Source organism: Triturus cristatus, chromosome 4_1 (assembly GCF_964204655.1).
Source record: "Triturus cristatus chromosome 4_1, aTriCri1.1, whole genome shotgun sequence".
NCBI lineage: Eukaryota > Metazoa > Chordata > Amphibia > Caudata > Salamandridae > Triturus > Triturus cristatus.
In genome coordinates, this window is record NC_140585.1 from 59,429,500 (window position 1) to 59,573,678 (window position 144,179).

Genomic DNA, 144,179 nt, shown 5'->3' on the forward strand with positions numbered 1-144,179 from the left:
TTATATCGTGTGGCAGGGGGCTTCCCTGGAATGGCGGCAATCACCACAGCAGCGCCTTTAATCGGCAGCGCGGTCAATGTCCACGGAAATGCAGAGGCTCGAGTTTTCAGAGGTACACGTTATCACACACAAGAGTTTAAAACAACTAAAATTGTTAAAAATCACCCGCTCCCGGCTTCCGCCTCAGGAGCACTGTCTGTCACCAATACGCGCTAGAGAAAAGGTGCGATTTATATCGTGTGGGAGGGGGCGTGGCCGAGCGTCAGTGGGCGTGTCCAGGAGCGAGGGGCTTCCCTGGAATGGCGGCAATCACCGCAGCAGCGCCTTTAATCGGCTGCGCGGTCAATGTCCACGGAAATGCAGAGGCTCGAGTTTTCAGAGGTACACGTTATCACACACAAGAGTTTAAAACAACTAAAATTGTTAAAAATCAGCTTTCCCATTGAAATCCATTGAGTGCCCGATGGCTCAAAAGCACCCTGCACCCAGCCGCCTGTCTGCCCCTGGAAGTGCAGCATCTGTTCTATTCTACTTCTCCACTTGCCCTGTGTAAGTGACCAGGAGCTCAGCTCCCACAGCCACGTGGCCTGCCCGCTAGCAGCCACCAACCAAAGGCCCACTACCCGCCATAGGCTAACATTGGGCCTACTCTCTTTGCACCCGGCTGCCCCTGTGCCGCTGAGGGTGTAACTACTGTACCTACCTGAACCTGGGAGACCCCTGAGTCTAACCCCAGAACTGTAGAACTGCCATTCGAGTACTTACCTGAAAGCCGATAACCTAAAGTTTCTCCATAGGGTAACATTGACTGGTTTCACTTGGAAATTCTTCTGTGTCGAGTTTTGAAACTTTAAAATATGCACTAGAAATCATCCGATCAACGAAAACAAAATTACTCACCTGTTACTAGGAGAGATCCCAGTGCTGGCTCTTGGTGCCCAGCACTGACCCTAAAAAGTAATTACAACTGTGATTTTCGAGTAACCTGATTTTCCGCCACAGGATAACATTGCCTGGTTTTCACCAAAAATTCTTTTAAGTGTCGATTTTTGCAACTTTGAAATATTCCTTAAAAATCGCGTGTTTTACAAAAACGATTTCTTTCAACTGTTTACAGGAGATGCACCAGGGCTGAATCCAGGATCCAGCCCTGAGTAAGAAAAACCTACGTAAAGTAATTGTTATTACAGTTTGCTTAAAATTCCCATTGAGCTCAATGTTATTATTGTGTTAGGATTGTGTAGCATATTGCAACAACTGTATCTATTGCATTGAAAAGTCTATTGCTTATTGAAAGTATACAACTATAGCATCTCACTCTGAGAAAGTATTTTTACACCTACTTGTGGTTCTATAATAAAACAACAATATATTTTTACCTACAAACCAATTGGCCTAGAGTTCCATTCTTGAGTGTGTGAGACCATTTTCTGACTGAGTGTGTACAACAAATGCTTTACACTGTCCTCTGATACTGCCTTACTGCTCAACCAAGCTACCACTTTAGAGAGTAAGGTTATATCTTACTTTACCCTCTGCCAAACCTTTGGGGACTGTTGGACTCTGTATACACTGAACCTTACTTTGGTGCAGTATATACAGAGCCACTTTCTTACATTGGTGGATCAGCGGTGGGATACAAACTTGCATTTGTTGGACTACTTGGTTACCATCTGATCACACGACAGAACTCTTAAATTGCCTTTAGAATTCAGATTTTTACAAATTGGCATTTTTTCCAAATTACTAAAAGTCTTGTCAGGGCCTTGCTTAAGTCCCTTTAGAATTTTTGAAAAATAAAAGTCACTGTAGTCAAGGGTAGAAGGGTTAGAACTGTTTGGTTAGAATGTCTCAAAAGAACCCAGCTATTAGTGAAAACAATAACATGCAGGACCTGGTTGAGGAGCTCGACCTCACACCTTACTTACACTTGTCTACCAAGGAGTTAAGGTCCTTATGCAAACTTAAAAATATACCAATGGGCCTGCATCCAACCAAACAAGGGCTCCAGGAGCTCCTGGCAAAGTATGCTAAGGACCACCCCTCTGAACATGGTGATGACCATTCAGATGAGGAAAGGGAGGAGGATGAGGGGGATAGTGACCCCCCCTCCAGTCATCCCTAGGGAGGAAAGGGACCCCATACCCTTGACTCCAAGCATCAACCCCTGGAAACGTAGAGGCCACACAGGTGGCTTAGGCTTCAGTGAGGACATTGGGAATAGCCCCAATGAGGAGGACAGTTTTTTAGCAAAGCTGGCCAAAAGATTGGATCTAGAGTCCAGACTCCTGGCTCTAGAAAAAGAAAGAAAGAAAGGAGATGGGTTTAGCACCCATCAATGGTGGCAGCATTACTAAAACTAAGGACAGGGAGGAAACGTCTGATCCTAAAATCCCCAAAGGGATTGTCCCTAAATTTGAGGAGGGTGATGACATCACAAAATGGTTCACAGCCTTTGAGAGGGCTTGTGAAATGAGGAAGGTGAAGAAAACTCTCTGGGGGTACTCCTGTGGGAACTGTTCTCTGGTAACTGCAGAGACACGCTTCTGACCCTCTCTGGGCCAGATGCAGGGTCCTATGACCTGATGAGGAAGACTCTGATTGAGGGATTTGGACTCACCACTGAGGAGTATAGAATTAGATTCAGGGGGGCTTACAAAACCCAGACCCAGTCCTGGATTCATTTTGTAGACTACTCAGTAAAGACACTGGATGATTGTTTAACTGGACACAATGTGCATGATTTTACTGGACTTTACAATTTGTTTATGAAGGAACATATACTAAGTAATTGCACAAATGAAAAGTTACATCAGCATTTGGGAGACCTAGGTCTAATTTCTCCCCAAGAATTGGAAAAGCCCCAAAAACCTGTACAGGGGGGTGGGTCCCAAACTACTCCCTATGTACCTCAGCCCTATAGGGGGAAGAACTTTGATCACTCAAAGGCCTGGTGTAACAACTGTAAGAAGTTGGGACACTTAACTGTAGATAAATCTTGCCCCCACAACACGGCCCCTAAGGCAACCAGTACAGCTACACCAGGGGTGGCAAGTCTACAGGTGGGATCAACAGTGTGCCCAGAGCAAATCAGGATGCACACTGAAGCAGTTCTAGTTTCAGAAGGGGAAGCTGAGTTTGCCACTGTAGCTGTGTGGCCACCCAACTTAAATAAATACTTGCAATACCTTTGGGTTAATGGAACTGGGATAGAAGCTCCGAGGGATACAGTTGCCAGTGTCACTATGGTGAGAGACACACTGGTTTCCCCTGAGCAATACTTGATTGGGCGTACTTACCCAGTCACCAATGCTGACAGTGTTACCACTAATCATCCAATGGCTATGGTGACATTAGGCTGGGGGGGGGGGGGGGGTGACTAGCCTGAAACAGGTAGTGGTCTCTCAAAAGTTACCAGCTGCATGTCTGCTTGGCAATGACCTGGAAACCTCAGCCTGGGTTGAGGTTGAATTAAAAACCCATGCAGGAATGCTGGGTATCCCTGAATTGGTGTGTGTGCAAGCAAGAGCACAGAGCAAAAGGAAGGGTGAAAAAGTAGGATTGGAGCCTGAAAGTATGGCTCAACCCACCAAGTGGAAAGGTGGGCTCAGCCTGTGTGTGCGTCACATGGTAACTCACGGAATCCATACCGCTGGGCTGGTGAGCATATGGCAATTCTGACCAGCTTCACCAAAATGGCAAGTCAGGCGTGGCCAACTCTGGGTCCGGGAATCGATCCTCATCCACATTGCTGTGATGCGAGCGGCGAAGAGGACCTGAGCTACCATTAATTTGCCCAACACCCTGACAAGTGTTAGTGAACACTTCCTCAAATGCCACACACTCGCAACGCTGAGGGTAGGACTTGCCGGCAGCACTGCAGGTTTTCCCCGTGACTCAGCCCCTTACTTATTAAAATGTCTCAAGGCTTCACAATTATATTTTAATCATCTAAGTAGCCAAGTCATAGGGTAGTGACTCCTCAGTGATGCCGCATCATATCGGCCCGTGGTGTGTCCAGTCCCAATACATTGTGACAAAGTAGAGAGCTTACAGGAGCAGATCCTGAGCACGCCCCTGAAACCTAACGGGAAGAGCGCACACATGCATTGCCACTCAGTCATGGTGCATTATAGCAGCTGAGGAGGTGCTATAATGTGTGACTTCGGATTTCAGTGCGGTGATGCGGACCGCCACACTGAAATGCGTTAGTCTAATGTCTGATGCATGGTACGTGGCAGGGCTGGCATACTGATGCCACAAATCTGAGGTTGTGGGCATGTGGTGCGCCAGCTCACGTGGCAGTCAGAATCTCAGCTATAATGAATGATTTTTATTTTACTACAGTGAGTTGTCAGTGAGTGTGTTTTCAAATACAGCAGCCTGCCAGGCTGTGACCTAGACTACTGTTAGCTGACTATAATTATGAAGGGTGATGCCGCGTCGTATCGGCCCGTGGTGTGTCCAGTCCCAATACATTGGGACAAAGTAGAGAGCTGCGAGGAGCAGATCCTGAGCACGCCCCTGAAACCTAATGGGAACAGCGCACACATGCATTGCCACTCAGTCATGGTGCATTATAGCAGCTGAGGAGGCGCTATAATGTGTGACTTCGGATTTCAGTGCGGTGATGTGGACCGCCACACTGAAATGCGTTAGTCTAACGCCTGATGCATGGTACGTGGCAGGGCTGGCCATACTGATGCCACTAATCTGAGGTTGTGGGCACGTGGCGCAGAATCTCAGCTATAATGAATGAGTTTTATTTTGCTACTGTGAGTTGTCAGTGAGTGTGTTTTAAAATACAGCAGCCTGCCAGACTGTGACCTAGACTACTGTTAGGTGGCTATAATTATGAAGGGTGAGGCAGCGGAATTCTGTCTCGGGCCTCTCACAACCTACAAGACAGGACCCGGGAGAGAGCCGCCCTGACGGTGATGTTCCTCCTTTCCCTCGTTTGATTGGCAGCAAAAAGCCTAGGGCCCAGTGGGTGTACTAAGGCTGGTGAAAGCTGGAATGACTAATTGCTTTTCTGCGGGTGTAATGTTGTTTTGAGCTCCCCGTATTTTTGTGCCTATAGAACACCGGCCCGTCCTCCCAACAGGTATCCAAGGCTGTGGCAACATGTCCCTAGTTCAATTTCCTACCTGCCCGGGCCCCTGGAATTGTTGCTGTCGCCTGGCAACACTAGTACTTTGAAGCTGGTGACATCCACCAAGTCAGAGAGCTCCTCTCACGTCCAGCGTGTCTCCTGATTCGAGCCAGAAATCACAGCAGTCAGCCTAAATCCTTATGAATTACACCATTTCTGCTGCATGTGTAATACAGAAATAGACAAACAGGTTTAGCTCCATCAGGCGATATCACAGAAACAGCTTTACACCAGGGAATGCATGGCGAAAATTAATGGTGAAACCATAGGTGACACAGCTATTGCTTAAACATGGTTTTGGGAGTGCTTTAGATATTGAACTAGTTACAGCAGTTAACAGTAGTGTTGTGCCTCTGACTTTACAAGGGCACTAGGTTAGTGCCCTTCATTTCTGGTGCTTTGAGGCGCTTAACGTTTTAGTTTCTTGTTGCTTAGATGGGTGTAATTTCTGATATTTATACGCTTTCCTCTTCTTCTTCGTTTAATTATGCTAGCCAGAAAGTGTCACTCATTGTCTTTGAAATGTCACTCATAGCAATCTAGAACCTTGGCAGCTATGATAAGGAATAACCCAAAAACACAGGAAGATTAGAAAAAGTCTGATCTTTTAATTTTCGCTTTGACATATGACTTAAGCCACACTATATTTGGTCTGGTGTATACAATTGCATGGTATTTTTACTTTGCTATGTACCATGATGTGTATTTGAAAAACCAGATAAATAAAGTGTTTAAAAAAAATAAAATGAAACAACTAATAAGCTGACCTGTTTAATTCACCACTAACACATATTCTCATATATTTAATGAAATATAAACTGCCACTTCCAGTTGACAACTTTCTGTAAATACTCTTTAGTCCTCTGCATCAGTGTTTTGAAGATGCTCGTGAAGTAAAGCTGTAAATACTTTTTTACAGCAGCAACCAAGGGTGAGACCCTGTACGAGGACTGTGTGTATCTTAAAAACATCAATTTCTGTGACATCTAAAAACCCAGTCATTTCCTGCCACAAAATGCTTGTTTGTGTATATTCACTCCTGGAGACTGGATGTGATGGTTCTTTAAGTAGCCAGCAGAGGGCGCGCCTCGCCTGCTGATGAAATCCACTGATGCATTGTATGAAAGGGAGAAGGGTTTCCTGTTCCTGATCGGCGGTGGCAGAGACAGTACAAGCAGCAGATGTTGACATCATTTCCGGCCTCTCCCTCCGTGTTCAGCCAGCTGCAGAGGAGGAAGGACGCCCTGTCTCTCTGTGCAGTGATCTTCATCTTCAGACCCTTATAGACCCCCCTCCTACCCCAGACCACAAATCTGCACCTGCCCCACCCCAGCCATAGGAGGAGGAGAGAGCCTGGAAATGTCTGCACAGGTTTCTGCTCAGGTAGGAGATTGTCAGCACCTTGTGCCGTGTTTGTAGAAATAGATTGAATGATCCTGAAAGAACTCTCTAGCAGGAGCCGGCCTCTTCTATCAAGGGACCGCTGAGGGTGCTTTGCGTCCGGCGCTGGGGGTGTTTGTGGTCATCATTTGTTTTAAAGAGAGCATCTGTGCACTGCACTGCATCTTAATGCACTGTGAGAAATCTGTGCACACTGCACTGCATTGTGAGAAATCTGTGCATGCTGCACTAAATCTAACTGCACTGTGAGTAATCTGTGCACTGCATCTTACTGCACTGTGAGGAATCTGTGCACACTGCACTGCATCTTAATGCACTGACAGATCAGTGCACACTGCACTTAACAGCACTGTAAGGAATCTGTGTCACTACAATGCATCTTACTGTACTGAGGAGTTTGTACCACTGCACTGCATCTTACTGCACTGTGAAAAATCTGTTCACATTGCACTGCATCTTAGCGCTCTATGAGAAATCTGTGCACACTCTTTGCTCGGCTCTCGCTGTCAGTTTGTTGACTTGCCCACCTGTACCCCTGTGTCATAGGCATGTCCCCCAGGCAGTTGAACGGCAGGGCTCCCCTGCTGCCCCTTGCCCCTTTGCCCCTGTTTTCATATCTCAGTCTAGGTAAAACCTCAGTCATTTCAATAGGTTCCAGCGGCATAGGTTGGCTTATAGCATTATCTGCTGCAGAGGTTGTGTGTCCGCTGCAGGGATTGTGTTTGTGTGTGCACTAACCTTGGGTCTGCCAGGTAGGAGGCCTTTCAAGCAGTGGAACATACATGTCTGTGTTTTTGATGTACCTCTGCAGGTTGGATGTGTGTGCATGTGAACAGGGTAGAGTTGTCTTTGCAGGCTGTGTGTGTGTATGAGGCGTATCTACAGTGTGTCTTTTTGCAGGGTGTCAGTCTTAGCAGATGTTGGCGGGACTGTCAGTCACTCTTCTTGGCCTCTCCTCTCTGTACAGGAATCTTTAGGATCACTTGCTGTAAGAGGGTCTGCTCTGTGCAGAATAGTCAGGTGCGACTTGGTACACAGCAGACGTCCGAGCAAAGTCATGTGTGAAGTTCTAGTTCTGCCACATAGTTTGGAAATATTAGGCATCTTTGAGTGAGACTTCAGCACGACTTCCAAATGTGTGAGTTATTACAAGCACCCAGGGCTGCTTGTATGACAATGCTACAAGGGGTTGCCGCACTCTCTCATCAACGGTGTGTTGGTGAGGATTGTGCTATGATATGAAGCCTACATGAAGGATTCCAAGAGACCCTTGAAGTCATTCTGCTCTAGTTGTCACTTCAGCAGGAAGGGGAGAACAAGATGAGCGAGCAGAAAAAGCAAGAAGAGGCCAGAGAAGAGAAATAAGAGGGATACAGAGAGAAAACACACGAAGGGTGGAGTAAAGTAATTAATAGATATCTGCCAAAATATGAAAGAAAGAAAATTGTACGGGAGGGAATGAGAGTTCTAAAATATGGCCAGGAAAAGAAATGTAATAAACATTATTTATAAATTGCCAATAGTTGAATTATATTTTCAGAGCTGAAAATGTCATTTAAGTTTGACGTGAATTTGAGTCTTCAAGGGATATAGGTGTAATGTGCTGTTTAGTGGTACCAATACTTGAACCAACTTTATAGCTTTCGAACTGGGATTTAATCCCAATCACCGAACGGTATAAATGAACCAAAGGGAGGGATCAATGTATTTTTGGGTTACCAATCTCATCTCTAATGAGATAGTTAAGAGGTCCCAGGTTCCAACCGTCCTCCTTTATAAATGTGTTTATGCACATACTGCACAGATCTTTGTTACCTTTATATCAAACATACCAATCCTAATTAATTCTGTAGGAGGTGGCCCTTTCTAGGGTGCTTTCCCTCAACTTTTTTTTTGGTTTTGTCCCTACTGGTTTTCCGCTGATCTATGTAATAGCCTAAGGACTTTGATCGCTTTTTACATTGCCATTCAGTGCCAAGGTGATGTGCTTGTCATATACATACTGGTGATTAGTGTACAGATGATTGGCTAAATTGAGTTAGCAGCAAGTACCTTGTCTATAGGTAAGACATATACCTAGGGCACCTCCTGCGTGGGCCAGCAGAACTGGTCGTGCCACCCACGGAGGTAGTTCTTTAAATGTGCCACAGATTTGCCATGACGGGGCCTGTGTGTGCAGGTTACTGTTACTAGGCTTGGCATTTAAGAAGACGCTTGCCAAGGTTCTGCATGTCTCTTGCTATATCTGAGTACTCCCTGGGGACAGGATGCAGTGTCGGGAAGAGGTAGGGCATGTGCGTGTGTACGCTACATATACTGGTAGTGAATGGCACTGAGTAGTGTGTTTGGTACAGTAGGGCCTGTTCCTCGTATTTGATTGCCCTGAGGGATCTGTGGAAAGGCTATTGAGGGGGATTTCCTGCATGCAGAAGAGTGTGAGTATAGTGTTTGATATCAATGAGTTCGTAATGGCGAACCAGCTCCGATGGTGCGAGTAAATTTGACATTATGACGGTGGAAATACCATTTTGGGAAAGTGGGAATGCCTCTACTCATGGTTCTGTATGCCTATCTGCCTCTCTCCATTTCACAGCTGGCTGCTGGGGGGATGGCTACATCTGTGCATTTCTTATTAGACAGCCATAAACTAGGGGCCCAAAGGATACTGTAGACCTCTCACTCTGAGGGGCCTTCCTGTGTTGGTTAAGAGGGGGTGGAATTTGCACCTGCATTCCAAGAGGCAGGGTTGTGGCCACACTAAAGATACTGATCAAGCCTCCCAGGGTAGGATGTCAGACATGACAACATTTAGAGAGGGCCCGTACATTTCAAAGGTAGCCTTTTGAGCTGATCTCATCTTCATAGGCCATTGTGGGTATAACCACCGGGCCGTGCCTTCAGGAGTTAAAGACGCTTTGGGGATTGGAAACTGTAGGAGAGTAGGATCTGCACTTATGTTGCCCCCACTTGTTTCTGATGTTAACACTGGTTTCTGGCTATAGTCTGGCTGGGTCCCTGCTAATCAGGGCCCCAGTCTCTCTGTTCTCTCTAAACAACTTGGAGTGTATATTAGATGCACTAGTGATTGGATACTGTGGTACCTTATGAGCCCCTAGTATATGGTACCTTAGGTACCAAGGGTATAGGTATTTCACAGGCCTACCAGGGTTTGAAGCATGTATTATGCCACCCCTGGGAAGCAGACTAAATCTGACACCACGGGCCTGCTACTGCAGCCTGGGGGAGGTAGTGTTAGCACTCCTCACTGAGATATAGAAACCCTATATGTCTACCTGCACACACATAAAAACCTATCAGTCACCCCTAAGGCAGGCCCTGTCAATCCAGAGGGCAGGGTGCTTGGTTTCCATGTGAGGTGGTGCATCTGCCTGAGCAGGGCCCCTCTGCAGCTCTCAGAGTCTATTCTCTGTGGCTGTTTGTGGATGCGGTTAAACCATATACTCTTAAGTGCATTATAACCTCTCTGGTGTCAAACGCTTTGGAATCATACCCCCACACCAGTAACTGGTGTGGGAGTATGATCCCACCCTTCTAGAGGGGTAGACATGTACCTACTGTGGAAACATGGTAGAATCCTGAAAGAGCCCTGGCATCACAAAATGGATGCCACCAGCACAGACACTGGGCTGCCATCCTTCTGCTGACTGAAACTCGCAGTGGAGGAGGCCCAACAATAGGCATCCTGTCACAGGGAGGTGTAGCCACCTTCCAGACAGGATTTAGTGTATTGGGGCTGGGTGGGTACACTCCTAGAGTGCTTTGAAGTCCTGCACTGGGGGAGCAGTAGGCTCCTCTGTGCATATACCAGCTCAAACCAGTTCAGGGGCTACCTGCCCCTGCTCTGGCATGAAACTGGACAAAGGGAAGTGGGTGTAGCCACCCACTCCCTGACCCTCCCATAGGTGGGGTCATAGAGCTAGTCCCTCCCTTTCCTTTAGTATAAGTTAGGGAAGCAGCCTTGCCATTGCAAACTAGATATCCCTGGATGACGCCCTGAAGAAGAATCCTGGACCTTCGACGTTCCACTACCTCTGGAAGACTAAAGAATCTCCCTTGGAGTCAAGGAGTGACTCCCCTGCTTGGCAGGCACCAAAACTTTGAATCAATGGTCGCAAACGTTCCCGCTCCCGCCGGAGTTCGAAGTCCCTCCAGCCCCGGAAGTGGATTTCCTGACTTCGCCAAGGCCATCGTGAGTCCCCAGCGAAGCTGAGGCAAATGGACCCCACGAGTGACAAGGAACAGCAATACCCGGGTACCGTGCACTATTGTCGAGTGCAATCCCTTCACGACGTTCTACGAACTTGTGCATTGGACCACTTGTGGTCCAAGCCTCCTGCAGGATTTCCACCGAAGATCAGAGGCCTACCTCGTCCTGAGTGACCGTGGGCTCCTGTGAAGTGAATCCTTCCGAGGCGTCTTCGCGATCCCTTGCCGGTTGGCTTGTGGGTCCCCTGAAAACCTTTCTACAAAACCAAAAGGCTCCCCTGGTTGCTCCAGGCCTGCCCTGAATTTCCCTCGCTGCGTGAGTCCCTCAGACATTGCTGGTCTGCACCGCTGACTTTTTACACTTTCCACGAGACTTGCTGTTACCAAGGCTTGTTGGCTCCAATCTGGTCGCCGACATCGCAGTAAGCTGCAGACTCCGTGGGACACGCCGAATCCAGCTCCTGGTCGTTGTCGACGCCTCCTGGACCTCGTGGCTGAAGAGTCAAGACACCCGTGATCACCTGAAATCACCCGACTACTGTGGGCATCCAGCTTCCTCGCCCCGGGTCACTGGCAAGTGACTTTGAACACTGTCTCCTTTGCTTTCAGGTCCCATTGAAAACGACGCCGCGACTCGACACCAAAAGACACCTATGCACCCGGCTTCCCTCGGTGAGGTAGCTCCAGCACTACGGTACTCCTGTGTGTGTTGGCTCTAGAACGACTTACCCTGTAAGTGACATGCTTGTAGACTCTCCCGAAGTATCCTAAAACTTTAAAATTCCAACCACGACTTGCTCCATTGAAGTCTATTGGGATCCGCGACTGTGTTCTCACACTACATGCGTCTCCCATGGGTCCTTTACTTACCGGCCTTGGGTGGATAAGTGAGGCCCCAGCGCTTCTGAAGGCCCTAGGCCTTGTCCCTTCTCAAGTCGATATTCCTAAACCTCTTTTTTACTATATGGTCTGGTACGCCCCTAGGGCCCCAGCCGTATTTGTGCTTAACTTGTTGTGACACGTTGATTTGTGCATATGTTCCTGACTTCTAATCTCATAAAGAGATTAGTAGAGTGTGTCTAGTAATAAATACATATATATTTTATATATATATATCTGTTTGGTGTCCTTTCATTTAGTGATTCAAGAGATTATAAGGTAAAACAAGCTGCTTTACATTCCTCTGAGACTTAGCCTGGAGGCTGCTCTCCACAGCTACCACTAGGATAGCTTTCTTTAAAAGGTTGTCTTTAACCTAGCTACCATAAGAGTCGAATTGTACTGGTGCAAGGTGGCCACTTTAACTAGTGACCAGCATATACCAGGCCAACTTCGCTGGTTCAACGCTGGAACATCAACAAGAAGAACTATTGGGGAGGGGGGCTGCAACTGGATTATCTGCAGACTTGTGGTGGCCTGGGGCTTATTATGCTCTAGGAAGGAGACTATCACTTGGTGGATTTTGCCTGGATGTTGCTGGCCTGCAGCTAATTGGCAACTGTCGTGGCCCGGTTGCCAAGCACTCTCTAAGGGCATGTTGACTGGCCTCCTGTCCACGAGTTCCCAGGGACAGAAAAGAGCTCCCAGTTTCCACAAGATCGTAAGGACCGCGCAGAGTTCGGCGTAAACAGGTGGAAGTGATTGTCGGTTAGGACAAGGACCCTCCTGATGTGTGCAGTGATCAGACAGTGCCGAAGACTGAGCTGGTGACGTTCAGTGGCACACCTGGGGTGGCAGTAGCGTGAGTTCGAGGAGTGTGCGGGAAGTTTGCTGAGTACGATGGGCCTGAGATTACAGCCGGAAATCTCTGCTAGTTCACATTCGTTAGCGTGTGGTGTCCGAGCAGTGTTGAGAGAAGTTTGCTGCGTACGCAATATCCAAGCTGGCAGCAGATTGGGAGGACGACAGTGCCTGACATTGCGGCCTCAGTCTGAGGTCACCGGCTCCCTCTCCCCGGACCCACGCCACAAAGTACTATGTTGTTAAGAATAGCGTGACTGGAGGTCTCGTCGTGCCTTGTGTGCACCCACGACTGGCTCCCTGGAGCAGCTGTAGCTCCCACCTCCGCCAGAGGCAAAATCATTCTCCAAATTGGGAGCCCGCCAGCTTCTGGTGTTGCAGTCGTTTTCCTGCGGGGAGGATAGTGATCCTGCATTTGTGAAGGGCCACTGGGGGCCTGAGGACCTAATCTGGATGGCCGAAAACACGTAACTGTTTATTTCCACTTTAGGTGGTCCCTTAATCTAATCAAAGTGTTGACAGCAGGGGCAACGTGAGAGACACACTGGTTTCCCCTGAGCAATACTTGATTGGGCGTACTTACCCAGTCACCAATGCTGACAGTGTTACCACTAATCATCCAATGGCTATGGTGACATTAGGCTGGGGGGGGGGGGGGGTGACTAGCCTGAAACAGGTAGTGGTCTCTCAAAAGTTACCAGCTGCATGTCTGCTTGGCAATGACCTGGAAACCTCAGCCTGGGTTGAGGTTGAATTAAAAACCCATGCAGGAATGCTGGGTATCCCTGAATTGGTGTGTGTGCAAGCAAGAGCACAGAGCAAAAGGAAGGGTGAAAAAGTAGGATTGGAGCCTGAAAGTATGGCTCAACCCACCAAGTGGAAAGGTGGGCTCAGCCTGTGTGTGCGTCACATGGTAACTCACGGAATCCATACCGCTGGGCTGGTGAGCATATGGCAATTCTGACCAGCTTCACCAAAATGGCAAGTCAGGCGTGGCCAACTCTGGGTCCGGGAATCGATCCTCATCCACATTGCTGTGATGCGAGCGGCGAAGAGGACCTGAGCTACCATTAATTTGCCCAACACCCTGACAAGTGTTAGTGAACACTTCCTCAAATGCCACACACTCGCAACGCTGAGGGTAGGACTTGCCGGCAGCACTGCAGGTTTTCCCCGTGACTCAGCCCCTTACTTATTAAAATGTCTCAAGGCTTCACAATTATATTTTAATCATCTAAGTAGCCAAGTCATAGGGTAGTGACTCCTCAGTGATGCCGCATCATATCGGCCCGTGGTGTGTCCAGTCCCAATACATTGTGACAAAGTAGAGAGCTTACAGGAGCAGATCCTGAGCACGCCCCTGAAACCTAACGGGAAGAGCGCACACATGCATTGCCACTCAGTCATGGTGCATTATAGCAGCTGAGGAGGTGCTATAATGTGTGACTTCGGATTTCAGTGCGGTGATGCGGACCGCCACACTGAAATGCGTTAGTCTAATGTCTGATGCATGGTACGTGGCAGGGCTGGCATACTGATGCCACAAATCTGAGGTTGTGGGCATGTGGTGCGCCAGCTCACGTGGCAGTCAGAATCTCAGCTATAATGAATGATTTTTATTTTACTACAGTGAGTTGTCAGTGAGTGTGTTTTCAAATACAGCAGCCTGCCAGGCTGTGACCTAGACTACTGTTAGCTGACTATAATTATGAAGGGTGATGCCGCGTCGTATCGGCCCGTGGTGTGTCCAGTCCCAATACATTGGGACAAAGTAGAGAGCTGCGAGGAGCAGATCCTGAGCACGCCCCTGAAACCTAATGGGAACAGCGCACACATGCATTGCCACTCAGTCATGGTGCATTATAGCAGCTGAGGAGGCGCTATAATGTGTGACTTCGGATTTCAGTGCGGTGATGTGGACCGCCACACTGAAATGCGTTAGTCTAACGCCTGATGCATGGTACGTGGCAGGGCTGGCCATACTGATGCCACTAATCTGAGGTTGTGGGCACGTGGCGCAGAATCTCAGCTATAATGAATGATTTTTATTTTGCTATTGTGAGTTGTCAGTGAGTGTGTTTTAAAATACAGCAGCCTGCCAGACTGTGACCTAGACTACTGTTAGGTGACTATAATTATGAAGGGTGAGGCAGCGGAATTCTGTCTCGGGCCTCTCACAACCTACAAGACAGGACCCGGGAGAGAGCCGCCCTGACGGTGATGTTCCTCCTTTGCCTCGTTTGATTGGCAGCAAAAAGCCTAGGGCCCAGTGGGTGTACTAAGGCTGGTGAAAGCTGGAATGACTAATTGCTTTTCTGCGGGTGTAATGTTGTTTTGAGCTCCCCGTATTTTTGTGCCTATAGAACACCGGCCCGTCCTCCCAACAGGTATCCAAGGCTGTGGCAACATGTCCCTAGTTCAATTTCCTACCTGCCCGGGCCCCTGGAATTGTTGCTGTCGCCTGGCAACACTAGTACTTTGAAGCTGGTGACATCCACCAAGTCAGAGAGCTCCTCTCACGTCCAGCGTGTCTCCTGATTCGAGCCAGAAATCACAGCAGTCAGCCTAAATCCTTATGAATTACACCATTTCTGCTGCATGTGTAATACAGAAATAGACAAACAGGTTTAGCTCCATCAGGCGATATCACAGAAACAGCTTTACACCAGGGAATGCATGGCGAAAATTAATGGTGAAACCATAGGTGACACAGCTATTGCTTAAACATGGTTTTAGGAGTGCTTTAGATATTGAACTAGTTACAGCAGTTAACAGTAGTGTTGTGCCTCTGACTTTACAAGGGCACTAGGTTAGTGCCCTTCATTTCTGGTGCTTTGAGGCGCTTAATGTTTTAGTTTCTTGTTGCTTAGATGGGTGTAATTTCTGATATTTATACGCTTTCCTCTTCTTCTTCGTTTAATTATGCTAGCCAGAAAGTGTCACTCATTGTCTTTGAAATGTCACTCATAGCAATCTAGAACCTTGGCAGCTATGATAAGGAATAACCCAAAAACACAGGAAGATTAGAAAAAGTCTGATCTTTTAATTTTCGCTTTGACATATGACTTAAGCCACACTATATTTGGTCTGGTGTATACAATTGCATGGTATTTTTACTTTGCTATGTACCATGATGTGTATTTGAAAAACCAGATAAATAAAGTGTTTAAAAAAAATAAAATGAAACAACTAATAAGCTGACCTGTTTAATTCACCACTAACACATATTCTCATATATTTAATGAAATATAAACTGCCACTTCCAGTTGACAACTTTCTGTAAATACTCTTTAGTCCTCTGCATCAGTGTTTTGAAGATGCTCGTGAAGTAAAGCTGTAAATACTTTTTTACAGCAGCAACCAAGGGTGAGACCCTGTACGAGGACTGTGTGTATCTTAAAAACATCAATTTCTGTGACATCTAAAAACCCAGTCATTTCCTGCCACAAAATGCTTGTTTGTGTATATTCACTCCTGGAGACTGGATGTGATGGTTCTTTAAGTAGCCAGCAGAGGGCGCGCCTCGCCTGCTGATGAAATCCACTGATGCATTGTATGAAAGGGAGAAGGGTTTCCTGTTCCTGATCGGCGGTGGCAGAGACAGTACAAGCAGCAGATGTTGACATCATTTCCGGCCTCTCCCTCCGTGTTCAGCCAGCTGCAGAGGAGGAAGGACGCCCTGTCTCTCTGTGCAGTGATCTTCATCTTCAGACCCTTATAGACCCCCCTCCTACCCCAGACCACAAATCTGCACCTGCCCCACCCCAGCCATAGGAGGAGGAGAGAGCCTGGAAATGTCTGCACAGGTTTCTGCTCAGGTAGGAGATTGTCAGCACCTTGTGCCGTGTTTGTAGAAATAGATTGAATGATCCTGAAAGAACTCTCTAGCAGGAGCCGGCCTCTTCTATCAAGGGACCGCTGAGGGTGCTTTGCGTCCGGCGCTGGGGGTGTTTGTGGTCATCATTTGTTTTAAAGAGAGCATCTGTGCACTGCACTGCATCTTAATGCACTGTGAGAAATCTGTGCACACTGCACTGCATTGTGAGAAATCTGTGCATGCTGCACTAAATCTAACTGCACTGTGAGTAATCTGTGCACTGCATCTTACTGCACTGTGAGGAATCTGTGCACACTGCACTGCATCTTAATGCACTGACAGATCAGTGCACACTGCACTTTACAGCACTGTAAGGAATCTGTGTCACTACAATGCATCTTACTGTACTGAGGAGTTTGTACCACTGCACTGCATCTTACTGCACTGTGAAAAATCTGTTCACATTGCACTGCATCTTAGCGCTCTATGAGAAATCTGTGCACACTCTTTGCTCGGCTCTCGCTGTCAGTTTGTTGACTTGCCCACCTGTACCCCTGTGTCATAGGCATGTCCCCCAGGCAGTTGAACGGCAGGGCTCCCCTGCTGCCCCTTGCCCCTTTGCCCCTGTTTTCATATCTCAGTCTAGGTAAAACCTCAGTCATTTCAATAGGTTCCAGCGGCATAGGTTGGCTTATAGCATTATCTGCTGCAGAGGTTGTGTGTCCGCTGCAGGGATTGTGTGTGTGTGTGCACTAACCTTGGGTCTGCCAGGTAGGAGGCCTTTCAAGCAGTGGAACATACATGTCTGTGTTTTTGATGTACCTCTGCAGGTTGGATGTGTGTGCATGTGAACAGGGTAGAGTTGTCTTTGCAGGCTGTGTGTGTGTATGAGGCGTATCTACAGTGTGTCTTTTTGCAGGGTGTCAGTCTTAGCAGATGTTGGCGGGACTGTCAGTCACTCTTCTTGGCCTCTCCTCTCTGTACAGGAATCTTTAGGATCACTTGCTGTAAGAGGGTCTGCTCTGTGCAGAATAGTCAGGTGCGACTTGGTACACAGCAGACGTCCGAGCAAAGTCATGTGTGAAGTTCTAGTTCTGCCACATAGTTTGGAAATATTAGGCATCTTTGAGTGAGACTTCAGCACGACTTCCAAATGTGTGAGTTATTACAAGCACCCAGGGCTGCTTGTATGACAATGCTACAAGGGGTTGCCGCACTCTCTCATCAACGGTGTGTTGGTGAGGATTGTGCTATGATATGAAGCCTACATGAAGGATTCCAAGAGACCCTTGAAGTCATTCTGCTCTAGTTGTCACTTCAGCAGGAATGGGAGAACAAGATGAGCGAGCAGAAAAAGCAAGAAGAGGCCAGAGAAGAGAAATAAGAGGGATACAGAGAGAAAACACACGAAGGGTGGAGTAAAGTAATTAATAGATATCTGCCAAAATATGAAAGAAAGAAAATTGTACGGGAGGGAATGAGAGTTCTAAAATATGGCCAGGAAAAGAAATGTAATAAACATTATTTATAAATTGCCAATAGTTGAATTATATTTTCAGAGCTGAAAATGTCATTTAAGTTTGACGTGAATTTGAGTCTTCAAGGGATATAGGTGTAATGTGCTGTTTAGTGGTACCAATACTTGAACCAACTTTATAGCTTTCGAACTGGGATTTAATCCCAATCACCGAACGGTATAAATGAACCAAAGGGAGGGATCAATGTATTTTTGGGTTACCAATCTCATCTCTAATGAGATAGTTAAGAGGTCCCAGGTTCCAACCGTCCTCCTTTATAAATGTGTTTATGCACATACTGCACAGATCTTTGTTACCTTTATATCAAACATACCAATCCTAATTAATTCTGTAGGAGGTGGCCCTTTCTAGGGTGCTTTCCCTCAACTTTTTTTTTGGTTTTGTCCCTACTGGTTTTCCGCTGATCTATGTAATAGCCTAAGGACTTTGATCGCTTTTTACATTGCCATTCAGTGCCAAGGTGATGTGCTTGTCATATACATACTGGTGATTAGTGTACAGATGATTGGCTAAATTGAGTTAGCAGCAAGTACCTTGTCTATAGGTAAGACATATACCTAGGGCACCTCCTGCGTGGGCCAGCAGAACTGGTCGTGCCACCCACGGAGGTAGTTCTTTAAATGTGCCACAGATTTGCCATGACGGGGCCTGTGTGTGCAGGTTACTGTTACTAGGCTTGGCATTTAAGAAGACGCTTGCCAAGGTTCTGCATGTCTCTTGCTATATCTGAGTACTCCCTGGGGACAGGATGCAGTGTCGGGAAGAGGTAGGGCATGTGCGTGTGTACGCTACATATACTGGTAGTGAATGGCACTGAGTAGTGTGTTTGGTACAGTAGGGCCTGTTCCTCGTATTGGATTGCCCTGAGGGATCTGTGGAAAGGCTATTGAGGGGGATTTCCTGCATGCAGAAGAGTGTGAGTATAGTGTTTGATATCAATGAGTTCGTAATGGCGAACCAGCTCCGATGGTGCGAGTAAATTTGACATTATGACGGTGGAAATACCATTTTGGGAAAGTGGGAATGCCTCTACTCATGGTTCTGTATGCCTATCTGCCTCTCTCCATTTCACAGCTGGCTGCTGGGGGGATGGCTACATCTGTGCATTTCTTATTAGACAGCCATAAACTAGGGGCCCAAAGGATACTGTAGACCTCTCACTCTGAGGGGCCTTCCTGTGTTGGTTAAGAGGGGGTGGAATTTGCACCTGCATTCCAAGAGGCAGGGTTGTGGCCACACTAAAGATACTGATCAAGCCTCCCAGGGTAGGATGTCAGACATGACAACATTTAGAGAGGGCCCGTACATTTCAAAGGTAGCCTTTTGAGCTGATCTCATCTTCATAGGCCATTGTGGGTATAACCACCGGGCCGTGCCTTCAGGAGTTAAAGACGCTTTGGGGATTGGAAACTGTAGGAGAGTAGGATCTGCACTTATGTTGCCCCCACTTGTTTCTGATGTTAACACTGGTTTCTGGCTATAGTCTGGCTGGGTCCCTGCTAATCAGGGCCCCAGTCTCTCTGTTCTCTCTAAACAACTTGGAGTGTATATTAGATGCACTAGTGATTGGATACTGTGGTACCTTATGAGCCCCTAGTATATGGTACCTTAGGTACCAAGGGTATAGGTATGTCACAGGCCTACCAGGGTTTGAAGCATGTATTATGCCACCCCTGGGAAGCAGACTAAATCTGACACCACGGGCCTGCTACTGCAGCCTGGGGGAGGTAGTGTTAGCACTCCTCACTGAGATATAGATACCCTATATGTCTACCTGCACACACATAAAAACCTATCAGTCGCCCCTAAGGCAGGCCCTGTCAATCCAGAGGGCAGGGTGCTTGGTTTCCATGTGAGGTGGTGCATCTGCCTGAGCAGGGCCCCTCTGCAGCTCTCAGAGTCTATTCTCTGTGGCTGTTTGTGGATGCGGTTAAACCATATACTCTTAAGTGCATTATAACCTCTCTGGTGTCAAACGCTTTGGAATCATACCCCCACACCAGTAACTGGTGTGGGAGTATGATCCCACCCTTCTAGAGGGGTAGACATGTACCTACTGTGGAAACATGGTAGAATCCTGAAAGAGCCCTGGCATCACAAAATGGATGCCACCAGCACAGACACTGGGCTGCCATCCTTCTGCTGACTGAAACTCGCAGTGGAGGAGGCCCAACAATAGGCATCCTGTCACAGGGAGGTGTAGCCACCTTCCAGACAGGATTTAGTGTATTGGGGCTGGGTGGGTGCACTCCTAGAGTGCTTTGAAGTCCTGCACTGGGGGAGCAGTAGGCTCCTCTGTGCATATACCAGCTCAAACCAGTTCAGGGGCTACCTGCCCCTGCTCTGGCATGAAACTGGACAAAGGGAAGTGGGTGTAGCCACCCACTCCCTGACCCTCCCATAGGTGGGGTCATAGAGCTAGTCCCTCCCTTTCCTTTAGTATAAGTTAGGGAAGCAGCCTTGCCATTGCAAACTAGATATCCCTGGATGACGCCCTGAAGAAGAATCCTGGACCTTCGACGTTCCACTACCTCTGGAAGACTAAAGAATCTCCCTTGGAGTCAAGGAGTGACTCCCCTGCTTGGCAGGCACCAAAACTTTGAATCAATGGTCGCAAACTTTCCCGCTCCCGCCGGAGTTCGAAGTCCCTCCAGCCCCGGAAGTGGATTTCCTGACTTCGCCAAGGCCATCGTGAGTCCCCAGCGAAGCTGAGGCAAATGGACCCCACGAGTGACAAGGAACAGCAATACCCGGGTACCGTGCACTATTGTCGAGTGCAATCCCTTCACGACGTTCTACGAACTTGTGCATTGGACCACTTGTGGTCCAAGCCTCCTGCAGGATTTCCACCGAAGATCAGAGGCCTACCTCGTCCTGAGTGACCGTGGGCTCCTGTGAAGTGAATCCTTCCGAGGCGTCTTCGCGATCCCTTGCTGGTTGGCTTGTGGGTCCCCTGAAAACCTTTCTACAAAACCAAAAGGCTCCCCTGGTTGCTCCAGGCCTGCCCTGAATTTCCCTCGCTGCGTGAGTCCCTCAGACCTTGCTGGTCTGCACCGCTGACTTTTTACACTTTCCACGAGACTTGCTGTTACCAAGGCTTGTTGGCTCCAATCTGGTCGCCGACATCGCAGTAAGCTGCAGACTCCGTGGGACACGCCGAATCCAGCTCCTGGTCGTTGTCGACGCCTCCTGGACCTCGTGGCTGAAGAGTCAAGACACCCGTGATCACCTGAAATCACCCGACTACTGTGGGCATCCAGCTTCCTCGCCCCGGGTCACTGGCAAGTGACTTTGAACACTGTCTCCTTTGCTTTCAGGTCCCATTGAAAACGACGCCGCGACTCGACACCAAAAGACACCTATGCACCCGGCTTCCCTGGGTGAGGTAGCTCCAGCACTACGGTACTCCTGTGTGTGTTGGCTCTAGAACGACTTACCCTGTAAGTGACATGCTTGTAGACTCTCCCGAAGTATCCTAAAACTTTAAAATTCCAACCACGACTTGCTCCATTGAAGTCTATTGGGATCCGCGACTGTGTTCTCACACTACATGCGTCTCCCATGGGTCCTTTACTTACCGGCCTTGGGTGGATAAGTGAGGCCCCAGCGCTTCTGAAGGCCCTAGGCCTTGTCCCTTCTCAAGTCGATATTCCTAAACCTCTTTTTTACTATATGGTCTGGTACGCCCCTAGGGCCCCAGCCGTATTTGTGCTTAACTTGTTGTGACACGTTGATTTGTGCATATGTTCCTGACTTCTAATCTCATAAAGAGATTAGTAGAGTGTGTCTAGTAATAAATACATATATATTTTATATATATATATCTGTTTGGTGTCCTTTCATTTAGTGATTCAAGAGATTATAAGGTAAAACAAGCTGCTTTACATTCCTCTGAGACTTAGCCTGGAGGCTGCTCTCCACAGCTACCACTAGGATAGCTTTCTTTAAAAGGTTGTCTTTAACCTAGCTACCATAAGAGTCGAATTGTACTGGTGCAAGGTGGCCACTTTAACTAGTGACCAGCATATACCAGGCCAACTTCGCTGGTTCAACGCTGGAACATCAACAAGAAGAACTATTGGGGAGGGGGGCTGCAACTGGATTATCTGCAGACTTGTGGTGGCCTGGGGCTTATTATGCTCTAGGAAGGAGACTATCACTTGGTGGATTTTGCCTGGATGTTGCTGGCCTGCAGCTAATTGGCAACTGTCGTGGCCCGGTTGCCAAGCACTCTCTAAGGGCATGTTGACTGGCCTCCTGTCCACGAGTTCCCAGGGACAGAAAAGAGCTCCCAGTTTCCACAAGATCGTAAGGACCGCGCAGAGTTCGGTGTAAACAGGTGGAAGTGATTGTCGGTTAGGACAAGGACCCTCCTGATGTGTGCAGTGATCAGACAGTGCCGAAGACTGAGCTGGTGACGTTCAGTGGCACACCTGGGGTGGCAGTAGCGTGAGTTCGAGGAGTGTGCGGGAAGTTTGCTGAGTACGATGGGCCTGAGATTACAGCCGGAAATCTCTGCTAGTTCACATTCGTTAGCGTGTGGTGTCCGAGCAGTGTTGAGAGAAGTTTGCTGCGTACGCAATATCCAAGCTGGCAGCAGATTGGGAGGACGACAGTGCCTGACATTGCGGCCTCAGTCTGAGGTCACCGGCTCCCTCTCCCCGGACCCACGCCACAAAGTACTATGTTGTTAAGAATAGCGTGACTGGAGGTCTCGTCGTGCCTTGTGTGCACCCACGACTGGCTCCCTGGAGCAGCTGTAGCTCCCACCTCCGCCAGAGGCAAAATTATTCTCCAAATTGGGAGCCCGCCAGCTTCTGGTGTTGCAGTCGTTTTCCTGCGGGGAGGATAGTGATCCTGCATTTGTGAAGGGCCACTGGGGGCCTGAGGACCTAATCTGGATGGCCGAAAACACGTAACTGTTTATTTCCACTTTAGGTGGTCCCTTAATCTAATCAAAGTGTTGACAGCAGGGGCAACGTGAGAGACACACTGGTTTCCCCTGAGCAATACTTGATTGGGCGTACTTACACAGTCACCAATGCTGACAGTGTTACCACTAATCATCCAATGGCTATGGTGACATTAGGCTGGGGGGGGGGGGGTGACTAGCCTGAAACAGGTAGTGGTCTCTCAAAAGTTACCAGCTGCATGTCTGCTTGGCAATGACCTGGAAACCTCAGCCTGGGTTGAGGTTGAATTAAAAACCCATGCAGGAATGCTGGGTATCCCTGAATTGGTGTGTGTGCAAGCAAGAGCACAGAGCAAAAGGAAGGGTGAAAAAGTAGGATTGGAGCCTGAAAGTATGGCTCAACCCACCAAGTGGAAAGGTGGGCTCAGCCTGTGTGTGCGTCACATGGTAACTCACGGAATCCATACCGCTGGGCTGGTGAGCATATGGCAATTCTGACCAGCTTCACCAAAATGGCAAGTCAGGCGTGGCCAACTCTGGGTCCGGGAATCGATCCTCATCCACATTGCTGTGATGCGAGCGGCGAAGAGGACCTGAGCTACCATTAATTTGCCCAACACCCTGACAAGTGTTAGTGAACACTTCCTCAAATGCCACACACTCGCAACGCTGAGGGTAGGACTTGCCGGCAGCACTGCAGGTTTTCCCCGTGACTCAGCCCCTTACTTATTAAAATGTCTCAAGGCTTCACAATTATATTTTAATCATCTAAGTAGCCAAGTCATAGGGTAGTGACTCCTCAGTGATGCCGCATCATATCGGCCCGTGGTGTGTCCAGTCCCAATACATTGTGACAAGGTAGAGAGCTTACAGGAGCAGATCCTGAGCACGCCCCTGAAACCTAACGGGAAGAGCGCACACATGCATTGCCACTCAGTCATGGTGCATTATAGCAGCTGAGGAGGTGCTATAATGTGTGACTTCGGATTTCAGTGCGGTGATGCGGACCGCCACACTGAAATGCGTTAGTCTAATGTCTGATGCATGGTACGTGGCAGGGCTGGCATACTGATGCCACAAATCTGAGGTTGTGGGCATGTGGTGCGCCAGCTCACGTGGCAGTCAGAATCTCAGCTATAATGAATGATTTTTATTTTACTACAGTGAGTTGTCAGTGAGTGTGTTTTCAAATACAGCAGCCTGCCAGGCTGAGACCTAGACTACTGTTAGCTGACTATAATTATGAAGGGTGATGCCGCGTCGTATCGGCCCGTGGTGTGTCCAGTCCCAATACATTGGGACAAAGTAGAGAGCTGCGAGGAGCAGATCCTGAGCACGCCCCTGAAACCTAACGGGAAGAGCGCACACATGCATTGCCACTCAGTCATGGTGCATTATAGCAGCTGAGGAGGCGCTATAATGTGTGACTTCGGATTTCAGTGCGGTGATGTGGACCGCCACACTGAAATGCGTTAGTCTAACGCCTGATGCATGGTATGTGGCAGGGCTGGCCATACTGATGCCACTAATCTGAGGTTGTGGGCACGTGGCGCAGAATCTCAGCTATAATGAATGATTTTTATTTTGCTACTGTGAGTTGTCAGTGAGTGTGTTTTAAAATACAGCAGCCTGCCAGACTGTGACCTAGACTACTGTTAGGTGACTATAATTATGAAGGGTGAGGCAGCGGAATTCTGTCTCGGGCCTCTCACAACCTACAAGACAGGACCCGGGAGAGAGCCGCCCTGACGGTGATGTTCCTCCTTTGCCTCGTTTGATTGGCAGCAAAAAGCCTAGGGCCCAGTGGGTGTACTAAGGCTGGTGAAAGCTGGAATGACTAATTGCTTTTCTGCGGGTGTAATGTTATTTTGAGCTCCCCGTATTTTTGTGCCTATAGAACACCGGCCCGTCCTCCCAACAGGTATCCAAGGCTGTGGCAACATGTCCCTAGTTCAATTTCCTACCTGCCCGGGCCCCTGGAATTGTTGCTGTCGCCTGGCAACACTAGTACTTTGAAGCTGGTGACATCCACCAAGTCAGAGAGCTCCTCTCACGTCCAGCGTGTCTCCTGATTCGAGCCAGAAATCACAGCAGTCAGCCTAAATCCTTATGAATTACACCATTTCTGCTGCATGTGTAATACAGAAATAGACAAACAGGTTTAGCTCCATCAGGCGATATCACAGAAACAGCTTTACACCAGGGAATGCATGGCGAAAATTAATGGTGAAACCATAGGTGACACAGCTATTGCTTAAACATGGTTTTAGGAGTGCTTTAGATATTGAACTAGTTGCAGCAGTTAACAGTAGTGTTGTGCCTCTGACTTTACAAGGGCACTAGGTTAGTGCCCTTGATTTCTGGTGCTTTGAGGCGCTTAACGTTTTAGTTTCTTGTTGCTTAGATGGGTGTAATTTCTGATATTTATACGCTTTCCTCTTCTTCTTCGTTTAATTATGCTAGCCAGAAAGTGTCACTCATTGTCTTTGAAATGTCACTCATAGCAATCTAGAACCTTGGCAGCTATGATAAGGAATAACCCAAAAACACAGGAAGATTAGAAAAAGTCTGATCTTTTAATTTTCGCTTTGACATATGACTTAAGCCACACTATATTTGGTCTGGTGTATACAATTGCATGGTATTTTTACTTTGCTATGTACCATGATGTGTATTTGAAAAACCAGATAAATAAAGTGTTTAAAAAAAATAAAATGGAACAACTAATAAGCTGACCTGTTTAATTCACCACTAACACATATTCTCATATATTTAATGAAATATAAACTGCCACTTCCAGTTGACAACTTTCTGTAAATACTCTTTAGTCCTCTGCATCAGTGTTTTGAAGATGCTCGTGAAGTAAAGCTGTAAATACTTTTTTACAGCAGCAACCAAGGGTGAGACCCTGTACGAGGACTGTGTGTATCTTAAAAACATCAATTTCTGTGACATCTAAAAACCCAGTCATTTCCTGCCACAAAATGCTTGTTTGTGTATATTCACTCCTGGAGACTGGATGTGATGGTTCTTTAAGTAGCCAGCAGAGGGCGCGCCTCGCCTGCTGATGAAATCCACTGATGCATTGTATGAAAGGGAGAAGGGTTTCCTGTTCCTGATCGGCGGTGGCAGAGACAGTACAAGCAGCAGATGTTGACATCATTTCCGGCCTCTCCCTCCGTGTTCAGCCAGCTGCAGAGGAGGAAGGACGCCCTGTCTCTCTGTGCAGTGATCTTCATCTTCAGACCCTTATAGACCCCCCTCCTACCCCAGACCACAAATCTGCCCCTGCCCCACCCCAGCCATAGGAGGAGGAGAGAGCCTGGAAATGTCTGCACAGGTTTCTGCTCAGGTAGGAGATTGTCAGCACCTTGTGCCGTGTTTGTAGAAATAGATTGAATGATCCTGAAAGAACTCTCTAGCAGGAGCCGGCCTCTTCTATCAAGGGACCGCTGAGGGTGCTTTGCGTCCGGCGCTGGGGGTGTTTGTGGTCATCATTTGTTTTAAAGAGAGCATCTGTGCACTGCACTGCATCTTAATGCACTGTGAGAAATCTGTGCACACTGCACTGCATTGTGAGAAATCTGTGCATGCTGCACTAAATCTAACTGCACTGTGAGTAATCTGTGCACTGCATCTTACTGCACTGTGAGGAATCTGTGCACACTGCACTGCATCTTAATGCACTGACAGATCAGTGCACACTGCACTTTACAGCACTGTAAGGAATCTGTGTCACTACAATGCATCTTACTGTACTGAGGAGTTTGTACCACTGCACTGCATCTTACTGCACTGTGAAAAATCTGTTCACATTGCACTGCATCTTAGCGCTCTATGAGAAATCTGTGCACACTCTTTGCTCGGCTCTCGCTGTCAGTTTGTTGACTTGCCCACCTGTACCCCTGTGTCATAGGCATGTCCCCCAGGCAGTTGAACGGCAGGGCTCCCCTGCTGCCCCTTGCCCCTTTGCCCCTGTTTTCATATCTCAGTCTAGGTAAAACCTCAGTCATTTCAATAGGTTCCAGCGGCATAGGTTGGCTTATAGCATTATCTGCTGCAGAGGTTGTGTGTCCGCTGCAGGGATTGTGTGTGTGTGTGCACTAACCTTGGGTCTGCCAGGTAGGAGGCCTTTCAAGCAGTGGAACATACATGTCTGTGTTTTTGATGTACCTCTGCAGGTTGGATGTGTGTGCATGTGAACAGGGTAGAGTTGTCTTTGCAGGCTGTGTGTGTGTATGAGGCGTATCTACAGTGTGTCTTTTTGCAGGGTGTCAGTCTTAGCAGATGTTGGCGGGACTGTCAGTCACTCTTCTTGGCCTCTCCTCTCTGTACAGGAATCTTTAGGATCACTTGCTGTAAGAGGGTCTGCTCTGTGCAGAATAGTCAGGTGCGACTTGGTACACAGCAGACGTCCGAGCAAAGTCATGTGTGAAGTTCTAGTTCTGCCACATAGTTTGGAAATATTAGGCATCTTTGAGTGAGACTTCAGCACGACTTCCAAATGTGTGAGTTATTACAAGCACCCAGGGCTGCTTGTATGACAATGCTACAAGGGGTTGCCGCACTCTCTCATCAACGGTGTGTTGGTGAGGATTGTGCTATGATATGCAGCCTACATGAAGGATTCCAAGAGACCCTTGAAGTCATTCTGCTCTAGTTGTCACTTCAGCAGGAAGGGGAGAACAAGATGAGCGAGCAGAAAAAGCAAGAAGAGGCCAGAGAAGAGAAATAAGAGGGATACAGAGAGAAAACACACGAAGGGTGGAGTAAAGTAATTAATAGATATCTGCCAAAATATGAAAGAAAGAAAATTGTACGGGAGGGAATGAGAGTTCTAAAATATGGCCAGGAAAAGAAATGTAATAAACATTATTTATAAATTGCCAATAGTTGAATTATATTTTCAGAGCTGAAAATGTCATTTAAGTTTGACGTGAATTTGAGTCTTCAAGGGATATAGGTGTAATGTGCTGTTTAGTGGTACCAATACTTGAACCAACTTTATAGCTTTCGAACTGGGATTTAATCCCAATCACCGAACGGTATAAATGAACCAAAGGGAGGGATCAATGTATTTTTGGGTTACCAATCTCATCTCTAATGAGATAGTTAAGAGGTCCCAGGTTCCAACCGTCCTCCTTTATAAATGTGTTTATGCACATACTGCACAGATCTTTGTTACCTTTATATCAAACATACCAATCCTAATTAATTCTGTAGGAGGTGGCCCTTTCTAGGGTGCTTTCCCTCAACTTTTTTTTTGGTTTTGTCCCTACTGGTTTTCCGCTGATCTATGTAATAGCCTAAGGACTTTGATCGCTTTTTACATTGCCATTCAGTGCCAAGGTGATGTGCTTGTCATATACATACTGGTGATTAGTGTACAGATGATTGGCTAAATTGAGTTAGCAGCAAGTACCTTGTCTATAGGTAAGACATATACCTAGGGCACCTCCTGCGTGGGCCAGCAGAACTGGTCGTGCCACCCACGGAGGTAGTTCTTTAAATGTGCCACAGATTTGCCATGACGGGGCCTGTGTGTGCAGGTTACTGTTACTAGGCTTGGCATTTAAGAAGACGCTTGCCAAGGTTCTGCATGTCTCTTGCTATATCTGAGTACTCCCTGGGGACAGGATGCAGTGTCGGGAAGAGGTAGGGCATGTGCGTGTGTACGCTACATATACTGGTAGTGAATGGCACTGAGTAGTGTGTTTGGTACAGTAGGGCCTGTTCCTCGTATTGGATTGCCCTGAGGGATCTTTGGAAAGGCTATTGAGGGGGATTTCCTGCATGCAGAAGAGTGTGAGTATAGTGTTTGATATCAATGAGTTCGTAATGGCGAACCAGCTCCGATGGTGCGAGTAAATTTGACATTATGACGGTGGAAATACCATTTTGGGAAAGTGGGAATGCCTCTACTCATGGTTCTGTATGCCTATCTGCCTCTCTCCATTTCACAGCTGGCTGCTGGGGGGATGGCTACATCTGTGCATTTCTTATTAGACAGCCATAAACTAGGGGCCCAAAGGATACTGTAGACCTCTCACTCTGAGGGGCCTTCCTGTGTTGGTTAAGAGGGGGTGGAATTTGCACCTGCATTCCAAGAGGCAGGGTTGTGGCCACACTAAAGATACTGATCAAGCCTCCCAGGGTAGGATGTCAGACATGACAACATTTAGAGAGGGCCCGTACATTTCAAAGGTAGCCTTTTGAGCTGATCTCATCTTCATAGGCCATTGTGGGTATAACCACCGGGCCGTGCCTTCAGGAGTTAAAGACGCTTTGGGGATTGGAAACTGTAGGAGAGTAGGATCTGCACTTATGTTGCCCCCACTTGTTTCTGATGTTAACACTGGTTTCTGGCTATAGTCTGGCTGGGTCCCTGCTAATCAGGGCCCCAGTCTCTCTGTTCTCTCTAAACAACTTGGAGTGTATATTAGATGCACTAGTGATTGGATACTGTGGTACCTTATGAGCCCCTAGTATATGGTACCTTAGGTACCAAGGGTATAGGTATTTCACAGGCCTACCAGGGTTTGAAGCATGTATTATGCCACCCCTGGGAAGCAGACTAAATCTGACACCACGGGCCTGCTACTGCAGCCTGGGGGAGGTAGTGTTAGCACTCCTCACTGAGATATAGATACCCTATATGTCTACCTGCACACACATAAAAACCTATCAGTCGCCCCTAAGGCAGGCCCTGTCAATCCAGAGGGCAGGGTGCTTGGTTTCCATGTGAGGTGGTGCATCTGCCTGAGCAGGGCCCCTCTGCAGCTCTCAGAGTCTATTCTCTGTGGCTGTTTGTGGATGCGGTTAAACCATATACTCTTAAGTGCATTATAACCTCTCTGGTGTCAAACGCTTTGGAATCATACCCCCACACCAGTAACTGGTGTGGGAGTATGATCCCACCCTTCTAGAGGGGTAGACATGTACCTACTGTGGAAACATGGTAGAATCCTGAAAGAGCCCTGGCATCACAAAATGGATGCCACCAGCACAGACACTGGGCTGCCATCCTTCTGCTGACTGAAACTCGCAGTGGAGGAGGCCCAACAATAGGCATCCTGTCACAGGGAGGTGTAGCCACCTTCCAGACAGGATTTAGTGTATTGGGGCTGGGTGGGTGCACTCCTAGAGTGCTTTGAAGTCCTGCACTGGGGGAGCAGTAGGCTCCTCTGTGCATATACCAGCTCAAACCAGTTCAGGGGCTACCTGCCCCTGCTCTGGCATGAAACTGGACAAAGGGAAGTGGGTGTAGCCACCCACTCCCTGACCCTCCCATAGGTGGGGTCATAGAGCTAGTCCCTCCCTTTCCTTTAGTATAAGTTAGGGAAGCAGCCTTGCCATTGCAAACTAGATATCCCTGGATGACGCCCTGAAGAAGAATCCTGGACCTTCGACGTTCCACTACCTCTGGAAGACTAAAGAATCTCCCTTGGAGTCAAGGAGTGACTCCCCTGCTTGGCAGGCACCAAAACTTTGAATCAATGGTCGCAAACTTTCCCGCTCCCGCCGGAGTTCGAAGTCCCTCCAGCCCCGGAAGTGGATTTCCTGACTTCGCCAAGGCCATCGTGAGTCCCCAGCGAAGCTGAGGCAAATGGACCCCACGAGTGACAAGGAACAGCAATACCCGGGTACCGTGCACTATTGTCGAGTGCACTCCCTTCACGACGTTCTACGAACTTGTGCATTGGACCACTTGTGGTCCAAGCCTCCTGCAGGATTTCCACCGAAGATCAGAGGCCTACCTCGTCCTGAGTGACCGTGGGCTCCTGTGAAGTGAATCCTTCCGAGGCGTCTTCGCGATCCCTTGCCGGTTGGCTTGTGGGTCCCCTGAAAACCTTTCTACAAAACCAAAAGGCTCCCCTGGTTGCTCCAGGCCTGCCCTGAATTTCCCTCGCTGCGTGAGTCCCTCAGACCTTGCTGGTCTGCACCGCTGACTTTTTACACTTTCCACGAGACTTGCTGTTACCAAGGCTTGTTGGCTCCAATCTGGTCGCCGACATCGCAGTAAGCTGCAGACTCCGTGGGACACGCCGAATCCAGCTCCTGGTCGTTGTCGACGCCTCCTGGACCTCGTGGCTGAAGAGTCAAGACACCCGTGATCACCTGAAATCACCCGACTACTGTGGGCATCCAGCTTCCTCGCCCCGGGTCACTGGCAAGTGACTTTGAACACTGTCTCCTTTGCTTTCAGGTCCCATTGAAAACGACGCCGCGACTCGACACCAAAAGACACCTATGCACCCGGCTTCCCTGGGTGAGGTAGCTCCAGCACTACGGTACTCCTGTGTGTGTTGGCTCTAGAACGACTTACCCTGTAAGTGACATGCTTGTAGACTCTCCCGAAGTATCCTAAAACTTTAAAATTCCAACCACGACTTGCTCCATTGAAGTCTATTGGGATCCGCGACTGTGTTCTCACACTACATGCGTCTCCCATGGGTCCTTTACTTACCGGCCTTGGGTGGATAAGTGAGGCCCCAGCGCTTCTGAAGGCCCTAGGCCTTGTCCCTTCTCAAGTCGATATTCCTAAACCTCTTTTTTACTATATGGTCTGGTACGCCCCTAGGGCCCCAGCCGTGCTTAACTTGTTGTGACACGTTGATTTGTGCATATGTTCCTGACTTCTAATCTCATAAAGAGATTAGTAGAGTGTGTCTAGTAATAAATACATATATATTTTATATATATATATCTGTTTGGTGTCCTTTCATTTAGTGATTCAAGAGATTATAAGGTAAAACAAGCTGCTTTACATTCCTCTGAGACTTAGCCTGGAGGCTGCTCTCCACAGCTACCACTAGGATAGCTTTCTTTAAAAGGTTGTCTTTAACCTAGCTACCATAAGAGTCGAATTGTACTGGTGCAAGGTGGCCACTTTAACTAGTGACCAGCATATACCAGGCCAACTTCGCTGGTTCAACGCTGGAACATCAACAAGAAGAACTATTGGGGAGGGGGGCTGCAACTGGATTATCTGCAGACTTGTGGTGGCCTGGGGCTTATTATGCTCTAGGAAGGAGACTATCACTTGGTGGATTTTGCCTGGATGTTGCTGGCCTGCAGCTAATTGGCAACTGTCGTGGCCCGGTTGCCAAGCACTCTCTAAGGGCATGTTGACTGGCCTCCTGTCCACGAGTTCCCAGGGACAGAAAAGAGCTCCCAGTTTCCACAAGATCGTAAGGACCGCGCAGAGTTCGGCGTAAACAGGTGGAAGTGATTGTCGGTTAGGACAAGGACCCTCCTGATGTGTGCAGTGATCAGACAGTGCCGAAGACTGAGCTGGTGACGTTCAGTGGCACACCTGGGGTGGCAGTAGCGTGAGTTCGAGGAGTGTGCGGGAAGTTTGCTGAGTACGATGGGCCTGAGATTACAGCCGGAAATCTCTGCTAGTTCACATTCGTTAGCGTGTGGTGTCCGAGCAGTGTTGAGAGAAGTTTGCTGCGTACGCAATATCCAAGCTGGCAGCAGATTGGGAGGACGACAGTGCCTGACATTGCGGCCTCAGTCTGAGGTCACCGGCTCCCTCTCCCCGGACCCACGCCACAAAGTACTATGTTGTTAAGAATAGCGTGACTGGAGGTCTCGTCGTGCCTTGTGTGCACCCACGACTGGCTCCCTGGAGCAGCTGTAGCTCCCACCTCCGCCAGAGGCAAAATCATTCTCCAAATTGGGAGCCCGCCAGCTTCTGGTGTTGCAGTCGTTTTCCTGCGGGGAGGATAGTGATCCTGCATTTGTGAAGGGCCACTGGGGGCCTGAGGACCTAATCTGGATGGCCGAAAACACGTAACTGTTTATTTCCACTTTAGGTGGTCCCTTAATCTAATCAAAGTGTTGACAGCAGGGGCAACGTGAGAGACACACTGGTTTCCCCTGAGCAATACTTGATTGGGCGTACTTACCCAGTCACCAATGCTGACAGTGTTACCACTAATCATCCAATGGCTATGGTGACATTAGGCTGGGGGGGGGGGGGGGGGGGTGACTAGCCTGAAACAGGTAGTGGTCTCTCAAAAGTTACCAGCTGCATGTCTGCTTGGCAATGACCTGGAAACCTCAGCCTGGGTTGAGGTTGAATTAAAAACCCATGCAGGAATGCTGGGTATCCCTGAATTGGTGTGTGTGCAAGCAAGAGCACAGAGCAAAAGGAAGGGTGAAAAAGTAGGATTGGAGCCTGAAAGTATGGCTCAACCCACCAAGTGGAAAGGTGGGCTCAGCCTGTGTGTGCGTCACATGGTAACTCACGGAATCCATACCGCTGGGCTGGTGAGCATATGGCAATTCTGACCAGCTTCACCAAAATGGCAAGTCAGGCGTGGCCAACTCTGGGTCCGGGAATCGATCCTCATCCACATTGCTGTGATGCGAGCGGCGAAGAGGACCTGAGCTACCATTAATTTTCCCAACACCCTGACAAGTGTTAGTGAACACTTCCTCAAATGCCACACACTCGCAACGCTGAGGGTAGGACTTGCCGGCAGCACTGCAGGTTTTCCCCGTGACTCAGCCCCTTACTTATTAAAATGTCTCAAGGCTTCACAATTATATTTTAATCATCTAAGTAGCCAAGTCATAGGGTAGTGACTCCTCAGTGATGCCGCATCATATCGGCCCGTGGTGTGTCCAGTCCCAATACATTGTGACAAAGTAGAGAGCTTACAGGAGCAGATCCTGAGCACGCCCCTGAAACCTAACGGGAAGAGCGCACACATGCATTGCCACTCAGTCATGGTGCATTATAGCAGCTGAGGAGGTGCTATAATGTGTGATTTCGGATTTCAGTGCGGTGATGCGGACCGCCACACTGAAATGCGTTAGTCTAATGTCTGATGCATGGTACGTGGCAGGGCTGGCATACTGATGCCACAAATCTGAGGTTGTGGGCATGTGGTGCGCCAGCTCACGTGGCAGTCAGAATCTCAGCTATAATGAATGATTTTTATTTTACTACAGTGAGTTGTCAGTGAGTGTGTTTTCAAATACAGCAGCCTGCCAGGCTGTGACCTAGACTACTGTTAGCTGACTATAATTATGAAGGGTGATGCCGCGTCGTATCGGCCCGTGGTGTGTCCAGTCCCAATACATTGGGACAAAGTAGAGAGCTGCGAGGAGCAGATCCTGAGCACGCCCCTGAAACCTAATGGGAACAGCGCACACATGCATTGCCACTCAGTCATGGTGCATTATAGCAGCTGAGGAGGCGCTATAATGTGTGACTTCGGATTTCAGTGCGGTGATGTGGACCGCCACACTGAAATGCGTTAGTCTAACGCCTGATGCATGGTACGTGGCAGGGCTGGCCATACTGATGCCACTAATCTGAGGTTGTGGGCACGTGGCGCAGAATCTCAGCTATAATGAATGATTTTTATTTTGCTACTGTGAGTTGTCAGTGAGTGTGTTTTAAAATACAGCAGCCTGCCAGACTGTGACCTAGACTACTGTTAGGTGACTATAATTATGAAGGGTGAGGCAGCGGAATTCTGTCTCGGGCCTCTCACAACCTACAAGACAGGACCCGGGAGAGAGCCGCCCTGACGGTGATGTTCCTCCTTTGCCTCGTTTGATTGGCAGCAAAAAGCCTAGGGCCCAGTGGGTGTACTAAGGCTGGTGAAAGCTGGAATGACTAATTGCTTTTCTGCACTGGGGGAGCAGTAGGCTCCTCTGTGCATATACCAGCTCAAACCAGTTCAGGGGCTACCTGCCCCTGCTCTGGCATGAAACTGGACAAAGGGAAGTGGGTGTAGCCACCCACTCCCTGACCCTCCCATAGGTGGGGTCATAGAGCTAGTCCCTCCCTTTCCTTTAGTATAAGTTAGGGAAGCAGCCTTGCCATTGCAAACTAGATATCCCTGGATGACGCCCTGAAGAAGAATCCTGGACCTTCGACGTTCCACTACCTCTGGAAGACTAAAGAATCTCCCTTGGAGTCAAGGAGTGACTCCCCTGCTTGGCAGGCACCAAAACTTTGAATCAATGGTCGCAAACTTTCCCGCTCCCGCCGGAGTTCGAAGTCCCTCCAGCCCCGGAAGTGGATTTCCTGACTTCGCCAAGGCCATCGTGAGTCCCCAGCGAAGCTGAGGCAAATGGACCCCACGAGTGACAAGGAACAGCAATACCCGGGTACCGTGCACTATTGTCGAGTGCACTCCCTTCACGACGTTCTACGAACTTGTGCATTGGACCACTTGTGGTCCAAGCCTCCTGCAGGATTTCCACCGAAGATCAGAGGCCTACCTCGTCCTGAGTGACCGTGGGCTCCTGTGAAGTGAATCCTTCCGAGGCGTCTTCGCGATCCCTTGCCGGTTGGCTTGTGGGTCCCCTGAAAACCTTTCTACAAAACCAAAAGGCTCCCCTGGTTGCTCCAGGCCTGCCCTGAATTTCCCTCGCTGCGTGAGTCCCTCAGACCTTGCTGGTCTGCACCGCTGACTTTTTACACTTTCCACGAGACTTGCTGTTACCAAGGCTTGTTGGCTCCAATCTGGTCGCCGACATCGCAGTAAGCTGCAGACTCCGTGGGACACGCCGAATCCAGCTCCTGGTCGTTGTCGACGCCTCCTGGACCTCGTGGCTGAAGAGTCAAGACACCCGTGATCACCTGAAATCACCCGACTACTGTGGGCATCCAGCTTCCTCGCCCCGGGTCACTGGCAAGTGACTTTGAACACTGTCTCCTTTGCTTTCAGGTCCCATTGAAAACGACGCCGCGACTCGACACCAAAAGACACCTATGCACCCGGCTTCCCTGGGTGAGGTAGCTCCAGCACTACGGTACTCCTGTGTGTGTTGGCTCTAGAACGACTTACCCTGTAAGTGACATGCTTGTAGACTCTCCCGAAGTATCCTAAAACTTTAAAATTCCAACCACGACTTGCTCCATTGAAGTCTATTGGGATCCGCGACTGTGTTCTCACACTACATGCGTCTCCCATGGGTCCTTTACTTACCGGCCTTGGGTGGATAAGTGAGGCCCCAGCGCTTCTGAAGGCCCTAGGCCTTGTCCCTTCTCAAGTCGATATTCCTAAACCTCTTTTTTACTATATGGTCTGGTACGCCCCTAGGGCCCCAGCCGTATTTGTGCTTAACTTGTTGTGACACGTTGATTTGTGCATATGTTCCTGACTTCTAATCTCATAAAGAGATTAGTAGAGTGTGTCTAGTAATAAATACATATATATTTTATATATATATATCTGTTTGGTGTCCTTTCATTTAGTGATTCAAGAGATTATAAGGTAAAACAAGCTGCTTTACATTCCTCTGAGACTTAGCCTGGAGGCTGCTCTCCACAGCTACCACTAGGATAGCTTTCTTTAAAAGGTTGTCTTTAACCTAGCTACCATAAGAGTCGAATTGTACTGGTGCAAGGTGGCCACTTTAACTAGTGACCAGCATATACCAGGCCAACTTCGCTGGTTCAACGCTGGAACATCAACAAGAAGAACTATTGGGGAGGGGGGCTGCAACTGGATTATCTGCAGACTTGTGGTGGCCTGGGGCTTATTATGCTCTAGGAAGGAGACTATCACTTGGTGGATTTTGCCTGGATGTTGCTGGCCTGCAGCTAATTGGCAACTGTCGTGGCCCGGTTGCCAAGCACTCTCTAAGGGCATGTTGACTGGCCTCCTGTCCACGAGTTCCCAGGGACAGAAAAGAGCTCCCAGTTTCCACAAGATCGTAAGGACCGCGCAGAGTTCGGCGTAAACAGGTGGAAGTGATTGTCGGTTAGGACAAGGACCCTCCTGATGTGTGCAGTGATCAGACAGTGCCGAAGACTGAGCTGGTGACGTTCAGTGGCACACCTGGGGTGGCAGTAGCGTGAGTTCGAGGAGTGTGCGGGAAGTTTGCTGAGTACGATGGGCCTGAGATTACAGCCGGAAATCTCTGCTAGTTCACATTCGTTAGCGTGTGGTGTCCGAGCAGTGTTGAGAGAAGTTTGCTGCGTACGCAATATCCAAGCTGGCAGCAGATTGGGAGGACGACAGTGCCTGACATTGCGGCCTCAGTCTGAGGTCACCGGCTCCCTCTCCCCGGACCCACGCCACAAAGTACTATGTTGTTAAGAATAGCGTGACTGGAGGTCTCGTCGTGCCTTGTGTGCACCCACGACTGGCTCCCTGGAGCAGCTGTAGCTCCCACCTCCGCCAGAGGCAAAATCATTCTCCAAATTGGGAGCCCGCCAGCTTCTGGTGTTGCAGTCGTTTTCCTGCGGGGAGGATAGTGATCCTGCATTTGTGAAGGGCCACTGGGGGCCTGAGGACCTAATCTGGATGGCCGAAAACACGTAACTGTTTATTTCCACTTTAGGTGGTCCCTTAATCTAATCAAAGTGTTGACAGCAGGGGCAACGTGAGAGACACACTGGTTTCCCCTGAGCAATACTTGATTGGGCGTACTTACCCAGTCACCAATGCTGACAGTGTTACCACTAATCATCCAATGGCTATGGTGACATTAGGCTGGGGGGGGGGGGGGGGTGACTAGCCTGAAACAGGTAGTGGTCTCTCAAAAGTTACCAGCTGCATGTCTGCTTGGCAATGACCTGGAAACCTCAGCCTGGGTTGAGGTTGAATTAAAAACCCATGCAGGAATGCTGGATATCCCTGAATTGGTGTGTGTGCAAGCAAGAGCACAGAGCAAAAGGAAGGGTGAAAAAGTAGGATTGGAGCCTGAAAGTATGGCTCAACCCACCAAGTGGAAAGGTGGGCTCAGCCTGTGTGTGCGTCACATGGTAACTCACGGAATCCATACCGCTGGGCTGGTGAGCATATGGCAATTCTGACCAGCTTCACCAAAATGGCAAGTCAGGCGTGGCCAACTCTGGGTCCGGGAATCGATCCTCATCCACATTGCTGTGATGCGAGCGGCGAAGAGGACCTGAGCTACCATTAATTTGCCCAACACCCTGACAAGTGTTAGTGAACACTTCCTCAAATGCCACACACTCGCAACGCTGAGGGTAGGACTTGCCGGCAGCACTGCAGGTTTTCCCCGTGACTCAGCCCCTTACTTATTAAAATGTCTCAAGGCTTCACAATTATATTTTAATCATCTAAGTAGCCAAGTCATAGGGTAGTGACTCCTCAGTGATGCCGCATCATATCGGCCCGTGGTGTGTCCAGTCCCAATACATTGTGACAAAGTAGAGAGCTTACAGGAGCAGATCCTGAGCACGCCCCTGAAACCTAACGGGAAGAGTGCACACATGCATTGCCACTCAGTCATGGTGCATTATAGCAGCTGAGGAGGTGCTATAATGTGTGACTTCGGATTTCAGTGCGGTGATGCGGACCGCCACACTGAAATGCGTTAGTCTAATGTCTGATGCATGGTACGTGGCAGGGCTGGCATACTGATGCCACAAATCTGAGGTTGTGGGCATGTGGTGCGCCAGCTCACGTGGCAGTCAGAATCTCAGCTATAATGAATGATTTTTATTTTACTACAGTGAGTTGTCAGTGAGTGTGTTTTCAAATACAGCAGCCTGCCAGGCTGTGACCTAGACTACTGTTAGCTGACTATAATTATGAAGGGTGATGCCGCGTCGTATCGGCCCGTGGTGTGTCCAGTCCCAATACATTGGGACAAAGTAGAGAGCTGCGAGGAGCAGATCCTGAGCACGCCCCTGAAACCTAATGGGAACAGCGCACACATGCATTGCCACTCAGTCATGGTGCATTATAGCAGCTGAGGAGGCGCTATAATGTGTGACTTCGGATTTCAGTGCGGTGATGTGGACCGCCACACTGAAATGCGTTAGTCTAACGCCTGATGCATGGTACGTGGCAGGGCTGGCCATACTGATGCCACTAATCTGAGGTTGTGGGCACGTGGCGCAGAATCTCAGCTATAATGAATGATTTTTATTTTGCTACTGTGAGTTGTCAGTGAGTGTGTTTTAAAATACAGCAGCCTGCCAGACTGTGACCTAGACTACTGTTAGGTGACTATAATTATGAAGGGTGAGGCAGCGGAATTCTGTCTCGGGCCTCTCACAACCTACAAGACAGGACCCGGGAGAGAGCCGCCCTGACGGTGATGTTCCTCCTTTGCCTCGTTTGATTGGCAGCAAAAAGCCTAGGGCCCAGTGGGTGTACTAAGGCTGGTGAAAGCTGGAATGACTAATTGCTTTTCTGCGGGTGTAATGTTGTTTTGAGCTCCCCGTATTTTTGTGCCTATAGAACACCGGCCCGTCCTCCCAACAGGTATCCAAGGCTGTGGCAACATGTCCCTAGTTCAATTTCCTACCTGCCCGGGCCCCTGGAATTGTTGCTGTCGCCTGGCAACACTAGTACTTTGAAGCTGGTGACATCCACCAAGTCAGAGAGCTCCTCTCACGTCCAGCGTGTCTCCTGATTCGAGCCAGAAATCACAGCAGTCAGCCTAAATCCTTATGAATTACACCATTTCTGCTGCATGTGTAATACAGAAATAGACAAACAGGTTTAGCTCCATCAGGCGATATCACAGAAACGGCTTTACACCAGGGAATGCATGGCGAAAATTAATGGTGAAACCATAGGTGACACAGCTATTGCTTAAACATGGTTTTAGGAGTGCTTTAGATATTGAACTAGTTACAGCAGTTAACAGTAGTGTTGTGCCTCTGACTTTACAAGGGCACTAGGTTAGTGCCCTTCATTTCTGGTGCTTTGAGGCGCTTAACGTTTTAGTTTCTTGTTGCTTAGATGGGTGTAATTTCTGATATTTATACGCTTTCCTCTTCTTCTTCGTTTAATTATGCTAGCCAGAAAGTGTCACTCATTGTCTTTGAAATGTCACTCATAGCAATCTAGAACCTTGGCAGCTATGATAAGGAATAACCCAAAAACACAGGAAGATTAGAAAAAGTCTGATCTTTTAATTTTCGCTTTGACATATGACTTAAGCCACACTATATTTGGTCTGGTGTATACAATTGCATGGTATTTTTACTTTGCTATGTACCATGATGTGTATTTGAAAAACCAGATAAATAAAGTGTTTAAAAAAAATAAAATGAAACAACTAATAAGCTGACCTGTTTAATTCACCACTAACACATATTCTCATATATTTAATGAAATATAAACTGCCACTTCCAGTTGACAACTTTCTGTAAATACTCTTTAGTCCTCTGCATCAGTGTTTTGAAGATGCTCGTGAAGTAAAGCTATAAATACTTTTTTACAGCAGCAACCAAGGGTGAGACCCTGTACGAGGACTGTGTGTATCTTAAAAACATCAATTTCTGTGACATCTAAAAACCCAGTCATTTCCTGCCACAAAATGCTTGTTTGTGTATATTCACTCCTGGAGACTGGATGTGATGGTTCTTTAAGTAGCCAGCAGAGGGCGCGCCTCGCCTGCTGATGAAATCCACTGATGCATTGTATGAAAGGGAGAAGGGTTTCCTGTTCCTGATCGGCGGTGGCAGAGACAGTACAAGCAGCAGATGTTGACATCATTTCCGGCCTCTCCCTCCGTGTTCAGCCAGCTGCAGAGGAGGAAGGACGCCCTGTCTCTCTGTGCAGTGATCTTCATCTTCAGACCCTTATAGACCCCCCTCCTACCCCAGACCACAAATCTGCACCTGCCCCACCCCAGCCATAGGAGGAGGAGAGAGCCTGGAAATGTCTGCACAGGTTTCTGCTCAGGTAGGAGATTGTCAGCACCTTGTGCCGTGTTTGTAGAAATAGATTGAATGATCCTGAAAGAACTCTCTAGCAGGAGCCGGCCTCTTCTATCAAGGGACCGCTGAGGGTGCTTTGCGTCCGGCGCTGGGGGTGTTTGTGGTCATCATTTGTTTTAAAGAGAGCATCTGTGCACTGCACTGCATCTTAATGCACTGTGAGAAATCTGTGCACACTGCACTGCATTGTGAGAAATCTGTGCATGCTGCACTAAATCTAACTGCACTGTGAGTAATCTGTGCACTGCATCTTACTGCACTGTGAGGAATCTGTGCACACTGCACTGCATCTTAATGCACTGACAGATCAGTGCACACTGCACTTTACAGCACTGTAAGGAATCTGTGTCACTACAATGCATCTTACTGTACTGAGGAGTTTGTACCACTGCACTGCATCTTACTGCACTGTGAAAAATCTGTTCACATTGCACTGCATCTTAGCGCTCTATGAGAAATCTGTGCACACTCTTTGCTCGGCTCTCGCTGTCAGTTTGTTGACTTGCCCACCTGTACCCCTGTGTCATAGGCATGTCCCCCAGGCAGTTGAACGGCAGGGCTCCCCTGCTGCCCCTTGCCCCTTTGCCCCTGTTTTCATATCTCAGTCTAGGTAAAACCTCAGTCATTTCAATAGGTTCCAGCGGCATAGGTTGGCTTATAGCATTATCTGCTGCAGAGGTTGTGTGTCCGCTGCAGGGATTGTGTGTGTGTGTGCACTAACCTTGGGTCTGCCAGGTAGGAGGCCTTTCAAGCAGTGGAACATACATGTCTGTGTTTTTGATGTACCTCTGCAGGTTGGATGTGTGTGCATGTGAACAGGGTAGAGTTGTCTTTGCAGGCTGTGTGTGTGTATGAGGCGTATCTACAGTGTGTCTTTTTGCAGGGTGTCAGTCTTAGCAGATGTTGGCGGGACTGTCAGTCACTCTTCTTGGCCTCTCCTCTCTGTACAGGAATCTTTAGGATCACTTGCTGTAAGAGGGTCTGCTCTGTGCAGAATAGTCAGGTGCGACTTGGTACACAGCAGACGTCCGAGCAAAGTCATGTGTGAAGTTCTAGTTCTGCCACATAGTTTGGAAATATTAGGCATCTTTGAGTGAGACTTCAGCACGACTTCCAAATGTGTGAGTTATTACAAGCACCCAGGGCTGCTTGTATGACAATGCTACAAGGGGTTGCCGCACTCTCTCATCAACGGTGTGTTGGTGAGGATTGTGCTATGATATGCAGCCTACATGAAGGATTCCAAGAGACCCTTGAAGTCATTCTGCTCTAGTTGTCACTTCAGCAGGAAGGGGAGAACAAGATGAGCGAGCAGAAAAAGCAAGAAGAGGCCAGAGAAGAGAAATAAGAGGGATACAGAGAGAAAACACACGAAGGGTGGAGTAAAGTAATTAATAGATATCTGCCAAAATATGAAAGAAAGAAAATTGTACGGGAGGGAATGAGAGTTCTAAAATATGGCCAGGAAAAGAAATGTAATAAACATTATTTATAAATTGCCAATAGTTGAATTATATTTTCAGAGCTGAAAATGTCATTTAAGTTTGACGTGAATTTGAGTCTTCAAGGGATATAGGTGTAATGTGCTGTTTAGTGGTACCAATACTTGAACCAACTTTATAGCTTTCGAACTGGGATTTAATCCCAATCACCGAACGGTATAAATGAACCAAAGGGAGGGATCAATGTATTTTTGGGTTACCAATCTCATCTCTAATGAGATAGTTAAGAGGTCCCAGGTTCCAACCGTCCTCCTTTATAAATGTGTTTATGCACATACTGCACAGATCTTTGTTACCTTTATATCAAACATACCAATCCTAATTAATTCTGTAGGAGGTGGCCCTTTCTAGGGTGCTTTCCCTCAACTTTTTTTTTGGTTTTGTCCCTACTGGTTTTCCGCTGATCTATGTAATAGCCTAAGGACTTTGATCGCTTTTTACATTGCCATTCAGTGCCAAGGTGATGTGCTTGTCATATACATACTGGTGATTAGTGTACAGATGATTGGCTAAATTGAGTTAGCAGCAAGTACCTTGTCTATAGGTAAGACATATACCTAGGGCACCTCCTGCGTGGGCCAGCAGAACTGGTCGTGCCACCCACGGAGGTAGTTCTTTAAATGTGCCACAGATTTGCCATGACGGGGCCTGTGTGTGCAGGTTACTGTTACTAGGCTTGGCATTTAAGAAGACGCTTGCCAAGGTTCTGCATGTCTCTTGCTATATCTGAGTACTCCCTGGGGACAGGATGCAGTGTCGGGAAGAGGTAGGGCATGTGCGTGTGTACGCTACATATACTGGTAGTGAATGGCACTGAGTAGTGTGTTTGGTACAGTAGGGCCTGTTCCTCGTATTGGATTGCCCTGAGGGATCTTTGGAAAGGCTATTGAGGGGGATTTCCTGCATGCAGAAGAGTGTGAGTATAGTGTTTGATATCAATGAGTTCGTAATGGCGAACCAGCTCCGATGGTGCGAGTAAATTTGACATTATGACGGTGGAAATACCATTTTGGGAAAGTGGGAATGCCTCTACTCATGGTTCTGTATGCCTATCTGCCTCTCTCCATTTCACAGCTGGCTGCTGGGGGGATGGCTACATCTGTGCATTTCTTATTAGACAGCCATAAACTAGGGGCCCAAAGGATACTGTAGACCTCTCACTCTGAGGGGCCTTCCTGTGTTGGTTAAGAGGGGGTGGAATTTGCACCTGCATTCCAAGAGGCAGGGTTGTGGCCACACTAAAGATACTGATCAAGCCTCCCAGGGTAGGATGTCAGACATGACAACATTTAGAGAGGGCCCGTACATTTCAAAGGTAGCCTTTTGAGCTGATCTCATCTTCATAGGCCATTGTGGGTATAACCACCGGGCCGTGCCTTCAGGAGTTAAAGACGCTTTGGGGATTGGAAACTGTAGGAGAGTAGGATCTGCACTTATGTTGCCCCCACTTGTTTCTGATGTTAACACTGGTTTCTGGCTATAGTCTGGCTGGGTCCCTGCTAATCAGGGCCCCAGTCTCTCTGTTCTCTCTAAACAACTTGGAGTGTATATTAGATGCACTAGTGATTGGATACTGTGGTACCTTATGAGCCCCTAGTATATGGTACCTTAGGTACCAAGGGTATAGGTATTTCACAGGCCTACCAGGGTTTGAAGCATGTATTATGCCACCCCTGGGAAGCAGACTAAATCTGACACCACGGGCCTGCTACTGCAGCCTGGGGGAGGTAGTGTTAGCACTCCTCACTGAGATATAGATACCCTATATGTCTACCTGCACACACATAAAAACCTATCAGTCACCCCTAAGGCAGGCCCTGTCAATCCAGAGGGCAGGGTGCTTGGTTTCCATGTGAGGTGGTGCATCTGCCTGAGCAGGGCCCCTCTGCAGCTCTCAGAGTCTATTCTCTGTGGCTGTTTGTGGATGCGGTTAAACCATATACTCTTAAGTGCATTATAACCTCTCTGGTGTCAAACGCTTTGGAATCATACCCCCACACCAGTAACTGGTGTGGGAGTATGATCCCACCCTTCTAGAGGGGTAGACATGTACCTACTGTGGAAACATGGTAGAATCCTGAAAGAGCCCTGGCATCACAAAATGGATGCCACCAGCACAGACACTGGGCTGCCATCCTTCTGCTGACTGAAACTCGCAGTGGAGGAGGCCCAACAATAGGCATCCTGTCACAGGGAGGTGTAGCCACCTTCCAGACAGGATTTAGTGTATTGGGGCTGGGTGGGTGCACTCCTAGAGTGCTTTGAAGTCCTGCACTGGGGGAGCAGTAGGCTCCTCTGTGCATATACCAGCTCAAACCAGTTCAGGGGCTACCTGCCCCTGCTCTGGCATGAAACTGGACAAAGGGAAGTGGGTGTAGCCACCCACTCCCTGACCCTCCCATAGGTGGGGTCATAGAGCTAGTCCCTCCCTTTCCTTTAGTATAAGTTAGGGAAGCAGCCTTGCCATTGCAAACTAGATATCCCTGGATGACGCCCTGAAGAAGAATCCTGGACCTTCGACGTTCCACTACCTCTGGAAGACTAAAGAATCTCCCTTGGAGTCAAGGAGTGACTCCCCTGCTTGGCAGGCACCAAAACTTTGAATCAATGGTCGCAAACTTTCCCGCTCCCGCCGGAGTTCGAAGTCCCTCCAGCCCCGGAAGTGGATTTCCTGACTTCGCCAAGGCCATCGTGAGTCCCCAGCGAAGCTGAGGCAAATGGACCCCACGAGTGACAAGGAACAGCAATACCCGGGTACCGTGCACTATTGTCGAGTGCAATCCCTTCACGACGTTCTACGAACTTGTGCATTGGACCACTTGTGGTCCAAGCCTCCTGCAGGATTTCCACCGAAGATCAGAGGCCTACCTCGTCCTGAGTGACCGTGGGCTCCTGTGAAGTGAATCCTTCCGAGGCGTCTTCGCGATCCCTTGCCGGTTGGCTTGTGGGTCCCCTGAAAACCTTTCTACAAAACCAAAAGGCTCCCCTGGTTGCTCCAGGCCTGCCCTGAATTTCCCTCGCTGCGTGAGTCCCTCAGACCTTGCTGGTCTGCACCGCTGACTTTTTACACTTTCCACGAGACTTGCTGTTACCAAGGCTTGTTGGCTCCAATCTGGTCGCCGACATCGCAGTAAGCTGCAGACTCCGTGGGACACGCCGAATCCAGCTCCTGGTCGTTGTCGACGCCTCCTGGACCTCGTGGCTGAAGAGTCAAGACACCCGTGATCACCTGAAATCACCCGACTACTGTGGGCATCCAGCTTCCTCGCCCCGGGTCACTGGCAAGTGACTTTGAACACTGTCTCCTTTGCTTTCAGGTCCCATTGAAAACGACGCCGCGACTCGACACCAAAAGACACCTATGCACCCGGCTTCCCTGGGTGAGGTAGCTCCAGCACTACGGTACTCCTGTGTGTGCTGGCTCTAGAACCACTTACCCTGTAAGTGACATGCTTGTAGACTCTCCCGAAGTATCCTAAAACTTTAAAATTCCAACCATGACTTGCTCCATTGAAGTCTATTGGGATCCGCGACTGTGTTCTCACACTACATGCGTCTCCCATGGGTCCTTTACTTACCGGCCTTGGGTGGATAAGTGAGGCCCCAGCGCTTCTGAAGGCCCTAGGCCTTGTCCCTTCTCAAGTCGATATTCCTAAACCTCTTTTTTACTATATGGTCTGGTACGCCCCTAGGGCCCCAGCCGTATTTGTGCTTAACTTGTTGTGACACGTTGATTTGTGCATATGTTCCTGACTTCTAATCTCATAAAGAGATTAGTAGAGTGTGTCTAGTAATAAATACATATATATTTTATATATATATATCTGTTTGGTGTCCTTTCATTTAGTGATTCAAGAGATTATAAGGTAAAACAAGCTGCTTTACATTCCTCTGAGACTTAGCCTGGAGGCTGCTCTCCACAGCTACCACTAGGATAGCTTTCTTTAAAAGGTTGTCTTTAACCTAGCTACCATAAGAGTCGAATTGTACTGGTGCAAGGTGGCCACTTTAACTAGTGACCAGCATATACCAGGCCAACTTCGCTGGTTCAACGCTGGAACATCAACAAGAAGAACTATTGGGGAGGGGGGCTGCAACTGGATTATCTGCAGACTTGTGGTGGCCTGGGGCTTATTATGCTCTAGGAAGGAGACTATCACTTGGTGGATTTTGCCTGGATGTTGCTGGCCTGCAGCTAATTGGCAACTGTCGTGGCCCGGTTGCCAAGCACTCTCTAAGGGCATGTTGACTGGCCTCCTGTCCACGAGTTCCCAGGGACAGAAAAGAGCTCCCAGTTTCCACAAGATCGTAAGGACCGCGCAGAGTTCGGCGTAAACAGGTGGAAGTGATTGTCGGTTAGGACAAGGACCCTCCTGATGTGTGCAGTGATCAGACAGTGCCGAAGACTGAGCTGGTGACGTTCAGTGGCACACCTGGGGTGGCAGTAGCGTGAGTTCGAGGAGTGTGCGGGAAGTTTGCTGAGTACGATGGGCCTGAGATTACAGCCGGAAATCTCTGCTAGTTCACATTCGTTAGCGTGTGGTGTCCGAGCAGTGTTGAGAGAAGTTTGCTGCGTACGCAATATCCAAGCTGGCAGCAGATTGGGAGGACGACAGTGCCTGACATTGCGGCCTCAGTCTGAGGTCACCGGCTCCCTCTCCCCGGACCCACGCCACAAAGTACTATGTTGTTAAGAATAGCGTGACTGGAGGTCTCGTCGTGCCTTGTGTGCACCCACGACTGGCTCCCTGGAGCAGCTGTAGCTCCCACCTCCGCCAGAGCCAAAATCATTCTCCAAATTGGGAGCCCGCCAGCTTCTGGTGTTGCAGTCGTTTTCCTGCGGGGAGGATAGTGATCCTGCATTTGTGAAGGGCCACTGGGGGCCTGAGGACCTAATCTGGATGGCCGAAAACACGTAACTGTTTATTTCCACTTTAGGTGGTCCCTTAATCTAATCAAAGTGTTGACAGCAGGGGCAACGTGAGAGACACACTGGTTTCCCCTGAGCAATACTTGATTGGGCGTACTTACCCAGTCACCAATGCTGACAGTGTTACCACTAATCATCCAATGGCTATGGTGACATTAGGCTGGGGGGGGGGGGGGTGACTAGCCTGAAACAGGTAGTGGTCTCTCAAAAGTTACCAGCTGCATGTCTGCTTGGCAATGACCTGGAAACCTCAGCCTGGGTTGAGGTTGAATTAAAAACCCATGCAGGAATGCTGGGTATCCCTGAATTGGTGTGTGTGCAAGCAAGAGCACAGAGCAAAAGGAAGGGTGAAAAAGTAGGATTGGAGCCTGAAAGTATGGCTCAACCCACCAAGTGGAAAGGTGGGCTCAGCCTGTGTGTGCGTCACATGGTAACTCACGGAATCCATACCGCTGGGCTGGTGAGCATATGGCAATTCTGACCAGCTTCACCAAAATGGCAAGTCAGGCGTGGCCAACTCTGGGTCCGGGAATCGATCCTCATCCACATTGCTGTGATGCGAGCGGCGAAGAGGACCTGAGCTACCATTAATTTTCCCAACACCCTGACAAGTGTTAGTGAACACTTCCTCAAATGCCACACACTCGCAACGCTGAGGGTAGGACTTGCCGGCAGCACTGCAGGTTTTCCCCGTGACTCAGCCCCTTACTTATTAAAATGTCTCAAGGCTTCACAATTATATTTTAATCATCTAAGTAGCCAAGTCATAGGGTAGTGACTCCTCAGTGATGCCGCATCATATCGGCCCGTGGTGTGTCCAGTCCCAATACATTGTGACAAAGTAGAGAGCTTACAGGAGCAGATCCTGAGCACGCCCCTGAAACCTAACGGGAAGAGCGCACACATGCATTGCCACTCAGTCATGGTGCATTATAGCAGCTGAGGAGGTGCTATAATGTGTGACTTCGGATTTCAGTGCGGTGATGCGGACCGCCACACTGAAATGCGTTAGTCTAATGTCTGATGCATGGTACGTGGCAGGGCTGGCATACTGATGCCACAAATCTGAGGTTGTGGGCATGTGGTGCGCCAGCTCACGTGGCAGTCAGAATCTCAGCTATAATGAATGATTTTTATTTTACTACAGTGAGTTGTCAGTGAGTGTGTTTTCAAATACAGCAGCCTGCCAGGCTGTGACCTAGACTACTGTTAGCTGACTATAATTATGAAGGGTGATGCCGCGTCGTATCGGCCCGTGGTGTGTCCAGTCCCAATACATTGGGACAAAGTAGAGAGCTGCGAGGAGCAGATCCTGAGCACGCCCCTGAAACCTAATGGGAACAGCGCACACATGCATTGCCACTCAGTCATGGTGCATTATAGCAGCTGAGGAGGCGCTATAATGTGTGACTTCGGATTTCAGTGCGGTGATGTGGACCGCCACACTGAAATGCGTTAGTCTAACGCCTGATGCATGGTACGTGGCAGGGCTGGCCATACTGATGCCACTAATCTGAGGTTGTGGGCACGTGGCGCAGAATCTCAGCTATAATGAATGATTTTTATTTTGCTACTGTGAGTTGTCAGTGAGTGTGTTTTAAAATACAGCAGCCTGCCAGACTGTGACCTAGACTACTGTTAGGTGACTATAATTATGAAGGGTGAGGCAGCGGAATTCTGTCTCGGGCCTCTCACAACCTACAAGACAGGACCCGGGAGAGAGCCGCCCTGACGGTGATGTTCCTCCTTTGCCTCGTTTGATTGGCAGCAAAAAGCCTAGGGCCCAGTGGGTGTACTAAGGCTGGTGAAAGCTGGAATGACTAATTGCTTTTCTGCTGGTGTAATGTTGTTTTGAGCTCCCCGTATTTTTGTGCCTATAGAACACCGGCCCGTCCTCCCAACAGGTATCCAAGGCTGTGGCAACATGTCCCTAGTTCAATTTCCTACCTGCCCGGGCCCCTGGAATTGTTGCTGTCGCCTGGCAACACTAGTACTTTGAAGCTGGTGACATCCACCAAGTCAGAGAGCTCCTCTCACGTCCAGCGTGTCTCCTGATTCGAGCCAGAAATCACAGCAGTCAGCCTAAATCCTTATGAATTACACCATTTCTGCTGCATGTGTAATACAGAAATAGACAAACAGGTTTAGCTCCATCAGGCGATATCACAGAAACAGCTTTACACCAGGGAATGCATGGCGAAAATTAATGGTGAAACCATAGGTGACACAGCTATTGCTTAAACATGGTTTTAGGAGTGCTTTAGATATTGAACTAGTTACAGCAGTTAACAGTAGTGTTGTGCCTCTGACTTTACAAGGGCACTAGGTTAGTGCCCTTCATTTCTGGTGCTTTGAGGCGCTTAACGTTTTAGTTTCTTGTTGCTTAGATGGGTGTAATTTCTGATATTTATACGCTTTCCTCTTCTTCTTCGTTTAATTATGCTAGCCAGAAAGTGTCACTCATTGTCTTTGAAATGTCACTCATAGCAATCTAGAACCTTGGCAGCTATGATAAGGAATAACCCAAAAACACAGGAAGATTAGAAAAAGTCTGATCTTTTAATTTTCGCTTTGACATATGACTTAAGCCACACTATATTTGGTCTGGTGTATACAATTGCATGGTATTTTTACTTTGCTATGTACCATGATGTGTATTTGAAAAACCAGATAAATAAAGTGTTTAAAAAAAATAAAATGAAACAACTAATAAGCTGACCTGTTTAATTCACCACTAACACATATTCTCATATATTTAATGAAATATAAACTGCCACTTCCAGTTGACAACTTTCTGTAAATACTCTTTAGTCCTCTGCATCAGTGTTTTGAAGATGCTCGTGAAGTAAAGCTGTAAATACTTTTTTACAGCAGCAACCAAGGGTGAGACCCTGTACGAGGACTGTGTGTATCTTAAAAACATCAATTTCTGTGACATCTAAAAACCCAGTCATTTCCTGCCACAAAATGCTTGTTTGTGTATATTCACTCCTGGAGACTGGATGTGATGGTTCTTTAAGTAGCCAGCAGAGGGCGCGCCTCGCCTGCTGATGAAATCCACTGATGCATTGTATGAAAGGGAGAAGGGTTTCCTGTTCCTGATCGGCGGTGGCAGAGACAGTACAAGCAGCAGATGTTGACATCATTTCCGGCCTCTCCCTCCGTGTTCAGCCAGCTGCAGAGGAGGAAGGACGCCCTGTCTCTCTGTGCAGTGATCTTCATCTTCAGACCCTTATAGACCCCCCTCCTACCCCAGACCACAAATCTGCACCTGCCCCACCCCAGCCATAGGAGGAGGAGAGAGCCTGGAAATGTCTGCACAGGTTTCTGCTCAGGTAGGAGATTGTCAGCACCTTGTGCCGTGTTTGTAGAAATAGATTGAATGATCCTGAAAGAACTCTCTAGCAGGAGCCGGCCTCTTCTATCAAGGGACCGCTGAGGGTGCTTTGCGTCCGGCGCTGGGGGTGTTTGTGGTCATCATTTGTTTTAAAGAGAGCATCTGTGCACTGCACTGCATCTTAATGCACTGTGAGAAATCTGTGCACACTGCACTGCATTGTGAGAAATCTGTGCATGCTGCACTAAATCTAACTGCACTGTGAGTAATCTGTGCACTGCATCTTACTGCACTGTGAGGAATCTGTGCACACTGCACTGCATCTTAATGCACTGACAGATCAGTGCACACTGCACTTTACAGCACTGTAAGGAATCTGTGTCACTACAATGCATCTTACTGTACTGAGGAGTTTGTACCACTGCACTGCATCTTACTGCACTGTGAAAAATCTGTTCACATTGCACTGCATCTTAGCGCTCTATGAGAAATCTGTGCACACTCTTTGCTCGGCTCTCGCTGTCAGTTTGTTGACTTGCCCACCTGTACCCCTGTGTCATAGGCATGTCCCCCAGGCAGTTGAACGGCAGGGCTCCCCTGCTGCCCCTTGCCCCTTTGCCCCTGTTTTCATATCTCAGTCTAGGTAAAACCTCAGTCATTTCAATAGGTTCCAGCGGCATAGGTTGGCTTATAGCATTATCTGCTGCAGAGGTTGTGTGTCCGCTGCAGGGATTGTGTGTGTGTGTGCACTAACCTTGGGTCTGCCAGGTAGGAGGCCTTTCAAGCAGTGGAACATACATGTCTGTGTTTTTGATGTACCTCTGCAGGTTGGATGTGTGTGCATGTGAACAGGGTAGAGTTGTCTTTGCAGGCTGTGTGTGTGTATGAGGCGTATCTACAGTGTGTCTTTTTGCAGGGTGTCAGTCTTAGCAGATGTTGGCGGGACTGTCAGTCACTCTTCTTGGCCTCTCCTCTCTGTACAGGAATCTTTAGGATCACTTGCTGTAAGAGGGTCTGCTCTGTGCAGAATAGTCAGGTGCGACTTGGTACACAGCAGACGTCCGAGCAAAGTCATGTGTGAAGTTCTAGTTCTGCCACATAGTTTGGAAATATTAGGCATCTTTGAGTGAGACTTCAGCACGACTTCCAAATGTGTGAGTTATTACAAGCACCCAGGGCTGCTTGTATGACAATGCTACAAGGGGTTGCCGCACTCTCTCATCAACGGTGTGTTGGTGAGGATTGTGCTATGATATGAAGCCTACATGAAGGATTCCAAGAGACCCTTGAAGTCATTCTGCTCTAGTTGTCACTTCAGCAGGAAGGGGAGAACAAGATGAGCGAGCAGAAAAAGCAAGAAGAGGCCAGAGAAGAGAAATAAGAGGGACACAGAGAGAAAACACACGAAGGGTGGAGTAAAGTAATTAATAGATATCTGCCAAAATATGAAAGAAAGAAAATTGTACGGGAGGGAATGAGAGTTCTAAAATATGGCCAGGAAAAGAAATGTAATAAACATTATTTATAAATTGCCAATAGTTGAATTATATTTTCAGAGCTGAAAATGTCATTTAAGTTTGACGTGAATTTGAGTCTTCAAGGGATATAGGTGTAATGTGCTGTTTAGTGGTACCAATACTTGAACCAACTTTATAGCTTTCGAACTGGGATTTAATCCCAATCACCGAACGGTATAAATGAACCAAAGGGAGGGATCAATGTATTTTTGGGTTACCAATCTCATCTCTAATGAGATAGTTAAGAGGTCCCAGGTTCCAACCGTCCTCCTTTATAAATGTGTTTATGCACATACTGCACAGATCTTTGTTACCTTTATATCAAACATACCAATCCTAATTAATTCTGTAGGAGGTGGCCCTTTCTAGGGTGCTTTCCCTCAACTTTTTTTTTGGTTTTGTCCCTACTGGTTTTCCGCTGATCTATGTAATAGCCTAAGGACTTTGATCGCTTTTTACATTGCCATTCAGTGCCAAGGTGATGTGCTTGTCATATACATACTGGTGATTAGTGTACAGATGATTGGCTAAATTGAGTTAGCAGCAAGTACCTTGTCTATAGGTAAGACATATACCTAGGGCACCTCCTGCGTGGGCCAGCAGAACTGGTCGTGCCACCCACGGAGGTAGTTCTTTAAATGTGCCACAGATTTGCCATGACGGGGCCTGTGTGTGCAGGTTACTGTTACTAGGCTTGGCATTTAAGAAGACGCTTGCCAAGGTTCTGCATGTCTCTTGCTATATCTGAGTACTCCCTGGGGACAGGATGCAGTGTCGGGAAGAGGTAGGGCATGTGCGTGTGTACGCTACATATACTGGTAGTGAATGGCACTGAGTAGTGTGTTTGGTACAGTAGGGCCTGTTCCTCGTATTGGATTGCCCTGAGGGATCTGTGGAAAGGCTATTGAGGGGGATTTCCTGCATGCAGAAGAGTGTGAGTATAGTGTTTGATATCAATGAGTTCGTAATGGCGAACCAGCTCCGATGGTGCGAGTAAATTTGACATTATGACGGTGGAAATACCATTTTGGGAAAGTGGGAATGCCTCTACTCATGGTTCTGTATGCCTATCTGCCTCTCTCCATTTCACAGCTGGCTGCTGGGGGGATGGCTACATCTGTGCATTTCTTATTAGACAGCCATAAACTAGGGGCCCAAAGGATACTGTAGACCTCTCACTCTGAGGGGCCTTCCTGTGTTGGTTAAGAGGGGGTGGAATTTGCACCTGCATTCCAAGAGGCAGGGTTGTGGCCACACTAAAGATACTGATCAAGCCTCCCAGGGTAGGATGTCAGACATGACAACATTTAGAGAGGGCCCGTACATTTCAAAGGTAGCCTTTTGAGCTGATCTCATCTTCATAGGCCATTGTGGGTATAACCACCGGGCCGTGCCTTCAGGAGTTAAAGACGCTTTGGGGATTGGAAACTGTAGGAGAGTAGGATCTGCACTTATGTTGCCCCCACTTGTTTCTGATGTTAACACTGGTTTCTGGCTATAGTCTGGCTGGGTCCCTGCTAATCAGGGCCCCAGTCTCTCTGTTCTCTCTAAACAACTTGGAGTGTATATTAGATGCACTAGTGATTGGATACTGTGGTACCTTATGAGCCCCTAGTATATGGTACCTTAGGTACCAAGGGTATAGGTATTTCACAGGCCTACCAGGGTTTGAAGCATGTATTATGCCACCCCTGGGAAGCAGACTAAATCTGACACCACGGGCCTGCTACTGCAGCCTGGGGGAGGTAGTGTTAGCACTCCTCACTGAGATATAGATACCCTATATGTCTACCTGCACACACATAAAAACCTATCAGTCGCCCCTAAGGCAGGCCCTGTCAATCCAGAGGGCAGGGTGCTTGGTTTCCATGTGAGGTGGTGCATCTGCCTGAGCAGGGCCCCTCTGCAGCTCTCAGAGTCTATTCTCTGTGGCTGTTTGTGGATGCGGTTAAACCATATACTCTTAAGTGCATTATAACCTCTCTGGTGTCAAACGCTTTGGAATCATACCCCCACACCAGTAACTGGTGTGGGAGTATGATCCCACCCTTCTAGAGGGGTAGACATGTACCTACTGTGGAAACATGGTAGAATCCTGAAAGAGCCCTGGCATCACAAAATGGATGCCACCAGCACAGACACTGGGCTGCCATCCTTCTGCTGACTGAAACTCGCAGTGGAGGAGGCCCAACAATAGGCATCCTGTCACAGGGAGGTGTAGCCACCTTCCAGACAGGATTTAGTGTATTGGGGCTGGGTGGGTGCACTCCTAGAGTGCTTTGAAGTCCTGCACTGGGGGAGCAGTAGGCTCCTCTGTGCATATACCAGCTCAAACCAGTTCAGGGGCTACCTGCCCCTGCTCTGGCATGAAACTGGACAAAGGGAAGTGGGTGTAGCCACCCACTCCCTGACCCTCCCATAGGTGGGGTCATAGAGCTAGTCCCTCCCTTTCCTTTAGTATAAGTTAGGGAAGCAGCCTTGCCATTGCAAACTAGATATCCCTGGATGACGCCCTGAAGAAGAATCCTGGACCTTCGACGTTCCACTACCTCTGGAAGACTAAAGAATCTCCCTTGGAGTCAAGGAGTGACTCCCCTGCTTGGCAGGCACCAAAACTTTGAATCAATGGTCGCAAACTTTCCCGCTCCCGCCGGAGTTCGAAGTCCCTCCAGCCCCGGAAGTGGATTTCCTGACTTCGCCAAGGCCATCGTGAGTCCCCAGCGAAGCTGAGGCAAATGGACCCCACGAGTGACAAGGAACAGCAATACCCGGGTACCGTGCACTATTGTCGAGTGCAATCCCTTCACGACGTTCTACGAACTTGTGCATTGGACCACTTGTGGTCCAAGCCTCCTGCAGGATTTCCACCGAAGATCAGAGGCCTACCTCGTCCTGAGTGACCGTGGGCTCCTGTGAAGTGAATCCTTCCGAGGCGTCTTCGCGATCCCTTGCCGGTTGGCTTGTGGGTCCCCTGAAAACCTTTCTACAAAACCAAAAGGCTCCCCTGGTTGCTCCAGGCCTGCCCTGAATTTCCCTCGCTGCGTGAGTCCCTCAGACCTTGCTGGTCTGCACCGCTGACTTTTTACACTTTCCACGAGACTTGCTGTTACCAAGGCTTGTTGGCTCCAATCTGGTCGCCGACATCGCAGTAAGCTGCAGACTCCGTGGGACACGCCGAATCCAGCTCCTGGTCGTTGTCGACGCCTCCTGGACCTCGTGGCTGAAGAGTCAAGACACCCGTGATCACCTGAAATCACCCGACTACTGTGGGCATCCAGCTTCCTCGCCCCGGGTCACTGGCAAGTGACTTTGAACACTGTCTCCTTTGCTTTCAGGTCCCATTGAAAACGACGCCGCGACTCGACACCAAAAGACACCTATGCACCCGGCTTCCCTGGGTGAGGTAGCTCCAGCACTACGGTACTCCTGTGTGTGTTGGCTCTAGAACGACTTACCCTGTAAGTGACATGCTTGTAGACTCTCCCGAAGTATCCTAAAACTTTAAAATTCCAACCACGACTTGCTCCATTGAAGTCTATTGGGATCCGCGACTGTGTTCTCACACTACATGCGTCTCCCATGGGTCCTTTACTTACCGGCCTTGGGTGGATAAGTGAGGCCCCAGCGCTTCTGAAGGCCCTAGGCCTTGTCCCTTCTCAAGTCGATATTCCTAAACCTCTTTTTTACTATATGGTCTGGTACGCCCCTAGGGCCCCAGCCGTATTTGTGCTTAACTTGTTGTGACACGTTGATTTGTGCATATGTTCCTGACTTCTAATCTCATAAAGAGATTAGTAGAGTGTGTCTAGTAATAAATACATATATATTTTATATATATATATCTGTTTGGTGTCCTTTCATTTAGTGATTCAAGAGATTATAAGGTAAAACAAGCTGCTTTACATTCCTCTGAGACTTAGCCTGGAGGCTGCTCTCCACAGCTACCACTAGGATAGCTTTCTTTAAAAGGTTGTCTTTAACCTAGCTACCATAAGAGTCGAATTGTACTGGTGCAAGGTGGCCACTTTAACTAGTGACCAGCATATACCAGGCCAACTTCGCTGGTTCAACGCTGGAACATCAACAAGAAGAACTATTGGGGAGGGGGGCTGCAACTGGATTATCTGCAGACTTGTGGTGGCCTGGGGCTTATTATGCTCTAGGAAGGAGACTATCACTTGGTGGATTTTGCCTGGATGTTGCTGGCCTGCAGCTAATTGGCAACTGTCGTGGCCCGGTTGCCAAGCACTCTCTAAGGGCATGTTGACTGGCCTCCTGTCCACGAGTTCCCAGGGACAGAAAAGAGCTCCCAGTTTCCACAAGATCGTAAGGACCGCGCAGAGTTCGGCGTAAACAGGTGGAAGTGATTGTCGGTTAGGACAAGGACCCTCCTGATGTGTGCAGTGATCAGACAGTGCCGAAGACTGAGCTGGTGACGTTCAGTGGCACACCTGGGGTGGCAGTAGCGTGAGTTCGAGGAGTGTGCGGGAAGTTTGCTGAGTACGATGGGCCTGAGATTACAGCCGGAAATCTCTGCTAGTTCACATTCGTTAGCGTGTGGTGTCCGAGCAGTGTTGAGAGAAGTTTGCTGCGTACGCAATATCCAAGCTGGCAGCAGATTGGGAGGACGACAGTGCCTGACATTGCGGCCTCAGTCTGAGGTCACCGGCTCCCTCTCCCCGGACCCACGCCACAAAGTACTATGTTGTTAAGAATAGCGTGACTGGAGGTCTCGTCGTGCCTTGTGTGCACCCACGACTGGCTCCCTGGAGCAGCTGTAGCTCCCACCTCCGCCAGAGGCAAAATCATTCTCCAAATTGGGAGCCCGCCAGCTTCTGGTGTTGCAGTCGTTTTCCTGCGGGGAGGATAGTGATCCTGCATTTGTGAAGGGCCACTGGGGGCCTGAGGACCTAATCTGGATGGCCGAAAACACGTAACTGTTTATTTCCACTTTAGGTGGTCCCTTAATCTAATCAAAGTGTTGACAGCAGGGGCAACGTGAGAGACACACTGGTTTCCCCTGAGCAATACTTGATTGGGCGTACTTACCCAGTCACCAATGCTGACAGTGTTACCACTAATCATCCAATGGCTATGGTGACATTAGGCTGGGGGGGGGGGGGGTGACTAGCCTGAAACAGGTAGTGGTCTCTCAAAAGTTACCAGCTGCATGTCTGCTTGGCAATGACCTGGAAACCTCAGCCTGGGTTGAGGTTGAATTAAAAACCCATGCAGGAATGCTGGGTATCCCTGAATTGGTGTGTGTGCAAGCAAGAGCACAGAGCAAAAGGAAGGGTGAAAAAGTAGGATTGGAGCCTGAAAGTATGGCTCAACCCACCAAGTGGAAAGGTGGGCTCAGCCTGTGTGTGCGTCACATGGTAACTCACGGAATCCATACCGCTGGGCTGGTGAGCATATGGCAATTCTGACCAGCTTCACCAAAATGGCAAGTCAGGCGTGGCCAACTCTGGGTCCGGGAATCGATCCTCATCCACATTGCTGTGATGCGAGCGGCGAAGAGGACCTGAGCTACCATTAATTTGCCCAACACCCTGACAAGTGTTAGTGAACACTTCCTCAAATGCCACACACTCGCAACGCTGAGGGTAGGACTTGCCGGCAGCACTGCAGGTTTTCCCCGTGACTCAGCCCCTTACTTATTAAAATGTCTCAAGGCTTCACAATTATATTTTAATCATCTAAGTAGCCAAGTCATAGGGTAGTGACTCCTCAGTGATGCCGCATCATATCGGCCCGTGGTGTGTCCAGTCCCAATACATTGTGACAAGGTAGAGAGCTTACAGGAGCAGATCCTGAGCACGCCCCTGAAACCTAACGGGAAGAGCGCACACATGCATTGCCACTCAGTCATGGTGCATTATAGCAGCTGAGGAGGTGCTATAATGTGTGACTTCGGATTTCAGTGCGGTGATGCGGACCGCCACACTGAAATGCGTTAGTCTAATGTCTGATGCATGGTACGTGGCAGGGCTGGCATACTGATGCCACAAATCTGAGGTTGTGGGCATGTGGTGCGCCAGCTCACGTGGCAGTCAGAATCTCAGCTATAATGAATGATTTTTATTTTACTACAGTGAGTTGTCAGTGAGTGTGTTTTCAAATACAGCAGCCTGCCAGGCTGTGACCTAGACTACTGTTAGCTGACTATAATTATGAAGGGTGATGCCGCGTCGTATCGGCCCGTGGTGTGTCCAGTCCCAATACATTGGGACAAAGTAGAGAGCTGCGAGGAGCAGATCCTGAGCACGCCCCTGAAACCTAACGGGAAGAGCGCACACATGCATTGCCACTCAGTCATGGTGCATTATAGCAGCTGAGGAGGCGCTATAATGTGTGACTTCGGATTTCAGTGCGGTGATGTGGACCGCCACACTGAAATGCGTTAGTCTAACGCCTGATGCATGGTACCTGGCAGGGCTGGCCATACTGATGCCACTAATCTGAGGTTGTGGGCACGTGGCGCAGAATCTCAGCTATAATGAATGATTTTTATTTTGCTACTGTGAGTGGTCAGTGAGTGTGTTTTAAAATACAGCAGCCTGCCAGACTGTGACCTAGACTACTGTTAGGTGACTATAATTATGAAGGGTGAGGCAGCGGAATTCTGTCTCGGGCCTCTCACAACCTACAAGACAGGACCCGGGAGAGAGCCGCCCTGACGGTGATGTTCCTCCTTTGCCTCGTTTGATTGGCAGCAAAAAGCCTAGGGCCCAGTGGGTGTACTAAGGCTGGTGAAAGCTGGAATGACTAATTGCTTTTCTGCGGGTGTAATGTTGTTTTGAGCTCCCCGTATTTTTGTGCCTATAGAACACCGGCCCGTCCTCCCAACAGGTATCCAAGGCTGTGGCAACATGTCCCTAGTTCAATTTCCTACCTGCCCGGGCCCCTGGAATTGTTGCTGTCGCCTGGCAACACTAGTACTTTGAAGCTGGTGACATCCACCAAGTCAGAGAGCTCCTCTCACGTCCAGCGTGTCTCCTGATTCGAGCCAGAAATCACAGCAGTCAGCCTAAATCCTTATGAATTACACCATTTCTGCTGCATGTGTAATACAGAAATAGACAAACGGGTTTAGCTCCATCAGGCGATATCACAGAAACAGCTTTACACCAGGGAATGCATGGCGAAAATTAATGGTGAAACCATAGGTGACACAGCTATTGCTTAAACATGGTTTTAGGAGTGCTTTAGATATTGAACTAGTTACAGCAGTTAACAGTAGTGTTGTGCCTCTGACTTTACAAGGGCACTAGGTTAGTGCCCTTCATTTCTGGTGCTTTGAGGCGCTTAACGTTTTAGTTTCTTGTTGCTTAGATGGGTGTAATTTCTGATATTTATACGCTTTCCTCTTCTTCTTCGTTTAATTATGCTAGCCAGAAAGTGTCACTCATTGTCTTTGAAATGTCACTCATAGCAATCTAGAACCTTGGCAGCTATGATAAGGAATAACCCAAAAACACAGGAAGATTAGAAAAAGTCTGATCTTTTAATTTTCGCTTTGACATATGACTTAAGCCACACTATATTTGGTCTGGTGTATACAATTGCATGGTATTTTTACTTTGCTATGTACCATGATGTGTATTTGAAAAACCAGATAAATAAAGTGTTTAAAAAAAATAAAATGAAACAACTAATAAGCTGACCTGTTTAATTCACCACTAACACATATTCTCATATATTTAATGAAATATAAACTGCCACTTCCAGTTGACAACTTTCTGTAAATACTCTTTAGTCCTCTGCATCAGTGTTTTGAAGATGCTCGTGAAGTAAAGCTATAAATACTTTTTTACAGCAGCAACCAAGGGTGAGACCCTGTACGAGGACTGTGTGTATCTTAAAAACATCAATTTCTGTGACATCTAAAAACCCAGTCATTTCCTGCCACAAAATGCTTGTTTGTGTATATTCACTCCTGGAGACTGGATGTGATGGTTCTTTAAGTAGCCAGCAGAGGGCGCGCCTCGCCTGCTGATGAAATCCACTGATGCATTGTATGAAAGGGAGAAGGGTTTCCTGTTCCTGATCGGCGGTGGCAGAGACAGTACAAGCAGCAGATGTTGACATCATTTCCGGCCTCTCCCTCCGTGTTCAGCCAGCTGCAGAGGAGGAAGGACGCCCTGTCTCTCTGTGCAGTGATCTTCATCTTCAGACCCTTATAGGTCCTCCTACCCCAGACCACAAATCTGCACCTGCCCCACCCCAGCCATAGGAGGAGGAGAGAGCCTGGAAATGTCTGCACAGGTTTCTGCTCAGGTAGGAGATTGTCAGCACCTTGTGCCGTGTTTGTAGAAATAGATTGAATGATCCTGAAAGAACTCTCTAGCAGGAGCCGGCCTCTTCTATCAAGGGACCGCTGAGGGTGCTTTGCGTCCGGCGCTGGGGGTGTTTGTGGTCATCATTTGTTTTAAAGAGAGCATCTGTGCACTGCACTGCATCTTAATGCACTGTGAGAAATCTGTGCACACTGCACTGCATTGTGAGAAATCTGTGCATGCTGCACTAAATCTAACTGCACTGTGAGTAATCTGTGCACTGCATCTTACTGCACTGTGAGGAATCTGTGCACACTGCACTGCATCGTAATGCACTGACAGATCAGTGCACACTGCACTTTACAGCACTGTAAGGAATCTGTGTCACTACAATGCATCTTACTGTACTGAGGAGTTTGTACCACTGCACTGCATCTTACTGCACTGTGAAAAATCTGTTCACATTGCACTGCATCTTAGCGCTCTATGAGAAATCTGTGCACACTCTTTGCTCGGCTCTCGCTGTCAGTTTGTTGACTTGCCCACCTGTACCCCTGTGTCATAGGCATGTCCCCCAGGCAGTTGAACGGCAGGGCTCCCCTGCTGCCCCTTGCCCCTTTGCCCCTGTTTTCATATCTCAGTCTAGGTAAAACCTCAGTCATTTCAATAGGTTCCAGCGGCATAGGTTGGCTTATAGCATTATCTGCTGCAGAGGTTGTGTGTCCGCTGCAGGGATTGTGTGTGTGTGTGCACTAACCTTGGGTCTGCCAGGTAGGAGGCCTTTCAAGCAGTGGAACATACATGTCTGTGTTTTTGATGTACCTCTGCAGGTTGGATGTGTGTGCATGTGAACAGGGTAGAGTTGTCTTTGCAGGCTGTGTGTGTGTATGAGGCGTATCTACAGTGTGTCTTTTTGCAGGGTGTCAGTCTTAGCAGATGTTGGCGGGACTGTCAGTCACTCTTCTTGGCCTCTCCTCTCTGTACAGGAATCTTTAGGATCACTTGCTGTAAGAGGGTCTGCTCTGTGCAGAATAGTCAGGTGCGACTTGGTACACAGCAGACGTCCGAGCAAAGTCATGTGTGAAGTTCTAGTTCTGCCACATAGTTTGGAAATATTAGGCATCTTTGAGTGAGACTTCAGCACGACTTCCAAATGTGTGAGTTATTACAAGCACCCAGGGCTGCTTGTATGACAATGCTACAAGGGGTTGCCGCACTCTCTCATCAACGGTGTGTTGGTGAGGATTGTGCTATGATATGAAGCCTACATGAAGGATTCCAAGAGACTCTTGAAGTCATTCTGCTCCAGTTGTCACTTCTGCAGGAAGGGGAGAACAAGATGAGCGAGCAGAAAAAGCAAGAAGAGGCCAGAGAAGAGAAATAAGAGGGATACAGAGAGAAAACACACGAAGGGTGGAGTAAAGTAATTAATAGATATCTGCCAAAATATGAAAGAAAGAAAATTGTACGGGAGGGAATGAGAGTTCTAAAATATGGCCAGGAAAAGAAATGTAATAAACATTATTTATAAATTGCCAATAGTTGAATTATATTTTCAGAGCTGAAAATGTCATTTAAGTTTGACGTGAATTTGAGTCTTCAAGGGATATAGGTGTAATGTGCTGTTTAGTGGTACCAATACTTGAACCAACTTTATAGCTTTCGAACTGGGATTTAATCCCAATCACCGAACGGTATAAATGAACCAAAGGGAGGGATCAATGTATTTTTGGGTTACCAATCTCATCTCTAATGAGATAGTTAAGAGGTCCCAGGTTCCAACCGTCCTCCTTTATAAATGTGTTTATGCACATACTGCACAGATCTTTGTTACCTTTATATCAAACATACCAATCCTAATTAATTCTGTAGGAGGTGGCCCTTTCTAGGGTGCTTTCCCTCAACTTTTTTTTTGGTTTTGTCCCTACTGGTTTTCCGCTGATCTATGTAATAGCCTAAGGACTTTGATCGCTTTTTACATTGCCATTCAGTGCCAAGGTGATGTGCTTGTCATATACATACTGGTGATTAGTGTACAGATGATTGGCTAAATTGAGTTAGCAGCAAGTACCTTGTCTATAGGTAAGACATATACCTAGGGCACCTCCTGCGTGGGCCAGCAGAACTGGTCGTGCCACCCACGGAGGTAGTTCTTTAAATGTGCCACAGATTTGCCATGACGGGGCCTGTGTGTGCAGGTTACTGTTACTAGGCTTGGCATTTAAGAAGACGCTTGCCAAGGTTCTGCATGTCTCTTGCTATATCTGAGTACTCCCTGGGGACAGGATGCAGTGTCGGGAAGAGGTAGGGCATGTGCGTGTGTACGCTACATATACTGGTAGTGAATGGCACTGAGTAGTGTGTTTGGTACAGTAGGGCCTGTTCCTCGTATTGGATTGCCCTGAGGGATCTGTGGAAAGGCTATTGAGGGGGATTTCCTGCATGCAGAAGAGTGTGAGTATAGTGTTTGATATCAATGAGTTCGTAATGGCGAACCAGCTCCGATGGTGCGAGTAAATTTGACATTATGACGGTGGAAATACCATTTTGGGAAAGTGGGAATGCCTCTACTCATGGTTCTGTATGCCTATCTGCCTCTCTCCATTTCACAGCTGGCTGCTGGGGGGATGGCTACATCTGTGCATTTCTTATTAGACAGCCATAAACTAGGGGCCCAAAGGATACTGTAGACCTCTCACTCTGAGGGGCCTTCCTGTGTTGGTTAAGAGGGGGTGGAATTTGCACCTGCATTCCAAGAGGCAGGGTTGTGGCCACACTAAAGATACTGATCAAGCCTCCCAGGGTAGGATGTCAGACTTGACAACATTTAGAGAGGGCCCGTACATTTCAAAGGTAGCCTTTTGAGCTGATCTCATCTTCATAGGCCATTGTGGGTATAACCACCGGGCCGTGCCTTCAGGAGTTAAAGACGCTTTGGGGATTGGAAACTGTAGGAGAGTAGGATCTGCACTTATGTTGCCCCCACTTGTTTCTGATGTTAACACTGGTTTCTGGCTATAGTCTGGCTGGGTCCCTGCTAATCAGGGCCCCAGTCTCTCTGTTCTCTCTAAACAACTTGGAGTGTATATTAGATGCACTAGTGATTGGATACTGTGGTACCTTATGAGCCCCTAGTATATGGTACCTTAGGTACCAAGGGTATAGGTATTTCACAGGCCTACCAGGGTTTGAAGCATGTATTATGCCACCCCTGGGAAGCAGACTAAATCTGACACCACGGGCCTGCTACTGCAGCCTGGGGGAGGTAGTGTTAGCACTCCTCACTGAGATATAGATACCCTATATGTCTACCTGCACACACATAAAAACCTATCAGTCACCCCTAAGGCAGGCCCTGTCAATCCAGAGGGCAGGGTGCTTGGTTTCCATGTGAGGTGGTGCATCTGCCTGAGCAGGGCCCCTCTGCAGCTCTCAGAGTCTATTCTCTGTGGCTGTTTGTGGATGCGGTTAAACCATATACTCTTAAGTGCATTATAACCTCTCTGGTGTCAAACGCTTTGGAATCATACCCCCACACCAGTAACTGGTGTGGGAGTATGATCCCACCCTTCTAGAGGGGTAGACATGTACCTACTGTGGAAACATGGTAGAATCCTGAAAGAGCCCTGGCATCACAAAATGGATGCCACCAGCACAGACACTGGGCTGCCATCCTTCTGCTGACTGAAACTCGCAGTGGAGGAGGCCCAACAATAGGCATCCTGTCACAGGGAGGTGTAGCCACCTTCCAGACAGGATTTAGTGTATTGGGGCTGGGTGGGTGCACTCCTAGAGTGCTTTGAAGTCCTGCACTGGGGGAGCAGTAGGCTCCTCTGTGCATATACCAGCTCAAACCAGTTCAGGGGCTACCTGCCCCTGCTCTGGCATGAAACTGGACAAAGGGAAGTGGGTGTAGCCACCCACTCCCTGACCCTCCCATAGGTGGGGTCATAGAGCTAGTCCCTCCCTTTCCTTTAGTATAAGTTAGGGAAGCAGCCTTGCCATTGCAAACTAGATATCCCTGGATGACGCCCTGAAGAAGAATCCTGGACCTTCGACGTTCCACTACCTCTGGAAGACTAAAGAATCTCCCTTGGAGTCAAGGAGTGACTCCCCTGCTTGGCAGGCACCAAAACTTTGAATCAATGGTCGCAAACTTTCCCGCTCCCGCCGGAGTTCGAAGTCCCTCCAGCCCCGGAAGTGGATTTCCTGACTTCGCCAAGGCCATCGTGAGTCCCCAGCGAAGCTGAGGCAAATGGACCCCACGAGTGACAAGGAACAGCAATACCCGGGTACCGTGCACTATTGTCGAGTGCAATCCCTTCACGACGTTCTACGAACTTGTGCATTGGACCACTTGTGGTCCAAGCCTCCTGCAGGATTTCCACCGAAGATCAGAGGCCTACCTCGTCCTGAGTGACCGTGGGCTCCTGTGAAGTGAATCCTTCCGAGGCGTCTTCGCGATCCCTTGCTGGTTGGCTTGTGGGTCCCCTGAAAACCTTTCTACAAAACCAAAAGGCTCCCCTGGTTGCTCCAGGCCTGCCCTGAATTTCCCTCGCTGCGTGAGTCCCTCAGACCTTGCTGGTCTGCACCGCTGACTTTTTACACTTTCCACGAGACTTGCTGTTACCAAGGCTTGTTGGCTCCAATCTGGTCGCCGACATCGCAGTAAGCTGCAGACTCCGTGGGACACGCCGAATCCAGCTCCTGGTCGTTGTCGACGCCTCCTGGACCTCGTGGCTGAAGTGTCAAGACACCCGTGATCACCTGAAATCACCCGACTACTGTGGGCATCCAGCTTCCTCGCCCCGGGTCACTGGCAAGTGACTTTGAACACTGTCTCCTTTGCTTTCAGGTCCCATTGAAAACGACGCCGCGACTCGACACCAAAAGACACCTATGCACCCGGCTTCCCTGGGTGAGGTAGCTCCAGCACTACGGTACTCCTGTGTGTGTTGGCTCTAGAACGACTTACCCTGTAAGTGACATGCTTGTAGACTCTCCCGAAGTATCCTAAAACTTTAAAATTCCAACCACGACTTGCTCCATTGAAGTCTATTGGGATCCGCGACTGTGTTCTCACACTACATGCGTCTCCCATGGGTCCTTTACTTACCGGCCTTGGGTGGATAAGTGAGGCCCCAGCGCTTCTGAAGGCCCTAGGCCTTGTCCCTTCTCAAGTCGATATTCCTAAACCTCTTTTTTACTATATGGTCTGGTACGCCCCTAGGGCCCCAGCCGTATTTGTGCTTAACTTGTTGTGACACGTTGATTTGTGCATATGTTCCTGACTTCTAATCTCATAAAGAGATTAGTAGAGTGTGTCTAGTAATAAATACATATATATTTTATATATATATATCTGTTTGGTGTCCTTTCATTTAGTGATTCAAGAGATTATAAGGTAAAACAAGCTGCTTTACATTCCTCTGAGACTTAGCCTGGAGGCTGCTCTCCACAGCTACCACTAGGATAGCTTTCTTTAAAAGGTTGTCTTTAACCTAGCTACCATAAGAGTCGAATTGTACTGGTGCAAGGTGGCCACTTTAACTAGTGACCAGCATATACCAGGCCAACTTCGCTGGTTCAACGCTGGAACATCAACAAGAAGAACTATTGGGGAGGGGGGCTGCAACTGGATTATCTGCAGACTTGTGGTGGCCTGGGGCTTATTATGCTCTAGGAAGGAGACTATCACTTGGTGGATTTTGCCTGGATGTTGCTGGCCTGCAGCTAATTGGCAACTGTCGTGGCCCGGTTGCCAAGCACTCTCTAAGGGCATGTTGACTGGCCTTCTGTCCACGAGTTCCCAGGGACAGAAAAGAGCTCCCAGTTTCCACAAGATCGTAAGGACCGCGCAGAGTTCGGCGTAAACAGGTGGAAGTGATTGTCGGTTAGGACAAGGACCCTCCTGATGTGTGCAGTGATCAGACAGTGCCGAAGACTGAGCTGGTGACGTTCAGTGGCACACCTGGGGTGGCAGTAGCGTGAGTTCGAGGAATGTGCGGGAAGTTTGCTGAGTACGATGGGCCTGAGATTACAGCCGGAAATCTCTGCTAGTTCACATTCGTTAGCGTGTGGTGTCCGAGCAGTGTTGAGAGAAGTTTGCTGCGTACGCAATATCCAAGCTGGCAGCAGATTGGGAGGACGACAGTGCCTGACATTGCGGCCTCAGTCTGAGGTCACCGGCTCCCTCTCCCCGGACCCACGCCACAAAGTACTATGTTGTTAAGAATAGCGTGACTGGAGGTCTCGTCGTGCCTTGTGTGCACCCACGACTGGCTCCCTGGAGCAGCTGTAGCTCCCACCTCCGCCAGAGGCAAAATCATTCTCCAAATTGGGAGCCCGCCAGCTTCTGGTGTTGCAGTCGTTTTCCTGCGGGGAGGATAGTGATCCTGCATTTGTGAAGGGCCACTGGGGGCCTGAGGACCTAATCTGGATGGCCGAAAACACGTAACTGTTTATTTCCACTTTAGGTGGTCCCTTAATCTAATCAAAGTGTTGACAGCAGGGGCAACGTGTATCGTTGGCTGGTGTAGTTTGAGTGGCTGATGGGCTAAGTCACAAGGTGTAGAGAGAACCTGTTATTTCTTGACCATTACAAGTATAAGGAATACGCGATAATGGGAATGTTGTGGTTTATGCTAATATGTAAGCGGAAAAGTGAAATACCTCTTTACAGCCTAGATATATGATTCTGTCGCTTATAATGTGGAAGGGATTGATTGTATTGGGAACACCTCTGGGACGTGTACACATAGGTGTATGTTGCTTACAAGGGTGAGGGGATAATGGTGCAAGCGAATACCCAGGACAATTACATATATGTTAATGCCGTTCTGCTGCTAATGGAAGAGTTTGAAAATTTCATATAACTGTAAAGTATATATCCAATGTGTATGTCGTTTTGATTTCAATGTGTGTGTAATACAAAGACCAGTGTTGTATACATACCGTGTGGAGTCTTTTTGTAGCGTCCACAGGGTGTTGCGGGGTTGAGGGTTGTGCCAATACCTTACACTTTGACCCTGAGGATAAGCCTGACTGCTCTGTGCCAAGCTATCCAAGGGTGAGCATAGGTTATCAGACAAGTGTATCGTACTCATCCTATCTAGGACAGTGGATTCTGCCTTGCTTCGATGCATCCCAGCCAGAAACTACTGGGTCTAACAAATTCCTAATAATAAATAAATTGAGAAAATATTTAAGCTGCACCAATTTTGCACCCAAGAACAACTTTTTTTTTGATAATCAAGTTTATTGGTTTTAAAGAACAAATCACAAAAATACATTGGTAGCGAAATCAAGCACATTATTTGGATAAAATACATTGAAAGAGAGATGACAGAGACTTGTAAAGCACTCTCTAGGATGACTAAAAACACTTGCATATGGTTTTTCCTGTACACGACACACACACGCCCCTTAGGGCTGTAGATTGAACCATTTGCCCCATATCGTGCCAAAAAGCTCGGGACAGCCCCGGGCCTCAAAGAGGGGCTCCTCTGGAGTTCCACACCAATCCACCCCATTTCCATTTCCGTAAAGTAGGGGACTTGGCCTGAGACCAGATTGCCGCTATATTGCGCTTCGCTACTGCCACCGCTGTTCCCAGGAAGCGCTTATCGGCCCAAGAACCATCGAGGCCATCGAACACACCCAGGTCCAAACGTAGTGGGTCATGGGGGACCGTCCACCCCAGGGTCTGTGTGAGTTCCAGTCCCAGCCCCACCCAAAATGGTGCAAGGACAGGGCATTGCCAAATCATGTGGTAGAAGTCCGCAGGGGCGTGATTGCATCGTGTGCAGGTCGGGGAGGGCCGCATACGGACGCTGTATAGGCACGCAGGAGTGAGGTAAGCCGTATGGAGGTAATAGAGTTGAACTAGACGCAACTTGAAGGAGGTCGTCAGGGTCTTGGGGGCCATGAGAGCATCTCTCCAGTCCACGTCTTCTAGGGGCCCAACCAACCCTCCCAGCGGGCACGTAGCAAGTCTAGGGACGCGGGGCCATTGTTCACTAGGGAGCGGTAAATCCGTGACACCCCTCCTCTACCCAGGTTCCCGATCATCACTTGGATCTCAAGGGGGCTGAATTCAGGGAAGGAGGTGGGAGACGGAATATGTACTCGAAGGACGTGCCTTAGCTGTAGGTATTTATAAAATTGGGAGGAATGGAGGAATTAGCTCTGCTGTAAATCTGCAAATGATGTGATGTGGTCCCCAACCCAGACGTCCCCTAGTAGCGAGATCCCAATGTGGTCCCACCGACGGAAGTCCCAGAGAGATGAGGCCTCTTACAGCCAAACACCACACCACAAGGACGTCTGCCTGGTGAGTTTCCTGTCCCATTTTGTGTGGCGCAAGGCTGTGCGCCAGGCCATGAGCACCGTTCGGGTGACGGGGGGGGGAGGACCTGCGGTATGGGGGCCACATATAGGTAGGCCTGGAGTTGTGGGAAGTCCAATGATCGGAGCTCCACCCAGTACGCCGGGTCGGACCATCCGCCTGCGAACCAGTCATGAATCACGATGAGTCTCATGGCAAGATAATAGAGGTGGAGGTTGGCTGCCCCCGTCGCAGGGAGGTATGCGGCTGTGTGCCGGGGACATTAGCGGTCTTACGCCCCCCCATAAAAACCGGGTGAGGGTACTGTCAATTTCACGAAACCTGCTCTTCGGGAGGTAAAAAGTAATGTTTTATAAGATATATAAAAAACGGGGGAGATCCAAAATTTTAAAAAGGGCACTTCTGCCAAGGGGGTTGAGAGGGAGGGATTGCCATTTCCTGAGGTCCGCCTTGGCCTTGGTAATATTCAGGGCCCATTCGAGTTCTGGAAGGAGAGCGACCCACACCCCCAGGTACTTGAATGACTGCCTGCGCAGGGGAATGGTTGTTTGCCAATCGAAGCAAGCCCGGGACGGGTGGAGGGGAATCAGAGTGGATTTCGCCGGTTTGAGCCGGAGGCCGGAGACCCGTTCAAAGGCAGAGAGGGCGTCTAAGCACCGTGGGCCGGAGCTCTCTGGGTCCGCAACAAAGAGGAGAACGCCGTCAGCGTAGAGAGCGATCTTATCGACCTAATATGGGTCCCAAGCCCATCCTCGGATGTGGGGGTCTTGACGTACGAGAGAGGCCAGGGGCTCCATCGCTAACGCGAATAAGAGCGACGAGAGCAGACAGCCTTGGCGAGTGCCCCTCTGGATGGGGAACGTCTCCGAGGGCACACCGTTAATTAGGACCCTCGCCTTAGGACTGGAGTGTAAGACACGGATGAGACGCCGAAACCCATCACCTCCAACACGTCTCCAAGTAGCTCCTGTCCACCGTATCAAATGCTTTTTCAACGTCAATGAAGAGCAGGGCCAGATACGGGGTGAGATGATGGCGGTGTGCAAGGGCGAGGTGGAGGCAGCGATTGCAATGTTGCGTGCCCCGGGCAGGCATAAAACCGCATTGGACTGGATGGACCAAATCGTGTAAATGGAGGCGGAGTCGTTGAGCCACGAGAGTGGCAAAAATGATAACCTCGGTGTTAATGAGGGAAATGGGGCGGTAATCAGCACATGCAAGGGAAGGTGGCTGTGTCTTTGGGAGGACCACAATAGTGGCTATGTCTGTCTCTGGGGGAAAGGACCCCAGGTCCGCCACATGCTTAAACAATTCCACCAAGTGTGGGACCAACATGTCGCGATAGGTCGCATAGTATTCTTGGGGATAGCCGTCCAGCCCTGGCGTCTTACCGGAGTGCAGAAGCGAAATGGGCCCATGTATCTCCTCCGGGGTGAAGGGAAGGTCCAGAGTCTCTGAGACCGTCTGGGAGAGGCAGGGCAGCTGGGTCCCAGTTTCGGACAGCAAATCAGCCAGCGAGGTTTCGGGAGGTCGGGCCGCGTAAAGGGCAGCTTAATAGCCCGCCAAGGCTTGGGCAATAGCCCGAGAGGTAACGTTGTGAACACCGGTCCCATCGCGGATCTCTGGAATAATGCGGTTGACTTTAGGGTATGAAACTAAATTATGAAGTAATTTTCCATTTTTATCACCCCAACCGTTCATGCGCGCCACGGAGGAGCGCCATAGCAATTTAGTGGACTCCAGTGAGATCTGACAGATCTCTTCATGGAGCAGTGTAAGCTGCCGAGCGGAGTCATCGCTTTCAGTATACGCCTGGGCCGTCTCCAGCTGTGCAGTTTGGGCCTCCAGATGCACAAGGCGGGCGGCCTGTACTGTGCACTTGGCGTGGACCAAACCTCTAGCCGTCCCCTGTATAGTGGCCTGGCCGGCCTCCCATAATGTTCCCGGCGAGGAGACCAAACCCGTATTAATCGAAAAATAGTGCTGCAGTTCCTGCCCGAGGGATTTAATGAATTCCGCATCCTGCAGAAACCAGGCATTCATCCGCCAAGCCGTTCGAATGCCAACAGGGGAGTTCCCGAGACGAAGGGAAACAGGCGAGTGGTCTGAGATGCCTCGGGGCAGGATGGTAGCCCCGGACATCAACTGACAGTCAGGGGCAGGCAACAAGAGCAGGTCGATACGAGAGTGAGTATGGTGGGCCGCCGAAGTGTGGGTATATTGTTCCCGATGGGGATTCCACACCCTCCATGCATCGCAGAGACCCAGGGTAGAGGACCAGTCAGATAGGCGCTTAGCAGAGGCAAGACGGGACGCCGAGAGAGTACCTGTCGTGTCTCGGGAGGGTTGCATAACGGCATTGAAGTCGCCTCTGATGACCGTCAGACCCTGTGGAAAGGTGGAGACTAAGAGTGTGAGACGGCGAAAGGCAGAGGTGGGATGTATACACACAGGATATTAAAAGGATGCCCTTCGATCTTGCCTGTCAGGGCCACGTAGTGGCCTTGTGTGTCCGTCTCAGCCTGCGCCAAGGTAAAGAGAAGTCCCTTACTAAGCAGTATGGCAACCCCACCCCGTGTAAAACCAGAGCGCCAGACCCTGTCAAACCCATACCGGGCGAGGAAGGTGCAGTGAGTGCCCAGAAGGTGTGTTTCCTGTAGAAAAAGGATATCAGGCGTGTGTCGCCGGGCGCTGCGAAGAACAGAAGTACGTTTTATGCGGTGTAGTAGGCCGTTGACGTTCCACGATAGAATGTGGAGGGGTCTATTTAAGGTGGACGTCATCTGGGTGGACAGTGTGTGGAAAGAACAGCGCAAGCGGACCCGGGTCCCAGGGGGGCAACACCCCGTGGGCGGGACCTTTTGGGTGAAATTTGTGCGGTCTGTTAAGTCTCATGTTGTCAATGGTGTGCGTGCATTGATAGCTACCAAGAAAAACAAAGAACGGTGGCCCGTAGGCAGCCAAAAACAATAAACTAGGAGACAATGGTCTTTCCACCCTCCCATGCCCCCAACACCCCCCACCCTACACTTCCGAAGATGAAGCATCTGTCACCCTGAAAAGTAAACACCTTAAAACAACAACACACAAATGAGTCTGAGTGCTAAGCTAAAACGGTAAGCGGAACATGGACGTAGCAGAGATGGACCCCTCCATGGAATCGGATAAAAAAAATGTGTTAACAGCTGCAATTACATTTGGAACAGATAAGCAACAGAGAAGTACAAATAAGTCCAGGGGCTGAGATTAGGAACAGTTCGCAGAACGTGGTCGCAATGAAGATGAAACGCTCCTGCTGTATGGACGTTGTAGCGATCTCAGCTGCAGGAGCAATTTGGGAAACAGATTAAGGATCACCTGCCTTGGGCCCTGAGTTCAAACTCCCTCGTCGTCTCCAGCGGTTCACTCCCCACTCACCAGGGGACCATCGGCGGAGGCCGAGCCAGGAATCGCCACCTCCCTCCGGACAGCCCCGGATGGCCAAGACAGGGTTCCGGCGTCACCGCAGTGCAGGGCTGCTAGGAGGGTGCAGGCCCGGCGACCACAGAAGTCAGTGCAGCAGCAAACGGTGTCAGGGTGCCTTCAGGGGTGTAGGGCCTCAGGTGATCCACCGCGACCCCCGGTAGTTCGATGGAAGAGGTGCGTGGGCGCAATCCCCCGCAGGTCCAGTTCACACAGATGGGCGGTGGAGAAAGCGGCCTAGGCACACAGAAGAGGCCGGGCTGCCTGGGGGGCGGGGGGAAGGAGTCTAGGCCCGTCTCGTCTCTCCTCTCCGCTGCCCGACAATGAGAGCCGTTCTCGGCAGATCAGGCCGAGCAGGGACCTGACATGCTATCACCCAAGCTGCTGGGGCAGGACCGCCAACCGGCCCAGGGACTCCCCCCACCTCCAGCGCTCACAGGGCCGGAACAGGCCGAGACTGCAGGGGGGGAAGCAGGCCCCAGACAGTCCCTCAATGCCAAATGCACCCCCAGATACCACGGACTCACTGCCAGGGTGATCCAGGCCCACTCTGGAGGTCCGCAGGTAGGAGCAGGCAGCCGGGCGAGAACTCCATCCGCGATCCTCAGCAGGAAGGGCAGGCCTCGTCTCGTGGCCCCAAGCCCCAGCACCCCCTCTCCCCACACAGACCTCAGGCAGCACCGGAGAGAGGAGAGCAAGGCCGCCACCTCAGAGCCACCAGGGAGGCCCCGAGGGACGGATTGGTGGAGCGCAGGCCGCTCGGCTCAGGATTGGGTCGCCGAGGGGGCCGCCATCTTACAGCTCACTGCCGCGGGTAAGGGGCCAAAACAAGGCAGTGGGGGCTCCAATCTGGCCCAAAGCTAGACCGGAGCACAGCAGAGGGGACAGGGGATCTCTTCCTATGGCCAGCAGGGTTCGATGGCAGCTGATACCAGGCAGATGCAGAGCGGATGACGGAGGAGGTCCGGAGCATTCTTAGAGTGCGACCACCATCTTGACGCCTCAGGCCACCCCCCCCAAGACCACCTTAATCTGTCCCAACTCTACACATGTTTTTGAGGAGCCATGTCTTCAGCTTCTTGCTTAACTCTAGGAGTGAGGAGGAGGCTCTGATGTGTTGAGGGAAGTCGTTCCACACTTTAGGAGTGATATATGAGAAGAGTTGTCACCGGATCTGTTTCTGTATAGGCGTGGGTGCGCAGTCAAAATATCGAGTTTTTTTATCGACTTACACTTATATCAAGTTTTAAATATCGGAGGGACAGAATATCGACTGCAAGGTAAGTAATATCGCATTTGTTAATATCGAAGTAAGTAATATCGTTTGCAATAATATCGATGTCAATAATATCGAGGTTTATATTAGTGTTATGTATTTTAGTATGTGTTTTATATTTATGTGTTTAAGATTTTTTGTTATGTTTTTTATTTATTTTTAAATATATGTATTAAATGTTTAGAAGTTATTCATTTTTTTTAAAGTACATTTTGCGTTTTAGTATTGTAGCGGGTTGTGTGTTTATAGGGGAATAGGGTGGCAAGTAATTTAATTATAATAAAGTAAATATTATTTTTTATTTATTGGTAGTGATAATTTTTGTTTAATTAATTATATATTTGGTAATTAATTATTATTCTTGCTCGTGAGTCGCGCTTCCAGCTCCTTGCGACACGCAGTTCCTCAGAAAGCCTCGCAAAACAGCAGGCACTTCCAAAGAACTCTTGGGGAGCTAGTGGGTGAAGTCTGTTGTCCCTGAGACTTCAGCAGGAGGCAAGCTCTTTTCTCAAGCCCTTGGAGATCCTTAACAAGTTGAATAAAGTATACACAAAGTTCCTTTTCCCTCTCTTTGGCAGTCAGGCAACCACTGCAGGCCAATCCCTCAAGCTTAGGGATAGTCTCTCCTCAGTCTCTCTGGTTCCTCTCCTCAGCAAAGGTTTCTTCTTGTTTCCCAAAGTGGTCTAAAGTTCTGGGGCCTGGGTCCCCCCTTTTATACACAGTTTCTCTTTGTTCTCTGAAGGCAGAGAGGCCTTTGCGTAGTCCAAATCAGTTCTGGTCCGTCCTGGAGCACTTTGTTGACATGACTCCTTCTTTCCTTTCACAGAGCAGGGCAGAGACATCAGACGCACCACAGGAGGTGGAGCCAGCATTGTGAAGAGAAGGCACAGCCCTATTCAGGTCCCAGGCGCAACTCCTCCCACCCATCTGCAGGCAGATCTCACTATTCAGCCCTGTGCTGACTCATGCTGTCTCCTGGAATGCTCCCAGCCCCTGTCACTCAAACTCCAGACAAGGAATACACAACCTAGCAGAGGCAGGCGTGGATAGTTAGGCAAGAAAATACCTACTTTCTAAAAGTGGTATTTTCAAACACAGAATGTTAAAACCAACTTCACTAAAAGATGTATTTTATAATTCTGAGTTCAGGCATACTAAACTCGAATTTCTACCATGTTCCCCGAGTCAGTTAGGATTATAAGATGTTATAATCAAACTGCCCATTCTGGCCAATAGGGAACAGGTAGCCTTGCAAAATTGAAAATCGAAAATGGCTGTAAATCACTATCAGGACATGCCACACACACCAGGGCATGTCCTACCTTATACTTACAATGCACCGTGCCCTTGGGCCTACCTTAGGGGTGTCTGATATGAAGAAAAGGGAAGGTTTAGGGACTTACAAGTGGGTGCACTTGCCCAGTCAACATGGCAGTACCAGACTGCACACAGGCTCTGCAATGGCAGGCCTGAGACACACTTTACAGGCTGCTTCTGTGGGTGGCAGTGCAAGCAGCATTTGATTTACAAGCCCTGGGCACACTCAGTGCAGTGTACTAGGGTGTGACAGGTAAACCAAACCAGCCAATCATGGAGTCACTAATCCATACATCAATTTACCATAGGGAGAACTTGCACTGTGGCACTGAATATCAGTGGCACAGTGCCCAAAGCATCTAACACCAGCAAAAACACATAAGGCAACAGCACAAAAAGGAAGGGAGACCCACACCAATGGTGCCAGGTCTAACAGTGAATATAACGGTAATTTCCCCGCCATGCGGCCCAAGGCCTACCAGGCCGCCATAGTAGTGTCAACAGTGTTGATCTCAGAGCGGGGTGTCTGTCGATGAGAGTGAGCCAGCATGGGGTATAAAGGAACAGGGTGTGCGTCTCGATCTTCCACTGCCACTTGTGGGATGAAATCATGTGAGCCGAACCAGTAGTGGGCATATTGTGTGTGAGGCAAAACCAACGGAAATGATGGACGAAGTGTTGAACATTGCAAGCACTCACCCCCAGTCAACTGATCTGGATTTAATCCATCACCGTTCTTTAGCCCACTCTGCCACCCCAGTTCAGACATGGCCATATGCAAATCAGTCTGACCCTGTGCCTCATGGGAACAGTCCAGCCCGAACTGCCAAGCCATGTCTTCTCTGGACCGGAAACAAGCTTCCTAGGACCGGTTTCTGGCATTTCAGCCAGGCTTGCTTGAATCCAGTGGCAAAGTGAGCAAGGGACTCACGTCTGAGCATACCCTGCCAATTTATGGCGAACAAAGCAAAACCAAAGGAAATGATGGACGGAGTGTTGAACATTGCAAGCACTCACCCCCAGTCAACTGATCTGGGTTTAATCCATCACCGTTCTTTAGCCCACTCTGCCACCCTAGTTCAGACATGGCCATATGCAAATCAGTCTGACCCTGTGCCTCATGGGAACAGTCCAGCCCGAACTGCCAAGCCATGTCTTCCCTGGACCGGAAACAAGCTTCCTAAGACCGGTTTCTGGCATTTCAGCCGTCTTCAGCCAGGCTTGCTTGAATCCAGTGGCAAAGTGAGCAAGGGACTCACGTCTGAGCATACCCTGCCAACTTATGGCGAACAAAGCAAAACCAAAGGAAATGATGGACGGAGTGTTGAACATTGCAAGCACTCACCCCCAGTCAACTGATCTGGGTTTAATCCATCACCGTTCTTTAGCCCACTCTGCCACCCCAGTTCAGACATGGCCATATGCAAATCAGTCTGACCCTGTGCCTCATGGGAACAAGCCGGAACTGCCAAGCCATAGTGAGCACACAAATAGGACAAATAAAGGTCAGGCACACTGAAGCTCCAATTTTTATAATCTAAAGTAAGTGTCTCCCAGTTGACACAAGCCTGTTTGCCACCCCAAATCAACCGGAAGAGCAAAGTGCGCACAGTTTAAAAAAATTGTTTTGTGAGTGGAATCAGTATGTTGCTGAACAGGTATAAAAATTGAAGCAGTACGACCATCTTGATAATACGATCAGCCAGCGATAATGGGAGCTTCACACATCTGTCCACCTATTGTTCTAACTTTGTATATGCAGTGCCAAATTCTCGCGGATAACGGTGTCGGGGTCTCTATGAACCCACCCCCCCAAATATTTAACAGGGTCCGTGGACCACACAAGCGGAAACTCAAGCTCATGAGGCAGGGTGCTTTCTGTTAGCGGCACTACCATCGATTTAGCCCAATTAATGTGTAGGCCGGAGAACAACCCAAAGCGCATATATTCCCTTAAAACTGGTGCCATGATATCACGTGGCTCACACATAAAAAGCAACATGTCCTCCGCGTACAGCAAGATACTGATGGGATGGTGGACAAATTGGAGGGATGAGGCTTGATGCCCCTGTCTAATAATACAGGCAAGGGGTTCTAGCGTGATCGCAAAAAGAAGGGGCAAAAGGGGGCACCCCTGGCGCGTCCCCCTGGTTATGCAGATAGGGTTTGACGTACTACCCTCTACCTGGATCCCCACCACAGGGTCAGTGTACAGCAGACCTATCCAATTGATAAAAATATGAGGAAAGCCCATTCGCCGTAGAATATAAAAAAGGTAGCCCCATTCTATGGAATCAAAGGCCTTGGCGGCGTCTAACATGACAGTCGCTGCTTGGAACCCAGGATCGAGAATATGGAACATAGCAAAGAGCATGCGCAAATTATGAGAGGTAGACCTGGAGGGAATGAACCCAGACTGGTCCGGAAGGACCAGGCCTTGCATGAGTGGCTGCAGCCTGGTGGCAAGAATTTTGGCCAATATTTTGGCGTCAGTGTTGATAAGCGACAGTGGTCAGTAAGAGTCGCTAACGTGATAATCAGAGCCAGTTGGCCAGTGTCATATGCCTCGGAGTACATTGCCAAGAGATGAGGGAGTTAATTCTTCTGCGTATTCCTTATGAAATTCACAGGGAAACCCATCAGGGCCAGGGGCGTTCTTATTTGGAAGGGTTTTGATCACCATACGACGATCTTCTTCTGTAATTGGTTGGCTAAGAAACTCCCTTTGCCCAACTGAAAGCCACGCAAGGGCTATGTCTGATAGGTATGCATCTAGGTCTCCAGTGTATGTCGCCCCCTGTGTGATATATAAATCCGCGTAAGTGGTTTTAAACTGTGCCAGAATCTCCTGAGTGATGTAGTGATCCTGGCCAGCTGCATCGATGATCTTAGTAATAGTGTGCCGATCAATACGAGCATTAATTTTGTTAGCTAGATGACATCCCAGCCATCCACTCTCGACATAAGCGCGGGCTACATGGCATTTAGATATATACTTGGCCTCTTTCTCCACCAGCTCATTATATTCCAATATGGACTCTTTAATTGTCGCCAGTGTCTGAGTGCAGGGTGCATTCTCATAGTCACGCTCAAGACGCTGCAAGGTGGTTTCCAGCTTAGCAAGCTGTCCGCGCAAGTCTTGCAAGATGCCAGCTGGCGTGCCAATACAAGTGCCCCAAATAGTGGCCTTTAAAGCTTACCAAAGGGTCGTAGAAATGTCAACCGACCCCTTGTTGTGATCAAAGTATTGCACTATAGCCTCACAAACGGTTTCAACATAAAAGGAGTCCAGCAGAGCCTCAGGCCGAAAGCGTCAGGTGAATGATCTGTGAACAGTGCACGGAATTTGTAGGCGAAGGCAAACTGGGATGTGATTGGATAGTGTGCGAGGCAATCCCTCTAGCTGAGACACCCAACCCCCGCTACCTCACTTAGAAGCCAGTAATCTAGCCGGGACCAGTTACCATGTGCGGTGGAAATGTGTGCCCTCCCGCCTCTCCATATTTCGCTGATGCCATATATATATATATACCGACCCCACCTTCCCTCTCTCCTTAAGTGAACACATGGCCACTCTAGTTGTAAATCTTGCTAAGGTTCTCCTCGTTGGCGATTTGAACTACTGGTTCAATGATATCTCAGGCGGGTCCCATGCGGTAGAACTACCTGAGCTTCTCTCCAACTTGAACTTGGCCTAGCATTTATTCCCCCCTACTCATGAAAAGGGACACACCTTGGATCAAATATGGTCCCACAATCTTTCACTATTGCTGCCTATAATCACCCCTTTTATCTGGTCAGACCACCACTTGATAGAGTTTGCAGATACTATCTGTGGTCATAACAAGCCCATTATATTGGCGGGAGGCATGACAAGGAAGTGGAAATCCCTAGACAAGCTGGCTTTCATTAACTCCTTGGCTTGCTCTTTACCTACCTTCAGCCCTGACGTCAATTCCATGGAAGAGAACATTTCTGAGTGGTTATTGTCGGCAAGTAATGTACACGTCCCCCTTGCTAAGTTTTCCCGCACGCGCCACTCAGATGCTCACAAATGGTTTACAATCAATCTCAAAAAACAAAAACTCGAGTTGCGCCAAAAAGAGAGAAAATGGAGACTAAGATATTCCATTGAAGATAAGGAGCAATTCTTGAAAGCTCGTAGAAAGTATAATAAAGCTATTGTGGACACTAAAGCAGCTTACTTTTCTACTCGAATACTAAATGCCCACAACAAATCTAAAGAAATCTTCAAGATAGTGAATGATTTGTGCAATGATGAGAGAACTTCGCCTACTCAGGCACTGTGCAATTCCCTGAATAACTTTTTTCTGGACAAAATCACCACCATTAAAGCCAGTATCCCTTACACCATCAGCTTGGAACCATAGGAAGATATTTCCAGCAATCAATTCACATTAGACCTACTTCCACCTATCTGTCCCAAAACTGTCATGCCTGTGCTCGAGAAGGAATCGACACCGCGAGTCTACTTCCGGATTCCACAGAATAAAAACCCTCATTTCGGGCAGCAGGACGCTTCGCGTTCTAGTGGTTGGAGTAATACGTCACTTCCGGGTATTCTCTTCCGCATACGGAGTCTGTCCGTTTTCAGAGTAGCATCGCACCGGATCTTCTGCTACCTCCGTCCTTGCATTCTTGTCGGAGCGTCAGGACCCGGAGTGCTTCAGCGTTTGTGGGACTGTGGGACCGATTCTTCGCAGGACACGGAAACACCCATTGCAGGCGGTAAAGCGCTCATGCGCAGTAGGCTTTATGGCAGCGTTTCCTAACGGGCTGCCTTCTTGACTTTTGTTTAGCTACCAGTCGCCTTCCTTGGGATTACAGCCTCGCAGAGTGGGAGTGAGGGGCTTGTTTTTACACGCTGCGACATCTGCACCTTCTTATATGTTTGTTTGCCACGATACCTCTAAGCTCGGCTGGGCTATCCTTTATGTTTTATGCTGTGTTATTCAGCATTTAACACATTATAGTTTGTGTTCTTGGAACATTTAGCATTGACAATAGTCAGTAACCATTATATGTGACCACCACTGAAAATTGTGCTGAGAATAAGCACCTGAAAGGATATTCATGGTTGTGCAGTTAACAACCAGAGATTATTTGCTGTTTGACAGTCCGTGTCACCGCTCTATCTATAGGGTAAGAAGTGTGGAGATACTATCTATATTTAGGACTAGCGGTTCTAGACCATATGCACTAAACCTTATTGTTTCTTTTTAGGAGCCTTACACAGATCGTTTACACTTGTTCCTATGTGTTTGCACGTCCAAGGAAGAGGGGAGTCTTACAGGTAGATCCTAGGTTCTTGGTAACAACATTACTGGGTTGCTTGTTTAACTGTTGGTCTGCTAACGTGCTCTTTTGTCTGCAGGACTTCATTTGGATCTCAGTGGTGACTCTCCGGGTTCTGAGCGTGTGCTGGGCCTGCCTCCTTTTCTTTCTTCCCTTGTCTCCCCTCTTCCCCCCTATCCACGGGTTCTGCTTTGACATTGTTGGGCAGGCCGGTGGTGGAGGGGCGTGGGGAATAGTCATCTGCTTCCTGCTTCCTGTCCCCGCAGAGACCTCAGGTGAGCCTGACAAAAACACTATTAGAGCTCACGACTCATGTTAAATCTGGGTCGCCCAGTTATAGTTGTCCACCTTATGTCTTAAAAGACATCCTTTCCGTCTTGCCTCACAGTGTACTCCCTTTCCTTAATGAGTCTCTTGCTCAGGGCAAGGTTCCCAGCGCTTTTAAGAATGCAACGGTTGTTCCCCTTATTAAAAAACTAGGGGCCGACCCCACGAATCTCTCAAATTACCGCCTCATTTCTCTCCTTCCCTATCTGGCCAAAATACTGGAAGCCCATGTGGCTAGGTGCCTGTCGAGCTTCATTGAATCATCAGACTACTTAGACCCAAATCAAGCCGGTTTCCGACCGGCGCACTCATCTGAGGCAGTGATCCTTGCAGTCCTGGACACTCTCAGAGCAAATGAGGACAGAGGCGTCCACCAGGCTCTGGTGCTCCTGGATTTGTCGGCTGCGTTCGACACGGTCGAGCATAACATCTTGTTGAACCGTGTCGAGCTGGCAGGCCTGCGAGGACCCGCACTCTGCTGGATTAAATCTTTTCTTGCAGATCGCACTCAAGCTTTAAGGCTCGGAAGTTTCACCGCCCCCAAGCTCACCTCCACATGTGGGGTCCCACAGGGCTCATCTCTCTCCCCGTTGCTGTTCAATCTGTATCTAAGGCCTCTTATCCATTCGTTAAAAAACAGAAAGATCACCATTTTTAACTACGCTGACGATCTTCAGTTTATTTTTCCACTGGACTCCCCTGACTCCGCTGCTGAGTTTCAGACTACCATGCTTCACATCCAACATTGGATGGATCTGAACCACCTGAAACTCAACCCAGGCAAGATGGAATTAGTGTTGCCTGGGAAGAGCGAGAGATCCTGGGGCCCGCACTACTGGCTGGCAGAATTAGGGCCACTCCCGCACTCCCTCCCCCTCGGTGAAAAGTCTAGGGGATGCCATCAACGCAGATCTCTCGCTCAGAGGACAGGTGGGAGCGGTGATCTCCTCTAGCTTCTTTCAATTGCACAAAATTAAGACAATCGCCAACCTGCTGACTCATTCCGCTCTCATACAGGTGGTGATAGCCCTGGTCCTCTCGCGACTTCTCAAATTTTATCTACCTAGGCCTCCCAGCCTGTCTACTACAACGCCTACAAATCGTCCAGAATCAGGCAGCAAGACTTATCCACAAACAGCCTAAATGGCTCTCAGCCAGACCCGGGCTGCTGAAACTTCACTGGCTACCGATGGCTCAACGGGTAGCCTTTAAGACTGGATGCTTAGCCTTTAAGGCCCTGCACGGCAAAAGCCCCAGATTAATCAATAGTATGATCATAAAGCACGCACCCCTGCGAAGTCTTCGTTCGGCCCACCTTCACCTGTTAACCATCCCCTCCTTCAAACGGAAACGGCAAGGAGGCTGCCGCTTTTCCTATCTAGCTCCTAAATTCTGGAACCCTCTCCTCCTGGCACTCCGGAGCTGTGACAGCCTCCTGAGCTTCAGGAAAGCTTTGAAAACCTGGTTATTTGAGCAAGTCTATGCATAGTCACTCTGCCACGACATTCCTCATGTTAAGCGCCATGAAACCTTCGGGTGTCCGTGCGCTTTAAAAGTTGTTATTAACATAACATAACATCAATCAGTCCCAGCTCGGCAATTCCCTCATTAATAACCTGGGCTGCCCCGGGGGACTGATCACCCTTGCCGCTCGACTTGTCTCTACGGGGGGTCTAAGTGTGTATTAGGGTCACCTCCCCACAAAATTACAGCATCGGGCCAATCCCGTTGCGTGGAAATTATGCGCTCAAAGAAGGCGGGATCATCTATATTTGGGCCATAAGTGTTTACAATCGTGATTAAACTGCCTGCCAACTTCCCGTGTACCATGGCATATCGTCCTACATCATCGACGCAGGTTTTGATCTTCGTGAAGGGGAGGTTTTTCTTAATGAGCGTGCACACTCCATACGAGTATTAGGTGTAGGAAGAGGCCAAACGGTACCCAGCCCACTGCTCCCCAACGTGAATTTCAGACCGGCGGGTTAAGTGTGTTTCTTGCAAAAGGGCAATCGTAACATCATGCCGATCCAGATCCGCTAAGACCTGGCAAATCTTTTTTGGTGAGTTAAGTCCACTTACGTTCCATGTTAAACAGGTGATTAAAGTGTGAGCTGGATGCAGAACTTTAGCCTGTTATACATTGAGCATAATTCCTCTGTAGTGAGTGATGGTACATATGCAATCCTCACAGCATCAATAACAAGATCAGCCACATAAACGAACCCTGCAAATCCCACCCACCCACCAACACCCCCCACCCACTTCAGCATCCTCAACATGCCAAAGCCATCCAAACCCTCCAAAACAATCCCTGAGTGCAACACCAAGGAAATAACCAGCTGTGGGGAATACCCATGAGGGAGCGCTGGAGCACAGTACCCCTCCCGGTGAAAAGGGAGGTGGCCGAGCAAGTGTGAGAACAGTTCCTGGCCACTGTATTGCAATATCATAAAACAATACAACACATTAATAATCATTGCGAGTTCAAACAATGAGGGAAATAACATCGATACAGATCAAGTGCTTGCTTAATGTCTGCGGATCTGATGCCAGAGCCCACCATAACAGAAAGGCTGATATAGTTCACCCCAGAAGTGAAACGAAATAGAGGTACACACCATCCACAACTCACGTGACCTGGCTTTGTCATTGTTCATCTGCCATCTCATCGGAGCCCCCACCGTCGCCACCAGCTGCAGTGTTGGGGGACCGGCTATGGCGAATAATAGTCTTTGGAAAGTCTATCGCTGATATCTGGCTGGTAAAGATCATTGGCTTTCCATTGACTTCTATGCGCAACCGTGCAGGATCGAGCATAACATAGGGTATCTGCGCCAAGATGAGAAGTTTCTTAACAGGTTGGTAAACTCTCCGGGCCTCCTGGATAGCTGCGGTAAAGTCGGGATAAAATGCAAGAGTGTTCCCCTCGTGAGTGATGGTACCTTTCTTTCGAGCCATGCGGAGGACAGGGTCCCGATCTCTATATTTCAAAAGACGGGCGATAAAGGGACATGATAGGGCACCCGGGGGAGGGTGAGCAGCCAGAGAGTGATGGGCCTGTACCACAATCAAGACCTGAGACAGCTGTTCCGCAAAAAAATCTTACGAAGGAGGTTCTCCACATAGGTCTCAAGACGGCCCGTGTTAGTGACCTCTGGCAGGCAAGTGATTCGCACGTTGTTACGTCTTGATCTGGCTTCCAAATCCTCATTGCGGGCCTGTACAAAAGCCAGCACCCTTTCCATAGACGTCGCTCTGGTGGTCATCTGTTGCAAGCCATCTTCAGCGCCAGAAATACGCGTATCCGCTTCCCCCAGGTACAGCGCATGTTTATCCAGGTTCGTGGACATGTGATCCATGCGCAAGTTCAGGTTATGAATGTTCCCGTCGATGGACTGCAAGCTGGCCTGGACTGCAAGAAGAGTTTTATCAATATTGGTTAAATGGTTGCTGGGAACATCAGCCTCCGAGTCAGAGGCAGCGTGTTGAGATGCCTTGCCCGATTTGCGCTGCTCAAATGTGATGCGTGGTTAGCTGCGCTCAGACTTCCCCATGGCAATAGCGCTGAACCAAAGAATGGTGAGGACGATACCATCTAGAGGCCGCCTGCCGCACAGTGTCCAACAATCTTGGGCAGTGACAAATTCAGTAGCGAATCACAACACGAATGCCAGTGGAGCACCCCTCGTTATATCGTCGTGGCACAGCACATGGAGATGGCGAGCAACAAGAGACAGTGAGGATATGGCAGAGGTGCGTTCAGGGCCAGTAGTGGGGAGGGTGCCCGCAGTGCCTCGCAATCCACAGTGCAAGCTCACAGCATCAGAGGTCCGTCACCAATGCCACTCAGAGAGTGTAGGCCCGAGGAAGATCAGTGTCCTCGCTCCAAAGCACAATATGTACCAGGTTCAAAAACTAGAGGGGTGACAAGGAGCCCCACTGGTCACCGTAGGAGTATGCGCGTACCGTGCCCCAGCACGACAGCACCACCACAGAGAGGAGGAGAGAGAATGGGCCGGAACTCCGACAGGGCCACACTCCACCGCACCTCTATTTGGGGCAAAACAAGCAGAGATGGCGGTGTTAACGGTCAGGGTCAGCAGATGAGCAGGTGAGTGGCGAGGGGTGTCCAATGGGGGGGGACCAATCCGCGGTAGCACACACTCCCCCAAGTCCCAACAATGTCTCGCTGAGTGCGATGCCTCTCCCAGCCACACAGCAAGAACGATCAAATGGCCCTCTGGTCGCAGCAGAAGAAGGCCCACCGATGAGCAGCCACCAGGTAGGGTGCACCACGCAGTTCCCTCGCCCTGGATCGAGGACGCCGCTGGTCCTCAGTGCACACGGCACGCGGCGATCCCACCGCAGGACGATCTCTCACCAGGCGACAAAGCAGATGTCAGCGGAGGCCCCTCGAGCGCAGCCGGATGAAGCCCAGTGGGGTACGGCTGCAAGGTAGGTCACAGCTGAGCAGCAGGCGCACTGAGGCACTCACCCGGTTTGCCGGTTCGGTCTCAGTGATGGTCTGCGGTAGCTCCACTGTGGGCAAGGCTGACAGCCCAGAGCGGCCTCCATAAGCCCGTAACCGGTGCGCCGCGCAGGCAAGTATCAGAAGCCGGCCTGCCCCCCAGGTGCTAACATTTCTTGCACCGGGTTGGCTGCCACTCCCAGTCAAAGCCGCACAACTCACCGGTCACCAGCTGGGCAGCGCAATCTCACAACAACAGCACCTGCAGGCCGCTTCCGGCCCCACCCGAAGTTCACCGCAGCCTTGTGCTCAGAGCACGTCCCGGGCCGCCATGTTGTCAGCGCGGGTCCGGGAAATGACCAGACTCTCGCTCGGCCAGCTGTCCACGCAGAGTCCAGATTAGCACGAGCAAAGTAGACCGTAGCACTCCGCTGCTCGGTTCCTGTAGGTAGGGCGTCAACCAGGGCAGGAAGACAATGATTTTAAGCAACTTGATGGCTTGACCAGAGGATCTGCTCTACAGAGCGGCCATCTTGCCTTGCACCCTCTAGCCCCCCCCCCCCCCACGGTCACATATTGGTTGTTGGGTGCAGCACACAAGAGCAAGATTACAGCCACTGGTATCTAGGTTTTGCATAGGCCTGAGATCCACCTTGGTACCCAGGCAAACAAACCTGTGATCCTTCTTTAATCATGACAAGCTGTAGGTTGTGCAGTGTTTGGATGACAATTGAAATAGTGCCATTGCCCTGGTCTTTCATGGGGATGAAGGTAGAGCATGCTGTATCTATCTTTGCGCATACTCACCCTTCCACTATGGTCATTAAGTCCAACACATACTGGTGCTGCATCACCATGAGCCAGGTGGCGTGCATTTCTTCATTGCGTTGAGGCCATCTTCCGGTGGTGTTAATCATTTTCAGCAGTTTCCACCTGGTGATATGCAGCCACCGAGTGTAGGCCTTGGTTTGCATAGTGAAGAAGCGGGTTGAACCTCCTACACCTATTTGCGCATCGGTGAAGAGACAGATTTCTTCAGGAATGTCTTGAATCTGTCCCAACCAAAGTATTCTACTGACCTTTTTTTGCATACTTGGTGTACAAGCGTGGTGCCTTTGCTGATGGAGTGGTGATGCAGTGCAGAAAGATCTTCTCCAGTTATGACCAATTTTGGCATATAGACGGTGACCAGTGAGCAGACCCCTCTCCAGTCTAGGACCAGCTGGGTGTAGGTGTGGTTGCCGCATTACCATTAGTAGTCCATCAAGGTGGAGGTGCCCCACTGCATATTAATATTATCGGTTATACTCTTGCATTTTCCTGTTCACCCCGACAGGTATTGTCCCCTTCCCCCTAAAGCACAAGGAATACACTGGTAGCTTCCTGACTATACTGGGTTTCTTCTTACCTTCTATCCATGTGTAACTCCTGCCTCTGATTTCCAGGAGTCCTGGCATGGGGTCAAGAAAGTGTCTTTCAACCTGACTCCACAGGACCTGTTGTCACTTTTGTTCCCCAAATTGATGGCTCTGCAGGTAAACAGAACATTGGGGTTCCACTTGTTGTTCATAAATACAGCTCCAGTTACACTAAGGGCTAGCCTTGGTCCACAGGTGGGTACTTGTGCGGACACGCTATTGCACCGGGCTGAGGGCTTGTGAACTCCAAGAAACCCTTATTGGGGCTGGGTTTAGGCCCTGTTTTCTAAGACCATGTCTGCCCCTTTATCTTGAGTTTCTCAAAATTGGATTGGATCTCATCCTGCTGTGTCAGGATGTAAAGGGGTTCAGGTATGATATTGTACTTGGCTAGGTTCACTGTGACTTCCTGTGGTGCTATAGTGTTGGGCCTGGAGTTTGGCTTTTATTCAGCATGAAGCTTTGTTGGGCGGTACCTCCTGGGACAGGTATAGTCTGAACCCACTGCATGGGGTGTGAATGAGCAAACATAGCAGTAGTTGGGTAGATGCTTTGCTCCCCACTGAGATCATGTGTTGATACCAGGTGTTATGTAATAGTGCGCTATCTAATCGTTGTATGTGGTGAAGTTCTATGTTAAACGGTTTAGATCCCGGGACACATGCTGGACCACTTTACCTGGTGTCCTTTGCTGAAATTTGACCTGTTCCTGTATGGTGACACGTAGCTGAAGAAACATAAAAGCACATAGGGCAAAAGACAATACACAGGTGAATATTTTTAGTTGGGATATGAAAGAGTCAATGTAATGTCCGGGGGTAGCCCTAGGGGCACTCCTATCTGCAAACTGTTCGCAAAGTCCGGAGGAAGCCCTATGGGCGCTTCTGTCCCCAAAGCGTAAATAGTTCATATTAGAAAAAGTTTGTGATGGTGACTCCTTTGATGGTTGTGGTAGTGATGAGACCAAGCGAATATCTGACAAGTGGTACCATGACTCTTTCCCTTCGACCTTGACAGCTTTGGGAGTTGAAAAGACTACTTTGAAGGGCCGTTGAAACATGCTTCCTTTCCACTGGCAATGAAAGTTGTGGATCAGGACTCGGTCCCCGGGCTGCGGTATGGTGTAGAGTAGGCCCACGGAGGTGCGCACCGCCTTCTTTTGGGTAACCTGTTTAGAGAGGAGTCTGTAAGTTTTGGTCAGTTCAGAGAGATATAGATACATTTCATTACCTAAGGACTCAGAGCTGGACTCTGCGCTTAGTTTGGTTCTGCTCTAAGGTATTGGCTTCGGAATTGACCTACCAGTGACTAGTTGAAAGGGGGACGGTTAGATGGTGGTCTCTGCTTGGGCTGACACTAAAATGACCCTGGACACACTGTACACCAAGGGTCTCATTTAGATTTTGGTGGACAGGTTACTCCATCACAAGCATGACGAGTATCCCGCCCGCCACATTAGAAGTGCATTTAATCCAGTGACAATTGAAGTAAGATGGACGGGGATATCTGTCACATTTTTGATGCAATAACCATTCTCCCAAACTCCAAATTAATCTTCAAGTCTGCAACCAATGTTGTAGCAGAGAGAACCAGCATTACAGGAAGGGGGCCTAGAAGCAGCTGTAGTCCCAGAGGCACTGGAAAGGGAATCTGAGTTTGAGAGAGTGGACTGATAGCAAATGAACCTTGGATCTGTTGTGGATGCGCCCCAGAAGGGTGTTCCTTGGGATTCAAAGTACAAGCGTGCCCTTGGCATAAATCCTATGATGCTGCAGCATGAATGCAATACATGAGAGCGATTAAATGTTACAAGAAACTGATTAAAAGAGCCCATGTCGAATTATTTGCAGACAAATCAAAAACAACTGTAAGCCTTCTAAAGAAATCTTGTCTATTGTAAACAACCTGATTAAACCCACCTCCAGTCCTGGATTAGCGGAAGCTTCTAACAGCCACTGCAACAAGCTTGGTCAACGATCTATCTTTACTTTGACAGGGTTGAGAAAACAGCCAAACCTGTCTCTCTTGACACAGGGACCTACCACTCGCAATGGACTACCTTGGACCAATTGGCTCTACTTGACGCAGATTCTATTTCCACCTTAATGCGTCAAGTGAAGTCTGGATCTCCGAATGACCCATTTAAAGCTGATTATATTTTTTAATTTCAGTAGAGCATCACAACCATATTTCTAGAATTAGCCAAACTCTAGCTGAGCATTGAAAAAGTATCAATATCATGAAAACACGCCAAGGTTATCCCTTTTCTAAAAAAAAGTCTTCGCTAGATGCCACTCAGCCAGAAAACTATCGACCCATTTCTCTTCTGTCGTTTCTGTCCAAGGTTGTGGAGCAACATGTAAATAATCTCCTAACCAAAATTTTAGAACATAATCAAATATTAGATTGCTCCCAAAATGTATTTAGATCACACAGCACCGAAATTGCCCTTTTAACAGTTGTTGAATACCTTTGCAGTACTGCAGATGCTGGCAAATCCCAGGCTCTGTACCTCCTGGATTTAAGTGCGGCCTTCAACACTGTCTCACATGCAATAATATTAACTTCTGTCACTGACCTGGGGGTACAGGACTAAGGTCTGGCCTGGTTTACCTCCTTTTTAAAGGAGCGGTCCTTTAAATGTATGCCCCCCCCTGCCTCATCCCAGAGAGGACTGGCTCCTGGCATCCCTCTGGGTTCGGAGCTCGGTCCTGCCCTTGTTAATTTTTATGTCAAACCTCTGGCGGAGGTAGTAAAATCTTTTGGAATATGTCACTAGTGTTGTATGCTGATGACACTCAGCTATTTTTTTCCCTTTCAGCAGTCGACTGGCTTTTGTGCCAAATCTAAAAACTTTGGTGGCAAGATGGATGCATAACAACTGTTTAAAACTTAACTCCAAAAAACAGGGCTCGAAGAGTACCCAGCCTAGATGCAATTTTACATGCCCTCCAGAACACTATGCTTCGCCAATCTAAACCTGGCCCACATCCCTCATCATAGAAGAGCCAGAACGGGAGGTTGCTCCTTCCGTATCTTAGCTCTGACCCGATGGAATTCTATTCCTCCTTACCTTAGAAAGATTCAATATCACCTACTGATCCGGAAACAGTGGAAGACCCGGCTCTTCTCCATCTGGGCTGATGATTTCGCCTCTCTGCTGCTGTGTTTCTTAGGATCCTTTTATGTCCCTAGCTGATATTGTCTGACACCTAGACCCTCACCTTCCCCTCAAGGCAGGAGGTCTCCAGGTGTTGTGCATTCTAAGGCTCTGCTCCCCTCTTGTAAAGGGTCAAAGTGGTAACACCCATGCAGTAAGTGCCTTTATCAGCAGCGGAAATAAGAGACAGTGCACACTAATACCCAGCCCAGTAAAGACCTGAAACAGACCCAAATAAAGGAGCATGTACCTACATGTTCGCCTGCTCTGTATGTACCTCATAAATATCTACCTGTGCACTTCCTCAGTTTTTATGCCCCGGGCAAGCTTCTCTAATTATGCTTGTGATCCTTGTACTGCCAACCATGGCGTTTGACTTTCAGACAATTACCTTATGTCTGCTGTGTGCATCGAGTCACTCCCTTGCTTTAGCTGTCAATGAACCCTGCTGAGCGAGTACCCAGACATAAGGGAGTATGATGATGAACAGGGAGTAAGGTAAAGCTGAATGTAAGAAAGGTGCAACGGTGTAAATGCTGCACTCACCCTCAAGCAACGAACATCTTGTCCCACTCTGCCGATGCTCCATCCACCGACAGAGAAGCATGCTGACACCAAACGTAAAACATTGGCAGAAACCATTGTAAGGTAGAAAAAGACAAAAAGCAGACACGTATTGGCAGCAGAGATATCGCAGGTATATTACTGTCAGTGATAGAATCTCTATTATAAATGCTGAAATCTTCCAACAAATGTGTGAACCATCCCTAGGAATGTGGCAAAGATAACTTAACAAACAGTAAAGTAAAGACAGGAGTTGGGACTTCAGCTGCTCCAGTGTGAACTGGCAAGTATTGTCAAGAAGAGTGTGAATGGAGCTACATTTGTTATATACTTCCTGAAGCGTTACGTTTATTATATACTTTCTGAAGCGTTACCGTTATTATATACTTCCTGAAGCGTTACCTTTATTATATATTTCCTGAAACGTTACCTTTATTATATACTTCTTGAAGAGTTTTCTTTGTCATATAGTTCTTGAAAGGGTTACTGTTGTTATACACTTCCTGAAACTGAAGTGACAGCAGCACATCCTGATCCATCCCTTTTTCCACAATCCCTTCTTCTTTAAATAAAATGTTGGCCATGTGCATCTTCCTAAAGCTGTACCTTTAGCAAGAGGGCACTCCGTGAGTGCTCTTTCTGTACTAAGTTACTCTGTGAACCCTGGAAAATCACCTCCTTTTCTGAATTAGGTAAGAGTGACATGTTCAATGGAAGATTTAGTTAAATATCTGTGTATGGTGAAATATCTCTTGGTAACTTGAAAAAATGTTGAAGAAGAGATGTCTTTTACAACTAATTAAATATTGTGTATTCACATTATCTTACATTTCCATTTAGTGATTTTAAATCTCTTTGCATCCCATAGGAAACCAGCCTTGAATGCTCAAATAATCGTGAATAATGAAAGTAATCGTCCAAATCTAAAAAAAAGCAGTTAGAAAAAATGAGATCCAATATTCAGGAAAAGATCTGCACAGTCAGAGACTGAGGACCCTGAACATAAACTGATAGATCCTGGAAGAAGCAGTCAAGAGCAATTCAGTTGATGTAAGAGTCTGAGCTGTGCACCTTCATGCAACAGAACTAAAAATGAACTCTAGAAAATTAAGGCAACAACACTGACAAATCACCTCCTGTATAAACGGGCCTCCACCACCAGCTTTGATCATGTGTTCGGTATGAGGTGGATACAGCATTGCTCTGCGTCCTGTAATGATGGCAGACCACCATTCAGCACACTAGGTGTAGAGTAAACTGTTTCTGGCCAAACCACAGGAGCAAGAGAAAAGCACAAGGGAGTGGAGCCAGACAACTGAAGGGTAAAGGAAAGAGAGGATCTCTCATCTACAACAGACTGTCCCAATTTGCATCAACCAGAAGGAAGACTAATCTTTTCTCGTAAACATGCAAAACCATTATGTAATCTAAAGACATAACCAACTACAAAGAAGCTTCACTTGCTGCAATTATAATATATGTAGTTGGTGAGTCTTGTATTTCTTTGTGAAAGCTGAAATCAAGCATCCAACATACCACACACATACAGGGAATGTGAGAATAACACAAGTGCTTTATCAACCATGTTAGCTCCTCAGGAAACGCAGTCATGGGATGCAGACAAATATAAACCCGACCCAGAGACACTAACCAAGAAAGAAGAATCATACACAAGCAGCAAGAACTTTAGTTTGTCATAACTACTAAAGAGCCATTAGCAAACACACAGGAGAAGCAATGAGCAATTGCAATGAATGTGTGAAGAACTTTAGTCAGTTAGCACTCCTAAAAGATCATCAGCGAAAACACACATGGGAAAAACCATACCATTGCACTGAATGGGTGAAGAGCTTCAGTTGGTTATCGCAACTCCAAAGACATCAGCAAACACGCACTAGGGAAAAAGCATACCATTACAATGAATGTGGAAGTAGTTTTAGTGATTCCTCAAATCTCCGGATTCATCAGCGAACACACACAGGGGGAAAACCATTCCAGTGCAGTGAATGTGTGAAGAGCTTCAGTCGGTTATCACTACTCCAAAAACATCTGCGAACACATACTGGGGAAAAACCATACCATTGCAGTGAATGTGTGAAGAAATTCAGTCAGTTATACGCCCTCCAGATGCACCAGCGAACACACACAGGGGAAAAACCATACCATTGCACTGAATGTGTGAAGAAATTCAGTCAGTTATACACCCTCCAGAGCCACCAGCGAACACACACGGGGGAAAAACCATACCATTGCACTGAATGTGTGAAGAAATTCAGTGATTTATCAACCCTCCGGACGCACCAGCGAACACACACTGGGGAAAAGCCATACAAGTGCAGTGAATGTGTGAAGAAATTCAGTCAGTTATGCACCCTCCAGAGCCACCAGCGAACACACACAGGGGAAAAACCATACCATTGCACTGAATGTGTGAAGAAATTCAGTCAGTTATACACCTTCCAGAGCCACCAGCGAACACACACAGGGGAAAAACCATACCATTGCACTGAATGTTTGAAGAAATTCAGTGGTTTATCAGCCCTCCGGAGGCACCAGCGAACACACACTGGGGAAAAACCATACAAGTGCAGTGAATGTGGAAGTAGTTTTACTGGTTCCTCATATCTAAGGAGACATCAGCGAACACACACAGGGGAAAAACCGTTCAAGTGCAGTGAATGTGTGAAGAGCTTCAGTCAGTCATCACATCTCCAAAGACATCAGCGAACACATACAGGGGAAAAACCGTTCAAGTGCATTGAATGTGTGAAGAGCTTCAGTCAGTCATCACATCTCCAAACACATCAGCGAACACACACCGTTTAAAAGCCATTTAAGTGCAGTGAATGTGTGAAGAGCTTTAGTCGATTAGAAAACCTACAAAGACATCAGCAAACACATATTGGGGAAAACCCATATAATTGCATTGAATGTGGAAGTAGTTTTAGTGACCCTTCAACATTAAAAAATCATCAGCGAACACAATTCGGGGAAAAGCTATTCAAGTGCACTTAATGTGTGAATAGCTTCTCAGACGATTATCAGTTCTTCAAAAACATCAGCATACACACAAACCCCGTTGAAAACCCTACAACTGCAGTGAATGTGGAAGTAGTTTTAGTCGTTACTCAACATTAAGGAATCATCAGCATACACACACGGGTGAAAAACCCTACCACTGCAGTGAATGTGGAAGTAGTTTTAGAGACCCTTCAACATTAAGAAATCATCAGCGAACACACTTAGGGGAAAAGCCATTCAAGAGCACCGGATGCGCAAAGAGCTTTAGTCGATTATCAAATCTACGAAGACATCAGCAAACGCATACAGGGGAGAAACCATACCATTGCAGTGGATTTGGAAGTAGTTGTGGAAAGGATTTTCAGAAAACTACAGGGATTAGTGATGAAACCTATAAACACCACACACTTGAATAAGTTTAACAAGCACAGACTGGAGAATATTTCTAGCTGATTTTGGTGTTTGGTCCTTTTGTGCAACACCCGGTTCAATGACAGCTGCTAGACAACAACGTCCAAAGACACAAGAAGTAAAAGTAGGAAATTGTGACCTGTAACTGTGTGAGATAATGCTTGTAGTGCACAACATTTACATCCGAAGCCCTGACTCCGGGCAAATGATGCTCATTCCAATCATCACATGCATCTGTAAATGCACCCACCCTTGTGGCACTTCCCAAGAGGTGTCCAATATCAAGCTGGAGCCTTGAGAAATTTGCTGGCTCACCAGTGACTGTAAATGATTCACGGCCAGAATAATTGTGTATGAATATATTTGAGACCTTTCTTATTTACAGAAAATCACCCAACCAACTCCTAACTGGCTGGAAAAGAAATCTGGATTCAGAAGTAAAGGAACACAAAAGATACTGAGTTTTGACACAAATGACATTCAGATTTGCATTTACAAGCTTTAAGCCCAACCCTTTTAAACATCTATATCCAACCTTTGGCAGTAGTGTCCAGGAGCAGAGGATTAGCTGTGGTATCTTACGCGGATGACACACAGCTGGTGGTGGCATTATCTGACGACTCTAGTCAGGGTGCACTTAAGTTTCAGGAAGATTTAACAGCTATTACAGATTGGATGACGGCCAATCGTCTTCAGCACAATGGCAAAAAATCAGAGACCTTGGTGGTGGGCAAAGACATCCATCTGTGGAGTGACCTCTGGTAGCCGTCCTCTTTGGGCCCTCCGCCGGCTCCTAAACCGGCAGTAAAAAATCTATGAATCTGGATAGACTCCGCTCCTTCTTTTCAAACCCAGACTAAGGTAGTAGTCAGAGTTTGTTTCGGGCTCCTACGTGGGCTTAAACCTTTGCTGGGTTTCTTCGACCATACCATCCGTCAGGTAATCATTCAGGCCACAGTACTCTCTAGACTGAACTATGCGAGCTCCCTATATATTGGGGCCAACAGGGCAGAGCTACTGAGGTTACAAAAGGCACAAAATGCGGCAGCCCAGGCCCTCCTTGGTCTGCCGAGAATCTGTTCCATCGCTAGTTCCATCCGAAAACTACATTGGCTGCCGGTGGAGAAATGCATCCAAGACTCTCTGTATTGCCCACAGAATCATGATTCTCCAATCTCCTGCTATTCTAGCTAGCCTCATGGCGACCTATAGACCTACCCGTCAGCTGCACTCCAAGGACCAGCATCTAGCGGTTGTTCCTCGGTTTAAGAGAGTACGGACCGGAGGACGCTCCTTCTGCGTTTGTGCTCCTAAGCTTTGGAACTCCCGCCCTGCACATATTAGAAACATTCAAAATCATTCTCTCTTTCGTAAAGCCATCAAAACTCACCTCTTCCCTGCATTATTGCCTCCTGGGTGTTCTTGGCTTGCTTATGGCAGTGACATTTTAGCGCTGGGACGCCCGTTGCTGGGGCCGCTGCGTGCTTTCTAAAACCCCTTAACATAAGATAACAAGCAAAAAGAAACCCTCGTTTTATAAACTGCCGGTGAATGAATAGACATAAAAAGTATGTGCTGCCTCGTGAGCAAACAGTGAAACTTTGTGATGCAGTTGGGACGTCCTCAGACCACAAATAAGATAGATCGTAGCATTCTGAATCATCTGTAAGGTGCTTTTGTGTTGCTAGAGCTGCCAAATACACAGTGTTCTCATAGCCCAGCCTTGCCTAGAGGAAGGTGTTCACCGATATAATATGCATATCAGAAGAAAGGATGCATCTTCCGTAGCCAAAGATAGTAGAAAATAATGCTTTCCACCGAGTTCATTTTAACAAAGTGCTGAGTCCAGGACGTTCTTCCTGCTGCTCCTCATCATCATCATCATCATCATCACCATCACCACCACCATCACCACCACCACCACCACCACCACCACACAACCAGTGAGGAACAGCAACAAGACTGCTCTTCAGCACACCCATCCTTATACATAAAACACTACAGGGGTTTGCTCCAGGGTCAAACTCACTGTACTTTCACGTTATCAGCAACAAGTTCTAAACTGGACAATTTATATTTAGGAACAAGTGGTTTGTACCACCATTAGTGGCATAATAAATATGAAACCCAATACTTTAAAAATCTGTATTAATGATACATAACCAAACACCACCCATGTATGGACATCCAAGAGCCTTTAAAAACCACACTACAGAGGTGTGTACCAGGATCAAACTCAATTTACTTCAAAGTTAACATGAACTAAATTATGATACAGCAAGACCAATCATGAGGCTATGAAATGTACACAATGATGACTAGATTTTACATATTAATAAGAAATGTATGTTTTTTGATCTGTAATAAAGCAACACATTTATTTGCATTCATGGTATTTGACTACTGATTGCATAGGAGATCTTAAATGTGATTTATTCCCTAAACTATAAAGATAATTTGTGATGTCAGCATGGAGCCTAGTTTATTTGGCAAAAGTGTGGTCAAATCTCGATAGCATGACTGCTTTCAGCAGGAGTCTGCCGCAGGTGGCATTAGAGGGGAGTTATCTCGCCAGTGTGCCTTCTCTCAGAGTGAGAGGTGCTAAAAATATGTCTGTATCCTGGCACTTCTCTTGTTAATAATCCATAAAAATACCACAGAATGTTGAGTACTTGAAAGCAGTCTGCCATACAAGGGATTTAAACAGGAATTTGTCAAATACAAAATTGACTTTTTTTTTTATTTTTGAGGTTCTTATATAGCGCTGCTTTATATAATAATGTCTGATGGGTTTTCTTCGAGAGCCCTTTCTCCTTCGGAAGAAGTTTTCCATTGACATACGCAATTTGGATTTTCGATGAAAGGCTGACAATCCGTCCAACTCTAAACAGGGCCGGTGGGAGGACCGTTGGTTTGGCTGGTATAAGGCTTAGTTGCATTTTTGATAGAGTGCCCTGTCCACCACATCCTGAATCCAGCCCGTCTTTCTTTAGTGATTTTTCTATTTTGAGTTACATTTGAAGACTGTCCCCCCTCATTTGTAGTTTGACAGGTAACCCGGGGTCTGCCTGGGGAGCAGGCATAACAAATTCCACTACCCCGCTGGACTACCGTCCACCATATTTAGTGATATCCTCCAACCTGGCTATCCCTGTGTCTTCAGAGGAGCAACAGGAGCTTCTCTAAAAACACCTAAAGTTTGCTGAGCGGCTGCCATGTTTCCCATGTGTGCCCAACAGACTTTTTTGTTTTACTCCTTGTTGTAAAACGAGGCATTAGTTGTGAGGCCTGCACAAATAATGGGTGTACATTTGTCCTTCACTGAGAACCAAACACCCCAATGTAGCACTTGACACTCAGAGGGTAGCGTTGCAGAGCAGTCTAAGGCTTACTCTAGGGAGGTGGTGTGGGCTAGTAACCGCCATTTACAGGTATGCAGAAATAACACTCAATAATTGATTGTCCAGTCTGTACTTTTCTTTATAAAAAGGAAGAGTACATTTATTACACACACACTACTCAATACTATGCATCAATTTACAAATATACATAAGTTGTTGGAAATACTTCTTGACATTGCGTAAACACTCCCACCCCTACCGCGGGGGGGTCTAGTACCACCACTACCATGTGTGAACATCATCAGCCCGCAAATGCATCTGGTTGACCATAACCTTGACTGGTGGCCCACCCATTATTTCAACAAGCACTTATAATGGGAACATCTGTCATGGTGACACATAACCCTGACTGAGAGCATCTAATACTAACCATACAGTATACATATTTCAATCACAGTGGCTGATAGTCTGGTTGTTCAACTAACGCATTAGCAAGAATACATGCCTAAGCATCAATTGGAATGGTACTTGTGCAATTGCATCTTTACACCTCTAGGGGATGTCTCCACAAAGACAATCCATGTTCATCCTTTCACACCTATGTGCAGTCATAAGCATCAGCTCTCAGCTGCAGAACAAAAGTTCCAGCATTAGGTAAGCTTGATTAAACATGAGTAACCCTTGAGGTGTTCTTTCCTTCAATCCCCAGAGACTGAGGGTGGGGACGTTCTACTTTTGTGCTGCAGAGTCTGCGTTGCTCCTGCAGCTCCCCCTGCACCTTTGCCAACAAATAGTGGTGACCCCATCTTCCTGGGGCCACCACACGCTGACGGGCAGGTTTTCACTTCAGGCCTTCCCAGGCCCTGCAAGGCTATATTGGGCGCTTTCCACCCCATTGCTTGCATATCTGAGCAGCGGCTCTCCCGCTGCTCCGGAGAGTGCCGCACTGACTCCGATGGCCTCACGCCGCGTTTCCACTTTCTTGGGGGCCCAGTCCCACACTGGCACCCCGCATCCAGGTAAGTTGGAGAGCAGCTCAGGTGGCCACCCCGCTGCTCTCGCTATGTTCCCAACTGGCCAGCACCCTTGCGTGCTGCCACAGGAGCCGGCCTGTCATTTTGGTCTGCTCGCTCCTGCAGGCAGACACGGACTCCGCAGCCAGCCGGGCGGGGCCTCAGGGGAGTGCGATGGCACTCCCCACTTATTCCCAGGGAACTGAAACTACCCCATGTGGTCTCTGTCTCCATAGGAGAATAATGGAGTGTTCCTACAGTGAAACAGTAAATCTCACTGACTATCCCTTACATGTGTCTCCCCACATTATAAGGCCTATTCCATGTCACCTCCCAACTCTGCATAGTCCCTTTCACACCATTCTCTCTGTACCAGCTCCTGGGCTGCGCACAATAGGTATCTCCCCCACGCAGCCCTTACACGGGTGCACACACGTGTGCACCCGTGTCCAGATGTAACCAGTCCGGTGCCCCTTACCACCGCGTAGCAGCCTTATCTCACAAGGCAGACCCCATTGAAATCCACATGCAGTCCATTTCATCATGAGTTCGCTGTGGGTGAGTCCCAGCTTACGAGGCGCTCCCCCAGTAAAAGGTAAAAAATCAGGTTTTCAAATAGAGGAAAAGTCCGGGTGTCTCAGATAGTCAGAACCACCTTCTCACACTCCTAAAGTGAGAGTTTGCTTTTTGTAAAAACAATAAATAATGTACTTGATACACTGAGAGCTTTCTACAAGGGAGTCTGGGTCCTAGTTTTTTCTGTTTGAGACAGCCAGTCTTTATATAATGTTCCTGAAGAGAAGCAAGTAATATCAAATGTTATGATATGGTAACATAGTCTTTATTGTGTTAAATGCCTGGCCTAAGAATCCCGTTCTCTCTGATAGGTCTATCACCAAATTGACCATGCTTTTGCTTTTCAAACAGCAATCCTATTGATGCTTCGGCTAGGCAGTGTTCTCCTGGAATTCTGTTCTCAATTTCCAGCTGCGCAAAACATTAACAGCAGTGGATTATCCTGCCTTTCCTGAGCGATCAAATCTCTGTGTAGCAGATGTCTTAAAGAGTAAGAAGCTTGAACATCAGGTCTCAGAATGCTTGATTCTCAAATCTTTATTTACTTTAGGAAACGTCATTGTCCTGTATCCTCTGCCATTCTTTCCAGATGGTTTACCTGGTCCATGAAACAATCTAAAATTGATAGAAACTGTTTCATGGGGTCATTCCTCTAGGGGCGCCATAGCTTCCTAAACGGTTGCAATAACAGAACATTCTGAAAGCTGCTAATTGCTTTCAGCTTCCACTTTCAAAACTTTCAAAAAATTAATTGTTCATGCTTCTTCTGTTATTAAGCAGCTTTAAAATAGCACAATGGTAGTCTCCAGTCTTGCAAGAAAATCTAGATTTTACCAGCGTCAATGATGAAAAGTCCTAATTTCACTAAATACACTTAGTTGACTATCTTTAATTTTGTGGATAGTGGTTTGACTCTCTTTTATATGTATTGTCCCTCACTAATTAGTTCTCTGATGCAGTGGTTCTTAACCTGTAGTCCAAGGACCTCTGGGGGTCTGCGAGGCCTACTCAGGGGGTCTGCAAACGTTTTTACAAAATTAAATAATATTAAAATTAATAAATACAATTAATAAAGTATGTTTGAATGAAGAAGCAAAACTGAAAATTGTGAACCTTTTTCAATATTTGATTGTGAATTAAACAAATGATTTCAATATTTGAGAACTTGTTTCATGCATTCCTGTGTCTATATTTTTGAGTATTGCTTTGATGTCAAAAAAATAGCTTAGGCCGAGGGTCCCTGGCTTCCAATAATGACTGGATTGCAATAATGATTCAGTCCGGGCTTCAGAATTGAAAAGGTGAAGAACCGCTGCTCTAATGTATTGTGTCTTTAACATTTCACTCATAAAACAGGCTATTTACGGAAATGAAAGAAACAGACTGGGAGAGCCAGTGACCTGCATGTACTTCAACCAACCCAGCAAGCATAACCCTACCGTCTTGTTTCAAACAGTATTACATCTACTGTTAGAGCCTTAAAAGAGGTTCTAAAGTATTTTGGGGGAGTACATTTTGTTTTATTTACATGCTCCACAATGTAAGGTCCAATTTATAGAGAAAATGTAATAGATAGCGTTCTGGAAGCAAATATATTTCATTAGAACAATCTTCAATCACAAAAATACAAATACATATATTACCTAAACATTGTTTACATGATTATATGGTTATCACAGACAATATTATTTTCCCAAATAAATAACTAGATGCACAACTGTTGTAAACTCCCAAAACGTTATCATGTCTGTGTTTGGCCAATATGCAGCATGTCATGTCATTATCTTTCGGAGAACTCGTGAAGGTTTCAGTTTATCCAAACAATAACTTTGCTACCACACAAGGCGACGTACATCTGCTACCATCTCCATGATATCTGCCTTTCAAGGTCTGACAGTAAGTGTGAAAAATAAACATGTGGTCTTGTTAGACCTATTTTCATCATGCTGGTTCAAAGCAGTTATGTCTCAGATTAATGGGAAGTCCCCCAATGTAGAGTAAAAGTCAGTGGTTAAGACTAAAGGTACCTCATGAATTGACCACTGAATTAGAGAGGTCTTCGCCCCAGTTTATCGCAAGAGCTCTTGCCAGACGGCTGCAGCATCCGTTCCTATGCCGAGAGCCAATCAGAGAGGAGCAGAACTAAGCCCAGCTGATGTGTGTTTTTCTTCCAACGAAACACTCTTTCTTGGCTTAAGTCTGATAGTCACAGCTTCTCCAATGTGAACAGGTATGCAGTGTGCCGAGTCCCAAGAAACTTTAGATGCAAGTTAGGTACTCCAAACTCTCATAGTGTAGCACATAGAAGTAGTCTTCCAGTTGCTAAGCCCCTTGGAACATCCCACTCTTGTTACAAATGTTCATATTCTTCTTGCTGCTAGTAACATACATGAGTGCTGTTCTAATTATATTCTGTGTGGTTATTATTCAAGTACTAAGCAACAGGATTAGACGGTTGAAATAAACACTTTTAAACATATATAGTGTATTTTCTTAGTACAGTACTTGTGAGTGCAATGTTTACGAATAAAATTGGGTTTGAATTACCACTGCATCCCTGACCCCTTCACAGAACTGTTAGTAACCCAGAAGGCACGGACACCACACGGCACGTATGCCCAGTGGGGTTGTGTGGGGGGTACAATAACTTGGAATTCTGTTTAAGCGATGAAGCACTGAACTTAGTCCAGGCACCCGTGGGTGGGAAAGCCAAAGCCTATTGAGCTTGGCCAGAGCCCTAGTTTATGCAACACGAAAATATTGTTTACATGATTATTGGGTTATCAGAAACAATATTTTCTATCCAAAAAAGACAAAGAGACAAACAGTTATCATATGTTTCACCATGCTTCACATGAGACCGTATCTTCAAGACCATGATGCATACACAAACCAAACATTTTATAATTAAAACGTCAATTATCACTCAAAAAAGAGAACATGAAAACCATTCAAGATAAAACAATTGTAAATGAGAATGACATCCCAGATATATAGTATGAATTCACAATACATTTCCACACGATTATATTGATCACTTAATTGATATTCTTTTAAACCTGTGCACATTTAATTTAATTATTTTCTTAGTACAAAATCACACTAAAGGTTATGTCACAGGATTTGTGTCTGTTAAATATATAGCCATTCATATTTAATATTTCTCCATAAAGCAATTGATTTAAATAATAATATAGTGTGCTCAATCCCTAAATATCCACTACCTCTTTAGAGTAGCGATACAATTATAATAAACGGAACAGTTTCATTTTGTTAATTTATCTCATTGAAAAAAGAGGTCTTTGAATCTTAAAAATGAATTCCTACTCCTAACTTCTAGAGAAATAATGAAAACTCTGCTAAAAGATAAATCCTATACCTGTTTCTTATAGGTTAATTTAATTGACAATACTTGTGCTGAATCAATATAAGAGTCTCAAACTTATATTGTGTATCATTAATTATTGCATTATGTCTCCGCCTACGTCTAGTGTAGATAAGTATACCTTTATTTAATGTACGCATTTATTGTCAGGATAACGTCCTCAGTCTTCCGACGAACATGGAATTATTATCAAGTCTTTATTTCTGAACAACAAGGACAGCATTAAGACTAATAGTCACGTTAGTGGAGGAGTAATGCTGTCTTTAATAAGATTGAGGCTTTCAGTGTCTGAAAAGACACTTGATACGTTATTATGTATACCAAGTCTGTATCCTACATTGTAGGAAGAGAGAGAACCAGCATGACAGGAAGGAGGCCTGGAGGCAGCTGTAGTACTTAAGTTGCTGAAAAAGGCATCTGAGTTTGAGAGAGTGGACTGATAGCAAATGTAAATGAACTCTTGGACCAGTGGTGGGAACGCCCCCGAAGCAAAGTATTTCTTAGTAGGCATGTATTTCCTGTGCATGACACCTTAGCCTGGCAATCGCCCTTAGGGACAGGCAGTCTCTAGGAACTGTGCTTTCTGTGGCTCTGCTCTCTATGGTAAAAGGCCAAAGCAGTAACAACCCAGTCAGTACGTGTCCATGCAAGAGTACGGAATCAGAGGAGACAGGAAGGCACAGGATCGAAGCTATGACTGACCACCCGTAAAGCCCCATTCGGCCTGGTCTGGAGAGCACCCCATTGTGGCAAGCATTAATCATCAACAAAAAGCCATGCGCACTGTCAACAGACTGCCTGCTAAAGGGACTATTAGTCCCAGGAGAACTGTTGTCTGCTGGTGGAGGGGGATATGTGTTAGAATTGGGGGTCTCTGGTTGGCACAGTTAAGTACTTGTGACAAGCAGGGACCCTCTCCTCTCGTCAGGGCAAGGGACTTACTCTTTAAAATAACCCCTGCTCACCCTCTAGGTTGCATGGCGCGAGCAGACAAGGCTAATCTCAGAGCGTTATGGGTTAAGCATTTGTAAATACACACAGCAACTCAGTGACAACACCACACATGGACACCACACCAGGGTTTGTATAAAAATAAGTATTCTTTATATAAAAGGCTTAGCACAAGACCCAAATAACCTTTTTAAAAGGAGGCCACAATACTATCTTAGGAAAAAGCGTTCCTTGTTACAAAAATGCATATCTTTATGTCCCGTGCGCTTCGCGCTGTCTGTGCGGTTCTTTTTGGGGAAGATCGTATAAAAAAAAAGAGTTAGCTAAACGTTGCGGACTCGCGGGTCCGATGCGCACACAGTCAGGGGCGACTCTCACATTACCTTTGAAGTTCGTAGGGGTCGACGCGGATGATGCCGCAGGTGAAGGTGTCCCAGGAGCGTGCGTTAGCTCTCCTCCGGTGCTGGCCCGGCTCGGGTAGATACCTCGGTTTGGGGCATCTGGGCGGGGCTGCAGGGCAGAGTGGACGGTCCGGGTTGTAGAAGCTTCACTGTGAGGCGCGGGATGCGTGTCGTGCCTTGGAGCGGGGATGACAATCTGAACCCAGCGGCACAGAACGGGGTGGCCGGTACGCCTCGAGCGTCCGAGCCGTACCCTTTGGTGCGCGGCTGCGGGTTCCGGTTCTGGAGTGCGGCGCCAGGGCGGATTCTCCTTGCGGGGCGCTCCGGTCCTTAACTGCCAGCGGCAGGGGCGGCGAGACGAGCAGTGTGGCTCACGGGGATGGGGGGCAGCGGGGTGTAGGTGGCCCGGTGAAAAGAAGTCTCAGGAATCGTAAGTTGAATATCTTCTTTATTAATCCAACAGGACACGGGGACAGCCAATACATCAGCCCTCTCTCCTCGTCTCTTCCCAACTGTCACCTCCCTCACTTCTCGAACACACACACCCTGGAACTCCACATGGAAGTTCCACGCAGCACGCTACAGCTAGAACCTAACACATCTTTCCCCTATACAACTGAAAACAAATTACATACATTAATATTACCACAATCAAAGGTTAACAACTTAAAACCTAAGATATTAAATTGTTCACTAATACATTTCATAATCACGAAACTTGCTAGGCAATCTTGTTGACCTAGACGAACGCTCACGAATGTGGGGATCGAGGCATGTACTGGTTTGGCTAGGGTAAGAAGTAGGCCAAACAACACAAGATGAATTGTGGTGGTTGAAAACAGAAATCTTGCCCCTATTCCACCACCTTCCATCTTCCAATTGTACAGCACTTTTATTGACCCTCACTACAAGTTGAGGATGAGAAAACTTTGATGATCCTTTAGGTACAATTCTGGAACACTTTACACGCACCCAATCTCCCACTTTCACATTGAGCGGTTTTGTACTGGATTGAATGTACTTTTTTTGAGCTTCAACCCTTTTCTTGTCAACCTCTTGTAATTTTGTTACTGGCACGCTAAAAGCCCCCATCCATCCTCTCAACATTTTAGAAGAAGGAATCCGACCTCTGAGTAAAACAAAAGGAGAAACTTTTGTGTCAGAATTGGGAGTGGTGCGTACAGCCCATAACAAATTTTTAAGTTCCTTTTTACAATCTAGATTGCTAGCCTTCGAGAGCTGCATGTTGTCCTTAATCACCCTATTGAACCTTTCCACAAGGCCGTTACTCCTAGGGTGATAAAGAGAAGTTTTGGTATGTTTTATGTCTGTGAATTTTAAAAACTCACCAAATTCCGAAGAAGTGAATTGACAACCATTATCAGAAACAATTTCATCAGGAACCCCGTCCCTTGCAAAAAGAAATTCTAAGAATTCTATGATGCAAGACGTTGAGGGAACCTTCACAAACTTTAATTCTGGCCAACGGCTGTAATAATCCATAACAACGATACCATACTCCAACACACCATGATCCGACAACTTTAAGGGACCAATGAGATCAATAGCCAACTTGGACCATGGTTTTGAAGGAACTTCTACAGCTTGAACAGGACTGGGAACAGTAACCTGAGTTTTGTCGCTGACAACACATTGCATACAATCCCTAACAAAATGTTCAACATGTTTGTCAAGACCCGGCCACCAGAATTGCTCTCTAACCCTTCTCTTCATAGCACGAATCCCTATATGTCCTTCATGGCCCAGGGTAAGAACCTTAGTCCTCATAGCTGTAGGAACTACAAGAGAAGACGAACGAAATAAAAATCCATTAATTACTGACAACTCATCAAAGATATGTTTGAATTTACCCATAGAATCATCAAGAGGTGATTCACTATTCCATCCTGTATGAATTGTGTCCATCACCCTCTTGATGTCCACATCACTAGAGTAAGCCTCTCTCCATTCATTTTCTGAAATGGCACTACAAGGATTAAAAATGGCAAAACAAAATATGTCTCCTTCCTCCACCTCATCTACTTCTTTTATGTCCTCAATGCTTGGCAACCTAGACAGGCAATCCACCACTATGTTCTTTTTCCCCGGAACGTACTCCACCTCAAAGTTATGTTCTAACAGTCTATATTGCCATTTCGCAATACGGGGTGTTGCCCTCTCCGCTCCTTTTGTAGTGAAAAGTTGTACCAAAGGTTTGTGATCAACCCTCACAGTAAATTTAGAGCCCCATAGGTAGTGCTTAAAATGAAAAATTCCCCACCAACAAGCTAAAGCTTCTCGCTCTATTACTGAGTATGTTCCTTCTGCACCTTTTAGGCCTCTTGAAGCAAAAGCTACAGCATCCTCCCTTCCATCCCTGCGCTGCATTAAAACCGCGCCAAGACCTTTCTGACTAGCATCTGTCATTATTATGGTCCTGTCATTGATATCAAAAGGTTTCAGAGGAATAGCATGAGCAACCTCATATTTAATCTTTTGAAATTCCTTATTGCATTCCTCATACCATTTGAAAATGACACTCTTCTTAAGGAGATTCCTCATGTGAAAAGTTTTAGATGAGCAGGTGGGAATGAACCTAGCATAAAATTCAACGAGTCCCATAAAGGATCTCAATTGATCTTTGTCCATTGGGGTACTGAAATTTTCTATGGCTCTAACTAAGCTATCTTTTGGTTCAATCCCTTTTTCAGACAATTTATACCCCAAATAATCCACTGAGGAAACGTCCATTTTGCATTTGTTTACACTTAAGGTAACACCTTTTTCTTTTAGAACATTGAGTACTTTAGACAACGTCTCATCATGTTGACCTTGATCCGAACCATAAACCAAGACGTCATCCTGGAACGCCATCACCCTAGGTATGTTCTTAAACATGCATTCGACAATTCTTTGGAAAACTGCAGAGGCAGATGCAAGACCAAATGGCATGCGTTTAAATTGAAACAAACCTTCTGGGGTGATAAAAGCAGTGTAATGCCGCGAATCAGGATGCAACTCAACTTGGTGATAGGCCGAGGTCATGTCTAACAAACTGAACTTTTTCCCATTCTTGAGGGTGCTAGTCATTTCGGTAATGTTTGGTAAAGGATGCTGATCAATCCAGATATTCCGATTTAATTCTCGAAGGTCAACACACATGCGAAGAGAACCATTGGCCTTACGCGCTAAAACTATGGGGGAAACCCAATCAGAAGATTCTATGGGCTCTATGACTTCACTAGCACAGAGTTTATCTAGTTCTTTCTTAAGTGCCTCACGCGGGGCCAATGGTACTCTCCGAACTTTATGCACCACCGGTTTGCTTCCCTCAACTAGTCTAATTTTGTGTTTAAAGCCTTTAATTAACCCTAGCTTATCATTAAAAATCTCAGGGTGAGTATTTACCCAAGTTTCATTCGTAAGTGCATGTACTAAAACCAAATCTTTCTTTAATATCACTTGTTCAGGGTCACTAGGATCTAAGATAATTCCTAAATTACCTTGGTCCTTCCAACTCAAAAGACATGTGTCATCTTTAGCAACATAAACAATTGTGTTGGCACTATTACCCTTAAAACATAAATTAGCATCAAATTCACCTATAACATTTATATTCTTTTCACCATACGCTATAGGTTTTACTAAAGAATGTCTTAACACATGGCCTTTAGCTACAAAAAGTTCTTCCCATATTTTGTCTGATATTAAAGTAAATGGAGACCCAGAATCCGCCAGTACTTTGATATTAATACCATTTACAGTTAGTATACATATGGGTCGTTTAGTCTCTGACTCAATTATAGCAATCACATCCGCATTTTGAGCGTCAGACAACATACAAATATGTTCTTCTTCACTAGAGGAGGATGTGTCCGAGGATTGCTCAATGTTCATAACCTTTCTTGTGGATGACGTGTTTGGTTTGCTCCAGGGCGCCTTGCTATGGATCTGCAAGCACTTGCAAAATGTCCCTTCTTTTGACATTTACTGCAAGTTTTATTGAGGGCAGGACAAAACTTGGCATTGCCCAGGTGGGAATTACTCCCGCAACGGTAACACTCCCAACGCTTATTAGCTCTGGGGTTTTTGTCAGTGTTAAGTTGTCCATCTTTTTTCTCTTTGCTCTTATCTTTTGAGAAGGAATTTGGCTTGGATTTCAGAGAAGAGACGGCTTGAGCTTGATTATCTGGACTGGAGATAGACATTTGTTCCAAATGAGAAGAAGTACTTTCAATTCTTGTAGCTATTTCGAGCGCTTTCTGTAGGGACAAATTAGGCTTGTTTAAAAGAGCTTCTTGAACCTTTTTGCTATTAGTTTTTTCTACCAACTGATCCCTTATCATTTCTTCTTCAACATTTTTATAATCGCACGATTCAGCCAAAATTCGCAATGCGCCAACATAGGTAGTAGCAGATTCACCGGAGAGCTGTGCTCTTTTCCTAAATTTGTGTCTTTCTAGTGTTATATTCTTGCATGCTTTGAATCTATTATCTAGAGACTTGATAGCTGTAGAATACAGATCCTCCGCACCATCACCTTCATCTCCGCTCAAAAAACTACAACTTTTGGGGTATGTTTAAGGATGGTGCGACCTTCGGATCCAAGACAATGTCTTAAAATTGAAAATTTCCTTTTTTGTGTGAAGGAATCGCCATCAAGTGCGTCGAGATATGCCTCAAAACTTTCTTTCCATTTCTCCCAGTCCAGCTCTGGAGAGGAAGAGCTCGGAGAAAATGCTGAAGGAGCAGATATGGATTGTTGCATGTTGTCAACAGTAGTCCACAGCAAAATAAAATAATTGTTCGTGTTGAATGTCAAAATAAATAAATAAATAAAAATATTTTGTCATAAGATGGGTAAACTGTTGATGTGATTATGGCACAACACGAATCAAAATAAAAAAAAATATATATATAATTTTTTTTTTGGCAATTTTAATTGGAATCTGCTAAGTTGAGGTTGAAGTTTGAAGACAGTCTGTATAATTATGTTAGCGTGCGCATCGCTGAGTCAGAAATGCGCTATTGCTTGTCTCGGCAAATTGTGTTCATGCGCGCGTTGCTAAGCAACGAGTACACGCGCTACGAATACCGAGTGAAATCAGCTGAAGACGTGAAGCGCGTATACGTCATACGCTGAATGCGAGGAGGAGCGCGTGAGTGCAGGGCGCGAGACGACGCTCGCTATTGTTAAATAAAGTCACACACCTCAAAACTGTAGAAATCCACACGAAATGGTAGCCCCACTGCTGTCCAGATACTTCAGGATGACATCGGCACACGGAAGCTGCCTGGCGCAAAACGATCTGCAGGCCTCCGTCATCTGCAGACTGAAGGTTGCACGCGTGGATGTCCTGCTGGCCGATCGTCGCCAGTGAAAAGAAGTCTCAGGAATCGTAAGTTGAATATCTTCTTTATTAATCCAACAGGACACGGGGACAGCCAATACATCAGCCCTCTCTCCTCGTCTCTTCCCAACTGTCACCTCCCTCACTTCTCGAACACACACACCCTGGAACTCCACATGGAAGTTCCACGCAGCACGCTACAGCTAGAACCTAACACTCGGCAGTGGACACTGCGGGTTACGGCTCGTACAGAGCGGAGCCACACGGTGTGGGGCAGCCACGGACACGGCTGCAGAGCAAACAGGGTTTCGAGTCGCACTTCGATCGCGGCTCCAGCAGCAGGGCAAGTTTTGAGGCAATGTCCAGCGGCTCTTGAGGCAGGAGGAGTCCAATATTCCTGGGACTCCGTTCAGGGGGCAAGCTCACCCACAAGCCCTTGGAGATTAGGTTGAAGCACAAGTTCTGCTAAGTCTCTTTCAGTCTTTTCCTCTCCTTTCTCAGCAAGGCACCCACTGCAGGCCAGTCCCCCAGGTCAGGGACAGTACTCCTCCTTCAGCTTTCCCAGGTCCTTCTAGTCGGGCAGAGGTTCTTCGTCGTTCAAGCAGGATCTGATTTCTTAGGAGCAGGGCTCCTATCTTTCTACTGCATTTCTTTTGTTCTTTGAGGCCAGGGGGCCTTTGCCTTGTTCAGTCCAGTTCTTGAGCACTTTGTTGTGGTGACTTTGGCTTGTCTTTTCAGTGTGCAGGGCAGAGACATCAGACGCTCCACAGGAGGTGGAGCCAGCATTGTGGTGGCAGAGCACAGCCCTATTCAGAGTCAAGGGGCACTCCTCCCACCCATCCTGGTGTAATCTTTCTATTCACCACCTGGCTGCCCAGACTGTCTCCTGGAATTCCCCAGCCCTGTCACTCACACAAACCAGACAGCAGATACACATCAGAGCAGAGGCGGGCTGAAATGGTTAGGCAAGCAAATACCAACTTTCTAAAAGTGGTATTTGCAAACACAGAACATTAAAATAAACTTTGCTAAAAGATGTATTTTATTATTCTGAGTTCAGGCATATAAAACTCGAGTTTCTACCATGTTCCCTGAGTCTGCTAGGGTTATAGAGTGTAATAATTCCGGCAGCCCATTCTGGCCTATGAGAACAGGTAGCCTCATAATAGTGAAAAACGAAAATGGCTGTAATTCACTATTAGGACATGCCACACACATCAGGGCTTGTCCTACCTTACACTTACAATGCACCCTGCCCTTGAGCCTACCATAGGGGTGACTAATATGAAGTTAAGGGAAGGTTTAGGGACTGGTAAGGGGGTGTCCTTGCCCAGTCAGCATGACGGTACCCGACTGCACGCAGGTTCTGCAATGGCAGACCTTAGACACATTTTACAAGGCTGCTTCTGTGGGTGGCACAACCAGTGCTGCAGGCCCACTAGCAGCATTTGGATTTACAAGCCCTGGGCACACTCAGTGCACTTTACTGGGGCCTGACAGTAAACCAAATAAATGTAAATTGATACTTGTATAGCGCACTACTCACCCGCAAGGGTCGCAAGGCGCTTGTACGAATACCGCTGTGGAACCCATCCTGGCTTTCCCTGTGAGGCGTCCACTCCTGGGCACCCCCAAGGTGGAGGCCAGGCATCCTTAGCGTTGTGGGGGCCGTTGTGGAGATTAAGCAAGCTATTGCCCAGAGTTGCAGAGTGGGACTCCATGATTGGAATGGCACCGAGGCAAGAATTATCAGGTCCGTGGAATTTTTGAGCCCAAGACCCGCCGAGGCGGGGAATTGAACCCTGGTCCCGGGCTAGACCTCTGCATCAGGGTCTGCCGCTCTAATCATTGAGCCACACTTCTCATGGAATCACTAATTCGTACAATAATTTACAATAGGGAAAGCATATGCACTTTAGCACTGATCAGCAGTGGTAAAGTGCCCAGAGTCATAAAACAGCCAACAACAGGTCAGAAAAAATATAGGAGGAAGGCAAAAAGTTCAGGGATGACCCTGCAAAAAGGGCCAAGTCCAACAATATGCCACATCTTCTACATGCTATATAGAGCCGGACTCTCAAATGCAGCACTGGACGCCACACCACTGCAGCTGCCTGGTAAAGGGACTACAAATCCCAGAAGACCTGTTGTCTGCTGGGGGAGACGAAGGGACCGCATCTTCTACACGCTATATAGCGCTTGACTATGTCCTGCAGCGCGGGACGCCAAACCACTGCAGCTGCATGGTAAAGGGACTAGAAATCCCAGGAGACCTGTTGTCTGCAGGGGCAGGAGGAGGGACTGCATATTCAACCTGCTTTGTAGCTCGTACTGTCTCCTGCAGCACAGGACGCCAAGCTCACGTCTTCATTCAGCCTGAAACTGTTAGTTTAGCTAAGAGGCTGCTATGCAGCCAGCTGCACAAAGTAACTTCACAGCTGGAAGCTCCTAAAGTAATTGTGAAGGTGACACAGCTCAGAGCTCTGCAGTCACGGACTGTCTGTACAACAAGTTGAGTTCTGTTCAGTTTCATGAAGCTGGCTCAGGCCTGCTCACCGCAGGCGCCTCTCACAAGTGCCCTCACTTATATTTCAGGTTCTTTGCAGCTGTAAGGTCAGTTAAAATAATGAAAGGAAAAGATAGTGAAAGAACAGATTGCAATACTTTGTGAGCTTTTGAAAATATATTGAGTCTCTCAAACAAACGTTAAGTTATCGTATAGCAGCCAAAGAAACCATATTTCAGTTTATGAAAACCAATTTTAATACGCAACACTGTTGTCTCGAAAGTGTGTAAACATCAACCGATTTCACGGAAAACAAAATCAAATAGTACAGTAAGGAAAAAAGCGCTCTGACGTGGCAAGCACTGGCTGCGTCATAGCTGTTTATTTTCTTACTGCAGGTTGGTAGTGTGGGTGTTGGGGTAAGATGTAGCATTATAAGTCTAGTTAGCTATGTAAGTATATATATTTAAAAGTAAAAATCTGTTGCAATTGAAGTCTGTAAAAATATTTAATATGGAAATTGGTTTTAAATGGTTGAAATAAATGTATGCGATCAGGATGTGCATCTGTCAGTGACATACAGTCACAGGGAGAGTTTGAAGTGTACGTGCGATTGAAATTAAGAAATAAAGTATGTTGAGAAAAGTATTTGAAGTATGCGGTCTGGATGTGCATCTCCTAAGAGAATATTTACAAGGCAAGTTTAAAATATATACGTGAATATCATTAAAACAAAACTATTGAATGAAGTGTTAAAAAGAGAAAAAAAGCCTCTGGTTAAGAAATACATTCACACAGAGTATCCCTGTGAGGCTAGAGGTGTTTGTAAGCAGACATCAAGGGAGCAGGGAAAAGTAGATACCACAACCCAAACAGTGGAAGGACACACAAGTACCATGGCATGCTTCAGAGAAGGTCGAAATTAACAGAAGACGACATGGCAGAATGCGCTGACCAATGAACAGAAACATAAATATCGACAGACCTGATTCTGGTGGAATACTCGTGATTTTTGAAGTAAAAAAGGCCTTTATTTTATGTGTCAGAAACACCCTAATAAAAGCCCACCAGTAAGCCCACCTGTATGTTGGTCACTGGATGTAAGGCTGTGACCGAATTATACCAGGTGATTCAAATGTAGAACATAGGAGGAAACATAGAGCAAACAATTCACTGAGGAGAAATGGGACGAGCTACGGGGCTTCTCACAACTGGTCTCAAGAAATGCCACGTCCAAATGCTCATTTTTTATCTATCAGAATTGTCTTTGGCCGTGCCGGTGATGTCGGGTGACTCTGGTCAGAGGTGACGGAGATATTGTCACTCATAGTCATTGAAAAGTCACTCATAATTACACTGAAAATATGAAAATGTCACACATAGCAATCTGAAACCTTGGTAGGAATCATTGACAGAATATCGACAACCAGAATATCGCCGACAAAAATATCGTACCCCAAATATCGATGTCCAGAATATCAACGTCATATCTACATAATGGTAAGTACAAAAATATCGGAAAAAAATATTGTTGTTAAAAATATCGTTGTTAAAAATATTGGATTTTTGTTACGTTTAAAAAATAATGTAAAATAAACATTGTTGGAATTATTAGAAACTGTTTAAAATTAAAACTAATACACATAGGTGCCGATTCCAATCGTGTAAAACCCGGGTACGATTCGTCGTACGGTGTCAGAACCACTGGTCCTTCGACACGAGTAGTTAATGCGATTAACACATATCCGAAAATAAGCGGGAGCAGGAGAAGTGGATAAAGCACAAAAGATCGCGCTTGGAGTGCCTTGCTGCAAAGAAGACATTCCAAGATGGCCGCCGTGGTACAATCGCGGTAGCGGTCTAGTCTTTGTCGTCACACCTGTGTGGAGCCTTGGTGGAACGCGCTCTCCCTCACGAGTGCGCACTTCACTGAAGCGTCGCCCGAGGTCGGAGCTGAACTTACGCGTCTCAGGAAAATCTTAGAATTTCAAGAATAGTGTTAATTTCAGTTTACAGTTAGGGTTTGGAGAGCCAAGACCCTGTTATCTAGTTCTTTCCCGAGGTGTTCCCCAAGTCAGGAGATTCCAAGACTCGAGTGAGGAACTTTTCCTGACGTAACCACTTCGCCTCAGCAACTCTTGACAGGAGTTAACTCTAGCGGCTCGAAGGAAGAAGAACACGGAGCCGACTTTGAAAGCTAAGTTATATGTTGTTCATTGTGGAAGGAGTATTACGAAAAAGGCATTGCTTGTAAAAAGAAAAAGAAAGAAATATAAAAGACATTGTAACTGTATAAGAAGAGTAAAACTTATCTAAATATAAAGAGAGATACCTGCTAAAGTATCAAGCTAAAAGCAAGGATGAATACAAGATAAAATAACAGAATAAATGCAATAACAAGAAAACTACTACGCAGAACATAAATCCTAGTGAAGGAAAAGACGACTAAATCTACCACAATAATACAGAGAAGAATAGTAAATGCTACATTAAAAAGATACTGGTAGGTGAGCAGAAAAATAGAATAAATAATAATTAGAATTAGATTAAAGGACAGTCATTAACCATTAAATGTTTATGTATCTTAGGTAGAACTGTACAGAACCAATGAGAGAAAAGACATTCCAGACAGTCAACTACCACCACACGAAGAGGGGCTAGTTCAGGATGATTAAGGGGTACGTTCTTTCCAAAGTTACAACTAAAGATTAGTAGAGTTGGTAGACAAGAGCAGAGTAGACTAGGGTGCTAAGTATTGTGCTCTATTAGTTCCCTTAGGCATCGTTCAAGAGAAGGTCCACAGAACGAACTGACAAGAAGAAGGGTGCTGCGGAGGAGCTCCGAAGAATCCTGAACCAGTCTCTTTGTTCTTTTATTATTTTATCCACTCCCCCTTCCCCCTTTGGGGTTGTTTAGAGACGTGATCTAATTCGGTCTCTGGAGGATCCTGGAGGGGGCATTGGGAACTAGCATCTCTGTTCCTGTGCAAGTACATGGTAAGAATTCCTCTGTTGTAGACCTTGACAGAGTGAAGTGCCCACGTTTTAAAACTTGCACCCGGACAGAATGGCTGGAGGAATAAACTTGCAAACTTTGGGATCCGTTTTAGATCCGTTTTAGAAGCTATACAAAAGGAGTTAGTCGCAGTTAGAGAGGACAATCAGAGTTTACGACAAGAAGTCATAAATTCAAGGAAGGAGACAGCAGAACTGGCCCAGAGAGTTAAACAACCATTAGGCTCTGGGAGAGAGAGTATAAACCCATCCATTGGAGACCCTAATAAAGTAACCACACAAGTCATACCCTCTTTATCCCCTGTCATTCCTTTGGCACCCCCAGAAAGATTTAGTGGAGACCCCCAGAAGGCCCAGGTTTTCATTACTCAATGTTCTCTACACTTTATGTGTCGCCCTTCAATTTTCCCTGATGCGCAATCTAGAGTGGCTTTTGTTTTGTCATATTTAAGTGGTGATGCAGGGTCGTGGTCCATGCCCTTGGTTTCACGAGACGACCCACTTTTGCAAGATTATGACCAATTCAAATAAGAATTCCTTCGAATCTTTGATCGACGAAGAATTTCTCAGGCTGTAGATAATGAACTGCTAGAATTACGTCAAGGGAATAGAGACCTCGTGGCTTATTTGGCTCAGTTTAATAAATTAGTAATGGAAACAGACTGGCCAGAAAGCAAAAGAGCAGCAATATTTTATCGAGGCTTAAGAGATGAATTAAAGGACGTTCTGGCGCAAATTCCAAATAGACCCACAGAGATCTCAGCCCTAATAGACCTGGTTTTAGAACTGGACTTCCGTCATGGAGAAAGGAAAGGCGAAAAAAGAAGAGATTTCAGACCGATAGCCCCACGATTCGACAGAGTAAAAATAGAAGCTGGAAAGGTTGCAGAAGGAGCATTGGGCTCTGAACCTATGCAAATTGAAACTATAAGGGGTCCACTTTCGAAAGAAGAAAAGGATAAAAGAAGAATCGGCAATTTATGCATGTACTGCGGCTCAAGTGGACATTTTGTGAGAAATTGTCCAAAGAAACCAAAAAATTCCTTTAAACCGAAGGAAAACTTTCAGCACCACCTGTAGAAGGAGTTGGACAGGTGGATGCTAGTCAGGAATCAACTCCGAAAGGACACCAAGTGGCGAATACCTTGCAATCATCGTCACCACACTTAATCTTGTCCATGACGATAAAGTTTCGACAAGTTATATTGACGGGAGTGGCAGTAATGGTGGATTCGGGAGCTACCGGAAACTTTTGTGATCTAAAATTTGCAACTAAGATTGGGCTGAAGGCCATCCCAAAGACCAAGAGTGAGCCAGTCCGAGCGGTGGATGGAACGACTCTTTCCTCCGGACCCATTGTGAGTCACACGGAATCAATGCAAATGATTTCTGAAGATGGGCACCACGAAGATATCCAGTTTAATTTAATTGATGCCCCACAGTTTCAACTCATATTAGGGTTACCATGGCTCACTGAGCACAATCCAGCCATCGATTGGAGTACCAGAACTATTGAAATTAATTCGAAATACTGTGAAAGAAACTGCTTCAAGATGAAAGATGGAACAACTGAAGAGAATCCGGCAATCTCCTTATGCATGGCAGAAGCTTCGGTCTGCGTCATAAATTCACAAGAAATACCACAAGAATACCAGGATTTTGAAGATGTGTTCAACGAGCAAGAAGCTGAGCAACTACCACCTCATCGTGTTTATGATTGTAAAATAGACTTCGAACCAGGTTCCAATATGCCTTGTAGTCGGGTCTATGCGCTGACGGAAAAAGAGCACCAGCACCTGAAAGAGTACATAGACAAATATCTGGCGAATGGTTTCATCCGACCTTCTCAATCGCCGGTATCTTCACCTTTGTTTTTTGTGCCAAAAAAGGAGGGAGATTTGAGAACGTGTATTGATTATCGAGCAATTAACAAAATTACCAAGAAAAACCGATATCCTCTTCCGCTCATCTCCGTCCTATTAGATCAGGTCAAAGGGGCACAGATCTATACAAAGTTAGATTTGAGGGGAGCCTACCATCTAATCAGAGTGAGAGAAGGCGATGAATGGAAGACGGCATTCAGAACAAGGTTTGGATTATTTGAATACCAAGTTATGCCGTACGGACTGTGCAACGCTCCAGCTGCCTTTCAGCACTTTATCAACGATGCTCTTAGCGAATTTATCGATCAATGTGTAATCGTGTACATTGATGACATTTTGATTTATTCAGTCGATCAGAGCCAGCATCGGGACCAAGTTAGAAAGGTGTTACAAAAACTCAGAGAGAATCGACTGTTTGTGAAATTGGAGAAGTGCGCCTTCAACGTGTCACAAGTGGAATTTTTGGGTTTTGTGATTTCACCATCTGGAATCAACATGGATAAGCGAAAAATCCAAGCAGTAATTGATTGGAAATCTCCAACAAGTGTCAAGGAGGTTCAGGGATTTATTGGGTTCGCAAATTTTTATCGAAGATTCATCAGTGAATTCTCACGAAAAATACTCCCACTTACACGCCTGCTCAAGAAAGGAGTACATTTTGAGTGGTCGAATGAAGCTGAGGAAGCCTTTGAATCCTTGAAGAAAGACTTCACTTCGGCGCCCATCCTGTTGCACGCTGACCCAACTGAGCCATTTTATGTAGAGACTGACGCCTCCGATCTGGCAGTGGGAGGAGTTCTATCCCAAAGGCACAAGCAAACGGGTCAGCTGCATCCTGTTGCTTATAGATCTCGAAAATTGACACCTGCTGAAACTAATTACACCATAACCGAAAAAGAGCTGTTAGCTATTAAAGACGCCTTCAAGGAGTGGAGACATTATCTCATGGGAGCTAACCATGTGGTAACAGTCTTCACTGACCACCGTAATTTGAAGTTTTTGAAGTCAGCCAGAACCCTCACGCCTCGACAACTTCGATGGTCCTTGTATTTTGCTGACTACGACTTTGTGATTACCTACAGACCAGGAGCCCAAAATGGGAAAGCAGATGCCTTATCTCGAATTGGAACTGAAGAAGAAAAAGGGGTGCCCAAAAATCAAACAATAATTCCAGATTCCAAAATAATTTGTGCCACCACTCTAATTAATTTGAAGGAACTGATCGCTCAGGTCTTAAAACCAGAAGACATGCAGAAATGGGCCCAACAAGAGGAAGGAAGAGAAGTCCTAAACCATTTACCTTACCATAAGGGAGCCCTATACTTGCCTATGCGTGAATTGCAAACTCAAGCACTGTATGAATGCCACGATGATCTCTTGGCAGGCCACAAAGGAGAGCTCAAGACTGCAGACTTGGTGAAGAGAAAATACTGGTGGCCTCAAATGAATAAAGACATTGAACAATATGTCAAGACATGTGAGATTTGCGCTCAGGGAAAATCGGAACGGCAGGCTCCAAAGGGTTTATTGCAACCTATGCCAACCCCCCCTTTTCCATGGCACACAATCACCCTAGACTTAATAAATGACTTGCCTTCCTGCCAGGGGGTTAATACAGTTTTAGTGGTGGTAGATGCATTTTCAAAAATGACTCATTTCCTAGCATTAGAAGGGGTTCCTACAGCAAAACAGTTAGCTACTCATTTTAGCACACAAATAGTGAAACTACATGGGATTCCGAGGGTCATCATTTCGGATCGGTGTTCACAATTCCTGTCTCATTTCTGGAGAGCTTTTGTAGAAGGACTGGGAATTGAGACTAGGTTCTCAACCAGCTATCACCCAGAAACAGACGGTCAGACAGAGAGGGTGAACCAAGAGTTAGAGCAATACTTAAGACTTTTCCTGTTAAAACAAGACAAGGATTGGCCAGATTACCTATGGGCAGCAGAGTTTGCTCATAATAATGCAAAAAATGTATCCACTGGTTATTCTCCGTTTTACCTAAATTATGGGAGGCATCCTAATTCCACAGTCCAAGAAGTTGAAATCTCAGTCCCAGAAGTTAAAGACTTAGTCTCTCATCTTAGTCAAGTTCACCAAACAGCATCAAAGAATTTGGAACAAGCCAAAGAAAAATATAAAATCTATGCAGACAAGAAAAGAAGGGAGGGCCCTCCCTTAGTAGAAGGAGATGAAGTTTGGTTGAATACAAAGAACCTCAGATTAAAAGGAAATCGAAAATTCCAACCTAGGTTTATTGGTCCCTATCCAATTGTGAAAAAGGTGAACCCCGTAACCTACAAGTTGAAATTGCCACCCAAGCTTAAAATTCATCCAGTCTTCCACGTCTCTTTATTAAAACTAGCGTCTCCAAATTTGAGGAAAGAACTGCCCCCGAAACCTATTCAACTGGAGTCGGGAATGGAGTTTGAAGTAAAAGAAATCCTGGACTCAAAAAAGGTTAAAGGAAGACTGTACTATCTAGTTGATTGGAGAGGTTATGGGCCAGAGGAGCGGTCCTGGGAACTTGCATCTGATGTTCACGCTCCTAGACTTGTGAGAACCTTTCATCTAAGATTTCCTACGAAACCAAGGGTGGAAGAACCTCCGTTGTTGGGGGGTACTGTCAGAACCACTGGTCCTTCGACACGAGTAGTTAATGCGATTAACACATATCCGAAAATAAGCGGGAACAGGAGAAGTGGAAAAAGCACAAAAGATCGCGCTTGGAGTGCCTTGCTGCAAAGAAGACATTCCAAGATGGCGGCCGCGGTACAATCGCGGTAGCGGTCTAGTCTTTGTCGTCACACCTGTGTGGAGCCTTGGTGGAACGCGCTCTCCCTCACGAGAGCGCACTTCACTGAAGCGTCGCCCGAGGTCGGAGCTGAACTTATGCGTCTCAGGAAAATCTTAGAATTTCAAGAATAGTGTTAATTTCAGTTTACAGTAAGGGTTTGGAGAGCCAAGACCCTGTTATCTAGTTCTTTCCCGAGGTGTTCCCCAAGTCAGGAGATTCCAAGACTCGAGTGAGGAACTTTTCCTGACGTAACCACTTCGCCTCAGCAACTCTTGACAGGAGTTAACTCTAGCGGCTCGAAGGAAGAAGAACACGGAGCCGACTTTGAAAGCTAAGTTATATGTTGTTCATTGTGGAAGGAGTATTACGAAAAAGGCATTGCTTGTAAAAAGAAAAAGAAAGAAATATAAAAGACAGTGTAACTGTATAAGAAGAGTAAAACTTATCTAAATATAGAGAGAGATACCTGCTAAAGTATCAAGCTAAAAGCAAGGATGAATACAAGATAAAATAACAGAATAAATGCAATAACAAGAAAACTACTACGCAGAACATAAATCCTAGTGAAGGAAAAGACGACGGAATCTACCACAATAATACAGAGAAGAATAGTGAACGCTACATTAAAAAGATACTGGTAGGTGAGCAGAAAAATAGAATAAATAATAATTAGAATTAGATTAAAGGACAGTCATTAACCATTAAATGTTTATGTATCTTAGGTAGAACTGTACAGAACCAATGAGAGAAAAGACATTCCAGACAGTCAACTACCACCACACGAAGAGGGGCTAGTTCAGGAGGATTAAGGGGTACGTTCTTTCCAAAGGTACAACTAAAGATTAGTAGAGTTGGTAGACAAGAGCAGAGTAGACTAGGGTGCTAAGTATTGTGCTCTATTAGTTCCCTTCGGCATCGTTCAAGAGAAGGTCCACAGAACGAACTGACAAGAAGAAGGGTGCTGCGGAGGAGCTCCGAAGAATCCTGAACCAGTCTCTTTGTTCTTTTATTATTTTATCCACTCCCCCTTCCCCCTTTGGGGTTGTTTAGAGACGTGATCTAATTCGGTCTCTGGAGGATCCTGGAGGGGGCATTGGGAACTAGCATCTCTGTTCCTGTGCAAGTACATGGTAAGAATTCCTCTGTTGTAGACCTTGACATACGGAGCGTATTCTCCGTACGACTCGTACCCGGGAAATCCACCGTACAATCCAGCAAGTACGATTCGTACAGAAATAGCATTTCCGTACGATTCGTACAAAACACCGTACGGCTAAAAAATACCTACGAGTCTGATCCTGGACAGCGCGTACGCCACGTCCGTACGGAGTCAGGCAGCGTTTTACAGACCAGCAAGTACGATTAGTTCCTAAGTCACTCCGCACAGCTATTTTTTTACGGCTGCCAAAAAATGCCGGAAAACTGAGTCCGACGCGAAAACGGAGCCCCTGTACGCGACAGACAGCCATGGACCTCATCCTACGTGTCATCCCGGCCCTCTTAGCCTACGACCTGGTGCACCGAACCCGACGCACACGCCGCAGAATGTGAGAACAACACCCAGGGGCCAAGGAGGGGTGAGGGGCAGGAAACATATCCCCTACCCAAATTAAAACCTACAATATTGAGGACATACATTACCTCCAGGGTCTGGTCACTCCGGGGGGCGTGTCCACCAATCCCTGCGTCCCGCAACAACGGAAGTGGACGTGTACGCGTACCCCTACGGCAACACTACAATAGTGATACGCACCGTACTCCATAGCGTGGGTACGGTCCGTAGCACTATATTAGTGGTGCCGTGGGGGTACGCGTGGTACGGACCGTACACACGCTCTCAGAGCGTGTGTACGGTCCGTATCACCATTGTAGTGTTGCCGTAGGGGTACGCGTGGTACGGACTGTACACATGCCCTCAGAGCGTGTGTACGGGCCGTATCACCATTGTAGTGGTGCCTTAGGGGTACGCGTGGTACGGACCTTACACACGCCCTCAGAGCGTGTGTACGGTCCGTATCACCTTGGTCGTGTTGCCGTAGGGGTACACGTGGTACGGACTGTACACACGCCCTCAGAGCGTGTGTACGGGCCGTATCACTATTGTAGGGGTGCCGTAGGGGTACGCGTGGTACGGACCGTACACACGCTCTCAGAGCGTGTGTATGGGCCATATCACTATTGTAGTGGTGCCGTAGGGGTACGCGTGGTACGGACCGTACACACGCTACTATAGTGATACGGACCGCACCCACCCACACATACATAGCGTGGGTACAGGCCGTATCACTATTGGATTGGGGCCGTAGGGGTATGCGTGGTACGGACCGTAAACACCCTATGAATGCGGGGGTACGTATCACACATACCCCTACGGCACCAGTACATTTGGGATACAAGGCGTACACACGCCACGAATGTTGGCCTACGGCCTGGTGCAGCATATTACCTTTATATTGGTGTGTGTGTAGGCCCAGGACAGCAGTGTACTGCACCAAGGGGGTGGGGGGGGGTGGCTGCATAGGATTCCCAGCAGTGGACAGACATGTGAGGGGTGGGTGCAGAGGACTCCCAGCAGTGGACAGACATGTGTGTGGGTGCAGAGGACTCCCAGCAGTGGACAGAGACATGGGGTTGGGTGCATAATACTCCCAGCAGTGGACAGACATGTGAGGGGTGGGTGTATATGACTACCAGCAGGGGACACACATATTTGGGTGGGTGCAGAGGACTCCCAGCAGTGGACAGAGACATGGGGGTGGGTGTAGAGGACTCCCAGCAGTGGACAGACATGGGGGTGGGTGCATATCACTCTCAGCAGTGGACAGACATGTGAGGGGTGGGTGTATATGACTACCAGCAGTGGACACACATATTTGGGTGGGTGCAGAGGACTCCCAGCAGTGGACAGAGACATGGGGGTGGGTGCAGAGGACTCCCAGCAGTGGACAGAGACATGGGGGTGGGTGCATATCACTCCCAGCAGTGGACAGACATGTGAGGGGTGGGTGTATATAACTACCAGCAGTGGCCTGCAATATGAGGGGTGGGTGCATATCACTCCCAGCAGTGGACAGACATGTGAGGGGTGTTTGCAGAGGACACCCAGCAGTGGACAGACATATATGGGTGGGTGCAGAGGACTCCCAGCAGTGGACAGAGACATGGGGGTGGGTGCAGAGGACTCCCAGCAGTGGACAGAGACATGTGGGTGGGTGCAGTGGACTCCCAGCAGTGGACAGAGACATGGGGGTGGGTGCATATTACTCCCAGCAGTCTACAGACATGTGAGGGGTGGGTGTATATGACTACCAGCAGTGGCCTGCGATATGAGGGGTGGGTGCATATCACTCAAAGCAGTGGACAGACATGTGAGGGGTGGGTGCAGAGGACTCCCAGCAGTGGACAGACATATATGGGTGCGTGCAGAGGACTCCCAGCAGTGGACAGACATGGGGGTGGGTGCATATCACTCCCAGCAGTAGACAGACATGTGAGGGGTGGGTGTATATGACTAACAGCAGTGGCCTGCAATATGAGGGGTGGGTGCATATCACTCCCAGCAGTGGACAGACATGTGAGGGGAGGGTGCAGAGGACTCCCAGCAGTGGACATACATATATGGGTGGGTGCAGAGGACTCCCAACAGTGGACAGAGACATGGGGGTGGGTGCAGAGGACTCCCAGCAATGGACAGAGACATGGGGTGGGTGCAGAGGACTCCCAGCAGTGGACAGAGACATGGGGGTGGGTGCATATCACTCCCAGCAGTGGACAAACATGTGAGGGGTGGGTGTATATGACTACCAGCAGTGGCCTGCAATATGAGGGGTGGGTGCATATCACTCCCAGCAGTGGACAGACATGTGAGGGGTGGGTGCAGAGGACTCCCAGAAGTGGACAGACATATATGGGTGGGTGCAGAGGACTCCCAGCAGTGGACAGAGACATGGGGGTGGGTGCAGAGGACTCCCAGCAGTGGACAGAGACATGGGGGTGGGTGCATAGGACTCCCAGCAGTGGACAGACATATATGGGTGGGTGCAGAGGACTCCCAGCAGTGGACAGAGACATGGGGGTGGGTGCATATCACTACCAGCAGTGGACAGACATGGGAGGGGCGGGTCCATATCACTCCCAGCAGTGGACAGACATGTGAGGGGTGGGTGCAGAGGACTCCCAGCAGTGGACAGACATATATGGGTGGGTGCAGAGGACTCCCAGCAGTGGACAGAGACATGGGGGTGGGTGCATATCACTACCAGCAGTGGACAGACATGTGAGGGGTGGGTGTAAATGACTACCAGCAGTGGCCTGCAATATGAGGGGTGGATGCAGACGACTCCCAGCAGTGGACAGAGACATGTGGTGGGTGTAAATGACTACCAGCAGTGGCCTTCAATATGAGGGGTGGGTGCAGAGGACTCCCAGCATTGGACAGAGACATGGGGGGTGTACATCATTATCAGATAAACACAACTCCATGGGTGTATGTACGCATCCCTAACTTTGGACAATGATGATAGAGCCATAACAACACATCACTGACAGCAGTGTCCCACTCCCAGGAGGATGGATGTCTTTCCCCCACTGCATGACACACCACATGTGGGTGTGAGGACAAATAACACATGCATACCCACCCCTGGTGGATGCAGCACAATACACACACTGAGGTCATGCCACAAGACTGTATAGTCATGTCACTGCCTACTAAACTAAGAGGTACAAAAGGGGCTGGTGATGGATGGAGCATCCATGCCATGGACATGACTGAACTGGGGTGGCAGAGTGGGCTAAAGAACGGTGATGGATCAAACCCAGATCTGTTGACGGGGTGTGAGTGTTAGATTGGTTCTGATACTCCGTCCATCGCCACCCCCTTTTGTACCGCTTAGTTCACCATAAGTTGGCAGGGTATGCTCAGACGTTGAGTCCCTTGCTCACTTTGCCACTGGAATCAAGCAAGCCTGGCTGAAGACGGCTGAAATGCCAGAAACCGGTCCTAGGAAGCTTGTTTCCGGTCCAGGGAAGGCATGGCTTGGCAGTTCGGGCTGGACTGTTCCCATGAGGCACAGGGTCAGACTGATTTGCATATGGCCATGTCTGAACTGGGGTGGCAGAGTGGGATAAAGAACGGTGATGGATCAAACCCAGATCTGTTGACTGGGTGTGAGTGTTTGATTGGTTCTGATACTCCGTCCATCACCACCCCCTTTCGTACCGCTTTGTTCGCCATAAGTTGGCAGGGTATGCTCAGACGTTGAGTCCCTTGCTCACTTTGCCACTGGATTCAAGCAAGCCTGGCTGAAGACGGCTGAAATGCCAGAAACCGGTCCTAGGAAGCTTGTTTCCGGTCCAGGGAAGGCATGGCTTGGCAGTTCGGGCTGGACTGTTCCCATGAGGCACAGGGTCAGACTGATTTGCATATGGCCATGTCTGAACTGGGGTGGCAGAGTGGGCTAAAGAACGGTGATGGATCAAACCCAGATCTGTTGACTGGGTGTGAGTGTTTGATTGGTACTGATACTCCGTCCATCACCACCCCCTTTTGTACTGCTTTGTTCGCCATAAGTTGGCAGGGTATGCTCAGACGTTGAGTCCCTTGCTCACTTTGCCACTGGATTCAAGCAAGCCTGGCTGAAGACGGCTGAAATGCCAGAAACCGGTCCTAGGAAGCTTGTTTCCGGTCCAGGGAAGGCATGGCTTGGCAGTTCGGGCTGGACTGTTCCCATGAGGCACAGGGTCAGACTGATTTGCATATGGCCATGTCTGAACTGGGGTGGCAGAGTGGGCTAAAGAACGGTGATGGATCAAACCCAGATCTGTTGACTGGGTGTGAGTGTTTGATTGGTTCTGATACTCCGTCCATCACCACCCCCTTTTGTACCGCTTTGTTCGCCATAAGTTGGCAGGGTATGCTCAGACATTGAGTCCCTTGCTCACTTTGCCACTGGATTCAAGCAAGCCTGGCTGAAGACGGCTGAAATGCCAGAAACCGGTCCTAGGAAGCTTGTTTCCGGTCCAGGGAAGGCATGGCTTGGCAGTTCGGGCTGGACTGTTCCCATGAGGCACAGGGTCAGACTGATTTGCATATGGCCATGTCTGAACTGGGGTGGCAGAGTGGGCTAAAGAACGGTGATGGATCAAACCCAGATCTGTTGACTGGGTGTGAGTGTTTGATTGGTTCTGATACTCCGTCCATCACCACCCCCTTTTGTACCGCTTTGTTTGCCATAAGTTGGCAGGGTATGCTCAGACGTTGAGTCCCTTGCTCACTTTGCCACTGGATTCAAGCAAGCCTGGCTGAAGACGGCTGAAATGCCAGAAACCGGTCCTAGGAAGCTTGTTTCCGGTCCAGGGAAGGCATGGCTTGGCAGTTCGGGCTGGACTGTTCCCATGAGGCATAGGGTCAGACTGATTTGCATATGGCCATGTCTGAACTGGGGTGGCAGATTGGGCTTAAGAACGGTGATGGATCAAACCCAGATCTGTTGACTGGGCGTGAGTGTTTGATTGGTTCTGATACTCCGTCCATCACCACCCCCTTTTGTACCGCTTTGTTTGCCATAAGTTGGCAGGGTATGCTCAGACGTTGAGTCCCTTGCTCACTTTGCCACTGGATTCAAGCAAGCCTGGCTGAAGACGGGTGAAATGCCAGAAACCGGTCCTAGGAAGCTTGTTTCCGGTCCAGGGAAGGCATGGCTTGGCAGTTCGGGCTGGACTGTTCCCATGAGGCACAGGGTCAGACTGATTTGCATATGGCCATGTCTGAACTGGGGTGGCAGAGTGGGCTAAAGAACGGTGATGGATCAAACCCAGATCTGTTGACTGGGTGTGAGTGTTTGATTGGTTCTGATACTCCGTCCATCACCACCCCATTTTGTACCGCTTTGTTCGCCATAAGTTGGCAGGGTATGCTCAGACGTTGAGTCCCTTGCTCACTTTTCCACTGGATTCAAGCAAGCCTGGCTGAAGACGGCTGAATAACAGAAACCGGTCCTAGGAAGCTTGTTTCCGGTCCAGGGAAGGCATGGCTTGGCAGTTCGGGCTGGACTGTTCCCGTGAGGCATAGGGTCAGACTGATTTGCATATGGCCATGTCTGAACTGGGGTGGCAGAGTGGGCTAAAGAACGGTGATGGATCAAACCCAGATCTGTTGACTGGGTGTGAGTGTTTGATTGGTTCTGATACTCCGTCCATCACCACCCCCTTTCGTACCGCTTTGTTCGCCGTAAGTTGGCAGGGTATGCTCAGACGTTGAGTCCCTTGCTCACTTTGCCACTGGATTCAAGCAAGCCTGGCTGAAGACGGCTGAAATGCCAGAAACCGGTCCTAGGAAGCTTGTTTCCGGTCCAGGGAAGGCATGGCTTGGCAGTTCGGGCTGGACTGTTCCCATGAGGCACAGGGTCAGACTGATTTGCATATGGCCATGTCTGAACTGGGGTGGCAGAGTGGGCTAAAGAACGGTGATGGATCAAACCCAGATCTGGATCTGTTGACTGGGTGTGAGTGTTTGATTGGTTCTGATACTCCGTCCATCACCACCCCCTTTTGTACCGCTTTGTTCGCCATAAGTTGGCAGGGTATGCTCAGACGTTGAGTCCCTTGCTCACTTTGCCACTGGATTCAAGCAAGCCTGGCTGAAGACGGCTGAAATGCCAGAAACCGGTCCTAGGAAGCTTGTTTCCCGTCCAGGGAAGGCATGGCTTGGCAGTTCAGGCTGGACTGTTCCCATGAGGCACAGGGTCAGACTGATTTGCATATGGCCATGTCTGAACTGGGATGGCAGAGTGGGCTTAAGAACGGTGATGGATCAAACCCAGATCTGTTGACTGGGTGTGAGTGTTTGATTGGTTCTGATACTCCGTCCATCACCACCCCCTTTAGTACCGCTTTGTTCGCCATAAGTTGGCAGGGTATGCTCAGACGTTGAGTCCCTTGCTCACTTTGCCACTGGATTCAAGCAAGCCTGGCTGAAGACGGCTGAAATGCCAGAAACCGGTCCTAGGAAGCTTGTTTCCGGTCCAGGGAAGGCATGGCTTGGCAGTTCGGGCTGGACTGTTCCCATGAGGCACAGGGTCAGACTGATTTGCATATGGCCATGTCTGAACTGGGGTGGCAGAGTGGGCTAAAGAACGGTGATGGATCAAACCCAGATCTGTTGACTGGGTGTGAGTGTTTGATTGGTTCTGATACTCCGTCCATCACCACCCCCTTTAGTACCGCTTTGTTCGCCATAAGTTGGCAGGGTATGCTCAGACGTTGAGTCCCTTGCTCACTTTGCCACTGGATTCAAGCAAGCCTGGCTGAAGACGGCTGAAATGCCAGAAACCGGTCCTAGGAAGCTTGTTTCCGGTCCAGGGAAGGCATGGCTTGGCAGTTCGGGCTGGACTGTTCCCATGAGGCACAGGGTCAGACTGATTTGCATATGGCCATGTCTGAACTGGGGTGGCAGAGTGGGCTAAAGAACGGTGATGGATCAAACCCAGATCTGTTGACTAGGTGTGAGTGTTTGATTGGTTCTGATACTCCGTCCATCACCACCCCCTTTTGTACCTCTTTGTTGGCCATAAGTTGGCAGGGTATGCTCAGACGTTGAGTCCCTTGCTCACTTTGCCACTGGATTCAAGCAAGCCTGGCTGAAGACGGCTGAAATGCCAGAAACCGGTCCTAGGAAGCTTGTTTCCGGTCCAGGGAAGGCATGGCTTGGCAGTTCGGGCTCGACTGTTCCCATGAGGCACTGGGTCAGACTGATTTGCATATGGCCATGTCTGAACTGGCGTGGCAGAGTGGGCTAAAGAACGGTAATGGATCATACCCAGATCTGTTGACTGGGTGTGAGTGTTTGATTGGTTCTGATACTCCGTCCATCACCACCCCCTTTTGTACCGCTTTGTTCGCCATAAGTTGGCAGGGTATGCTCAGACGTTGAGTCCCTTGCTCACTTTGCCACTGGAATCAAGCAAGCCTGGCTGAAGATGGCTGAAATGCCAGAAACCGGTCCTAGGATGCTTGTTTCCGGTCCAGGGAAGGCATGGCTTGGCAGTTTAGGCTGGACTGTTCCCATGAGGCACAGGGTCAGACTGATTTGCATATGGCCATGTCTGAACTGGGGTGGCAGAGTGGGCTAAAGAACGGTGATGGATCAAACCCAGATCTGTTGACTGGGTGTGAGTGTTTGATTGGTTCTGATACTCCGTCCATCACCACCCCCTTTTGTACCGCTTTGTTCGCCATAAGTTGGCAGGGTATGCTCAGACGTTGAGTCCCTTGCTCTCTTTGCCACTGGATTCAAGCAAGCCTGGCTGAAGACGGCTGAAATGCCAGAAACCGGTCCTAGGAAGCTTGTTTCCGGTCCAGGGAAGGCATGGCTTGGCAGTTCGGGCTGGACTGTTCCCATGAGGCACAGGGTCAGACTGATTTGCATATGGCCATGTCTGAACTGGGGTGGCAGAGTGGGCTAAAGAACGGTGATGGATCAAACCCAGATCTGTTGACTGGGTGTGAGTGTTTGATTGGTTCTGATACTCCGTCCATCACCACCCCCTTTTGTACCGCTTTGTTCGCCATAAGTTGGCAGGGTATGCTCAGACGTTGAGTCCCTTGCTCACTTTGCCACTGGATTCAAGCAAGCCTGGCTGAAGACGGCTGAAATGCCAGAAACCGGTCCTAGGAAGCTTGTTTCCGGTCCAGGGAAGGCATGGCTTGGCAGTTCGGGCTGGACTGTTCCCATGAGGCACAGGGTCAGACTGATTTGCATATGGCCATGTCTGAACTGGGGTGGCAGAGTGGGCTAAAGAACGGTGATGGATCAAACCCAGATCTGTTGACTAGGTGTGAGTGTTTGATTGGTTCTGATACTCCGTCCATCACCACCCCCTTTTGTACCTCTTTGTTCGCCATAAGTTGGCAGGGTATGCTCAGACGTTGAGTCCCTTGCTCACTTTGCCACTGGATTCAAGCAAGCCTGGCTGAAGACGGCTGAAATGCCAGAAACCGGTCCTAGGAAGCTTGTTTCCGGTCCAGGGAAGGCATGGCTTGGCAGTTCGGGCTCGACTGTTCCCATGAGGCACTGGGTCAGACTGATTTGCATATGGCCATGTCTGAACTGGCGTGGCAGAGTGGGCTAAAGAACGGTAATGGATCATACCCAGATCTGTTGACTGGGTGTGAGTGTTTGATTGGTTCTGATACTCCGTCCATCACCACCCCCTTTTGTACCGCTTTGTTCGCCATAAGTTGGCAGGGTATGCTCAGACGTTGAGTCCCTTGCTCACTTTGCCACTGGATTCAAGCAAGCCTGGCTGAAGACGGCTGAAATGCCAGAAACCGGTCCTAGGAAGCTTGTTTCCGGTCCAGGGAAGGCATGGCTTGGCAGTTCGGGCTGGACTGTTCCCATGAGGCATAGGGTCAGACTGATTTGCATATGGCCATGTCTGAACTGGGGTGGCAGAGTGGGCTTAAGAACGGTGATGGATCAAACCCAGATCTGTTGACTGGGTGTGAGTGTTTGATTGGTTCTGATACTCCGTCCATCACCACCCCCTTTTGTACCGCTTTGTTTGCCATAAGTTGGCAGGGTATGCTCAGACGTTGAGTCCCTTGCTCACTTTGCCACTGGATTCAAGCAAGCCTGGCTGAAGACGGCTGAAATGCCAGAAACCGGTCCTAGGAAGCTTGTTTCCGGTCCAGGGAAGGCATGGCTTGGCAGTTCAGGCTGGACTGTTCCCATGAGGCACAGGGTCAGACTGATTTGCATATGGCCATGTCTGAACTGTGGTGGCAGAGTGGGCTAAAGAACGGTGATGGATCAAACCCAGATCTGTTGACTGGGTGTGAGTGTTTGATTGGTTCTGATACTCCGTCCATCACCACCCCCTTTTGTACCGCTTCGTTCGCCATAAGTTGGCAGGGTATGCTCAGACGTTGAGTCCCTTGCTCACTTTGCCACTGGATTCAAGCAAGCCTGGCTGAAGACGGCTGAAATGCCAGAAACCGGTCCTAGGAAGCTTGTTTCCGGTCCAGGGAAGGCATGGCTTGGCAGTTCGGGCTGGACTGTTCCCATGAGGCACAGGGTCAGACTGATTTGCATATGGCCATGTCTGAACTGGGGTGGCAGAGTGGGCTAAAGAACGGTTATGGATCAAACCCAGATCTGTTGACTGGGTGTGAGTGTTTGATTGGTTCTGATACTCCGTCCATCACCACCCCCTTTTGTACCGCTTTGTTCGCCACAAGTTGGCAGGGTATGCTCAGACGTTGAGTCCCTTGCTCACTTTGCCACTGGATTCAAGCAAGCCTGGCTGAAGACGGCTGAAATGCCAGAAACCGGTCCTAGGAAGCTTGTTTCCGGTCCAGGGAAGGCATGGCTTGGCAGTTCGGGCTGGACTGTTCCCATGAGGCACAGGGTCAGACTGATTTGCATATGGCCATGTCTGAACTTGGGTGGCAGAGTGGGCTAAAGAACGGTGATGGATCAAACCCAGATCTGTTGACTGGGTGTGAGTGTTTGATTGGTTCTGATACTCCGTCCATCACCACCCCCTTTTGTACCGCTTTGTTCGCCATAAGTTGGCAGGGTATGCTCAGACGTTGAGTCCCTTGCTCACTTTGCCACTGGATTCAAGCAAGCCTGGCTGAAGACGGGTGAAATGCCAGAAACCGGTCCTAGGAAGCTTGTTTCCAGTCCAGGGAAGGCATGGCTTGGCAGTTCAGGCTGGACTGTTCCCATGAGGCACAGGGTCAGACTGATTTGCATATGGCCATGTCTGAACTGGGGTGGCAGAGTGGGCTAAAGAACGGTGATGGATCAAACCCAAATCTGTTGACTGGGTGTGAGTGTTTGATTGGTTCTGATACTTCGTCCATCACCACCCCCTTTTGTACCGCTTTGTTCGCCATAAGTTGGCAGGGTATGCTCAGACGTTGAGTCCCTTGCTCACTTTGCCACTGGATTCAAGCAAGCCTGGCTGAAGACGGCTGAAATGCCAGCAACCGGTCCTAGGAAGCTTGTTTCCGGTCCAGGGAAGGCATGGCTTGGCAGTTCGGGCTGGACTGTTCCCATGAGGCACAGGGTCAGACTGATTTGCATATGGCCATGTCTGAACTGGGGTGGCAGAGTGGGCTAAAGAACCGTGATCAATCAAACCCAGATCTGTTGACTGGGTGTGAGTGTTTGATTGGTTCTGATACTCCGTCCATCACCACCCCCTTTTGTACCGCTTTGTTCGCCATAAGTTGGCAGGGTATGCTCAGACGTTGAGTCCCTTGCTCACTTTGCCACTGGATTCAAGCAAGCCTGGCTGAAGACGGCTGAAATGCCAGAAACCGGTCCTAGGAAGCTTGTTTCCGGTCCAGGGAAGGCATGGCTTGGCAGTTCGGGCTGGACTGTTCCCATGAGGCACAGGGTCAGACTGATTTGCATATGGCCATGTCTGAACTGGGGTGGCAGAGTGGGCTAAAGAACGGTGATGGATCAAACCCAGATCTGTTGACTGGGTGTGAGTGTTTGATTGGTTCTGATACTCCGTCCATCACCAGCCCCTTTAGTACCGCTTTGTTCGCCATAAGTTGGCAGGGTATGCTCAGACGTTGAGTCCCTTGCTCACTTTGCCACTGGATTCAAGCAAGCCTGGCTGAAGACGGCTGAAATGCCAGAAACCGGTCCTAGGAAGCTTGTTTCCGGTCCAGGGAAAGCATGGCTTGGCAGTTCGGGCTGGACTGTTCCCATGAGGCACAGGGTCAGACTGATTTGCATATGGCCATGTCTGAACTGGGGTGGCAGAGTGGGCTAAAGAACGGTGATGGATCAAACCCAGATCTGGATCTGTTGACTGGGTGTGAGTGTTTGATTGGTTCTGATACTCCGTCCATCACCACCCCCTTTTGTACCGCTTTGTTCGCCATAAGTTGGCAGGGTATGCTCAGACGTTGAGTCCCTTGCTCACTTTGCCACTGGATTCAAGCAAGCCTGGCTGAAGACGGCTGAAATGCCAGAAACCGGTCCTAGGAAGCTTGTTTCCCGTCCAGGGAAGGCATGGCTTGGCAGTTCAGGCTGGACTGTTCCCATGAGGCACAGGGTCAGACTGATTTGCATATGGCCATGTCTGAACTGGGATGGCAGAGTGGGCTTAAGAACGGTGATGGATCAAACCCAGATCTGTTGACTGGGTGTGAGTGTTTGATTGGTTCTGATACTCCGTCCATCACCACCCCCTTTAGTACCGCTTTGTTCGCCATAAGTTGGCAGGGTATGCTCAGACGTTGAGTCCCTTGCTCACTTTGCCACTGGATTCAAGCAAGCCTGGCTGAAGACGGCTGAAATGCCAGAAACCGGTCCTAGGAAGCTTGTTTCCGGTCCAGGGAAGGCATGGCTTGGCAGTTCGGGCTGGACTGTTCCCATGAGGCACAGGGTCAGACTGATTTGCATATGGCCATGTCTGAACTGGGGTGGCAGAGTGGGCTAAAGAACGGTGATGGATCAAACCCAGATCTGTTGACTGGGTGTGAGTGTTTGATTGGTTCTGATACTCCGTCCATCACCACCCCCTTTTGTACCGCTTTGTTCGCCATAAGTTGGCAGGGTATGCTCAGACGTTGAGTCCCTTGCTCACTTTGCCACTGGATTCAAGCAAGCCTGGCTGAAGATGGCTGAAATGCCAGAAACCGGTCCTAGGAAGCTTGTTTCCGGTCCAGGGAAGGCATGGCTTGGCAGTTCGGGCTGGACTGTTCCCATGAGGCACAGGGTCAGACTGATTTGCATATGGCCATGTCTGAACTGGGGTGGCAGAGTGGGCTAAAGAACGGTGATGGATCAAACCCAGATCTGTTGACTAGGTGTGAGTGTTTGATGGGTTCTGATACTCCGTCCATCACCACCCCCTTTTGTACCTCTTTGTTGGCCATAAGTTGGCAGGGTATGCTCAGACGTTGAGTCCCTTGCTCACTTTGCCACTGGATTCAAGCAAGCCTGGCTGAAGACGGCTGAAATGCCAGAAACCGGTCCTAGGAAGCTTGTTTCCGGTCCAGGGAAGGCATGGCTTGGCAGTTCGGGCTCGACTGTTCCCATGAGGCACTGGGTCAGACTGATTTGCATATGGCCATGTCTGAACTGGCGTGGCAGAGTGGGCTAAAGAACGGTAATGGATCATACCCAGATCTGTTGACTGGGTGTGAGTGTTTGATTGGTTCTGATACTCCGTCCATCACCACCCCCTTTTGTACCGCTTTGTTCGCCATAAGTTGGCAGGGTATGCTCAGACGTTGAGTCCCTTGCTCACTTTGCCACTGGAATCAAGCAAGCCTGGCTGAAGATGGCTGAAATACCAGAAACCGGTCCTAGGAAGCTTGTTTCCGGTCCAGGGAAGGCATGGCTTGGCAGTTCGGGCTGGACTGTTCCCATGAGGCACAGGGTCAGACTGATTTGCATATGGCCATGTCTGAACTGGGGTGGCAGAGTGGGCTAAAGAACGGTGATGGATCAAACCCAGATCTGTTGACTGGGTGTGAGTGTTTGATTGGTTCTGATACTCCGTCCATCACCACCCCCTTTTGTACCGCTTTGTTCGCCATAAGTTGGCAGGGTATGCTCAGACGTTGAGTCCCTTGCTCTCTTTGCCACTGGATTCAAGCAAGCCTGGCTGAAGACGGCTGAAATGCCAGAAACCGGTCCTAGGAAGCTTGTTTCCGGTCCAGGGAAGGCATGGCTTGGCAGTTCGGGCTGGACTGTTCCCATGAGGCACAGGGTCAGACTGATTTGCATATGGCCATGTCTGAACTGGGGTGGCAGAGTGGGCTAAAGAACGGTGATGGATCAAACCCAGATCTGTTGACTGGGTGTGAGTGTTTGATTGGTTCTGATACTCCGTCCATCACCACCCCCTTTTGTACCGCTTTGTTCGCCATAAGTTGGCAGGGTATGCTCAGACGTTGAGTCCCTTGCTCACTTTGCCACTGGATTCAAGCAAGCCTGGCTGAAGACGGCTGAAATGCCAGAAACCGGTCCTAGGAAGCTTGTTTCCGTTCCAGGGAAGGCATGGCTTGGCAGTTCGGGCTGGACTGTTCCCATGAGGCACAGGGTCAGACTGATTTGCATATGGCCATGTCTGAACTGGGGTGGCAGAGTGGGCTAAAGAACGGTGATGGATCAAACCCAGATCTGTTGACTAGGTGTGAGTGTTTGATTGGTTCTGATACTCCGTCCATCACCACCCCCTTTTGTACCTCTTTGTTCGCCATAAGTTGGCAGGGTATGCTCAGACGTTGAGTCCCTTGCTCACTTTGCCACTGGATTCAAGCAAGCCTGGCTGAAGACGGCTGAAATGCCAGAAACCGGTCCTAGGAAGCTTGTTTCCGGTCCAGGGAAGGCATGGCTTGGCAGTTTGGGCTGGACTGTTCCCATGAGGCATAGGGTCAGACTGATTTGCATATGGCCATGTCTGAACTGGGGTGGCAGAGTGGGCTTAAGAACGGTGATGGATCAAACCCAGATCTGTTGACTGGGTGTGAGTGTTTGATTGGTTCTGATACTCCGTCCATCACCACCCCCTTTTGTACCGCTTTGTTTGCCATAAGTTGGCAGGGTATGCTCAGACGTTGAGTCCCTTGCTCACTTTGCCACTGGATTCAAGCAAGCCTGGCTGAAGACGGCTGAAATGCCAGAAACCGGTCCTAGGAAGCTTGTTTCCGGTCCAGGGAAGGCATGGCTTGGCAGTTCAGGCTGGACTGTTCCCATGAGGCACAGGGTCAGACTGATTTGCATATGGCCATGTCTGAACTGTGGTGGCAGAGTGGGCTAAAGAACGGTGATGGATCAAACCCAGATCTGTTGACTGGGTGTGAGTGTTTGATTGGTTCTGATACTCCGTCCATCACCACCCCCTTTTGTACCGCTTCGTTCGCCATAAGTTGGCAGGGTATGCTCAGACGTTGAGTCCCTTGCTCACTTTGCCACTGGATTCAAGCAAGCCTGGCTGAAGACGGCTGAAATGCCAGAAACCGGTCCTAGGAAGCTTGTTTCCGGTCCAGGGAAGGCATGGCTTGGCAGTTCGGGCTGGACTGTTCCCATGAGGCACAGGGTCAGACTGATTTGCATATGGCCATGTCTGAACTGGGGTGGCAGAGTGGGCTAAAGAACGGTTATGGATCAAACCCAGATCTGTTGACTGGGTGTGAGTGTTTGATTGGTTCTGATACTCCGTCCATCACCACCCCCTTTTGTACCGCTTTGTTCGCCACAAGTTGGCAGGGTATGCTCAGACGTTGAGTCCCTTGCTCACTTTGCCACTGGATTCAAGCAAGCCTGGCTGAAGACGGCTGAAATGCCAGAAACCGGTCCTAGGAAGCTTGTTTCCGGTCCAGGGAAGGCATGGCTTGGCAGTTCGGGCTGGACTGTTCCCATGAGGCACAGGGTCAGACTGATTTGCATATGGCCATGTCTGAACTTGGGTGGCAGAGTGGGCTAAAGAACGGTGATGGATCAAACCCAGATCTGTTGACTGGGTGTGAGTGTTTGATTGGTTCTGATACTCCGTCCATCACCACCCCCTTTTGTACCGCTTTGTTCGCCATAAGTTGGCAGGGTATGCTCAGACTTTGAGTCCCTTGCTCACTTTGCCACTGGATTCAAGCAAGCCTGGCTGAAGACGGGTGAAATGCCAGAAACCGGTCCTAGGAAGCTTGTTTCCAGTCCAGGGAAGGCATGGCTTGGCAGTTCAGGCTGGACTGTTCCCATGAGGCACAGGGTCAGACTGATTTGCATATGGCCATGTCTGAACTGGGGTGGCAGAGTGGGCTAAAGAACGGTGATGGATCAAACCCAAATCTGTTGACTGGGTGTGAGTGTTTGATTGGTTCTGATACTTCGTCCATCACCACCCCCTTTTGTACCGCTTTGTTCGCCATAAGTTGGCAGGGTATGCTCAGACGTTGAGTCCCTTGCTCACTTTGCCACTGGATTCAAGCAAGCCTGGCTGAAGACGGCTGAAATGCCAGCAACCGGTCCTAGGAAGCTTGTTTCCGGTCCAGGGAAGGCATGGCTTGGCAGTTCGGGCTGGACTGTTCCCATGAGGCACAGGGTCAGACTGATTTGCATATGGCCATGTCTGAACTGGGGTGGCAGAGTGGGCTAAAGAACCGTGATCAATCAAACCCAGATCTGTTGACTGGGTGTGAGTGTTTGATTGGTTCTGATACTCCGTCCATCACCACCCCCTTTTGTACCGCTTTGTTCGCCATAAGTTGGCAGGGTATGCTCAGACGTTGAGTCCCTTGCTCACTTTGCCACTGGATTCAAGCAAGCCTGGCTGAAGACGGCTGAAATGCCAGAAACCGGTCCTAGGAAGCTTGTTTCCGGTCCAGGGAAGGCATGGCTTGGCAGTTCGGGCTGGACTGTTCCCATGAGGCACAGGGTCAGACTGATTTGCATATGGCCATGTCTGAACTGGGGTGGCAGAGTGGGCTAAAGAACGGTGATGGATCAAACCCAGATCTGTTGACTGGGTGTGAGTGTTTGATTGGTTCTGATACTCCGTCCATCACCAGCCCCTTTAGTACCGCTTTGTTCGCCATAAGTTGGCAGGGTATGCTCAGACGTTGAGTCCCTTGCTCACTTTGCCACTGGATTCAAGCAAGCCTGGCTGAAGACGGCTGAAATGCCAGAAACCGGTCCTAGGAAGCTTGTTTCCGGTCCAGGGAAAGCATGGCTTGGCAGTTCGGGCTGGACTGTTCCCATGAGGCACAGGGTCAGACTGATTTGCATATGGCCATGTCTGAACTGGGGTGGCAGAGTGGGCTAAAGAACGGTGATGGATCAAACCCAGATCTGGATCTGTTGACTGGGTGTGAGTGTTTGATTGGTTCTGATACTCCGTCCATCACCACCCCCTTTTGTACCGCTTTGTTCGCCATAAGTTGGCAGGGTATGCTCAGACGTTGAGTCCCTTGCTCACTTTGCCACTGGATTCAAGCAAGCCTGGCTGAAGACGGCTGAAATGCCAGAAACCGGTCCTAGGAAGCTTGTTTCCCATCCAGGGAAGGCATGGCTTGGCAGTTCAGGCTGGACTGTTCCCATGAGGCACAGGGTCAGACTGATTTGCATATGGCCATGTCTGAACTGGGATGGCAGAGTGGGCTTAAGAACGGTGATGGATCAAACCCAGATCTGTTGACTGGGTGTGAGTGTTTGATTGGTTCTGATACTCCGTCCATCACCACCCCCTTTAGTACCGCTTTGTTCGCCATAAGTTGGCAGGGTATGCTCAGACGTTGAGTCCCTTGCTCACTTTGCCACTGGATTCAAGCAAGCCTGGCTGAAGACGGCTGAAATGCCAGAAACCGGTCCTAGGAAGCTTGTTTCCGGTCCAGGGAAGGCATGGCTTGGCAGTTCGGGCTGGACTGTTCCCATGAGGCACAGGGTCAGACTGATTTGCATATGGCCATGTCTGAACTGGGGTGGCAGAGTGGGCTAAAGAACGGTGATGGATCAAACCCAGATCTGTTGACTGGGTGTGAGTGTTTGATTGGTTCTGATACTCCGTCCATCACCACCCCCTTTTGTACCGCTTTGTTCGCCATAAGTTGGCAGGGTATGCTCAGACGTTGAGTCCCTTGCTCACTTTGCCACTGGATTCAAGCAAGCCTGGCTGAAGATGGCTGAAATGCCAGAAACCGGTCCTAGGAAGCTTGTTTCCGGTCCAGGGAAGGCATGGCTTGGCAGTTCGGGCTGGACTGTTCCCATGAGGCACAGGGTCAGACTGATTTGCATATGGCCATGTCTGAACTGGGGTGGCAGAGTGGGCTAAAGAACGGTGATGGATCAAACCCAGATCTGTTGACTAGGTGTGAGTGTTTGATGGGTTCTGATACTCCGTCCATCACCACCCCCTTTTGTACCTCTTTGTTGGCCATAAGTTGGCAGGGTATGCTCAGACGTTGAGTCCCTTGCTCACTTTGCCACTGGATTCAAGCAAGCCTGGCTGAAGACGGCTGAAATGCCAGAAACCGGTCCTAGGAAGCTTGTTTCCGGTCCAGGGAAGGCATGGCTTGGCAGTTCGGGCTCGACTGTTCCCATGAGGCACTGGGTCAGACTGATTTGCATATGGCCATGTCTGAACTGGCGTGGCAGAGTGGGCTAAAGAACGGTAATGGATCATACCCAGATCTGTTGACTGGGTGTGAGTGTTTGATTGGTTCTGATACTCCGTCCATCACCACCCCCTTTTGTACCGCTTTGTTCGCCATAAGTTGGCAGGGTATGCTCAGACGTTGAGTCCCTTGCTCACTTTGCCACTGGAATCAAGCAAGCCTGGCTGAAGATGGCTGAAATACCAGAAACCGGTCCTAGGAAGCTTGTTTCCGGTCCAGGGAAGGCATGGCTTGGCAGTTCGGGCTGGACTGTTCCCATGAGGCACAGGGTCAGACTGATTTGCATATGGCCATGTCTGAACTGGGGTGGCAGAGTGGGCTAAAGAACGGTGATGGATCAAACCCAGATCTGTTGACTGGGTGTGAGTGTTTGATTGGTTCTGATACTCCGTCCATCACCACCCCCTTTTGTACCGCTTTGTTCGCCATAAGTTGGCAGGGTATGCTCAGACGTTGAGTCCCTTGCTCTCTTTGCCACTGGATTCAAGCAAGCCTGGCTGAAGACGGCTGAAATGCCAGAAACCGGTCCTAGGAAGCTTGTTTCCGGTCCAGGGAAGGCATGGCTTGGCAGTTCGGGCTGGACTGTTCCCATGAGGCACAGGGTCAGACTGATTTGCATATGGCCATGTCTGAACTGGGGTGGCAGAGTGGGCTAAAGAACGGTGATGGATCAAACCCAGATCTGTTGACTGGGTGTGAGTGTTTGATTGGTTCTGATACTCCGTCCATCACCACCCCCTTTTGTACCGCTTTGTTCGCCATAAGTTGGCAGGGTATGCTCAGACGTTGAGTCCCTTGCTCACTTTGCCACTGGATTCAAGCAAGCCTGGCTGAAGACGGCTGAAATGCCAGAAACCGGTCCTAGGAAGCTTGTTTCCGTTCCAGGGAAGGCATGGCTTGGCAGTTCGGGCTGGACTGTTCCCATGAGGCACAGGGTCAGACTGATTTGCATATGGCCATGTCTGAACTGGGGTGGCAGAGTGGGCTAAAGAACGGTGATGGATCAAACCCAGATCTGTTGACTAGGTGTGAGTGTTTGATTGGTTCTGATACTCCGTCCATCACCACCCCCTTTTGTACCTCTTTGTTCGCCATAAGTTGGCAGGGTATGCTCAGACGTTGAGTCCCTTGCTCACTTTGCCACTGGATTCAAGCAAGCCTGGCTGAAGACGGCTGAAATGCCAGAAACCGGTCCTAGGAAGCTTGTTTCCGGTCCAGGGAAGGCATGGCTTGGCAGTTTGGGCTGGACTGTTCCCATGAGGCATAGGGTCAGACTGATTTGCATATGGCCATGTCTGAACTGGGGTGGCAGAGTGGGCTTAAGAACGGTGATGGATCAAACCCAGATCTGTTGACTGGGTGTGAGTGTTTGATTGGTTCTGATACTCCGTCCATCACCACCCCCTTTTGTACCGCTTTGTTTGCCATAAGTTGGCAGGGTATGCTCAGACGTTGAGTCCCTTGCTCACTTTGCCACTGGATTCAAGCAAGCCTGGCTGAAGACGGCTGAAATGCCAGAAACCGGTCCTAGGAAGCTTGTTTCCGGTCCAGGGAAGGCATGGCTTGGCAGTTCAGGCTGGACTGTTCCCATGAGGCACAGGGTCAGACTGATTTGCATATGGCCATGTCTGAACTGTGGTGGCAGAGTGGGCTAAAGAACGGTGATGGATCAAACCCAGATCTGTTGACTGGGTGTGAGTGTTTGATTGGTTCTGATACTCCGTCCATCACCACCCCCTTTTGTACCGCTTAGTTCGCCATAAGTTGGCAGGGTATGCTCAGACGTTGAGTCCCTTGCTCACTTTGCCACTGGATTCAAGCAAGCCTGGCTGAAGACGGCTGAAATGCCAGAAACCGGTCCTAGGAAGCTTGTTTCCGGTCCAGGGAAGGCATGGCTTGGCAGTTCGGGCTGGACTGTTCCCATGAGGCACAGGGTCAGACTGATTTGCATATGGCCATGTCTGAACTGGGGTGGCAGAGTGGGCTAAAGAACAGTTATGGATCAAACCCAGATCTGTTGACTGGGTGTGAGTGTTTGATTGGTTCTGATACTCCGTCCATCACCACCCCCTTTTGTACCGCTTTGTTCGCCACAAGTTGGCAGGGTATGCTCAGACGTTGAGTCCCTTGCTCACTTTGCCACTGGATTCAAGCAAGCCTGGCTGAAGACGGCTGAAATGCCAGAAACCGGTCCTAGGAAGCTTGTTTCCGGTCCAGGGAAGGCATGGCTTGGCAGTTCGGGCTGGACTGTTCCCATGAGGCACAGGGTCAGACTGATTTGCATATGGCCATGTCTGAACTGGGGTGGCAGAGTGGGCTAAAGAACGGTGATGGATCAAACCCAGATCTGTTGACTGGGTGTGAGTGTTTGATTGGTTCTGATACTCCGTCCATCACCACCCCCTTTTGTACCGCTTTGTTCGCCATAAGTTGGCAGGGTATGCTCAGACGTTGAGTCCCTTGCTCACTTTGCCACTGGATTCAAGCAAGCCTGGCTGAAGACGGGTGAAATGCCAGAAACCGGTCCTAGGAAGCTTGTTTCCAGTCCAGGGAAGGCATGGCTTGGCAGTTCAGGCTGGACTGTTCCCATTAGGCACAGGGTCAGACTGATTTGCATATGGCCATGTCTGAACTGGGGTGGCAGAGTGGGCTAAAGAACGGTGATGGATCAAACCCAAATCTGTTGACTGGGTGTGAGTGTTTGATTGGTTCTGATACTTCGTCCATCACCACCCCCTTTTGTACCGCTTTGTTCGCCATAAGTTGGCAGGGTATGCTCAGACGTTGAGTCCCTTGCTCACTTTGCCACTGGATTCAAGCAAGCCTGGCTGAAGACGGCTGAAATGCCAGCAACCGGTCCTAGGAAGCTTGTTTCCGGTCCAGGGAAGGCATGGCTTGGCAGTTCGGGCTGGACTGTTCCCATGAGGCACAGGGTCAGACTGATTTGCATATGGCCAGGTCTGAACTGGGGTGGCAGAGTGGGCTAAAGAACCATGATCAATCAAACCCAGATCTGTTGACTGGGTGTGAGTGTTTGATTGGTTCTGATACTCCGTCCATCACCACCCCCTTTTGTACCGCTTTGTTCGCCATAAGTTGGCAGGGTATGCTCAGACGTTGAGTCCCTTGCTCACTTTGCCACTGGATTCAAGCAAGCCTGGCTGAAAACGGCTGAAATGCCAGAAACCGGTCCTAGGAAGCTTGTTTCCGGTCCAGGGAAGGCATGGCTTGGCAGCTCGGGCTGGACAGTTCCCATGAGGCACAGGATCAGACTGATTTGCATATGGCCATGTCTGAACTGGGGTGGCAGAGTGGGCTAAAGAACGGTGATGGATCAAACCCAGATCTGTTGACTGGGTGTGAGTGTTTGATTGGTTCTGATACTCCGTCCATCACCACCCCCTTTCGTACCGCTTTGTTCGCCGTAAGTTGGCAGGGTATGCTCAGACGTTGAGTCCCTTGCTCACTTTGCCACTGGATTCAAGCAAGCCTGGCTGAAGACGGCTGAAATGCCAGAAACCGGTCCTAGGAAGCTTGTTTCCGGTCCAGGGAAGGCATGGCTTGGCAGTTCGGGCTGGACTGTTCCCATGAGGCACAGGGTCAGACTGATTTGCATATGGCCATGTCTGAACTGGGGTGGCAGAGTGGGCTAAAGAACGGTGATGGATCAAACCCAGATCTGGATCTGTTGACTGGGTGTGAGTGTTTGATTGGTTCTGATACTCCGTCCATCACCACCCCCTTTTGTACCGCTTTGTTCGCCATAAGTTGGCAGGGTATGCTCAGACGTTGAGTCCCTTGCTCACTTTGCCACTGGATTCAAGCAAGCCTGGCTGAAGACGGCTGAAATGCCAGAAACCGGTCCTAGGAAGCTTGTTTCCGGTCCAGGGAAGGCATGGCTTGGCAGTTCGGGCTGGACTGTTCCCATGAGGCACAGGGTCAGACTGATTTGCATATGGCCATGTCTGAACTGGGGTGGCAGAGTGGGCTAAAGAACGGTGATGGATCAAACCCAGATCTGTTGACTGGGTGTGAGTGTTTGATTGGTTCTGATACTCCGTCCATCACCACCCCCTTTAGTACCGCTTTGTTCGCCATAAGTTGGCAGGGTATGCTCAGACGTTGAGTCCCTTGCTCACTTTGCCACTGGATTCAAGCAAGCCTGGCTGAAGACGGCTGAAATGCCAGAAACCGGTCCTAGGAAGCTTGTTTCCGGTCCAGGGAAGGCATGGCTTGGCAGTTCGGGCTGGACTGTTCCCATGAGGCACAGGGTCAGACTGATTTGCATATGGCCATGTCTGAACTGGGGTGGCAGAGTGGGCTAAAGAACGGTGATGGATCAAACCCAGATCTGTTGACTAGGTGTGAGTGTTTGATTGGTTCTGATACTCCGTCCATCACCACCCCCTTTTGTACCTCTTTGTTGGCCATAAGTTGGCAGGGTATGCTCAGACGTTGAGTCCCTTGCTCACTTTGCCACTGGATTCAAGCAAGCCTGGCTGAAGACGGCTGAAATGCCAGAAACCGGTCCTAGGAAGCTTGTTTCCGGTCCAGGGAAGGCATGGCTTGGCAGTTCGGGCTCGACTGTTCCCATGAGGCACTGGGTCAGACTGATTTGCATATGGCCATGTCTGAACTGGCGTGGCAGAGTGGGCTAAAGAACGGTAATGGATCATACCCAGATCTGTTGACTGGGTGTGAGTGTTTGATTGGTTCTGATACTCCGTCCATCACCACCCCCTTTTGTACCGCTTTGTTCGCCATAAGTTGGCAGGGTATGCTCAGACGTTGAGTCCCTTGCTCACTTTGCCACTGGAATCAAGCAAGCCTGGCTGAAGATGGCTGAAATGCCAGAAACCGGTCCTAGGATGCTTGTTTCCGGTCCAGGGAAGGCATGGCTTGGCAGTTCAGGCCGGACTGTTCCCATGAGGCACAGGGTCAGACTGATTTGCATATGGCCATGTCTGAACTGGGGTGGCAGAGTGGGCTAAAGAACGGTGATGGATCAAACCCAGATCTGTTGACTGGGTGTGAGTGTTTGATTGGTTCTGATACTCCGTCCATCACCACCCCCTTTTGTACCGCTTTGTTCGCCATAAGTTGGCAGGGTATGCTCAGACGTTGAGTCCCTTGCTCTCTTTGCCACTGGATTCAAGCAAGCCTGGCTGAAGACGGCTGAAATGCCAGAAACCGGTCCTAGGAAGCTTGTTTCCGGTCCAGGGAAGGCATGGCTTGGCAGTTCGGGCTGGACTGTTCCCATGAGGCACAGGGTCAGACTGATTTGCATATGGCCATGTCTGAACTGGGGTGGCAGAGTGGGCTAAAGAACGGTGATGGATCAAACCCAGATCTGTTGACTGGGTGTGAGTGTTTGATTGGTTCTGATACTCCGTCCATCACCACCCCCTTTTGTACCGCTTTGTTCGCCATAAGTTGGCAGGGTATGCTCAGACGTTGAGTCCCTTGCTCACTTTGCCACTGGATTCAAGCAAGCCTGGCTGAAGACGGCTGAAATGCCAGAAACCGGTCCTAGGAAGCTTGTTTCCGGTCCAGGGAAGGCATGGCTTGGCAGTTCGGGCTGGACTGTTCCCATGAGGCACAGGGTCAGACTGATTTGCATATGGCCATGTCTGAACTGGGGTGGCAGAGTGGGCTAAAGAACGGTGATGGATCAAACCCAGATCTGTTGACTAGGTGTGAGTGTTTGATTGGTTCTGATACTCCGTCCATCACCACCCCCTTTTGTACCTCTTTGTTCGCCATAAGTTGGCAGGGTATGCTCAGACGTTGAGTCCCTTGCTCACTTTGCCACTGGATTCAAGCAAGCCTGGCTGAAGACGGCTGAAATGCCAGAAACCGGTCCTAGGAAGCTTGTTTCCGGTCCAGGGAAGGCATGGCTTGGCAGTTCGGGCTCGACTGTTCCCATGAGGCACTGGGTCAGACTGATTTGCATATGGCCATGTCTGAACTGGCGTGGCAGAGTGGGCTAAAGAACGGTAATGGATCATACCCAGATCTGTTGACTGGGTGTGAGTGTTTGATTGGTTCTGATACTCCGTCCATCACCACCCCCTTTTGTACCGCTTTGTTCGCCATAAGTTGGCAGGGTATGCTCAGACGTTGAGTCCCTTGCTCACTTTGCCACTGGATTCAAGCAAGCCTGGCTGAAGACGGCTGAAATGCCAGAAACCGGTCCTAGGAAGCTTGTTTCCGGTCCAGGGAAGGCATGGCTTGGCAGTTCGGGCTGGACTGTTCCCATGAGGCATAGGGTCAGACTGATTTGCATATGGCCATGTCTGAACTGGGGTGGCAGAGTGGGCTTAAGAACGGTGATGGATCAAACCCAGATCTGTTGACTGGGTGTGAGTGTTTGATTGGTTCTGATACTCCGTCCATCACCACCCCCTTTTGTACCGCTTCGTTCGCCATAAGTTGGCAGGGTATGCTCAGACGTTGAGTCCCTTGCTCACTTTGCCACTGGATTCAAGCAAGCCTGGCTGAAGACGGCTGAAATGCCAGAAACCGGTCCTAGGAAGCTTGTTTCCGGTCCAGGGAAGGCATGGCTTGGCAGTTCGGGCTGGACTGTTCCCATGAGGCACAGGGTCAGACTGATTTGCATATGGCCATGTCTGAACTGGGGTGGCAGAGTGGGCTAAAGAACGGTTATGGATCAAACCCAGATCTGTTGAC

The 144,179-nt window shown here is 48.3% G+C and overlaps 1 protein-coding gene across 4 annotated transcripts; it reads left to right on the forward strand.

The window, feature by feature from the left end:
* Window positions 1-6,355: 6,355 nt before the first annotated feature.
* LOC146839504 (uncharacterized) lies at window positions 6,356-95,511 on the forward strand. 4 transcript variants are annotated; one of them, XM_085651554.1, is made up of 3 exons: window positions 59,879-60,036; window positions 79,682-79,751; window positions 90,562-95,511. In XM_085651554.1, exon 3 carries the CDS (start codon window positions 91,431-91,433, stop codon window positions 92,517-92,519), a length of 1,089 nt encoding a protein of 362 aa, XP_085507680.1. In that variant the 5' UTR covers window positions 59,879-60,036; window positions 79,682-79,751; window positions 90,562-91,430; the 3' UTR covers window positions 92,520-95,511. The 4 variants fall into 4 exon arrangements, with proteins under 4 accessions (XP_085507681.1, XP_085507682.1, XP_085507680.1 ...); XM_085651555.1 differs by lacking the exons at window positions 59,879-60,036; window positions 79,682-79,751 and adding an exon at window positions 6,356-6,535; XM_085651556.1 differs by lacking the exons at window positions 59,879-60,036; window positions 79,682-79,751 and adding an exon at window positions 25,990-26,139.
* Window positions 95,512-144,179: the final 48,668 nt, after the last annotated feature.

Coding starts and splice junctions, on each gene's coding strand:
- LOC146839504 (XM_085651555.1), top strand. CDS start 91,431: ATGAGCAATTGCAATGAATGTGTGAAGAACTTTAGTCAGTTAGCACTC.